Source organism: Paramisgurnus dabryanus, chromosome 13, assembly GCF_030506205.2.
Source record: "Paramisgurnus dabryanus chromosome 13, PD_genome_1.1, whole genome shotgun sequence".
NCBI lineage: Eukaryota > Metazoa > Chordata > Actinopteri > Cypriniformes > Cobitidae > Paramisgurnus > Paramisgurnus dabryanus.
This window is the reverse complement of record NC_133349.1, coordinates 13,480,668-13,611,606: the sequence shown is the minus strand read 5'-3', so window position 1 is coordinate 13,611,606 and position 130,939 is coordinate 13,480,668. Positions and strand designations below refer to the sequence as shown.

Sequence of the window (130,939 nt, the reverse complement as noted above, 5' to 3'; positions counted from 1 at the left end):
TGTGATTGTATATTATATTGTTTACATATTTAATTCAAAATTTTGATAGTTTCTGTAATAATTGTACTTGACATATGCTAATGTTTTTAAATATGTAAAGGGAATGAGTGCACTTGTAAACAGTTTATGATAAAAAGGTTTTGACTTTGATTGTTTAAAATTATCTTTTTGAACCCAAAAAATACACTGTAAAACATATCTGTAGAAATTACAGTATTACTGCGTATTACTGGCAGCTAGCTGTAACTTACTATAGATTACTTACTGGCAACAGTTTGTTAATGAACATGAAACATTTTCAGTCTTTATCTTCTACAGTAAGTTACTGGCAACCAGCTGCATAACAACAGCAAATTTTTTACGATTCGTTTAAAGAAGACAGGGCCAAAGGCTCTTGCTGATATTGTGATATAAGGTTGAATATGTGAAATAATTGCGCCAAGAGCGCCCTCTGGTGGTAAACTAACTGCCTGGCAGATCAAAACCACACCGTTGCACTTATAGTAGCTTTGGCTAGAAAAATACAAATATTTGCACTGCTTATTTCAAAAACATATTTAAAATGTATTACAGGCTGCTGAATGGATTGCTTACATTGCTTACATTGCAAACAGTAAAATAATTAAAATGTACACTATTTATAATACAAAACTTAAACTAATAACTCCTCTTGACCTGAACAAAATGCCTGAGGATACATATAACATAAAAGTTATTCCTTGTATGACAACTGGCATCAGTGGCCCTGCTGTACCCCTTCATTGAAGATTTCACAGCATGAGCAGTTAATCTTAGAGCAAATGTTAAATTGAACATCAATGATTCAGAGAGGTCATTTCACATTTTGTTGAATATTTATAACAGTATGAATAAGTAGTATACATTCATAATCCATATTAGAATAAAAATGAGTAACAATCATTTTTCATCACACGAGGGTGCACAACGCCTGCTTGACTCTCGGCTCCATGCACCTCATTAGAATTTTATTAGGAAAAATCAATTTTGATCAAACCCTCTCTTTCCCTCTCACACACACACAATTTTGGGGTTTTGTAATCATTTACTTCCCCACATGGCCAAAACAGAATGACTTTCTTTGTTCTATGGTGCACAATTCCAAAACTGTAAAGTATGCTTTTCTTTTGATTATACAAGAGTTAATGTGGAATGAGGCGATTCTGCCAAATATGTTTTTGTTATACCATGTAAAATACTACATTGTAGGTCAAGACATTTGTGTCTCTTAAAACTTTTTTAACTCACTGGGTTTTTTTGCGCACTTTATATAGTTTAAAGAAAAAAATATTTTATACTCGTTCTGGATGATTCAACCATAAATGTGTCATGATTTAAGGTAGATCAGTGGTTCTCATCTCCAGTCCTTGGCCCCCCTCCCAGAGTGTTTTAGATGTCTCCTTATATGAATCACCTGATTCCACTCATCAGGCTCCTTCCAGAATGTTTGAAATGTTTCCTTAATTAACACACTAACAAGCTGATGAACTGAATCAGATATTTTACATATGGAAACATCTTAAATGTTCTGGGAGGGTGGCCCGAGGAATGAATTTAAGAACCACTGACGTAGATAATGTGAAGAAAATGCCTGTGAAATGGAAAGAATTGCATGAAGGATGTTTTGCGGAAAAATCCCGGCACTGGATAATTATGTATTTGATTTCAAACCTGTCCAGACTCATAGCAGTCATGACTGCAGCACATGCCACCTGGTTGCAGTTATCCAGAGAGGTGATGATTTTGCAGAGGGTGCTGCCAAAGACCCAGTGTCCTCCACGTGCCCACTGGTGAATCAGAAAGGGCATGACGGTCACGTGAACCAGGTCGGCTACAGCCAAGTTACCCACATACACATCTGGTACTGTCTTTTTGGCTGACCTGCATTAAAGACAAAAAAGAGCTTTCTGTGGGAATGCGGAGAAGTGTTGTTAAAAATGTCAGGAGAGGTGTAAGAAATAAAACTGTTGCAAGCAGCAGTACACATGCGCCTGCATAACATCCAAGAACCCATGAGAACTGAAAAAATTATTTTTATGAGTTTTGAGGATGATAGATAGATAGATAGATAGATAGATAGATAGATAGATAGATAGATAGATAGATAGATAGATAGATAGATAGATCCCAAGGAACACACAAAGCACTATAGTGTTGGTTAAGTGTCTACCAAATGCATAAATAGCTTGTCTTATTATCTATAAGTAAATGGGTAAAGCCAAACCAAATACTAGACAGTTTATATTTCACCAGCCTGCAAACCTACCTTAAAATAGTGACCAGGACGAGAACATTTCCAACAAGTCCAGTGGAGCACAGAAATCCAACAAACGCGGGAAGGATTTTGGTTTCCGTTAGGTGAACAATATTATAATAATCATCACCTGAATATCCAGATACATTCTCATTAGTGTTTGATCCATTGTCCAATTTGAGCGTAAAGTTCCAAACAACAGGATCCAACTCCACCATGGCGAAAACGCAGAGCTGGAGGCTGCTGATAAGTTTAAACAATCATTTCCTTTTCATTCTGTACGAAAATAAATCTGTGAAATCCTACGGTATCCCTGGCACTTAGGTCGATTTCAGCATCCTCCTCACAGGCATTGCGCACTGATGTCTCCACTTATGCCCGTGCGCGCATCCTCTCGCGCGCTGCTCATGACGCACTCCATCTGGATATGTGGACAGGTTGCCTACTAAATACATTTAAAGGTCTCTTCTGGCTTTCTTAAAGCGTTGAAACAGTACTGAATGAGATTCGGCACTCAACATTTCCACAGAAGGGAACACGGAATAGACGCGTACTTTTATACTATCATTCACAAAATATAAACATCTCTATACGCATAGTGCCCTTTCTGCCATCATAATATTAAAAATTCTAGTTTTCATTCATTATTAGCAAACCATAGGAGGAGTTCAGTTAGATTGGGATACTTACATTGAGATGACGGCCAAAAACAATCCCAATCTACCTGAATTCACCCTAATACAACAGACTGACGCATTGTCATTATGTAAATCAAAGAACGCTCTTGTGAAGGAAAAACGTTTATTACCATCATAGGACTGCATTGAACCAATCTTCTTTTGTTTTTCAATAAGCAAAGGACTGCAACGTTTACTGAACACAAAAACTCCCTAGTTACTAATTTAATGGAGATGTCCTAATGAAAGGTAAACTCTTGCAGTGTTACCTTGGTTACACCTGCATAAGGTGATTCACAGTGAACCATAAAGAATACAACTTTTGCCTTGTTATCGGCATAAAAAGATAAAAACAGATAACTTTTTTCTGTTCCCACACAGAAATCTTATGTATTTGAATATATCTGAAACACACACAAGAAGATCCTTTGGCATGTTATCAAAGACTCCTTAAAGATCTATAGACTGCGTATTATATGTTTTCACCCACACTGAGAATTACTTTTACCTTTCCTTAAATCTGTAATTCAGCACCTTGTTGATGCATCAGCAATTAATGTGGTACAATATACTCATACATACTTTATTTATGTTCAAACCCTGTCATTTCTCACTGTAGGCATATATGTGCAGAGGAAACAATAATGGACCAAATGAAGATCGTGGCATTGGATCTGTCTATGTGAACTCCACATACAGTACATGGTAAGTTTTCTAATGAATCATACACCAGCACTATAGATCTAACTGTAGGTGTTCAGTTGAGTGCTACAGATAAATGTAATTGAGGTAAAGGAAGAAACTGAGCATGTGTGGGCAAAATGCTGTACATCTGAATCTGTCCTCTTAATGAACATTTCATATCAGTGCACTGCACAGCCTTTATCTAACACACCAGCGGGAATACACTTCCTAAACAAAAATTTTGCATGCACTGTGGGGCTTTATATTAAACTGCCGTAATATTAAGCTGACCTATACCACCACAATGTTGTAAATTCTTGTTTGCACTGTTGACAGGATATTTGCATTAAGCAATGTACTGCTTTGATAATGATGTATGGTTGTAAGTAAATAGACTGCCTATAGATATAGGTGAAAGACCATTAGAGAGAGACAGTGTTTTATAGCTCAACTTTGCATTTTAGTCAGCTTCGTTCATTTTAACTAATACTGAACACTGTAATAAATTTTAAGTTTAATAAATTTGAAATGACAATTAATTAAACTTCTTGACTAGTGATGTGAGGAGTTGCTATAAATTATAAAAATAAAGTTAAAATAAGCTGATTCAACTTTATTTTTATAACTCATCAGTAGTCAGGAAAGTTGAAATTAAATAATAAAAATGCAACAATAATTTTTTTTTACAGTGATAGTTGTTAGTAAAACTGCACTGGATATTTAGATGTAATGTAGATGTTAGAAAGGATATGCACAAACACACATCAACATATTTGTTTAATAGACATACACCAGCCATTGGTGTAAACCCAGCCATTGGGTTAAATTAACCCAGAAAATGTTCATATTTGACACAACAAGTTAACACAATCCAGCATTTTGGGTTGAATTACAAACCAACAGACTGGGTTCATCCCTTTTTGAGCCAACACAGTATTTTTTTAGTGTATCCTAGTGTTCCTATTTCACTAACTCAAGTGTAGAGCATTGTATTAGAAATGCAAAGCTCACGGGTTCAATCCCAGGCCACCCACATAAATCAACAGTAATGTATACACTCTAAAAAAAATGGTGCTATATAGCACCAAAAGTGGTTCTTTGCTCGTAATCATAGAAGAACCATTTTTAGTGCCATATAGCACCGGTAAAGCACCAGTGAAGAACCATATGGGGGCCATATAGCACCACTATAGCACCACATATGGTTCTACATAGAACCATGTGATTCTACACAGGTGCTTCACCGGTGCTATATGGGACTAAAAACGGTTCTTCTATGATTACGAGCAAAGAACCACTTTTGGTGCTATATAGCACCGTTTGTTTTTAGAGTGTACTGCTCTACAAAGGCTAAATGCAGTAACTACGCAAACACTGAAACCAAGAAAAATGCCCTTAAAGTTTTTTACACCAGCCAGTCAAACATGTTACTGAAATTTTGGCACACACGTTTCTCTGAAATGGGACAAAATTGAACCAGGAGACTTTATAACAAGACACAACAGATCTCAAAAAGCCTATTTCAACCCTTTTTCAACTTAATTTTGACCAAATGCGTAGTTACTGTGCGTTGGCTTTGTAGGGCAGTATAGCTTAACCACTATACACTCTAAAAATGCTGGGTTATTTTTAACCTAGCATTAGATCAAAAAGAAACAAAACTTCCATTAGGTTAACTGAATTTTTTTATATTTGACCCAACAATGGGTTAAAACAACCCAGCAGGGGTTAAATTACAACCCTACGGGATGGGATCACCCGTATTTGTCCCAACCCTGGCTTAAACATAAGGCTATAAACATATTCCAAATGCATTAATGTAATGCATTTAGCCTAACATTCACACAAACGTGTTTGCATTAGACTTCATTTGACCCTATACACTTCACTTACACTCAACAGGGGTTTCACTGTGAAAGGAAGGTCGCGTAATTAAAAAAAATCCTTGCTGAGTAACACAAAGCAGCACATTGTCGAGTCTTGCAACAAAGATATTACAGACACATCTATTCTTCTCTTCTTCTAAATATAGGACCTATTAAATACCATTTACTTGTAGCAAATGAAGGCACCACACAAAGGCATTTTTGCTTACAAGGCAAGTGACTTACAAAAGTGTACAGGGCATAATCCAAAGTCTACAGTGCATTCAATCTATACATTTATTTATCAGTATGTGTGTTCCTTGAGAATCAAACCCATGAAATGCATTGTTTATGCAAAGCTTTACCAATTGCACTACAGAAGCACATACCTGTACTGATATGAAGCACTATTTTGTTAACAACAGATCCCAACGGCTAATTGATCCCAGCAACTATGTCTGTCAATAACAGAGCTTCAGTGAAAATTGTGAAATATTGTAGCTTGTAGCTCTGAGGGATCTCAATTTAAATGTAAAATTCAAATGTAAAAATAACCCTGCAATTAAATTCAAAGGGTGAATTGCTACAAGATAGCAAAACACCACAGTCGTCATTGACTTGCTCCCTGGGGTACCAAACACAAAGCATAACATCTTTCAAAAAAGCTTTTCTATTTAAAACAGGGACTCTGAGGGTTAGCTCAGAGGCTTATTCCCCATTGTGAGAAATGGTCCCGTCACTCTGTACCCTTTCACATAAAAAGTTTATATTAGTAGCCTACCTCAATGGTGCATACCAAATGTTTGCATATCTGTACCTAATGTAAATGTAAAACAGATTGGGGCCACTGTTTGACCACTTGAAAGTACAAGAGAACAACCCCCCTTCACATCATATACTGTGGTAAAACATTTAAAGGTGCCAAAGAATAAATTGAAATTAAGTGCAGAAATTATCCAGAAACGTTTTACATGTCCATTTACAACCCTAGGATTTGTCATTTGAATGAAATGGTCTATTTTTGCCCTATTTGGAAGGGTCATGAATAATAATATTGAGCTCTGCTCTGATTGCTCTGCGGCTCATGTCAGTAGCTCATATAAGTAAATAGACCGTTTGAGCCTGTATCAGGAAAAAATACAGATTTTGATGAACAACTAATTGTTTTGAGATTGTTAATGGACATTTCTGAGTAGTAAGATTGTGTTTTTTCAGTATGGACCTACAGTACAAAACGTAACTGTAAAGTCAATAGTAGAACTTTAGCCTTAATTGCTAACATATAGCACTAATTAGTATGTAGTGCTAACTCAGCCGTCACAACTTTGGCTGTTTCTTAATTCCAAGAACGCACAGACTTGCGTTCTCGTGGAGATTGGGCTTCCCAGGCGACCTTGGAAGAAGGAACTCAGAAGGTCGTGAGAACACAGAACGCACTTGTGAGAATTGAGATGTGTGCGATCTTCCTGTTGGTCACCTGACCTCCCCACATTTCAGCGCGCAAGTCTGCACTCGATGCATCCTCGATATCAAGGACACATCCCGGTATTTTCATTAGTCCTCTGTACTTGTGTTCTTGTGAATTGGAATTGAACTTTGACGGTTAATGATGAATGTAGAGCGAGAACACAAGGACACAAGATCGCTGAAGAACGCATTTTGAGAAACAGACTTTGTTTTTAGCATTTAAACAACTTTGAGGCTCACGATATGTCATTACCCTGTACAGAACTCTTATTATTCATCTGTGCCTAGGTAAATACAGTTTTTTTATTCTATGTCACCTTTAAAAAGAACTTAAATAAAATTCATAAAGTTACTGGCAGGTATGGTTCATAATGTATTGCTGTTTGTTAATATAGCATCACTCTAAATATTGCAGGAAGGCAATTTCAAATGCAATTATCTAATGAACTTTTAGCTTCATGCTAATCATGCTTACATCATGCTAATCATGCTAACATCATGTTAACTTCATGCTAAATCTTACTAGCTTCATGTTACTCATGCTAGCATCATGCTAATAATGCTAGCATCATGCTAATAATGCTAGCATCATGCTAATAATGCTAGCATCATGCTAATTTCATGCTAAATTCATGCTAACTTCATGCTAATCATGCTAGCATCATGCTAGCTTCATGCTAATCATGCTAGTTTCATGCTAATCATACTAGCATCATGTTAGCTTCATGCTAATCATGCTAAAATCATGCTAACTTCATGCTAAATCTTACTAGCTTCATGCTAAATCATGCTAGCTTCATGCTAAACCATGCTAGCATCATGCTAACTTCATGCTAAATCTTACTAGATTCATGCTAAATCATGCTAGCTTCACGCTAAATCATGCTAGCTTCATGCTAAATCATGCTAAATCATGTTAACTTCATGTTAAATCTTACTAGCTTCATGTTAGCTTCATGTTAAATCATGCTAGCTTCATGTTAAATCATGCTAGTGTCATGCTAGCTTCATGTTAAATCATGCTAACTTCATGTTAAATCTTACTAGCTTCATGTTAGCTTCATGCTAAATCATGCTAGCTTCATACTAAATCATGCTAGCTTCATGCTAAATCATGTTAGCGTCATGTTAGCTTCATGCTAAATCATGCTAGCTTCATGTTAAATCATGCTAGCTTCATGCTAAATCATGATAATGTCATGATAAATCATGCTAGCTTCATGATAAATCATGTTTGCTTCATGCTAAATCATGTTTTCTTCATGCTAAATCATGTTAGCTTCAAGCTAAATCATGATAATGTCATGCTAAATCATGTTAGCTTCATGCTAAAGCATGCTAACGTCATGTTAAATCATGCTAGCTTCATGCTAAATCATGCTAGCTTCATGTTAAATCATGCTAGCTTCATGCTAAATCATGTTAACTCATGCTAGCTTCATATTTCATCATGATAACTTTTTTAAATCATGCTAGCTTCACACTAAAACATGTCAACAGCCAGGTAAACTACTAGACTAAATTTCTTTTACATTTCTGTCAATCAACTTTTTAACATTTGCATGCACTGGTAATTCCTTGGGAATTGCATTTCTAGTTTTTATTTAATTATGTTCCCTGAGGTCTATACTTATACAATCTGGAGTAATAAAACATACACATTTGAGTAATTTATGACTATTTTCCACCCTGTTTTCATCCTCTGACTAAAACCGGCCTGACTTGGTGCCCCACCCACTTCTATGATTGACATCCTGCTGCTCCTACTGCAGTTTCACTGATACACCTTTTCAAATGCATTGTGTGTTTATTCATGTTGACAGCTTGAGCGGAAAACAATTTTAGATTCTGGTACCACACAATCGGTTTAATTGAATGAATTATGATACTGTAATCAGATATGACATATATTTCAGTATTTTTAAATGAAAGGTTAAATTGGCATACACTGTAAAAAGTTGGTTCAACTGCAAAAATTACTTGAATTACTTTCCAACTGACATTCATAATATGAGCATGTTCCCATAACTATATTCCTACATTCATACTTAATAATGAAAAATGTGCAGTGAAGCATATTAAATATCACTGACGACATAGCAAAAGTTATTAAAATAAAATACAATTTAACAAACAATATAACGATGCTCAAATCCAGCCTGCATAAGAGTATATCCCAATCCAATTCTTACTCCTTGATCTCTCTATAATTAAAGTCTAAAACAAGACTATACGCTGGGACAGATGAGTCATATTAGAAGCTTACAGTAGTTCAAAAACTCTATGTACTACACTTTTCTACTTATTAAACATTATATTATTCTGTTAGACAATTTATCCAGTGAGTTTCTTTCAAATGTTTTAATGAGAGACACAACCTCGAATTTATGATAAAAGATTTAAAACATTTTATTTAAAATATTTTTGTTTTGCAGATAGGTTAATAAACACTCACATTTGCACATTTCAAATGAAAACATTGTGAATAAATCTGATTGTGGTTTGTGAAGGTGCTGTAGGGTCAAAGTTTGCAGGTCTGAACAGTCATGGCGTTCTCAGGCCAGCTGTATGAGTTGACTGCAAATTCTTCATAGTCTGTGCTGTAGACGAGCGAAAGAACGAAAGCCTCTTTATCCTGCGGCTCTGGGTAGACCGTTGCCAATTTGTGTTTATAGGCATATTCCACAATCTGTCAAGCAAGGTGCATGTAAAACAATCATGGTGAAGCTGACACAGAATCTGTATTTTGTAGCTTCATGAATGAATTAAAGATGGCAAATGATAAAAGCTTAAATGTCATTGAGAAAATTCTGAAATTGAGACATTTCACAAACCTTCACAGTCAACCTGAAAGAAACATCCCGAATGTTACTGAGAGGAGGATACAGGCGTCCCTCTTTGAGATGCTCCTCGGTCACCAGCTCAGCAATAGTCTGTGGAAAAACATGCAAAACTGATGATTATCATTAACCAGAACTAAAAACACTCAATTATACTGAACCCACACATTTAAAGTTTAAAAAGTTTAAAGCTAATTAGTTTCTTGTTTCTTTGACAGCCTTGCATTTAGTATTCTGCTGTTGTTTACAGGCGTGGGTTGTTTAGATTAATAAGCGGGTTTGTTTTGTCTGTGATTACATCAAGAATTGACATGAGACAATTACAATTACCAAAAGCTTTATTTAGCTCTAACAGAGGTTTTGACTCTGAGGTACAGAATACTGCATGGTCTCTATCTGTAGTCTGTCTGTCTGTCTGCCTATCTTATCTACCTATATGTCTGTCTGCTTAATCTGTCTATCTATAGTCATCTATCCATCCATGGATCTATCCATCCATCCAGCTATATATCTATATCTATATCTATATCTATATCTATATCTATATCTATCTATCTATCTATATATATATATATATATATATATATATATATATATATATATATATATATATATATATATATTTATATCCATCCATCCATCCATCCATCCATCCATCTATTCATCTATCCATCTATCCATCTAATGATCCATCCATCCCTCAATCCATCATCCATCCATATATCAAATTGATCCATCCATCATCTATTGATTTATTGATCAATCCTTCCATCCATCCATCTATCCATCCATCGAACGATCCATCCATCCCTCAATCCATCTATTGATTTATTGATCCATCCTTCCATCCATCCATATATCAAATTGATCCATCCATCCATCCATCTATTGATTCATTGATCCATCCATCCATCCCTCGATCCATCTATTGATTCATTGATCAATCCATCCATCCTTCCATCCATATATCAAATTAATCCATCCATCTATCCATCCATACATCGATCCATATATCAAACTGATCCATCCATCCATCCATCCATCCATCTATTGATTCATTGATCATCCATCCATCCCTCAATCCATCTATTGATTCATTGATCAATCCATCCATCCATCCATCCATTTATCAAATTCATCCATCTATCTATCCATCCATCCATCCATATATCAAATTCATCCATCCATCTATTGATTCATTGATCAATCCATCCATCCATCATCCATCCATCCATCATTCACCCATCCATCTATCCATCGAACGATCCCTCGATCCATCTATTGATTCATTTATCAATCCATCTATCCATCATCCATCCATATATCAAATTGATCCATCCATCCATCTATTGATTCATTGATCAATCCATCCATCCATCCATCCATCCATCGATTCATTGATAAATCCATCCATCTATCCATCCATCCATCCATTCATATATCAAATTGATCCATCATCCATCTATCTATCCATACATCAATCCATATATCAAATTGATCCATCCATCTATCTATCCATCTATCCATCAAACAATAATTCGATCCATCTATTGATTCATTGATCAATCCATTGACCCAGCCATCCATCCATCCATATATCGATCCATCCATCAATATATCGATTGATCGATCAATCCATCCATCCATCCATTGAACGATCCTCCGATCCATCTATTGATTCATTGATCTATCGATCCATTCATCCATCCATTCATACATTCATCTATCCATCCATTCATATATCAAATTGATACATTCATCCATCTATCCATCCATGCATCAATTCATATATCAAATTGATCCATCCATCCATCTATCAATCGAACGATCCATCCATCCCTCGATCCATCTATTAATTCATTGATCAATCCATTCATCTATCCATCCCTTCATCCATATATCGATTGATCGATCCATCCATATATCGATTGATCGATCCATCCATATATCGATTGATCGATCGATCAATCCATCCATATATCCATCCATCCATTACATAATTTTCCTGTTTTCCATGCTCTTTTTCATGTACATTGATTGAGACAATGCAACATTTTAAAAAGCGCTATATACTGTAAATAAACTTCAACTGAATATATATGTCTTCCATCTGTCTGTTTCTTTGTCTGTCAGTCTGTGTGCCTATCTATCTATCTATCTATCTATCTATCTATCTATCTATCTATCTATCTATCTATCTATCTATCTATCTATCTATCTATCTATCTATCTATCTATCTATCTATCTATCTATCTATCTATCTATCTATACAGTATGTACAGTACATTTAAATGTAAACATTTATTTGCATTAAATAAACCTCAGGAAACTGACTAAAGACATTGTAATTTTATATAGTAAAGCCTCACTCCTATAAGATCCACAATAGACATTCTCGGGTCCCAAACAGCATAAAAATTGGAGACCAATTACTCCAGCCCTACAACTGAGGGTTCAGTTCGAACACTGACCAACTGCACAGCATCGTCTATCACCAGAAGTGAAGGAGAAAAAAACTATCTTGCCCCTGCCCTTTGAAGTTCTCTCTTCCATGAGTCATCTACAGACCACAGTAAACATGATCCAACCCATTCTGAGAAAAAATCAGTCTCTGCGTAAGAGCTGCTCTCTGGGAGCATAAAGGCACTCAACATTTTTCTTAACATTTATCAGCAAGTGGTCCTGTTTCCTCTGCTTTCAATGCTGAAATGGAAAGTTTCGGTCACAACAGGACAGCGGCTGATCAGGATTCAAATCGTTTCTCTTGTTTAGACCGTCTAATGCAAACGACTAATGCACCGTCTGACTGATCTTAGGTGAAGCGTGGCACAGCTTGCCAGATAAGTTTAACAGACTATGACATGACAATGAAACTGTCACAGCACATAAGATTAATGCAGGAAAGAGGTGGGAAAAGCTGAGTGTAAAAAATGAGAAAAATAGGAAAAAACACAAAACCAGTCATATTTGTACGGGGATATTTGTAGCCAATAGCAAAAAATACAGTGGTTAGGTCAAAATATTTGAAAAATCATTCGAATATTAACCCGCACCGGCCCGTGGGCGGGTCCTAGGTGTGTATTTATGGGTTTCTGTAGTTTGTTTTACATTAAATATTCAATCAACAATCATGAACTTTGCATTATTTGAAAGCTTTAAGAGCTTGTTTTTGCGGGCCTCATATTATTATGAATCTCGGTACTTATCTTGTCATATGGTTCTGATCATTTCAGACAAATCCAAGAAATTTCAGCGTACATTGCAACGCAAAGGTCCACTCTTCAAAATGCATCCCACATTTTAATCCCAAACAATAAAAAATAGGGAAAAATCCCGCAAGATACTCCTTTGTTTACATGTCCGCTTCCGGTTAGTATGATTGATCATGTTTATTTTCTATCAAATATCGATTCTGTTCTGTTAGGTTCTTACAGAGAAAATAACACCACCCTTTTCTGTTTTGTCCAATTAGATAAGGTTTGAGAACTTAAAATGTCCTGGAAGCACACATTGGGTAAGCGAGGTGTCAATTAGCGCACATTAGCTTTGGACTCGATCACGCCAAAACAAAGCCAGCCAATGCATAGCCAGCAAAGTTTGGATGGACAGGGGTAGTAATCATGAAACGATTACAAGGATTCACATTAAATCGCAACATGGTCAGACATTCAGTTGACCTATTCTTCAATATCAGTCATCAGACCTTTTACATCATTCCAGTTGCCTGCCGCCATCTTGAGTACCTACCGAGTACCAGTAGGCTACGGACAAGCATTGGCTAGCTTGCTATGATTTATGGATTTCTTATCTTTAACTGTCTATGATTCTTACGGATACGGGAAATGGCTATGAAAGACAACATTTCCCACCTTGACTGTCATGAAAAGAAACGCTACTTTAAAAAAATATATCTTGGTTAGGGTGTGATGCCTACTCGATCTCTGATGCATTCTTCCAGCCGCTGTCCACTGCTACCGAATTACCACTATTTTTACAACACTAAGAAGACACAACAAAATATGAAACTTTGCTCGGAGTATCACCTGGATCTCTACACATGAACGCAAGCATTGAGAACATTGTGAGGTTACTAAAAAGAAGGTTTTGATCAATTGACTTTGGCTATTATGATGTCCGCTCGCCATCTTTGCCAGACATAAATAATCGATTACCGAATGCGAATGAATAAATCTCATATGAGGCTCATATTTCAACTAGAAGGTCAATATTGTTTTTCACTTGTGACAAAACAACGAATTATCCTGGCATTTTTATGGAACTATGCTTTAGGAGCTATCCATCTTTACTCTTCTCCCTCCTTACGTCGCATTCGGAGATCGATACATCTTGACTGGGAAGTTGGCGGCGAGCAGACACCAAAACGACCATAGCCAGTTGTTTAAAACCTTATTTTTAGTAAACTCTGTGTACACAAACAATGTTCTCAATGCTTGAGTTCACGTGTAGAGACACAGGTGATCCTTCGAGCAAAGTATCATGTTGTGTCGAGCCTTCTTAGTGTTGTAAAAATAGCGTTTTTGATGCTCACAACATACTGAAGGCATAGCTTTTAGTTCTTTTGCGACCACTTCAGGTACTCAAAATGGCGGAAGACAAGTTTGAGATGTGAGTAATGTCAGCTGACATTCATGAATATTGTGTCCCCAGGTGTTTGACATGACAATTTCATAAATTTTTGTACATTTTATGAGTCAAAACAGGAGATATTTCATGTATATTTTACCTAGTTTCCTCTGTTCCTATACTAGTTTGAATTTGTTTTGGGCAACAATATGTCAAGTGTCTAGTTTTAAACAAAACCAGAATTATGAATATAGAGCTGCAGACGATTTAGAAAATGCTCAAAAATAGGGATGCCAGTATAACAGGTTAAGTAAAGATAATGTTTCATAAAGATATTTTGTGCATTTCCTACTGTAAATATATAAAATGTATCATTTAATTTTAATATGTGTTGCTAAGGACTTTATTTGGGCAACTTTAAAGCCGATTCTCTCTCTCCTTTTTGCACCCTCAGATTTCAGATTTTCATTTAATATTGTCCTACCCTAAAAAAAATCAATAAAAAGCCCATTTATTCAGCTTTCAGATGATGTAATCAATAAAAAAAAAATTTTTTGTTTGGTGGTCAAGGATCACAAATAAAAAAAATAATGGAATGACCTATACAGATGAGTCAGGTATGAGATATCTGTAAGCGATCATACTTTTCTTTTAGCTGTTTCTGCTTAACAAAAATCTATAATAGTGAGCAAAACATGTCTCTTGAGTAACAGAGCCTACTAATCTTCTTTTTCTTTAATGTTGAAAAAAGACGTCACAAACCATTCACATCTGACAAAATCTCAAAGTCTGTAATCGTGTTTTTAACAGATTTCTCATCAAATTCATATTAGAACTAAGTATCTGAGCTTTGCTATCCACATCAACTTTACAGCTTTATACTTTCACGATGTATCAAGAATGCATCATTTACTCGATATGTCAAAAAAATTTTTTAACTCCATTAAATCTGATTTATGAAGGAGAAAACGCTGAGCTATACAATTCCCCATATGAAGCAGGTGGCTATAAAGACTTATAGAGAGATTAGAAGAAATATACTGTAGAAGGATTTTACTGTATCACCTCAGCCGTAACAAGGAAAATATCCTCAGGAATATGTCTCATTGCACAAGCGGTGACCCCCAACCCCACTCCAGGAAACACATAGGCATTGTTGCCCTGACCAGGGTAGAACTTTCGGCCATCTGGAAGGGTAACCGGATCAAAGGGACTCCCGCTAGCAAATATACCCCTGCCCTGAAATGTAAAATACAAACTTTACATTAAAACAACCTTTATACTTTCTCACACAAATAAACAACTCCAAAAATACCTCTGTAAGTGTGTAACACTGCTCAGCAGTACATTCGGCTTTGCTGGTGGGGTTGCTCAGAGCGAAGATAATTGGTCTCTTGTTAATGTTTGCCATAGTTTTAATGATCTCCTCCGTAAAAGCCCCTGTGATGGCCGCCACCCCTGAGGAGATAAATGGAGAGATATGGTACTTGTAGATTTTAGCACTGTTATCAAACCCGAGTTCGATTTCAACCTCCTCTCTTTAACACAGTGGGACATTTCTTTTGTTTGCCACATATTTCGCTATTTATGTTCATTGTAAGTATCAGCATAATGCAGCTGTTTACCACTTTAAGTGTGGACTTCACACAGTACAGACCCAGAAGTACTACGCAATATGCACTATATACAGTACAGTATATTTTTATATACCAATTATAGCAGTAGGCTTCAGTTCCTTCACAACGTCCTCAAGCTTTCTCATTTGTGCGTGTTCATGTGCAAACCTCTCTTTCTCATGGGTGAGGTTATCACGACCCTGTAGGAGATAAAGATGGAAATAGAGATGATTAAAGCATTAAAGTATGCAACTCATACTGCACATCTCAGACAGAGAACTGATTGTTTAATACTTCAGAAAGCTGTAAGCAAGAAAAAGCATCATACAAGTGCTTTAAATATACAGTGATTGCATTACACAACAACAAATGAAACTAAAAGCCATTATTTTTGCAGAGACACAGTTACAGATACACATTTAAACTATCTGGTTCAAATTACCTTGGAAACAGAAGTCTTAATAATTGGAAAGAAAAATTAAGTTATTTCAAGAAAAGTTTTGCATCCTGCACTTGTTTTTTGCTCTTTATATTACTTATACTATTTTGCTTTTAAAGCAACACTATGTAGTTTCCATGTAAAAATGACATACAGCTCCCCCATGTGGTTGAAAAGCGCAACAGTGCCGTGTATCAGACACTCTTCTGAGGCAGGGGGAGGGGCGGGGCGGGGCTGTGTTTCCTACCCTCCACCACCACTTTCAGAGTGTGCTTGTAGCAGCTAGGAGGCTGCTCAGGTTGCAGCAACAGTACAATTTGTCCAGTTAAAAGTTGTTCTATCACTGAAATAATTTTAGAGACATTATTTAAAGGTAAAAAAACTACATAGTGTTGCTTTAAGTAATTAAATCCATTACCTAGAGTAGGGGTCTCCAACCTTTTTGTGAGGAAGAACTAACACAATGGGTAAAACAATCTACTGTACAGCGCTACTTTTTCATATAGCCTATCTACTTATTTTGTTTTACTTGTTGATATGTTTTAGTATTGTTTAAAATGGTAACACACATAAAATAAACCAAGCTAATATAAAATTTTTAATAAATATTACAATTGAGGCTATTAATAGAATGTGCTTTGGCGGGCACCTCACTGACTCTGTGCGGGCACCATGTTGGAGACCACTGACCTAGAGTATATGTTAATAGTACTTAATAAAAAATAAAGATAGAAAAAATACAAAATGTTAGAAAATAAATAAATAAATAACAGACTGCATGCAATATTTCGTCTGTTTTCATGAGATGAAGAAACAACACATTATGCAACTCAATCACGTCCTTTCACGGATGCTTTCAAGTTTGATTCATATATTTTCCTGCTTAGAGCAGCTATTCCAGATGGTGACTGTTATAGCAGTTTCTCATGCAAGATGCTTGCAGAGATGTTGAGGATTTAGCTCCAGGTTGCAGGGGAATGAAGATGAGCATGGTAAATGACAGAGATCACAGACCTTCTCCATCACCATTTTACCTTTGAGCAAAATTCTTAGTTTGCGGGAGGAAGGTGTGTACACTGATAGGTCTTTGAAAGTGACATGTTTGTCAAGTATGGAACGCATACTCGAAATGTGATCTCTGCATTTAACCCATCCCAGTAAGTAATGAACACACGGCTGACCTTACAGCACCTGGAGAGCAATTGGGGTAAAGTGCCAGTCGTAACCACTAGGCTATGACTTGCATTTAGACTCATGTTGACAGACAATAGTCTTCTGCTTATACAGTTGAAAATTGTATTATTAAATGGGCAGTTCTGGTCCTTCATTCTGATTGGTTGAAACACCTTCTAAGCTATGATAAAATACCCCGATAACCCCACGGTTCAGACCGCATTACATAGCTTAAGTATCACTGTGCCACTGTTGCTACATACTGATTTATGAAAATAAACACCACAGTCTTTAATCATATTCATCATGGCGATATCCAGATAAATGTCTATAAATATTGTTGAGTTATCTCGTCAATTAAGAGAAAACGCTTCCCTGAAAAGTTTACATCAAATCCATATTTCCGCTATTATCCAAAAGTCCTTCACAAAAATTGAATTATCTCAGCTTTTAGCAGAAAATTTGAGAGGTGATAAGAGAACAAATTAAAGTAGGTTGTTTTTTTGTTGTTGTTGTTGTTGAAGTGTAGGGTCTGTTCTTTCATTTGATATATTTTATGTTTATTTAAAGAAGAACATTTTTCATTTTTTAAACTAAAGCTGGGTGACAACTTTTTTTTACAAAAATGCTGACAGGGAAATTTAAGCATGCTTCCAAACATATTTTATCCACACTTGAACAGTTGCACGATATAAATGTTAATGTATTAATTCAATTAATGTTGATTTATGAAAATTAACACCACAGTTTTTAATCATATTTTCATCGTGTCTTTGCTGCATCTGCGTTGCTTGGGAACTGCGCTCTGTTGCAGACATACTTGATTCTGAGGAACTACTTTGGCGGAAAAGTAATATTTTAACTAATATAATTACAACTTAATTGCTGTGTTTTATTTTATGAAATCCTGCTAAGCATATGAAGTAACTGTTTTATAAAAGCAATAAGCCCCGCGAAGCAGTGGTGTCACAGTGTATTTTATAACAGCTAAGGGGGTGCCTAACAACGCCCCTTAACTGTTAAAAAATGCACTGGTAACCCACTGCTTCTTGGGGCTTATTGCTTTAATACAAAATGGGTGAATGTCAACATGATCTGTAATACTCTGATATAATCAAACCTTCACGATGAGTCCTTTAGAGTCCACCATCCAGATCTTTTTCAAACACTGCTCTTGAGGAAGCCCCTCCTTCTCCATCGCCATGACGATGAGGTTAGCTATGCCCATTGCAGCCTGATAACATGAAAAATCCAATATGTTATTTGAAAATCCAGCTGTGTGAAATACTGTTTATCTAAAACCGCCCTACATAATGTAAAGAACACAGTGTGAAAAATAACCTTGATATCTTTAATATTGACTAAGTAAGGTCAATCCAAAGTATGTGAAATTATTGATTGAAATCAAACTTTAATGCTCCTAATCTCATATCAGGATTATGAGACTTTTTCTTGGATTTCACAAACAAGGTCACAAATATATAGACAGTTTCAGCAGTAACAAGCGTCTTTCATGACCCACGTGTAACTTCTGGTAAACTCCGTTAAGATTAAATAACAACTTTAGTACTTTAAGTACTTTAAACATAGTTTATTTATATAACAAGCAAAATAAACAACATGTAGATCACCTAAAACCAAAACATTTGTTATTTTCAACGAAGTGTTTGTTCAAGAGTTCAGTTTAGCAACTAGTCAGACCATTAAAAACTGAAACCGGAAGTAAAGTTCGGACCAGTTGCGTATCGCGTCACCGCATGTGCGTCCGATGAAACGGTCTATGCATTCAGTCATCTTAACAGGCCAAACTTTTGTGAACTTCACTACGTTTCCATAAAAACTTCTGTTTGAAGAACATAAAAAATAGAGAATTCAACCAGTGTTAAATTAGTAAATACTTATTGTTTTATTCACAATTGAAAACACATCATATTTGTGCTCTTTTGCTGGGTGTCTATATAAATATTTATGAACCTTTCAAGTATTACTGTTTATTTTTACAGTATGGTCCAGCTCTACAAAGTTTAGTTATATCTCAAACAACTGCTCTGTAGAGATCAATAAAACTCCCTTATTCTGAATGGAAAACTGATGTCCTGGTCTGTTGTTAGCAGCGTTGTTAGTATTCATTATGGGATTTTCAAACACTGTAATGCGGATACACAACTTGCACATGTGTAACAAGCACACACACCTCCCCAGCACCTTGAAACACAATCGTATGGTCTGACATTTTGCTCTTAGTAATGCGAAGGGCAGCAAGCAGTCCAGCCACGGCCACTGCAGCAGTACCTGTAAGAGGCAAACACAAATACATTTCTGTCATGTTCTGATCTAACCTTTTAGGTAAAGTGGTAGTTGTTTTGGTTTGCAATTTGCAAAATAAGTAGAGACTTCAGCTGCATGTCTCTTTTAAAACAAGCATCAAATTTCCAAAGTTTGGTTTATTAGACTGAAATATATTTAGCTATTTGTAAGCAATAAAGGTGTAAAATCCCATGCATATGATCACAGCAAAACACATGAAATCCATGCAAATGATCCAAAACACTTGACAACACATTATCCCATCCACATGAAATACCTGTTTCAATAGGAAGCACATCAATATATGATCTACTACAGTATGTTGTGAAAGCATTTTTGGGCACAGTGTTGTTTATTGCCAACAGCTGCTTTCATTTGTATGAGTGTATTGTCAATGCTCAACTCATTACTATAGCAACCGCTGAAGATTTACCGGATATTGACAACACTGTTGATTAGACAGGTCTGATTTGATCACTTACAGTACAAAATAACAAAATTATCTCAACATGACAATCTAAGCACCCAGCGTGGAGCCATAATACCATCCGGAATCGAGTCGGAAAGTAGTTTGATTGATGTTTGGTTACTTAAAATGTTTAAAAATCGTGTATAATAAGACTAGTTTAGCAATGTTATTTCACATAAATCACCTACATCCAGAGCTTCATTCATAGTGACTGATGATGTGGTAATGGGATCTCCATTAGCACAACACTGTGTTTCATTTATACTGAATTTCCTGGGGGTGTTGTGTAATTTGTAAAATGAAGAAGATTGAAGTGTATATGTGTCCGTCATGTTCGCACCTTGAATGTCATCATTGAACGTGAGGTACTTGTTTCTGTATTTGTTCAGAAGACGGAAGGCGTTGACGTTGGCAAAGTCCTCAAACTGAATAAGGCAGTTCATCCCATACCTGTGTATAACAAACACATCCACATATTTATTATATTCATAAATCAAATACACACACTAAAAATAGCTGGGTTATTTTTAACCCATAATGACCCAAAAAAAATTATAAAAATGACCCAATGTCGAGTTGTTGTTATGCAACTATGGGTTATAATAACCCAGCAGTTGGGTTAAAACAACCAAGCATTGGGTACATAACCCAGCTGTTTGTTCTGTCCAATTTTTATCCATTATGTGTTTTTTAGAGTTCAGCAACCTTTATATGGCTTTGGTATACAGTGAAAGAAAAGCCTAAAGTTGTTTATGCATTTTAAACGATAAACTGTAAATCCGCTAATAGTATTGGTGCTAAAAACACCTGGTAAATGTTGAATGCACTGTAATTCACTTTAGTTTGAAGTGTGTGCTGAATTGATAAATGTAAATGTTAACTGCACTTCACTTCAGCCTGCAGAGGGGGCCATTTAACTGCTCCTCAGTTCATTACATGCGGGGTGGTACTGGGTATTCAAAGGGTTTTCATCACCTTCTCAAAGACATTTTTTATTTTCCTAGTGATTTTTCCAGCCAAGCTAAATAGTCAATGGTCAGAAAGAAAGCTAATCTGTTACGTGTTCAATTAGCTGTAGATAATGAGAAGTAACTGTGGCCGATATTTGCCCCAGTGAACTAAAAAAGTGCTTGGGGGCACCTGCCAGCAAACAAGGGTACTGCAATGCTTTGAGATTAGCGAGAGAGTTGTTCATTGTTTTTAAATATGGTTTAAATGAATTCAAATTATATTAGCCTTAAGTTATTGTCTACCTCTTAAAATATTAGGATGAGACAAATAAAATATTAATTCTTTTATTTCTTTAACATTAATAGCTCAGACAAAATCATAATTGGCTCTGGTCTGGGGGCAGTGCCCCCCATGCCCCCAACAAACTCTGTCTATGCTCTTTGGGCAACAATGCAGTTACAATACTGTGATGAAGATGAACTACACCTGTGGTCATTCTTCATGCACATTCTCTCAAACAGCCCTATATAGTTCAAGAAAAAGTGTTCATCTCATGCAAGTTAAATATTATTTATTTCTTTCATGTACAGAAACCTTACTGACGGCACTTTAAATGTTGAATAACTTGGGGGGCCACTGGAAATGAAAAAGACAGAACGGCACCTCTAGAGATCTTTGAAATGGCCACAGTGGTAGTACAATGATACAAACCCTCAGCAATATTTTCAGTCAGCAGAACAGAGATAGATAGATTCACAATTGATTTCCCTATGGAGAGGAAAAGCCAGAGATTGCCATCAGCTATTGATACAATATCAGAAGTAAAAGACACCCAAAAATAGGAAACAGGATATGTTGACACTGCAATATGCTTCTGCAAAGGCATGTCATTAAACTCAATATGGAAGAGTCATCAGCAGTTTCACCCATCACACAAACACAATGCATCAAACTTGACAGTCGTTTCTTGATGCATTTCTCTCTCTGTCTTTCTTTCAGTGTCCTTCATCTTATGCATCCAGTTTATGCAATTTTACAAGATCTTTAGAATATTGAACATGATCTCTTTTGGGAAATATGGGTCAAGTCCATATGAAGAGTTTGGTTCCAAACCGCGATAAACACCTTTTTTAATTAGTTACCACCAAAATCAGTATTGTATCTGGTCAGTATTAAAAAGTAAATTCTTAATTTTATTTACACACAGAGTCCTAGTTTTCCTCATCTACTTTGTACTTCGTGATCAACAAACAAACAAAAACGAAATAATACTTTTGATGGCATTGATAAACCTGTGGTGGTTTTCTGTGGCGGGAAAGAAACGTAAGCCATCAAAATCTAATAATTTACGTGAGAGACACTTCGGTGAAGAAAAAATGCCGACTGTTGCTTGTTCTCCCGACAGCATCAAGCTTCTGTCATGCTAACACCTTAACCCCAGGGGATCTTATGAAAAACGTTCCATTATTTACTTAAAGTCAATGAAAATCGAGCAGGACCAAAACATTTTACAGCTGATTGCTGTCAAAAAAGTTCGGCGACGATGTCCCGAAGGATGACAGCAGCAATTACAGTGATCTTAATATGACAAAGTAGGTGTTTTGATAAATTCCATTAATGTTTTTTTTTTTAAATCAGTGTATACCACTAGTCAACTTAATGAATATAACATTGCAAAGATGAATGCACATTTATATATTGATTCAATAGATTTATAGCATTTTGAAAAAAAAACTTGTCATGGATTTATTGAATTTTGCAGAAAAAATAATCCGTTTTTATAATAAATCGTTGAAAATCAAATTATGGATTAGATTTTTTTAATGTTATTCTAACCTAAAGATGCTATGTGAAAGTTTGTAATAGAAGTATAGTGGTTTTCATCTTGTCACTTTGTTGGTATAGAAAACATGTTTTAACTGAAATTAGTCAAAATTGATTTATTGCGTTTTGGAACCAAACTCTTCATATACTTCATATACAATTTCTGCAATCCAGTGTAACATTTGATAAACACAAAACGGTTTGTAACTTTCACATTTAAAGGTCCACTGTGTAGATTTTTTGCGGCATCTACTGGTGAGATTGTGAATTGCAACCAACGGTTTAGTCCACAGCTCACCCTTCCCTTTTGAAACGCAAAGTGAAGCTATGGTAGCCGCCACAGGACAAACATGTCATTACATAACATAGTGAAAAAATGCGCTCTAACAGTTTGTCCATTTAGGACTGTGTAGAAACCTGGGCGTTGTGAAATGGCGACTTCCATGTGAGGGGAGCCACGGTGTATGTAGATAAAACATCTCATTTAAAGGTAATTAAACAATACAGTTAATTTTGTCAGGTCTTTATACACCACTGATAATATTGTTATGTATATTACATTGCACTGCTGTCAAAAGATGTACCTTTAATTTGTCCTAAAAAGCATTTTTTGCAAGAAATTAGCAAATTAAAACATGACTACTTTTTATTCAGTGAATGATGTGGTGAGGCTGTAAGGAAAGAAATAGGCAATATACATGTGATCCATAATTTCCTCGTATGACTGCCTAGTATCTACATATTTCTTAATAGTTTTCTGCCAACCTCAGACAGCCCATCAAACATTCAAAATAGGCCACAGGTTCCCAGTGAAACAGGCCTGTAATACATTGATAACAGACTGCTCTACTTTCTGAACAAACCACTTAAACTATTTAATTCTTCTGCAATTTCCAACCCAGTCTCACAGAGTTGCGTATAAAAAGCACGAAGTGTGAAAATCGTGCAATACATATGCCAAATTCCACTTTGGCGTGCATATGATACGCCAGTCCTTCACTGAAAAAAATTATTCATTGAATTTAATACATTTTTTTAAGGTAAGTGGTTGCAATCAATTTATTTAAGCTACATTTAAACAAAAAAAGATTAGTAAAGTAAAATAAAATATAAAACTTGTTTAAAAGTAGCTTAAATAAATTGATTGCAACCACTTACCCTAAAAAATTTGATTAAATTCAACGAATCATTTTTTTCAGTGTTCCCATTCACTTAAATGGCGCATCTTTTTTCTTGTTTTATTTATTGGTTTCTCAATTTTTTGCTTTTTTACCATTTTCGCTTGGGTTTAGGGTTAGAACAACTTTTTGTTATATAAAAATGACATCCTAACCCAAACCCCAATTCTAACCTCAACTCCAAGTGACCATGGCTTAAATATAGACAAAAACATGGAACCTGTATATTAAATAACCTCCTTAAGCAAATTTCAAATCTAGCCCTAAACCCATGCGAAAATGGTTTAAAAAACAGAAAAAACGAAGAAACCAATAAATAAAGCAACAAAAAAAGATGCACCGTTTAAGTGAATGGGAAGGACTGGCGTATCATATGCACGCCAAAGTGGGATTTGGCGTATGTATTGCAAGATTTTCACACTTTGTGCTATTTATACGCATCCAGGGCCTGAAGTTAACTTTTTTGACCACCAGCCACTGTGGCAGGTGGATTTAGAAATCCACCTGCCACAGAGACTTTTTACCAGCCAGTTTTTTTTTTGCCCGAATAGTGAATTATAACACTGTCTTTATTGTATGAATTAAATATAATTTTTTTTCAGAGCTACAAATGTGAATTTCTCTTTGTCTTAGGTTGTTTGATTAACATTAATGACACAGACTTAAGTAGGTTAGTTGAGGTTACTGTCTCTTTAAGACCAGCACAGATTGGTTTTTGACACTCTATACATACACTTAAGACATAAAGAAATGTTTTATTAGAAAATGAATACTGTTGAGATCATTTTGTTTATATGTGCCCTGTCAAGAGCAGAAAAATTTTATGTACGCATGCTTTTAGGAACGCGTCTCTCCGATGTGCCCTTTTGAGTTCCCTTATACCCGCGCACGCACACAGAGACAGCGGGGGCGCAAACTGCGCACATAAACGCCGCACATACGTTGTTTTTCATTACTATATTCGCAAAATGTATGTTAATGTACTACAGTATAAGGCATAGTAGCGCAACTCTCTCTAAAGTTTACACATCAAGAGTTCTGATCCGTCACAGCAGCACTACACATCTGTGCAACTGTGATTGTACAGTAGCATACGTCAGCATTGCATTCTCATCCCATCTCACCAACAATTTAATACTTACTCGCACATCCAAACGTAGTCAGGAAAGTGCCTCATCTTCTTTCCAATCGCATGAACGTTGCGAAACAGCAGTCGCATCCTCTCAATGAATCACTCAATTTGCATCGGTAAAATGCGCAGGTTGATAAGAAATGAGCGGGTGCCGGTTACGAGTCATCCAAAAATATTTTATTGATATTCAGGCCGCGGTCAGTCGGTCGAGTTTAAAAACTATTTTGAACAATTGCGGGCGGGGCGGGTTAGTTGAAAATGTCGGTCGGGAGTGGGTTGTTTATACAATGACCCGCACATCACTGATTCGCATTGGCTACCCGCCAATGTGGCTGGTAGATTGACAGTGTTACCCGCCAATTGCAAAATCCACCCGCATTTGGCGCGTGGTCGGGTGTTAATTTCATGCCCTGTACGCATCTACATGAGACTACGTAGCAGCTTCTTATCTAAGACCAAAAATCTTTTTCCCATACAGCACCCATTATACTTTAAATTAAATCAGTAAAACACTAAAAAAGCAAAGCCCAGCACTCCTTAACCCTAGGATCTAAATATAAGTGGTAGCCAGAAAAAAAACACCATAAACTGTTCAGTGTGTTCAGAGACTTGCTGCACCCCTTCATGATCAAGGCAACAAGGTTAACCGAGTTAACCGAGTCACGGCATAAGGTTTTCTACAGGTTTTCAAAAGCCTCCACCCCGAGACCGCTCTCAGATCTGTCTTCCTAATCAAACTGTAGTCTAAACTCTGACATCTCTGCTGGGAGAGGTGAGGTGGGAATCCAGCAAGACTGACAGAGTAATTACCCATGGATTTGGATGAGAACTTGATGGATATAAATAAGGGGTAGAGAAAGTGAGTCATAAACACAGCATACTCTTAAAAAGATGAATGAGATCATAACCTCACGGCCTGGGATAGGAGCAACATCAAAGTATAATAACAAGAAAAATCTCCATTTGTTTACTCTTTAATAGAGTTATTCTCTGAATAGTATATTAGCCAGCAATACATAGCTCACATTGTTCTTAATTCCCATTTTCACCAAAGCCTGTTGACTTTCTCTGGTGCCTGGCCCAATGATCTTTAACACACCTCTGCCTCTGCTGTACAGCTCAACCAAAGAGCTGGCCGGAGATCAGCTCCACTGGTTCTCCCCATGCAGCAAGAACCGAACCAGACAATGCCAGACACGCCCAAGGTCAGAAAGACCAGCAGGCACCAAACAGACTCTCATTCTCTCTCTTCATCTGCCCTTACCTCCAGACAGAAGTGGTTTGGGGTGTAGAGAAAAGCTCTTCAAGGCAATGTTAAATCAACTCGGTGCTCAGGGGCAGCTGTGCTATTGGAAAGAGGCTTTTATAAACAAAAGTGTGAAAAAAACTCATACTGTGTTAAAAAAAAGGCAGTTCATCAGTGGACAGTTTATTGCCTTAGTGAGAATAGGGACGCTTTTTGAATAAGCTTTCTGAACAAACCTGCACATTTTTTATAATTTTAACATTTCAGCACTTGTGGTTAAGATACACCTGTTATGCTGTGTTCCATACAACTCAGATTTAGGATATTTCCCACCTCAACCTGAAAATAATGTCTGAAATGGCACTCTTTTAAGGTTACTACACTGTAAAAAGTGAAAGTTGGATTAACTTAATAATATAGTACTTTAATTGGTAAAAAATTTAAAATACCTAAAAACACCTCAAAAATGTCAACTTACATTTTCTTACTTTAAAGGATAATTCCAGTATTTAACACTTTGAGTCTTATTTCTGGTTTGTTTTGGATGAACTACAGTGATGGACACAGAAATTTTGACAATGGGTCGTGTCTTGACTTTTGGACTCGTTTAGAAGCGTCTCTTGACTGCTTCAGAATGGAAGTCAATGACCATGCACAAACATGTCATTAAAACAACACTTAACATTCATTTTCAAAACTGTACTACTCACCGAGTTGTTCGTGGTGTTCGTTGATGACTAAAAACAAATATATCGGCGCAATGTATGATTTCAATCCGTGTTATTTGCTATAGTGGAACTATTTTTTCAGATACCTCACAACCGCGTATATACTTCCGCTCTATATTTGAGTCTGAAGCGTTAGCACACTCCCGACCACCTGATGGCGACAACCACTTTGCCATACAAGTACGCTCGGTGTCTAGCGTATAGACAGTCACAATCGAGCTCAACTTCAAACCTAAAGCTGGTCACTGAGCCATCAAATATGGGAAAAATTTCTTCTGAGAGAAACCGAGCGAAAAAACTACAACCACATGTAAACAGACCCTTTTCTGTTTCCCGGCGGCGGAGTGATATATCAGCGAGCAATGAGTCTTCCAAGAGAAGTCAAGGGAATTTTACAAAATGCCAAATAAAACACGACAGAAACTGTAGCACAGTTTTAAAAATGAATGTTAAGTGTTGTTTTAATGACATGTTTGTGCATGGTCATTGACTTCCATTCTGAAGCAGTCAAGAGAACTGCAAGAGACGCCTCTAAACGAGTCAAAACGTCAAGACACGACCCATTGTCAAAATTTCAGTGTCCATCACTGTAGTTCATCCAAAACAAACCAGAAATGAGACTCAAAGTGTTAAATACCGGAATTATCCTTTAAGTAAAAAAATGTAATGTTCAGATTTGGCTCCCCTTGTGATGTCAGAAGGGGAAAATATCTAGGGAAAAATCTAACCACCGGCACTGCCATTTAGTGCAGAGATTAGCTCATCTGCATTTTAAAGGACACGCCCAAAAACAGCACATTTTGCTCACACTTCCAAAGTGGCAATTTTAACATGCTATAATAAATTATCTTGGGGTATTTTGAGCTAGAACTTCACATGCGTACTCTGGGGACACCAAAGATTTATTTGACATCTTAAAAAAATCTTGTGAAACAACTTAATATTTTAAGGTGTTACCATTTAAGTATTTTTTAAGTTAAACTTTTCACTTTTTAAAGTGTTGCAGCAGTCACATCGTAAAAGTCGCTAAAATCTTACGGTAATTACAGTAATATGGCATGAATGCCCCTTACTTTTAACTTAATTATTTTATTTTATTTTAATTATTAATTCAGACGTTATTTCCAGTTTTGAGGTGGGAAATATCCTAAATCCGAGTTGTCTGGAACACAGCATGTATGTGTTGGTCAGCAGAGGTGACCTAATAATGCGTCTTTTAATTTACAGTAAAGAGGTCCTATTACACTCTTTCACAAAATCTTTGTTTTTTGAGGTCTGCTAGATCAAGTCTTCATGCTTGATATTCATACACACGCACAGCATCTGTAAACAATACATCTGATATACATTGCACAGGCATACATATTGCTCTGAACACCCATTCATACCTTTAAGAGTTTTTAATCAATATGCTATTGTGTTGAAAAATACCAGAGTGCTTCTGAGAAAGAACTAGCGTGCTGAAAAGATCAGCTTGTGGACCAGACGTTATGCTGCAAGTCAAAAATCTAATGCAAAGCCAACTCCTTATAGGCATATCATTTCATAGAGACACATTAAAACTAAGTCTACCATGATATTAGAGGATGAATGCTGAAATATCCCACAAATTCTAAATCTATTCAGACACGGAGATGATGAGGATTCTAGCCAGCGAATTATATGGAAGCCAGAACCGATTTTCATCTGTCTAAATGATCTTCGGACATAAGCCCAACTCCATCACTCCTAAGAGAATGTGGCGAATGCAGACTGCTAAAGTAATCTCAACGCCATCACAACACAATACAACAATCCCTTTGTGCCCCTCGTTCATTCAGGAATGATTTATTACTTGAGGGTTGGTTCCTCCGGAGGTAAACTGTTTGCTCAAACAATAGAGCAGGCAAAGTCTCTTTTGATAAAGCGCATACATTTCACACTAGTGCAGTACAGGAAGTAATTCTGAAAGTAATTCTTTGCATTTTGTTGTCCCACTAAAGCATTAAAATAGTTAACTCAAACATGCCAGTAGGGGATATGATAGGGAAAAACGAAGAACGCCTTGATATGGGTTTAGAGATGATGCAGCATGCAACCCACAGGCACCTATCTAAAGGTCAAGGACGGCAAGACCAAACATGACTGTTCAACCTAAGGCTTAAATACATGCACCAAATACAATATATCATAGGTCTGTACACATATACCAATATAACAGTTAACTGATATATCCACATTTAAAGGGACACTTCACTTTTTTTGAAAATATGCTAATTTTCCAGCTCCCCTAGAGTTAAACATTTAATTCTTACGGTCTTGGAATCCATTCAGCTGATCTCCGGGTCTGGCGGTATCCTTTTTAGCATAGCTTAGCATAATCCATTGAATCTTATTAGACCATTAGCATCGCGCTCAAAAATGAGTTTCGATTTTTTCCTATTTAAAACTTGACTCTTCTGTAGTTACATCGTGTACTAAGACCAACGGAAAATTAAAAGTTGTGATTTTCTAGGCAGATATGGTTAGGAACTACTCTCATTCTGGCGTAATAATCAATTACTTTGCTGATGTAACATGGCTGCAGCAGGCGTAGTTATATTACGCACTGCCCAAAAATAATCACCTGCTATTGGAAATAACAATTGAAAATGTTCTGTCGGTCTTAGTACACGAACTACAGAAGAGTCAAGTTGTAAACAGGAAAAATATTAAAACTCTTTGGTTATTTTTTAGCGCGATGCTAATGGTCTAATCAGTTTAATGCATTGTGCTAAGCTATGCTAAAAGTGCTAGCGCCAGACCCGGAGATCAGCTGAATGGATTCCAAAACGGTAAGAATCAAATGTTTAACTCTAGGGGAGCCGGAAATTACCATATTTTCAAAAAAAGTGGAATGTCCCTTTAACGGTATTTCATAGGACTATTTCAGTTTTCACAGACTGGTTCACACATGATCTGATCTCTCTTTTGAAATCACATCAAACGAGTAACCCACTTTTATGATATGCATTCTCCACCAAAAAATTTTGTGATAGGCCTCCACGACAACCAACAGTTTTGCACAAAGTGTTTTCACAAAATTGTTTCAGTTTGGCAATATTACAGCTCAAGATCTCTGGTGGAGAACCCTGAGGTCAAAAATCTCAATCAGTTTAAGGACAGAAAACTATGGGCCACTTCAGAAACGGTATGTTCTGCTAAAGCAATTAAAGGTCCATTAACTCCTGTGCTTTGAGCTGTTGTCCTGTTGCAGCACAACTTGTGATTAGCGAACAGATGGCCTTACCAAAGTCCTGATAAAGTCGGGAATGAGTTTTTCTGTAAAGAACAACACACACAGAACTGTACCTCTGCCCTCACTGTTACTCTTCAGCTCAAGCAGGCTCCCAAGGGGCCCATGGGGCCCAAGAGGCTACTCTTTCTATTAAAATCCCCAGCTGAAGACGTTCCCTAAGGAACCCAAGCCTTTCAGCAAACGTCATTCCCCTCAGAAGCGAGAAAGGCCAATGACGGTCCCCTCCGTCTCTGTTCCTTTACACGGTTTAGGAACGTTGCCCTGAGATGGCCCATGTTACCATAGCGATAGCTGGAAAACCGTCACCGCTACAGCTCAATGAAAAGCAATGAGCTCTAATGAAATAATTTGACATGGGAATTGTGCCTCTGCACACAGAGGGCTACAGAAGAGAGATACTGTTCAGCCCGTTCTCAGAAAGCTCAGTCAACCCCCCGCAAACTATTTCAACACCACAAAGCCTGAGAAAAATGTATTATTGAATTAAACAGTTCATAAAAGAGGTTAACGTATTTTCCTTAAAGTATTTAGCTGAAAATTACCAACTGTGAATTTTTTTAAAATCACTGTAGGAAAGAAAGTTGGCTGATGGGAATGGGTGTCATTAATTTTCATTATTTGTGTCTAGTCTCACACATACAGTGAAATCACATTAACTGTGTACAACTCCATGAAAGCTTGTTCTGATGGCCAAACACCAACAAAAAGAAATATGCTGTAAAATGTAATGATTTACTTTATTCCCTTAGTCTTTTTATATGTTATTTCAGATCCTAATTACCATAGATACACCGCAAAGACTCCATTCATCTCCGTTATTAATCTGTATTTAAACACAGCCAGACGTTTCCCATTTACTGCTCCCCACAGTTCAGTGATGGATTGCGAATCAAGGTGTATTTTTCATAGCTTCTTCAAACACTTCGTTGGATATGCTAAACTACTCGACCACTCTCTTTCACAAATCTGACTGATGAGGTTCTGCAATTTATAATAAGGAGTTTTATTAAAAGTACAAGAACTGTAATCATTTCTTCAGTCAGCAACCCACAATCTTTCATTTTCCACCAACACTGCAGTTTTAGGGAAAAGTGATGCTGTTCCCTGAAGTTTGCATGTCCACCCCGTTATTATGGAATCATGGAGATATTCTAGCCAACTGGAGGGAAAACAGATACTGGGGTTTTGAGTTCTGCTTTAAATAGAGCCATGTGTGGTACTGGGACCATACGACAGCCGCCATCAAAGCCAGTCACACCAAAGCTTCTGAAATAGACTGTAATTTGCTATATAGCATCTGTTATTTAAAACAGGTAAAGTTTTTTTTAACTGCACTAAAATACGACATCCAATCTGTGTGTTGTGTATATCCACTGACTGACATTCCTTAGTTAGGAGATGAATATTACTTGACATGTTAGGAAGTCTATCACGGCAGCCTTAAATTAAAATGAATAGCGGTAGTGCAAGGATCTTTCAACTGTACAACAATGCAAACTCCAATATACATTAATACTGGAATATTCCTCAAACATCCTTTTCGCATTTTTATACAACGTCCAAGACATAAAATTGTTTTGATGCAAGAACTCCAAAACATTCTGGAAATTCCAAGCTGATTATCCAGGGTCTTTAAAACATTCCTTCATTCTTTTCCTTATTAGCCAAAAAAAGTAACCAGATAAAGTCAGTAACCCTAATTAGCCCAAACTGCTTTCCCCAAAGATAAATGCTCTCGAAAAAGCACAACCCCATAAACTACTCTAAATATCGGACCGCGGAGCAATTAGACTGTGGAGGACAGTTTGAGGCCGGATTACATCACTTCATGGCTCGGTGCAATGTGGATATGTGGGGAAGAACTTATGAGGCATGCAGTCTGTGATACGGTTCGAGTTCCTGCCACAGGAGTCAAGGGTAAGAGATGTCCGCGAGCCCGCAAACCTATAGGCACGCGCTTGCCACCACATTCCTGCAACGCAACGGCTCAGTTATGCACTCCAGGCATTTCCATCAGTGGTCTGTTGGAGGAAGAGTTTGCTGTGTGAGGTAAAAGGGCTTGGTAGATATTCTTTACCTGTCTGTCACAGCCTTCATAAATTCCTCCAGCAGTTCATCGTAAGCCTCTCCACGTATTCTTTTATGTCTCAGACCAATGTACAGAGGGTCTTTAAGAAGCTCCTGCAGAAAGTAAGTGAGAAAGAGGAAATTAATTTATACCAAATATAGCCTAATACTTTCATCAAGTGGACGCCATTTCATGACATGATGATTTATTATCACCACTATGACATGTTTACAGTAATGGTACATTCACACGGGGCGTAAGCGGTAACGCTTGGAGTGTGGGTTTGAAGCCTGGCCACCAGTCAATCACAGTGGCCGCAGCACATGCTCCTCTGTTCTCCGGTCTTGCAAAAACGTTATTGTCTGGCTCTGCAAAGGTTATCTGCATAAGGCAATCTGATTGGCTGACGCACACGTTGGCGTTTGAAAAATTTAAAAATGTTTAGCTTCTGCCACGAGTAACGGCAAGACGCGACGTTAACAGATTCACAATTCAGTTCGGCAATGCATATGACATCACCCATTAAAAGTAAATGAGAAGTGTTAAAGCTTACGCCTCGTGTGAATGTACTGTAAGTGCTTACAGTGTAAGCTTTCACACCCCGCTGCACAAAAATAATAATAATAATAATAATATTTTGTATAATAAAAACAATATTTACTTAAAATAAAATAATTTAGTGCTGGGCAAAGATTAATCGCATACAAAATAAAAGTGATTTTTGCATAATATATGAGTGTGTGCTGTGTGTAATTATGTATAAATACACACACATTTATGTATGTATTTAAGAACATTTACATGCGTATATATATTTATTTATATTTTTATATATTCTATATGATATAAAAAATTACATATAAAAAATTTCGGAAATGAATATATGTATGTGTGTGTGGTTACTGTATATATGCCTAATAATTACACACAGTACGCAGAAAAAAATCACTTTTATTTTGTATGCAATTAATCGCAATTCATCTTTGCTCAGTACTATAAAATATATACTATCTTTAAAAAGTATACAAATCTGTATACTTTAATGTTATTTATCAAAACAGCATTTGTATTATTATTATACATACAGTAGAAGCATTGTATCTTAACAGTGACACTTTTGGGGGTAACTCATTACAAGTAACGCGCATTACGTAATAATATTACTTTTCTGAAGTAACGAGTAAAGTAACGCATTACTTTATAAATGTACATGTTAATATTTGAGTTACGTAAAAAAAAGTAATGCGAGTTACTTTTGAGTTTAATTAATTCAATTTCAAAATAAAATAATGTACTGAATTAAACTGAACATTTTAACGTATAATTACGCAGTCTGTGCGCCTAAGCGGGAACAGTTTGAGTCAGAAACGGAGATGGCAGCCCAGAGCTTGACATTTCTGCGATCATAAAAACACCTGCAAGGCCTGAACGAGATCAAGCCTCAGCCAAGTAAGAAAAAGTAACGCAAAAGTAACTTAAAAGTAACGTAAGCATTACTTTCTATGAAAAGTAACTAAGTAATGCAATTAGTTACTTTTTTGGGGAGTAACTTAATATTGTAATGCATTACTTTTAAAAGTTACTTTCCCCAACACTGGTCCTTAAATGTAAATTCATAATGTCCTTGTTATATCAAACATTATCTCTACCCAACACTGTAACCTTTAATTATAAATATAGACTCTAAAAACTGCAATGCATGTGAAAATAAGAAGCTAATATACAATACACCCACGTCAAAACGTGTATGATGTGCACAGCGCCGCTTTAATTACATTACACATTGTAATCGGGTTCCCCGCTTCTTAAACCTCCCACAGTCCTTTGTGCGTTTTGCCTTTCAGCATGCATTAGGAAGAAACGCAAAAACCAAGGGAAAGAAAAATGCATAAATGCATAAAGCAAGACAGAAAGAGGCCAACACGTGAGAAAAAACAACCGAACAGCATTCAGAAGCAAAGCAGCTGTCGCTCTCGTACGAATCTGCGGACATCGTCGAGTACTGGAAGGCTATGGGAAAAACAGGGGAAGATGACGGGGAAGAAAGAGAGAGCTGTTTTGGGCACTTCATCGCCGTTGTGTGCCAGTAATCCATAAAAAAATACATGACACCTTCATCAGTCTCAGTTGCATTTAGACTTCACATTGTGCGCCTCACATTATATGAGCTTGAACCGCTTTGGTGATGTGAAATGGAACAAAGAGGAAAGAGTTGTGCGGCACTAAATCAAAGAGAAAGAGGTTGCAGGTACATTACTGATTTACTATTCAAAAACTGAAAACAAAGAAGACTCTGCATAGATGATAATAATCCATAAGAACTATTTACCTGCTTAATTTCAATGAACATTTTTTTTTTGTAGTCACATTATGCAGTAGCGTGACATTTTGTATGTTGGACATATATTTATGGACTATTCATATACAGTATCAACATTTACAAAATCCATACATACACAGCTTCTCTTTTCATTTATTTTCAATGGCCTGTGTCATTACTGTAACTGAAGAACCGAGTCTGTATTGAGTTCTTTCACACTGGCCTGTAAAACTACGCAAGATCACGCTACAAGAGAAACACTGTGTAAGTGTAATGGCATGCAGGCTGAAAAAAACATGAAAGCTGAATGAATTTTATTAAAGGGGATATTTCACCTTCAGCACGTCTTTGGATCATTCTCCTTAGTACTTTTACGTGACTATTGTGCTTTTTAAATGGAGCACTGTCTGGTTTGAAGAGGATAGACAAAATCATCAGTCTGTAAAGAGAAATGGAGAGCTCAGATATAAGAGTATGCATGTCTGGAGGCTGATTTATTGTGCGTTCACTTTAAAGTGCATACTTAGAGACTGGCTTCTTTAAAGAGTCCTATAAAAGAACCTCTTTCAGGACCATGTATTATACAGGGCGAGAACGGCTTTGATTTAAGGAGAAACGTCAAACTGTCACTGCTCCTCAGTGTACAATGCTATCATGACATGAGGGTCAGTTATTGTACTTAAGGGGTGAAGCCAAGACAAACCCCTCATATACTGAATTTATGGGATAATTGTAGCCCATATAGAGACTAAAACTTTCTAAATCATTTGACTGTGACCGTAAATGACCTGGATCAAAATGTCTAACCAAAATTATGAAAAATAGCCCTAAATCTATTGAAACACAAACCAATAATTACTAAAAGTAGTTATTATTAAAGCAGAAATTTCTTTATTAAAGAGAAATAAAGCAACAACCTATCCTTAAGTTTTTTAATCCAATGGTTGCCAAAATGTTGAAATAAATAATTTCTGATCAGCACCTTTTGGTCAGATCTTGCCCTCACACCACCATAATACTGATTTAATAAGCACCTGTAATGTCAGAAAAAAATTCAAAAAATGGCCTCTAGAACCTCATTCACACAGCACTTTGGTCCCAGAAAATACCCGTAAAATTGGCCGACACACTCTAAACATGGTTGGGTTATTTTTGACCCATAATGGGTTAATAGTGGACAGAACACGTGCTAGGTTAAAAATTTACCCAATGTTGGGTTTTTAACCCAATTGCTGGGTTATTATACCCCATGGTTACATAACAACAACCCAACATTGGGTAATTTTTAACCCAGCACGTGTTCTGTCCAATATTTATGGGTCAAAAATAAGAGTACAAGCTTCTGTGTGAACGCAAACACGTCCCGGACAGAAGATCTAGTAACATTGCCGTAAGATACCAGGAAAGCCCTCAGTGTGAAGAAGACGCAGAAACAATGTCGTAAGGGGGTGTCGTAGTGAGGACGTGCATGTCATGGCAACAAGAAGTTATGGTTCAGCTCTTTAAAGTGAGGGGTTTACATGCAGATTAACATTCACGACAAGAAATGTCTGCAAACTGGACTGAAGCAGATATCAGCTCATCACTCTCCGCGCTGAAGCGCAGATCATTTACCAGCATATAAGAATAGTGCATCACACACTCATATGAGTTTATAATAAACAAAAATGCCTGCGCATCATCGCAACAAGATATATCGTTTAGCTCTTCAAAATGGTTTTAAATGCATGAAGAAGACGCAGAAACAATGCCGTAAGGGGGTGCCGTAGTGAGGACGTGCGTGTCATGGCAACAAGAAGTTATGGTTCAGCTCTTTAAAATGAGGGGTTTACATGCAGATTAACATTCACGATAAGAAATGTCTGCAAACTGGACTCAAGGGAGCTCGTCAAATATCCACTGAAGCTGAAATCATTCACCAGCATACTGCACCCGTCACACGCTCCTTGACAGTCATATCATAAACAAAAATGCACTTAAGTGGTTTCTGGAGAGAGAAAAAAGACGCTGCAGAGAAAAAACTACCAAAGGCAGGACTTCAAATACGTCATGTGTCTCTCCGGGATATGTACAGTATCTGTGTGAATGCACACACGCATGCCGGCAAATCATTGGCAGTGTGAATGAACCAAAAAGTTAAAATCAGTCAAATTAGTGCCTCACTGGCACAGGTACATACTGGTACCAAACGAGTGCATATAACTGCCTCAAAGGTACTGTACATACTGGTATCAAATGTATATATAGGCCTATCTGTATTTAAATTGTACATATTAGGACCTTTTAAAAGGTGACATGCTTTGTACCATTTTATGTAGGCATGCATCGATAAATACCGATATACACTAATAATATGTGGCCGATAACAATTCTGAATCGCACCGCCGATATTATTCACAGCTATTTTATGTACGACGGCTTTTGGTCAGAATGGTCAGAAAGTCCGTATCGATCTGAAATCACTGTTAGTTTGAGTCGTTTATAACATGCATTTGAAAAAGCAATACTCGTCAAACAAAATCATTTATACATTTTCTTTATTATCATGAAAATACCTAAAAAGGTTTGAAGAACAGCCATATAGATATAAGCTGTGTCCCAATTCAAGGGCTGCAACCTTATAAGCATGAGACCTTTAAAGGTGAGCACTCGGTCTTTCAAGGTGGAAGCCTCAGAAGTTCGCGAAGAAAACTGAAATGAGGCGGTCTAACCTTCGGTGGACCCATAATTGGCGTCACCTGCTGCATGCGCCCACCGCGCCTGTCAGTAGGACACAGTGGACGTTTCTGACTTATTAAAATAAATATGAAATCAGAAAAATATTAATTTATTTTAGAAAATATGACACGTTGATGTAGATTAAACTATTCAACTGTATATCAAATTAATCAACCTTAGAAATAAACGCAACCTAAAAATAATAATATTAACACAAAACATAACTTATAATACAGTGACAAGAATTTTTTTTTCTGATAAATACACTTTTATTTAAAAAAGGTTTTAATTGCTTATTTTAGAATATCCAGCCATTATATTCAGCCATTGCAGACGCGCAATGACTCTTGGGATATCCTCGGCTGTTAAGGATCCATTCGTTCTATCCTTAAAAGCGCGGGGAAATGAGGACGCATTTTGAGGCTTCATTCTAAGCATCCTTTGAATTGGGACGGCCTTCCCAGCCTCAAGTCGCGCTGCTGTGACACAGTCGGTCTTAAAATACGTCCTTAGAAGGTCGCAGCCTTTGAATTGGGACACAACCATATACTTAAGCCATTTCCTGGAGCTGCGTGTGTATGGTTCTTCATCTGCAGCGCATATTGAGTTTCTGCACAAGAGCGCCCTCTGGCTTTTGGATGTACAGTAGCAGCATTTCACCGTAATTCATTGAGAAGCATAGCAAGCATCAATCGGCCGATATATCGGTACACTCAGGAGATTCTCAAAATGTCAAAAATAAATTTTTTAACAAATTGTGTGTCATTTTTACATTACTGTATGCATTGCTCTCTGTAATACATTTTTGATGTAAAAATCAATACGAAATATAACAAGCTCTGAAATATATCACCAATATTATGTACCTACCAGTATGTTTCCCTAAGGTACAATTGTGTACCTTTGAGGTACAGTACCAACATGCACCTTTTAGTTTACCTTTATTTGTGACAGTGTACAATGCTTAACAAATTTATAAGACACCTGTCCATTTGTCTCAAAGATCAACCAGCTCAACCAACTCTTTTCTTTTCAAAGAGTTATCGATATTTGGCTATGTTGAACAGTAGTTAGAATGTCATATTGAATTTGTGTTTATATTCCAAAATTTGAGCCGGCACATTAAATTCTCTCTGAAGTAAGAAATGAATCAAGATTCAAGCATTAAAACTTTTTTTCTATTAAGGACTGCAAGTAAATATCTGTAATTGGGCATCTGAATAAAAAGGTAATAAATTGCTTCATTATTTGTTCTGCCTTTCTTGTAAAACATTAAATTGAAAATACATGGATAACAATAATTATATTTTAGCTTTAGAAATACTACTGTGACTAAAGTGCTTAAAAGTGAGTTTGGTTATCATCAATACTGTTAAATACATTTGTTAAGCACTGTATATCGTAACAGATACACTCACAAAGTTCTACAGTAAATCTTTTGAAGTCTTGATTTTTCTGTGGGTGATGAGAGAGATACGTTTTCCTTTCTTGAATTGGTTTTGATGAACCATGCTTTGTGTGTATGAACAGTACAGTATATAGTCTTTCAGGTGAGATTAACGGAGAGGAACAGAACACAGTCAGGGTCTGTTAGTCACAGTCAGAGAAGAATAAGAGAACGAGAGGAGAGAGAGAGGTGGGACTTAGACCTGTTTCATAGTTTTCTTTGCCTAGGCCACCCACAACAAACAGCATATTGTTTGCAATGACATCATTTAGATTTCCTTTCAGCGTATGTGAATGTACTGTATGTGTGTTTTTGTGGTCACAAGAGGCGTTTTTTTTTTGCATGTCAATATATGCAGAAGACGGTAATGGGATTATGAATTTGCATACTGAGAACAAACATCTAACCTCATTTTTTACTAGATACACAAAAGCTAATGCGGTATCAGCCGCTGTATGGTGCATTGTGTTTGGGAGCCTGAAATTCTCCTTATGAAAGCCAGGCCTGTTTATATTGGGCACAACACTAACAGGAGTTGTTTACAAAGAGACAAAACAAAAAAGGAAGCTAACAGATAGTGTTTATGTGACTTCAGTTCGGATTCATGAGCGACTTTTTGTGCATGAGCAACCTGGAATGACACTGCAACTACAAATTACCAGACTTGTGTTCAGATGGATTTACACAAACAGGGTGAATAGTAAGGGTAAATGTACACTGGCCACACAGTCCCATGTTTGGAGCAGTCAAGCTGAAAAGGCTATGATAAAATACATATGCCAGGAGGATTGTGTATATAAATTGTAAATAAACCAGATTTAAACTCACATACAGTAGTAGCAGTAGTGCATGTTCTTATTTTATCTTATCTATACAAAAAATATTTTCAGTGCCATTAAACTCTTATAATAAAAAGTCTGAACAGCTCAACATTCTCTTCAGAAAAACCACATGCATTTTTCTTTATGCGGATTAGAGTTCAACTGAAGCGTGCAGAACCTGGATCAAGCGTTTATAAATGATGCATACAGATTGTGAATCAGATTTCTCTCAGTCTCTACTAACGTTACTGAGTGTGTTTAAAGAGACAAAACTGATCCAGAAGCAATTGTCCTACTCCCTCTGACGGGTCGAACTACGGTAGACAGTCTGACCTCAGTCAGTAGGCGTCTTGCTCCCTTAGAAATAACAGCAGGCATAATCCTTTAATAACACCCATTTTATCATCTGACTGCACAGTCTTATAAAACACACACGCAGCTGTGGGGACGTACAGTAAGTCTTGAATGAATCTATCATTAGATCTGTCATCTCTTTAGAATATGAGGTCTTAATAACCTCAGGCTTCATACCGAGTCAGCCAACAGTGCAGCATAAAAAGATCTTTAGTTTTAAACTTGTATAGAGAGGGAAGAATAAACCGGACACCAAACACTGAGCCACGTGTGCGGGTCGAAACAGTGCTCTGTGAGAATGCATGTGTGTGTATACAGAGATCATTTAAAAAGCTAAAACAAACTTGCCCCAAATATCAAACGTCATTCAAACCTTCATTCTCTTTATCACACACACAATATTAACCCCGTAAGCGCAAAACGTCAGCACATACAAAAAGTGTAATGAAAACAAATTAAATGAAAAAGTAAATTAACCCCATTTATCGGAATACACTTGCAAACACAAACGCAAGGCAGCAATTGAGTCTAATTGTGTATTTTGATCACAAATTAAGCATCACAGCAAAAAGCACATGTGGATCAGGCCTGCAGGATACTGAATCGGGACTGAATGGGAAAACTGAGTCAGAGCAGTTACTCAACAGTGTCAATGCACTTTTACGCCCTTACTTCTTATAAGCTTTTCTACAGACCTACAAACGTACCAAGTGGTTTGATGAGTTGAGCAACGGATGCAAAAGCAAGAAATGTATTTGGGCAGTTGACTTGACAGACCAGTATTGAGGGAGCAATGCAATACTCCATCTGCAGCTATTTTTATTTATAACTTTTTATGACGTCTCATTAATTTCGAGAGTACATGGAATATTTGTACTTTTGAAAAATTTATGGTCACACTGGAGGAGTTCTGCAAAGTTAAACCTGTGAAAAATTTGAATAGTGACTAATTATAGCATCTAAAAATATACACTTTCCATTATACACTTATACAATAAAACAATTACAGCTTATTTAATACCAGTTTTGAGATCTACAGCTTCTGCACTGTACTCTACCAGTTAAAAGTTATTTATATATTTTTTCCACATTACAAAATAATAATAAACTTGACAAAAATGTAATATGGGAATTATGTTGGTGACTAAAATCATACAAAATAAATCAAAACTGTCATATTTTATTATCTGTTCACATATTCTGGGATCTTTTTGGCTGCTTTTCCTTCAGTGCAAGTCATCTATTTTAAAAAAAATGTAAAATAAAATTTTTGTTTTCTAAATAACATAAATTAATCTCTTTGGCACAGCTATATTTTTATCTTTTAATATTTTTGTCTTTATTTGTTCAGTCGAGAAGAAATTATGTTTTTTGAGGAAATCATTCCAGGACTTTTCTTATTTTAATAGACTTTAATGGACCCCAACACTTATCAATTTTAATGCAGTTTAAAATTGCAGTTTCAAAGGACTCTAAATGATCCCAAACGAGGCATAAGGGTCTTATCAAGCGAAATGATTGTCTTTTTTTACAAGAAAAATAAAATGTGCACTTTTAAACCACAACTTCTCGTCTTCATCCGGTCCTATGACACGCCAGCGCGACCTCACATAATTGCGTAATGCAGTGGAAAGGTCACGTGTTACATATATGAAACTCACATTTGCGGACACAAAGACATTAATAAGTATCATTCGACATACAACAACGTCGGAACGGTCCTCTTTCTCCACACTTGTTAACACTGGGGCGTAGTATCGATATGTCATCTGTGACTTCTTGACGTGATGATGTATTACGTGAGGTCGTGCTGGCGCGTCACAGGACCAGAGGAAGACGAGAAGTTGTGGTTTAAAAGTACATATTTTTTATTTTTCTTGCCAAAAATGACAATCGTTTTCCTAGATAAGACCCTTATGTCTCGTTTAAGATCGTTAAGAGTCCTTTAAAACTGAAATTTTAAACTACATTAAAACTGTTAAGTGTTGGGGTCCATTAAAGTCCATTAAAATGAGAAAAATCCTGAAATGTTTTCCTCAAAAAACATAATTTCTTCTCGATTAAACAAAGAAAGACATCAACATTTTGGATGACATGGTGGTGAGCAGTGTTAGGAACGTGACTTTAAAAAATTCATTACTTATAGTTACTAATTACTTCTCACAAATAGTAACTGAGTTAGTAACTGCGTTACATTATTATAAAAGTAATTAATTACCAGAAAAAGTAATTACTGCGTTACTTAAAAAAAATTTAATATTTCAAATAACTTGAATGCCCCTTACAAAATTAAATATGTTAAATGACTAAAATTTATACTAAAGAGAAATCACTAATTTTGTGGCAGCATGTGACGATGTGAGGTGCTTTATTAGATCAGAATTACTTGCCACAGACGTGTAGAGACTTTTTCTTCATGGGCATAAGTTGCACATTACACAAACATTCTTGCCTTTCACCTCAACAATGGCAAAGTAGTGCTTTATACTTCGTGTTTGCGACCGCTACCTTTGAGCTTGTTGTACTTGCCATCGCCCTGTCGCCGGTGTTTTCGGAGTGATTGATGCGCGATGACCGGGCTGCATGTCGGTGCTTTGAGATGGGGCACAGTCAGCAGCAGCACCGCTGCTCGTTGAGAAGAGAAAACGACGCGTATTTTCATGTCAGTCTACAAAAGTCTCCAACCACGCCAGAAAAGATAGCTAGATTTGTCCTATAAAGTCGCTAAAGTGATAGAAAGTTGCTAAATCTAGCGACAAAGTGACCAAGTTGCTCAGACTTTTTACCACTGCTGCTCGCTCCTCGGACTTGCGCGTGTGGGCGGGGCTTTTTGTGAACTCTGCCTCTGGTTGGCTACCGATGGAAATTAAGCCAATCATCATCCGTTATGTTTCTCACAACACACACAAGAGAAAAACAGTGTTTGGCTGAGAGAGTGAGCATACGCGGCTGAAAATCACTACAGTAAGATCAATTTTAGTAATGCGCAGCATTTTAATGTCAGTAACGATAACGGCGTTATAACGGGGGAAACAGTAATTTATTTGATTACTCGTTACTGAAAAAAATAACGCAGTTACTAACGCCAATTACTTATAACGCTGTTATTCCCATCACTGGTGGTGAGTAAATTATCTGGATTTTTTTAAAAAAAATTGACTAATCCTTTTTAACCAAACACCTTCAGATGAAAAGATTTTTTAAGATCATATAGATAACATTTCATTTCAGTCAAGTGTTTCAAATGTATGTGTATATATTTACTTTCCAACCCTTTTGCCCTTTTAAAAGAACAAATTTTACTACAGTTAATCTAGAGACCTTTATGGTTTAAACAAGTAAAGTAAGACTTACTATCCCATACTATTTTATTAATGAAAACCTTCATGTTGTGCAGATTATTCAGTCAATTTTTTTTTTTAAGTCTCTCTTTCCTACCTCCCTTTCTTAATTTGAACTTTCCTTCTCCCTTTACAGATTTGGCATCTATTACGGCAGGCATAAGTCGCAGCCTTTGGCAGCAGAAGAGGAAGCACCAGGTGTACCCTGGCACAAACCCTTGGCAGATGAGCCAGTGGTTTATTATTCCTGTAATGCCACACCCTTGGACCCGCCGAGGGTGACACAGACTAAATTTACCTCTGCGCTCACAGGGCTATTCTTAGCCTACAGCTATTGCCATAACGTCAGCCTTTCTGCTACGACACTGCAGTGCTGCGACCGGTAAAAACAAACACGGTAGGAAATTGTCTTTGTAGAGAGGATGTGGCCGTTAAAAATAGTGACGTCGTTAGGTCTCCCTTTGATTATATCCGAAATGGAAGCAGGAGTCAGCTGTCACGGTCTGGTGGGCCGTGGTGCCACAGGTCTGCTCACCTCATTGTCTGTTCCCACGTCTAACATGACAGGCAGGCACTGCTGAGGCGGCATTCCCCCACAGGCGGTGTACAAGGCCAGTTTACCCACAGGGATGCCCATTCCGTAACAGCCCAGATCCCCTAGGCCCAGAATCCTCTCGCCATCGGTGACAACTATAGCCTGCCAAAAAACAACAAATAGTCAATGACAAATTCTATGCAATCTCTTTTTGAAACAGATTGTACTGACAGACAGCGTGTCTGAAAAACTTTGTGTGAATAAAGCTGATTTCAAACAGATATTAAATGTGTTTCCCAAAGGGTGAGCTGTATTGCAGGGTGTCCTTTTTCCATGGAAAAAATCAAAGTTATTATTGAAATGTCAAAGCCACTGAAATATCATTACGGAGAATACATCAGGCATCTTTTAAGATGAGTTGCCTGGAAACTATTATTTGTGGACTCTTATGTTTGTTTGAACTCAGCTTGTTTTGTTTGTTTGTACACAAATGAATGTCAGCCTTTCACTTGAATGTTTAAACATTGAGGCAGACGTTTGGTGTACCTTAAAGTACCTACAATTGGTACTTTTCATTGGTAGCCTACTGAATGGAATAACATGCTGTGTAGTTATTATACAAAAGCTGCTTCTTCATTTATACAATTTTATTTTGTTATAAAACCTCCTGACTGGTCCTATGTTATTTGTGAGCCTGTCTGTGAAATTCAGGCTCAAGTCTCATCATCGAATTGTGAGATTTGGAGCATCCAGTGTTTATTTCACTCATCGATTTTAATCTTTAACTCAGTCAATATTAAAGATATTAAGGTTATATTTTCACCTAATTTTATTTACATGATATAGAATGTTAGGCTTTTATGTAGAAAAGAGTAAATCACAAATTTAGCTGGGTTAAATATGTGATGGATTTAAAATAGATTTTTCAGCTTTTACAACTCCATTTTCACATATTCCTTATAACCCAACAAATTCAACACGACAGCGAAAGCTGTTCAACTACATTGCCGGACACTATTAATTCCAAACATGTTTTCCATCAACTGTGTGATGCAGTTTAATTATTTTTACTGGTTCATATCATGCCACCCTACATTTTTTCCCAACATGCCCGAAGCCCTACTGGTGTGACATCATTACCTTAATAACTTTTAAAAGCTTAACAGGCAAGGTACTATAACATCATGACACTGTTTTAAGCAAGTCATTTACATTTGGATTCAATGCCTTTGGAATTGACAAACCCCAGGAGTCTTAAATCTAAGTCAGTTCTGGTACATTCTGTAATAGCACAAGCTGGTGTAGATGTGAGTGGGCAGTACTTACACGAACATTTTCCTCTGGCCAGCTCTGCAGCATTGTGGCGATGTGCGAACGATCATGAATGGTAATGAATAGACCTCTATAGAAGAAAGACAAAAATTTGTTAATTTAATTCTTTACATACATTCAAAATGTCCAAAATCAAAACATTTAGTATTTTAAAATCAGGAGGCACAGTCTCATTATTGTATTACCATTTGGGGTCTTTGCAGTTTTATTGCTTAAAGTCAGTTGGAACAGAATTCACACACACACTTGGGACTATCAACAAGAAAGCAAAGCTATAAAACATTTGTATGTTTATATAACCATAAAACTGAACAAATCAAAGTTAGTTTAAACACTGAAAAAACAAATCATTGTTGATAAAACCGAACTGAGTCATATTAAAAACAAAAATTACTTGGAAAAGCATTTTACATAACAAAACATGATCTTCAGTTTATTATCTATTATTTATTTTAGCCTTGCTTGCTTCTTGAAATGCTTATGAATTGAAACAAAATAAACAAAAAAGTAAAAAAGACTGTTGCTAAATAAGCAATACAAGAAAGAGTAGTTTGGTGAAAATACAGTACTCCAGTATCTACAGCCCTACAATACAAGATTTAAATATTAAAGCCAATGATTATATAATTTCCACATGTGTAAATAATGAAGAATCTTTTTTTTGCACAAGGCCCATTCCCCTTTTAAACAACTCAATGACCCCTGAAATAACCTGAAATGTTTCAAATCATTTATCTTCATGACTTGTGCAACATTAAATAAACTGATCATCACTTATAACATTCAGAACACCTGACAGTCCAAACTCAAACCTGTTGCACTTAAGCACTTTGTCATGCCTCTGCCGTGTGAGCTACAATACCACTACCCCATGGCTCCAAGACAACTGTTTTTAGCCATTTAACAGCTGTTCGAGCAAAAAAGATAAACATCATATACAATCTCAATCTAATTTAAGACAGACATCAGTTATTGCAATGTGGGAAAGGAGCACAGCTCAGTAATGCTTATGGGACACCCTAAAGCCTTTAAGTAGGCTAGTTTAAATAATATGGGGGCAAATATGACATTTTGGGTTATATTTTGGGTTTCAAAAAAGGCTGGAGAGGATGATGGAAAAATTTTCAAAACAGCCTTGAGCATGTTAAAGTAGAGCTCATCCTTTTTAAGTTTGCTTGATCTTAGCTGTAAATCACTGTGAATTGGGATTGTGATGAACATTGACATGGTTTGGCCCTGGCCAGTTCCACTTCCATACAGCAGACCTGAAGTTGCAGCAGACGCTTTAACCTTGTGGTTCCATTTTTTGATCTTTTAAAGTTCTTGCACAAACTGTCTTTCCCTCTCTGCCCCTCAACTGATCTTCTCTATCTCTTGACCCTGATTTTTATTGGTCTACTTTCCCTTCTAATAAGACCCCCTGACTATAGCTGAATGAGTAGTACCCGCGAGGCATTGTCTGTCCTGACAATGAAAAGGTTCCTTCAGGACAAAGACTTAGATGCTTCTGCACTCCACCCACACCCTTATGGAAATGTTCAAAACTCGCAGTCAGCTTGAATTTGCAGATTCCATAAAAACAAATTTGTAGTACATCTGGTAATCTTGTACATCTTGTACTAAGAGTCCAGCTTAAAGAAGATCTATTAAAGGATTAGTCAATTTTCTTTAAAAAAATCCAGATAATTTACTCAGCACCATGTCTTCCAAAATGTTGATGTCTTTCTTTGTTCGGTCGAGAAGAAAATATGTTAAGGAAAACATTCCAGGATTTTTCTCATTTTAATGGACTTTAATGGACCCCAACACATAACAGTTTTAATGCAGTTTAAAATTGCAGTTTCAAAGGACTCTAAACGATCCCAAACGAGGCATAAGGGTCTTATTTAGCGAATCGATTGTCATTTTTGACCAGAAAAATTATGTGAGGTCACGCTGGCACGTCACGGGACCGGAGATAGGCGAGAAGTTGTTGTTTAAAAGTGCTGCTTTTTCTTCTCAAAAATGTCAATCGTTTCGCTAGATAAGACCCTTATGCCTCGTTTGGGATCGTTGAGAGTCCTTTGAAACTGCAATTTTAAACTGCATTAAAACTGTTACGTGTTGGGGTCCATTAAAGTCCATTAAAATCAGAAAATTCCTGGAATGTTTTCCTCAAAAAACATTTCTTCTCGACTGAACAAAGAAAGACATCAATATTTTGGATGACATGGTGGTGAGTAAATTATCTAGCCTAGAAATCTAGACGCACCCTAGCGGCCGCAAAATATATTTGCTGCCAGGGTTTAGTCTAGGCACTCACAATACACTTAACCGGTCCAAAAACCAAAATTTGGTCAGGCCAATCACATCGTGTGTAGCGTCTGTGGGGCGGGCTTAACATGATGACGACAGAGCTGCAACGGTTCCTACTTGAAAACAGAGAATGGCTGCTGCTGCTGGCGAACAGCTATCTTTTGAAGCGGCTTTGGCCGCGACTCTGGAGGACTTAGACTTATGTTTTTCTTTGAGAGAAGCGCAAATAAACCCTACTGAAGTCCTTTTTAAGCAAGAAAGATGTGTTTGGAGTTTTGCCGACTGGTTACGGTAACCACGTCACCTTCTTCGTTGCTCTGATCCGTCATAGCACTATCCTATTGCGTGCAGAGGCATTTTGAGGGACAACCTTATATCCCGCCCCTTGCATTGAGCCGTTTGTGTGAAGAGTTGCCAGACCTTACATCTTGATGTAGGTCTGGCTAACCAGGCTATAAATTATCTTGATTTTTTTAAGAAAATGGACTAATCCTTTAATTTTAATAGCATGCAACACATTTATCATAAAACAAAACTAAACGTCCTATCAGTATGTCAAACTGGTTATTTCACAAAATTATAGAATTCTGAATAACAAACTTCATAAGGGTGTGTGTGAAGTCAAGTGACTCGAGTCTCTCTTAAAACATTTTTTTTTACACAAAGTCTACACCAGCATTTTTTTAATAGTTACTTTAAATTAATTTTTTATAATATGTATCAAGAATCCACCCATGTTAATAGGTCCTATATGTAGGTATTTGGTTGCAAGAGGCAATGATGTATGTATAAACCGGCAATGTCGTCTGCTGCTGTTTCAACTTCCGTAGAAACTACAAAGTAATTGCAAAGGCACGCTCTCAATGTGGATGTGGGATTGACAGTTGCGCAAAGGAAGCATATTCAGCCCCCAAAGCTATTGTACAGCCCTCTGGCATTGTGAGCAACAGTGGACAGATCTCTTTTACAGCAGTGCAATTCTAAAATGTCAGGGAAAAAATGGTCCCAAGCAGTCACTGTAGGTACAGATTTGAATCCATTACCAATATGTACCCTCTGAGGTACTATAAAAACTCTAGGTACAAAGATATTATACAGTATAATAAGGGTCTGTCGATCCAAAAATCGCGTGTGTATAGCAAATCCAGTTATTTAAGAACACTCAAGTTATCTGAGAACACTCAAGATACATTTTTGCACCTGTGTTTATGTGGACACTCCCTATTTTTGGCTGCACTCACGAGTTGCAGTGATGGTCTGCTTTATGGAACTATCCTAATAAATGACTCTTACACAAAAACATCCTAGCACTTTCAAACAACTTTGAACCATACCCAGACATCCAACGTCCTCTATGGCTTGATAAGAAAAAACAAACAAAGAATTTTTTTTCTAATTAGCTTTACAATTAAAGAGCTCAAGCACCATGAATTTTCTGTATGTACAAATCAGAAAGGTTATTACCCAAGTACCAGCTGTATTCTGCAATTATCTTGTTCCTCTATAATGTATTTATGCATCAGGAATACAAATAAGGTTGAACAATTCAAGCTCATTATTTAGTGTGGGAGGACAAAGGATTGTAAGATACTGAAGCACAGTGACCTTTAAAATAATTTTTTTGTCAATTTACTGTCAATTTATAGAAATAATTGTATGATTTATGTGACTCTGACGCAATATGCTTGATATTACCAGGCAAACTGGTTTGCCATTTTGATGCTGCATGCCCTGACGGAATCCATCACTGAACAATGTGATTTGTGAATAGTTGACCGGTCAAGAGTGATCGTGAAAATCATTTTCTTTAACTATGTCTCTGAGGAGAAATCACAGTGATGGAGAATTTAGTATAGTGGATTTGACATCAATTTTAGAAAACCCTAAATCAACTTCAACAACATAAAGGCCCAAAATTAAGTGGGTCACAGAAATCTACTGCTTCAAGTGCCTAACCCGATTTATTTGTATCTATTTAATGCTTTTACAGAGCCATGCGCGGGAAAGCTGCCATCTTTAACAACTTTCAAAAACCGCTACAACCTGAATGGATGCTCGCAATTGTGTAAGGGGCGGGGACAAGCGCTGTGGCTCAGGTGCATCATTGAACAACCATTTTAACCCTTGTACTACATTAGTCTTTTTGGCATGTTTCAGTCACCTTTGGCCGAATGATTTTTTGAGGAATCAAAAAAGTTTTTTCTATGGCATCACTGCCAAGAACCTTATAAACACCGAAGCTTTTACGTCCACGGCCGGCGCATGTTTTACATTTTTCAGATGCAGAGCGATCCTTAAAGCATTCTTTCTCTTTCACGCGAGGCGTTACTTCCAGGTTGTATAAGTTGTGAATGTGGATAATAGCGGTATTGCGGAGAGCCGGAAATTCTCGTCATTCACCGCGTTTACATGCACCCTAATAATGCGATTATAATGGGATTTTGTCAATACTGCGATTATACTTTACCTCATGTAAACGCAATAATTCGATAAAAATAATGCGATTAAGCTCATAATCGCAATAAGTAAAGTCGCATTAAAAGAGGTGGCGTACGCCGTTTATAATCGCAGTATGCGTCCATGTAAACGCTTTAATCGCATTTATACCGCAGTAATTAAGTGCACGTGTGTTTTAGTCACGCACCTTAAGCACAAATTCGTTTTAATCTTGACATTAGGAAGTTTTACATGAACTCTGCCAACACGACTCGCTGTCAGCAGTCTGCCTTCATTCAGAAACAGCTCAAATAACACGACAGCAGTGTATAAAACCTTTAAATGACATTATAACGATAATTATAACGATAAATATATTAGTGACCACATCATAATGATAACTTCATGCTAATTCGATAAAACGAGCGCGGCATTACCTAATATTGGATATTTCTTGTAATAAAAACTTTTTTTGCAATTGTTTACATGTCACTGAATATGTACATATGCTGTTCTTGTTGCATTTACACAGCGGGAAACCAGCAGATGTCCTCAACTGAATGAATGTAGTAGTTTGTGTAATAATATCATACCTTTTGGCGTAGTCAGTGTGGTAGAAAAATTTCACAGCATCAGCGCTGGATACCTGAGGTAATTTTATGTTATAAACCTCAGCAATGAATGAGCTTTCTGCTGCATTTTAAGTGCGCGTGCACTTCAAGTTCAAATAGATTTGATTGGCTGTCAATGGTTTATCGTTCATCATGTGCCAAAATCGCTATCGTTATAGTTGTTGTGTGAGCTCTGCTATTATCTTTAATATAAAACGATTTTTAAAACTATATTTTTATATCATGTGAACGCCCTTTACAGGCACTGTCATATTTATATCTTCATCACGGCACCGGATAATGAAATACATCTATAACAACGTGTTTGTCATTTAACGTAAGTAAATTAAAACAGTGGACCATATATGTGAGTTCATCATTTGTGCTCTGCATTGAACTTTGTGTGAATAATCCGAAAATAAAAACTGCATGTAAACCGGAGTGAAGAGGTTAGCTCCAGTCATGTAAACATCTTACTGCAATTAAAACCTTACTCGCATTATTGGAAATAATCGCATTTTTGGTGTGCATGTAAACGTGGTCATTGACAGTGAAGCATTTTCTCTTAATTGACGAGACCATATATGGTTAACTCGTCAATGGCGGGGAAAGAGTTAACATGTATTTAAAACGATTTCATCGGGCTCCGGAAACATTTTAAAAGAACACAAAGAACCTTCTAAGGTATACCATGGTTGCAACTCTTGCATCATTACAACAAGATGTTCGACACATCACCGTTCCTGTTAAAAAACGTTGTGCAACGTTTTGTCGGGGCTGAATGCAGCCCTGGCTACGCCATCCTTCAGGCGTTTTCAGCCGCGTTTAAAAGCTTTGCTGCGTCCCCGCCCCTTAGGGGGTGTGCACACCAAAGCTTTTATGCCCGCGGTCGTCGCATGTTTTCAATTGTTTCCAATGGAAGTGCGGCTTTTTTCAAAACATTCAGCAGCTGGTGGTCTTTCTGCGCTCAGCGCTGAGAGCAGATAGTTGAAACAGATTCAACTTTGGGTGAAAAGCTCCGCTCGTCAATGTCAGTTCTCACACGGCCGTCCAATCACAGTGGAGGAAGGGCGGGACAAATATCACAACAACCAACTGGCTCACAGCTCAAGTATCACAGTTATCAAAGTGCTCATCTGAAGAAAGCTGGCATTTGGCGTCCTCCACGCGTTTAAAAGTTTTGGTGTCACTCCCCCTTCAAACTCATACTAGATAACATATTATTGTTTACCTTTTTGCCTGCACAAAAGTTTGGGGCATACTAAGCCAAAGCAAACCTTTGAGGATAGGAAATGCATGGCATGTGCATACTCTACGATCATAGTATATCTGTATTAGGATACGAAGTGGCACAGTGGCTCAGTGGGTAGCACTGTTGCCTCACAGCAAGAAGGTCCCTGGCTAGAGTAGGTGGCTTTTCTTTGTGGAGTTTGCATGTTCTCCCTGTGTCAGCGTGGGTTTACTCCGAGTACTTCAGTTTCCACCCACAGGCCAAAAACATGCAAGTTAGGCAAATTGGAGATGCCAAATTTTCCCTCCCCCAACCTGTGTATGGATCAACTATGGTCTGAATAAAACCTGTGTATGGATTAACCGGTCCTCGCCTTGAATATAGCCGTAGATGCTGGAAAGCATAAATAAATAAAGGAAGAAGAAGAAGACGTATTAGGATACGTGATGATGTTTGTAATGAATTTGTATTTGTGCTAGATTGATTTTGTTAAACTAATCCCAGCGCTGTAAAAATCCTTTGAAGACTTTTGTACACAAACCACTGCACTCCGCTATTACAATTATTATTTTTGCTTTGAAAGAGAGCAAATAAAAGTACTTCACCAGTTCACCAGGTTGCTTAAAAACTACTTTAAAATACGTCCAAACCATAAAATACACATTTGCTGAAAATATTAAGTCAACTATCTGAAAAAGAGATTGATCCGTAACCACAGAATGAACCCATCTATTCCGTGAAGACCATATATGGTTTCAAACAAAACAAACCTATCTGATTAAACAGGACGTGATAGGAATGTTACAGGAGATTATTAAATTATGTGGCTAGATCTGACCAAATTCTGGACCAAAAATCTGACGACACAATATTTTCAGCATGTGGTTTGTGGTTTATTTAAAGAGCCTCCTCTTTAATCCTGATCTGTGAGATAATAACAGGATATAAAGTCCATCGGAGTGGAAAGTAACATAAAAAGAAGAGGGAAACACGCAGGTATGAAGAATAGAAATGTGACTTTAATAACTGTGTGCAGCGGTAGCTGATCATAGATTTAGTATTAGGAAGGAGGCGAAAGGCAGATTAGTTTCTACCTTTATAAACTGGCAGTGATCTTTACAGAGTTTAGTAAGTGGAAATGTGCCCAGAGCAATCACAGACTGAGACTGAAATGCAGTAAACAGCGCCTGAATTGTCATTGTGAGGCCGATATTCACTAACAATAAAATGTCGAGTTTAAATGTGTGTGGGAGTGTTTAAGGACTCGCGTGTGCTCGGAGGGATGGAAAAGTGCTTGGCTGGAATAAGATGGAGGGATGCAGGGAATCAGCTGGACAAACAGACTGTTCGTTCTTTCCAATTCCTTCTCTATGCGGGCCACAAGAAGCAACAATAGACTTCTCTCCACCCAGCTGCCAATAGCTGCCAAACGTTCCTTTTTTTCCAGTAAGAGGAACACATTGCATGAGACTTTCATCTTTCTGCACCCCACCACCCCTTTTCATATAGCCTAAAGAGAAAAGCCATTTCTTGGCTGACCTCAGACAATGATAATACCAGATCCTCATCTCCAGAGCCCAAATACAAAGGTTGGGTATTCCAGTAGTTTACATCAATCTCATTATGAGCAGTCCAGACATGGTTGAGGTCTTCTAACTGAAACATGACAACCAGCAGGGAATAAATAATGGGTAGGGTAGATGGTACTGGTTACCACGTCCCCCGCAAGAGATTTGTCCCTCCTCTTCAATAAGATGTGGTTGAGATGTTATGTACAAGTGGGTCAGTAAATATGTCTGTCTGTAAATATGACACACAGACAGTTTCTCAACCCACCGTTCAGACTGCCTCAAATTACCCAAAATTACGTAACAGTGGACAGAATCAAAAGTTCCTCACTGAATACACACACATGAAATAAACCTCTATCAGCATATACAAATATATTACAGCAATGCAACATTTTTCCATTCAGTTCATTTGCGGGAATCGTAACTTATTGGCAAGATGTTGGCTATCAACCTGCCAATGTTTAAAAGGCTGCATCTCATTTTGGGACGCCTATTAAAACAAGTCTGACTGATGGTTTACAACAGAGGCCAGAACTGTACCAACATCCCATATGAAAATAGTATTAGTTTTGTCTGGCCACACAGACTGGGTTTCTTTCAAGGAAAATTAACTCAAAGAAATTTGGAAGTGAAATAAAAGATACAGTTACTGCATTATAAAATATTGCTTTGACTCTAATATATGAATGTTGCAGATATTGTATATTTTATAGATGGATGTGAATGACATTTTATGCCTAATAAATAAAAGTGTCACGTGGGACAATCAAACACAAAATCACTGCTAATGCAATCCACATGTCTCACTGGATCCATCTGACAGAGGATTAATGTGAAGCAGTAAAATAAGTATGATTTTATGATTAGGCTACATGAAAAATCACGATGGTTTTATAATAGCATATAAACATATGGGGTATAATTATTAACAGGAAAGCATAATACAGAAGGATGCTATTAGGAGGGGTTATCAGGCCACCATATAATGGTTTGTCAAAATGTCAAGATGCCGGACGTGGCAACTAGTAATAAACTCCTGTGAAACTTGCAAATGTGAGTTGAAAGCATAATATTTAAACATTTCTGTCACTTGTATTCAGTTTAGTTTCACTTCTTATAAGTATAGTCTGGGTTAGAGGTCAACCGATAGTGGATTTTTCTGATACTGATAACGAAGTTGGTCCCTACTTGCTGATAACCAATTAATTGACCGATAGTTTTTAAAATGGATACTGGATAAAAAACAAACATAACACTCAAAGTGAAACAGTGCTGAAATGTATTACAAAAGTAATAAAACAACAGTACTAAACCATGAAAATATGCTAAATGAAATAAATGTATAAATAAAAATATCTGAATTATATTAATAAGTATTGAAGTAAGCAAATGAGTTATAAATGACATCTGATCTTCTGGTGATTTTTCTTTTTGTTATTTATCTCACAGTATCACAGTGATAGTTAACTCTCAAACGTTCGCATCAGGCCCGGCGTCAAGGGGGAGGGGCATTCGCGGGCAGTGCCCCCCCCGAACAGGTTGTTGTGCCCCCCCTACATAATTTTTTTTATTATAATATATATCAAGAATAATTAAAATAAATTAAACATTGAATGTTTCATGACTTGTAATGTAATCAAATGAGGAAAATATGGTTGATATAGGTTTTCTTTAATTAAAATAGACCATGTTCTCTGATTGGATGTATTGCCGCGTCTCACCCGTCTTTCGTCTTTAGCATATTTGTGACTTGATACTAGCAACGTGTTTTTTCGCGGCATTTTATGGATCGTGTAAAATATGGATATTAGAACATTTAGAACGAACCAGCACCGCCTGCTTCATCTTCATGCAAACACAGACTGGCTCAAACTCAGAGATTAGAGGTTGAGGTGGAATTTACAAATCTACAGGACACTGATTTAAGGAAGTTTAATGTTCTTACACGCCGTCTTCAGCTATTTCAAAGGTAAGTTAGCGTTGTTTTAAATTACGTAAGCTTAAATGTGAAGTGTTACTATAGACCGTACAGCATTACGATGTGATTATGGTAAAGCGGCTTTTTTAAAGCTAGGACGCTGTGTGCGCTGCGCTATGAAACCCATTCATTTTAATGGCTTGCGTGGCGCGAGGGCGGTTTGTTGTTGCATCGAGTAAAGCGCGAGCGCAGCGGAGCTCAGCTTGCGCTCACGCCGCGGTCGAAGTTCAATAGTTTTGCGCATAGTTTGTGGTCTTTTGCACTTTATACGGGAAATGAGCTGACAGTCTGTACCAGTTGTATGAGTGTGTGCTTGCTGTATTTGTTGTTTTAATGTCTTGTTTTTGCAAGTAATTGTTGCTATTGCGTCCCCCCGTTGGAAGCCGAGTGCCCCCCTGTTAGTTATGGTCTGGCGCCGGCTCTGGTTCGCATGGACATTTTTGTCCTTTTCCAATTTTCTTTTTTGTTTGTCATTTTGGCTGTGTTAATGCATGCAAACAGCATGAAATTTGGTTAGGTTTGTGTTTTTATTTGAATTTTATTGATTTGCTTTCATAAATGTTTTTAAAACCCCCATGAAATTAAAATTAAACTTTTTTCCTTTTAGTATAAATACGTAGGCCTACAGTAAGAATAAATATAAACTTGTGTGGTCCAAAACACTGACAAAATTCTCATACAGAAGATATATGCATTCAAAACCTACAGTTTGGCACATGCGCTAAAAAAAGGCTAGTTTTTGTGACTTCAACCTACAGTTCACTTCAGCTTCTCATCAAATTTCCTGTCCAATCAAATGCTTTTAATATGCGATAGTGTCCTGTCCTTTATGTTTTGTTACAGTACGTCTTTGCTAAACTGTGCCACAAATAGGCATGGGCCGGTATAAGATTCTGGCGGTATGATAACCTTTAGCAAAAATACCACGGTTTTGCGGTATTGCCATTGCAACACTAAAATGTGTTATTTTCAAATGCCAGGTACAATAAAGCCTTTAAATTATAATATGCTTTCAAAACATATATAATATTTTCGTAATATATATTAAATGTAAACATCAAATCAATCACATGACTTCATGATTTAATGAATTTTGTTTAAGCACAGCTCATACCTTGGAGACGGTGTCACCGAACATTTTAGTGGTTTTGAAACCTTGACTGTTTTAAACCTCACTATACCTTGAAACCGGTAACCGGCCCATGCCTAGCCACAAATGAAACACTTTTGGTTATTTAAAAAAAGGGAAGAGTCTTCTCAATAGTTCTGACTTCATGTTTCAGTTAAACTGACATCACCCCATCAAATAATGCTGCAAATTCCAGGGTACTTCAGTGGGCCTTTAAAAACATTTTTTTTTAACAAAATTGTTACATTTAGGCACGGCAATCAAAAATGTTTGAATCTTTGTAACATTAAAACATAAATAATGCATTCTGTATAAATATTTGTTGCCAATTATTCAAAATATAAAACATTATATATTTCATGAAATTTAAAAGTTTTGGAATGTGTAGGCTGCTGTCTTATGCAGCGTTCAGACCAGCCACGGTATAGCCGATTTCAAGGTCTCGCAGCGCGAATGAGGCATTTAGCGCGGAATCCGCATTTCCGCCTCATTCCCGCGTCTAGTCCGCGCGAATGGCGCGAATTGAGCATCGCTGCAGGAAACACATGAGTTGAAAATTTTGAACTTTGGCGGAAAAGCGCGCTACTAATCAGGAGCTTGCTCTAGTACTGACGTGATTACAGGAAGCGAGCAGAGTCGCAGAAGCCCCTCCCATGACGCAAATTTGTATGTTTGTGAAAAATTTATGTTTGTGAGTGTGTGCACAGTTTGAAAGAAAGACTTTATACAGTACTGCAAATTACAAATCCCACTCTGTATACAAATCATATTTTTTCGGCATCATGTACCAAATTGGCAGTTAAAATTCTGAATAGGTACAAATGTTTGGTATTTATGATAGGAACTATTGATAAAAAAATATCAATAAAGTCAATGGAAATAGGAAAATTGGAAATCACATTTTTATGAGTTTTATAAATTGATGCACGAGGATTAATGGACTGCCCATTATCAGGATAGATTTGACCACTAGCCTACTGTACACTATCAGAAATGGTCCCTAGCTGTCAATGGGGCAGTACCCTTTAAAAAAAAAACTTTTGCACCTAAACAGTTCATATTAGTACCTCAGATTATTAGTATCAAAGAGTGCATATCAATACCAGTCAAAGGTATATATTGGTACCAAATGCATACATATCTATACCTAAATGGTACATATTAGGACATTTTTAAATGATTCTGCCCCAGTGACAGCTTGGGACCGTATTTCTGGTCATTTTGTCTGACAGTATACATCAGGTCTTTTCCCTCTGCTTTCCCAATGCTCCCGTTAGGAAAACATTCAAATCATCTTAAACATCTGCACCTGTGTCTGTCTATCTGTCTAATGAGAATAAATACTCAAAAGCCATCTATGTAAACAAAATACCACTGGCAAGGTGCACGGCATATAAAGCATGTTTTTATAATCAAGCACAAACATCTAGTAATTTGCGTAATTTGTGATGACTGAACACCATTGTAAACTGCCAAAGTGGTTGCCATATGCAGAGTGTGCCATGTGCACTCAAGTCGAATGGTGAGACTGGATGATGCTTGCATGGCATGCTGTAAAAGAGCTGTGCATGACATGTTTGTTAACCTATCAAACTCTCTTCAAAATCTTCAGCACCACAAAGAAGCACGCAAAGAAGTCTGTTACTGTAGGTTTGACAAATAGCACCAAGATTTCGAAACAATAAACTCGCACAACAGAATAACACTCACGTCTGGATTGTGGTATTTTTGCCTGGGGAGAGATTACTTCTCGTCATGCAATTGTATTTCCTTATTTTATTTTTTCAGGCTTTTTCATTTAATTTCATAGTCCTCATTAAATATGTCTTACGTGCATAGAGTATATACACAACACGTTACTAAAGTTACGAAATAAGGAAAAGTCTAAGAAATGGAACAGTTAAGGGCTGTGTAGTGTTTAATAAATAAATACTGAATTCTTAAACGCCCCCCTAACACATAATCACTTAAGGGCTTTGGTTCTGGAACCAAACCATCAACACTTCGGCTAAATAGAAAATGAGCGAAATGACAAGTGAACATAAATTTAAAATCAAATGGAGCAATTCTGAGTTTTATCCCTGAAGGTTACTTTCCCACAGTTCTGAGTACGATTAAATTGCCCATAAGCTTATTTATTTAACTAAAGTGCATTTTTAAGGCTCCCCACAAGAGTTGTTGGACTGATAAAATAATAAGTCGCTAAAATCAAATGTATAAGCATCAACTCAGTGCCCTCTTTAAAGGGCCTTTTTAAATATGACACCATACAGGGTTACAAAAATCTGCAATAGTGTTCTGCACAGTCTACAAAAGTCATTTTCCCCTTGAGAAAATAAGTGCATAGTGTTTCACAAGCTCTTATTAAACAGACTCTGGCATCTTCAATTTATTTCCAAGCTATTAAAAGCTCTCTTTATGGTCGGTTCGAAGACTCGATTATGCTGCGAGTCCCCTTTTTCACTTACTTTCAGAGAAACAGTGCCGGCAGAATGACGTTTAGTCATTTAGCAGACGCTTTTGTTCAAAGAATGAATGTTTGTTAAGACACATAAGTGGCACTGGAAGAATCTACACTGAATACGTACACTACCATTATAGCACTATAATACTGTCAATATGTGACACAATACCACTATATTACCACTAGCTTTAGCACATTAGCTAACCAAAGTCTAAGTTTGACATCCAAAAAGTGACTACATTTACAGTAACATCACATTTGTAAGATGCCATCTTTACAGACTTTGAGGTTTTTGCCATGACAATTTGTCATGCAAGTATTACTGCCTGACAGCACCACCCCTACTGCTACGGCAAGTAGGAAACCAGCACACTTTTTGGATACATAATTTTGGCACCAATACACAACTTTTTTTCTTTTATTAGGGCCCGAGCACACCGGGGTGTGAGGACCCTATTGTTCTTCAAGGAGTTATTATTATTATTATTTTTCTCCGACTTCAGCGGGACTTTAGAGGGCCTAAACATACTCAAAAACTCATGAAATTTTGCACGGATGTCAAAAGTGATGAAAATTTACATGTGGTGTAGGCTTTGGAATTAGGCGTGGGAAAACGGCTCTATAGCGCCACCTACAAATTTTCAACGAAGCAGCCCTCGGACTGTGTTTAACGTACAATTACGAAATTCGGTACGCTTCTGTAGCATGACAAGACCTACAAAAAAGTCTCTTGGGGCGAAGCCATAAACCAAACAGGAAGTCAGCTATTCTGAGTTATTTTTGTGATTTGGGCGCAGTTTTTGTCATTTCCAGGCGTCATACTTTAACTAACTCCTCCTACAGTTTTCGTCGGATCATCTTCATATTTGGCGAGTGTCATCTTAAGGCCTTTGTTATGCTAAATTGCGAAGGATTTGACTCGACGTAAAAATTTGTGTCGGTTCTGGCCCGACAAATTTTGATGTTTTCCGATGAAACAGGAAGTTGCTGGAACTCATGCTTACAATGTCTGATCAGTCCCAAATTTCACATGATTGCTAAGAGTCCTGACCTGAACACATCTACATAACAATTTTCATTTATAGCCATAGCGCCACCAGCTGGCAACCTGAAGGAACATGTTTTAGCGCCACTTTCAAATATTCAATGCAGCAGCCCTTGGACTGTGTTTAACTTACATGTACGAATTTCGGTATGCTCATGTATTATTACAAGCCCTACAAAAAAGTCTCTTGGAGCAACGCCCTACACCAAACAGGAAGTCAGCTATTTTGAATTATTTCTCAGATTTTGGCTCAGTTTTTCTCATTTTCAGCAGTCATACTTTAACTAACTCCACCTACAGTTTTCGTCGGATCATCATCATATTTGGCGAGTCTCATCTTAAGGCCTTTGTGATGCTATATTGCGAAGGATTTGATTCTATATTAAAATTTGTGTCGGTTCTGGCCCGACAAATTGGATGTTTCGCTATGAAACAGGTTGCTGGAACTCAGGCATACAGTGTCCGATCTGTCCCAAACTTCACATGATTGCTAAGAGTCCTGACCTGAACACATCTACATGTCAATAGTCACTTATGGTTATAGCGCCACCAGCTGGCAACAGGAAGTGACATGTTTACACTGATTATGCAATGTCCGATCTGTCCCAAACTTCACATGATTAATAAGAGTCCTGGACTTGAACACATCTAGATGTCAATAGTCACTTATGGTTATAGCGCCACCAGCTGGCAACAGGAAGTGACATGTTTACACTGATTATGCAATGTCCGATCTTTCCCTAACTTCACATGATTAATAAGAGTCCTGGACTGAACACATCTACATGTCAATAGTCACTTATGGTTATAGCGCCACCAGCTGGCAACAGGAAGTGACATGTTTACACTGATTATGCAATGTCCGATCTTTCCCTAACTTCATATGATTAATAAGAGTCCTGGACTTAACACATCTACATGTCAATAGTCACTTATGGTCATAGCGCCACCAGCTGGCAACAGGAAGTGACATGTTTACACTGATTATGCAATGTCCGATCTTTCCCTAACTTCATATGATTAATAAGAGTCCTGAACTGAACACATCTTCATGTCAATAGTCACTTATAGTTATAGCGCCACCAGCTGGCAACAGGAAGTGACATGTTTACAATGATTATGCAATGTCTGATCTGTCCCAAACTTTACATAATTGACAAGAGTCCTGGACTGAACACATCTACATGCCAAAAGTCACTTATGGCCATAGCGCCACCTGCTGGCAACAAGAAGTAACATGTTTTACACTGATTATTCAAAGTCAGATCTGCCCTACATTTTACATGATCAATAAGAGTCCTGGACTGAACACATCTACGTGCCAATATTTACATGTAGTCACTCATACTCTCATACACTTTTAAATGGTTCACCTATGTTTACATGCTTAAATGCCTATTTACTACTGTTCCCTTTAATTCTTATGCCACGGCGTGGCGGTGTCATGTGTGCGAGGGCCCTTCCATCACTGCTTGCAGTTTTAATTTTCATTGTGCTTATATTATCCACTAAGAATATGATAAAATATTGTAGATTAACTAGTGCTTAACCTCATAAGGTCTAACATCTGAGGTCTTACGAGGTAAATATTCTAGTCATGAACTCTTAAGGTCACTTTGAAAACCGATGAATTTTTTATGCAGCTTAACTGTGCTTGTGTCCTAAAAAATGCTTTCAAATCCGACCATTACACTATTAAAAAAAACAATTGCACACTGTATCTGATCCCTGTGCACTCATGTGTAATCTTAGAGCGACAGACTACTATGTGCTTCTGGCATGGATAATGCTATAATAGTCTTATCTGAGGTAAAAATGCTTTCACAACATTCAAAATATGATTTATTGCTGACAAATAATTGTGCGCACTGCTCAAAACACCTCACATTCGTTCACAAAGTGAGCATGTTGATTTTACTGGCTTTGTGTGATTTTTAATTTGATGTTATTCCATGCAGACTTCTCTACGGTTCTCCAATACCTGACATTCACATAACACTGCTGTATAAAAACAGGATCAATAAAGAGGCTAGATTATATATATATATTTTAATGCTTTAAAATCAACCAAACTAATAGGCACAGGTTTCTTGCCAAGGTGACTGGAAACTTCAAGAACCTCTAAAAGCAAATCAGTGGCGTGGACCCAAACTAACACATCTGGATCAACAACTAACCTAAAATAAAACATCTGGGCTGTGCAGTTGTTGGCCTCCGAGCACCACCAAGTCGTCGTCAGTTTGGCATATTCGCACAAGAACCACAAGGTTTTAGTAGTACTGTAGATTCTTATTAGAAGATTTTTGTGTATATAACATCTGGTTTTCTTGATTTCTCTCTGTCTGATTATAGTTTATGGCTCCCAATACATAAGTTGACACTTAAAGCTACGTTGTTAACCTTGAGGTCAAGACTCAGTGGGTTTCTACAGTATGTGGAACTAGAAAAATCAAAAGACAATGTGTCAAGTGCATTGACGCTCCCTTGAGTGGGAGATTCCAGAAATCCTTTCAGGATCGTAAAATGACTCGTAGCTTAAATGCATCTTTAGCAGGTCTGGTGTCACATGGAGAGCTACATTCTGATAATAAATAATAAAAACTACGCTAAATGACTTATGCTGCGTTCAGACCAGCTGCGGTGGAGGCGTCAACCACGCATGATTTCAATGTTAAGCCAATGTGAGGACGCGTTGGCGCGCATCTGGAGGTCTCGCGGCATGAATGAGGCGTTTAGCACGGTGCGGTAGACGGGATTCCACCTTATTCGCAAGTCTAGTTCGCGCGAATGCCACGAAGTTGAAAAATTTGAACTTTGGCAGAAAAACGCGCCGCGTTAACCAATCAGGAGCTTGCTCTAGTAGTGACGTGATTACAGAAGCCGAACGGAGTTGCAGAAGCCCCTCTCGATGACTGGAATTTCACACACAACTTTCACGCGTGAATGAGCCTGAACTCAAAATTTTAAATTTGAACTTAAGGCAGAAAAACGTGCCGGGTTAACTGGCATTTGCTCTAGTGGTGACGTAATTATAGGAAGCGAGCGGAGTGGCAGAGGCCCCTCCCATGACGCGAATTTCCACATGAATGTTACGATGGCTAGAATTTCATGCGTGAATGAAGCAAGTAAACTCAAAATGTTAAAGCGGCAAACTAGACGGGGTAGACGCGAATTTGACGCCTCAAACGCGGTTGGTGTGAACCCATGGTTATGTTTCTCAGTTTCTTGACTGTAAACAATGCGAACCAGTGATAACTAAAATAATAATTTGGAAAAAATCTCTATGTCCGGTTCAAAAGTTGACAAATTTAGCTTAAACTGATGACAAAGCAAAATCTCACCATTTCAGTTGGTCCAAATGCTTTAAGCTCTTGAAGAAAATATTTTAAAACAATGTCGTCATTACCAAAGTCCCAAAAACCGCCTCATATAAACATTTCTTTTGGTCTGATCAATAACTCATTACAAAAAGAAAATGCACAAAAGGGCCGAATCCGAGTTTTACTTGGGGATAAAGTAAAAAAGCAGAACATGTCAGCATGTCGCTGTGGTTGGAAAGTGAGGTTTCTGGGTAGCTGGAGGACATTCACATCCCTCACATGCTGGTAAACCATTCAACCCCTTACCACCAGAATCATGAAACGCTGAGGAAATGATTCTTCCCAACATACATATGACTGTGCTCCAGCCCTTCAAATAGTGTTAGTTAACAGCATACAAATGCACATACTATCTCATGTGAAGTAAATTCACATTTTCTCATGCTAAGTGTTAAAGTTTGTTGCCTGCACTTTAAATTAATCACTTAATAAAAAGCTCATTTCCTTCTAATCCTCAGTATTATTTAATATTCTGCATCACGTCGTTCCACTGGAAGATCCTTCCATGTGAAAATAAAAAGCACATTAGGAACCAAAAGATGTTAAACAAAACTGCCAACACCTTATTTCTCTCAGCAGGCTCTCTCTACATTTTTACTAGAAGGAAAGGAATTTCATCAGCTCGGCCAATTTCAATGATCTGTTACAGGGAAACATTGACCTTGAATAGAGAGGTGGGTAACATTGAATTTTACTGAATAAAACTATTATAGTACAATATGGCTTTAAGATACCATAGCAGGGGTGGCACAGTGGCTCAGTGGGTCGCACAATTGCCTAACAGCAAGAAGGTCCCCGGTTTATACCCCAGGAGGCATTTCTTGTTGGGCTTGCATGTTCTCCCTGTGTCATAGTGAGTTTACTCAGAGTACTCCGGTTTCCTCCCACATGCCAAAAACATGCAGGAAAGGTGAATTGGACACGTCTAATTCCCCCTTCCCAACATGTGTATTGGTCAATTTGTGTATAGATTAACCGGTTTTAGTCATAAATATAGCCATAGATGCTGGAATGGCGTTAAGAATGCATTAATAAATAAATAAAATCATATTGACCCCCAAAAGTCACAGCACATTTATATACAGTACTAGGTGGTACTTTCTCCACAATGACTCGGTGAGCAAATACAGAGTCAAAAGTATAGTACTATATTTACTTGGGAAACAAGAGATCCATCTCATCCCAAGGTGAGCATACAGTAATTTGGTATCGTGAATGTCCACAGGCAAAGGATTGCAGTGCAAACACATTGTAATTGAATCCAGAAGGCCCAATAGTCCTTTATTTGAAATATCTCTCTGTGTTGTGATTACAACAAGACGCCAAATCATCACTGCTGTCTGTAACTATTATTTTATTTTATTTTATATTTTATTTTATTATTTTATTTTATTATTTTATTATTTCATTTTATTATTTCATTTTATTATTTCATTTTATTATTTTATTATTTTATTTTATTTTATTTTATTTTATTTTATTTACTTTTACGCTGCTAATGCAATGCTCTAGCACCGAGCTACACAGGAACAAGTTTTAAAGTTTAGATCCCATCTGGACAGCTAATCTTATAAAATTGGGTCTGGCCAGGATAAACCAGACGGTTTTGTTAAGCTCTAGAAACTCATCAATTATAAGTACACTTTACATGCTTACTACACGCAGTGCGTGTGTGGCCCAATGAATGAGTGCAGCAGATTACAGGTCTTAAATCTCTTCATAGAGGCCACAAACAGTGTCAGTGTCACAAGTGCTCTACATTCAGCACCTACAGTATAAGCAATCTCCCTGTCATTAGCTCAGGAAGGAAGCAAACATCCACAACCCCCCATCCAATCAAAATTAGCCTTCAAAATTGGTCTCAAGTACTTTATTTAGACTCTGTTTTGATTCATCTATTAGAGATTTGTGGTTTAGATTTTTGGAGTTGCAACCACAAATCCTTCTTACTGAAAATACACCAAAAACATTCCAGCTGATGATGTAAGTTTCACATATGTCATGAATCTCAAGTGCTCTTCCACTCAAATTAAATGTGAAAACAACCCAGCAGTTGGGTTAAAACAACCCATTATTTGGGTCATTTAACCCAGAAATGTGTTCTGTCCAATAGTTACTCAGCCCTAGGTTAAAAACAACCCAACATTTTTTAGAGCGTAGGATGGTTTTATGTAGAAAAATAGTGAATCACAAAAAATGACTTAAAGGAATATTCAATTTTCTTAAAAGAAAAATCCAGATAATTTACTCACCACCATGTCATCCAAAATGTTGATGTCTTTCTTTGATCAGTCGAGAAGAAATTATGTTTTTTGAGGAAAACATTGCAGGATTTTTCTCATTTTAAATGGACTTGAATGGACACCACCACTTAACACTTAACTCAACACTTAACAGTTTTTTCAACGGAGTTTCAAAGGACTATAAACGATCCCAAACGAGGCTTAAGGGTCTTATCTAGCAAAACGATTGTCATTTTTGACAAGAAAAATAACAAATATACACTTTTAAAGCACAACTTCTCGTTTAGATCCGGTCGTCATGCGCTAGCGTGACCTGACGCAATACGTCATCAAACCAAGAGGTCACAGAGGACGAACGCGAAACTCCGCCCCAGTGTTTACAAATGTGTTGAAAGAGGACCGTTCCTACGTTGTTGTATGTCAACTGACACTAATTAATGTCTTTGTGTCAGTTTATTGTTTAAAATGGTCCGCAAATGTGCGTTTTATATATGTAACACGTGACCTCCCTACGTCACTACGCATTTACGTTAGGTCGCGCTAGACCGGACCTAAACGAAAAGTTGTGCTTTAAAAGTGTATATTTGTTATTTTTCTTGTCAAAAATGACAATCGTTTTGCTAGATAAGACCCTTATGCCTCGTTTGGGATCGTTTAGAGTCCTTTGAAACTCCGTTGAAAAAAACTGTTAAGTGTTGAATTAAGTGTTAATTGTTGGTGTCTATTAAAGTCCATTAAAATGAGAAAAATCCTGCAATGTTTTCCTCAAAAAACATAATTTCATCTCGACTGAACAAAGAAAGACATCAACATTTTGGATGACATGGTGGTGAGTAAATTATCTGGATTTTTCTTTTAAGAAAATGGAATATTCCTTTAAGCACACCATAAATGATACAGTATTTATCTAATTATATAGTCATTGCATATTAAAGGTGACATAGAATGATAGAACGGGGTATTTATCCTTGTTCTGTGATGTGACATGTAGACAAAAAATTTTTTGTTTGGGTCTGTAATGCCTTAGAAGCTTCCTAAAATCCTCTCTCAGAAAGCTCTATTAGGGTGGGGGATTTTAAACAAGTGGTTTTGTACCTATTTGGCTCCCCCTACTGGCTTAACTTGCAATCTCATTACTGATTGGCTGACTTTGCTGCCACTCACAAAATGTAGCCAATTATTTTAAAGTGGAGGGGCAGTGAGATGCCTGTGATGTCATAAGCATAAGTTTTTCAGATTGGGCCGTTTTCTGGCTGACATTTCTAAAAGAGGAATTTCTATGAGACTGAGATGTTTAGCATGTTTAGCACTTTTTGAATGTTCGTGAATGCGGGTAGACTACCATTATTCAACAAAGACAAGGTAGAAATGGTTTTTCATTCTCTGTCCCCTTTAAGTAATTTTACACTGGATCTGCAATAGTTAAAACTTTTTAGCACACTCATACATTTTTAAGACACCCTTGACATTAAACATAAAAGTGTTTTCTGATTTAGGACTGTTCAAAACTCTCCAGTCAGTTCTTTGGCACCTATAGGTTAGTGATGAAACAAAAAGGGTCAACTTAAGGCCTCTCTCTTAACCCGACTTCAAACGGTTATCTCACACTGTGTCTTTATATTAGGCTCAAAAGACCTGACTTGAACCCTGCTGAATGTTCATATATATGAGGACAAACTTCAATTCCAGGCAAGTAATAGTCCTAGTAATATGCTTGTTAACCAACATGTTGCCTTTTTAAAATATTGGCTATAAATACATTTATAAAGCAATGTACTGTAATGTAACTTTCCACAAACCTTCATAAAAGTATTGTATAGTATTGATTAATTATAAATGTTATCAAAAGTATATGTGAAGTTATGAACTATGTAAGTACCAATTCAGTAGCAGCAATTTTCTGACCTCAGACAGCCCATTTATTTTCTAAAGGACTTTTCCTTCCAATCTTCGCTTTCTATTATTGTGCACTTTTTAAGATTTGTACCTTTTCCTGCTTTAGCACCTAATGAAACTTGACCCCTGACCACAAACTCGGTAGCACGCTGCTGCAGTGTTTAGTCTGAAGGATGCAAGATTACAGGCAGTTGAGCCCAGCATGATGAAGCCAGCTGTCTTACTGACACTATTTCACACTGTGCAGTTCATGCTGCTGTAATTAGGGCTCTCATCTAAATCGCTGCTTCACCTTGGTGGTCCCTTTGACACACACAAACACCCAGTAGGGAGTCTCTGCTGATGACCGATCTTTGCTAAAAAGCTGTGTGTGCGCATGTAGAGGTCCTTTCTATATGACGGGCTCATAAATCAGACGTGTTTCACTTTACATTTACTCTAAATGACAATTATGTTCTGTGAAGGTTAGCTTTAGGTCAGGGGTAGGCAAAGTCGGTCCTAGAGTGCCGACGTGCTGCAGATTTTAGTTCCAACCCTGAAAAAACTTGCAGTTTCCAGGTGACTCTTTAGACCTTGTTTTGTTTTTAGGTGTTTAATTAAACTCTGCAGGACATCAGGACCGACATTGCCTACCCCTGCTTTAGGGGGTCATTAATCTATGAATTTTTTTATCTTGAAGATGAAAACCATTGCATCTACTGTATGAGTTTTTACTCACTTTACTCACACCCAGTCTATACAATGTGTGACATTGTTTTTCCAGTAGAACATTAAAGAAAATTGGTAACACTTTACTTGAAGGGGTGTTCATAAGACTGACATGACACCTCATAATCATGACACGTGTTATTTGAAATACCTTAACAAAATGCAACAGACATGTCAAAAGATTATACTTAACTTTGTGTATGTGCACAATACATAAAAACTGACAACTAACAGAACTTGTTCTTCCCCACACAGAGGGTTCTAAAATTTTCTGACATATAAGAAAAAACAAACAAAACATTTAATTAATTTAATTAATTCATTTAATGTAATTAACTATAGTGATATGAACCCAACACTGCATGGCTCAGCCCATTATTGTACTGTTTGTATTTAATTTTAGGTGAATTGGTCTCCAAATGCAATAAAATATAATTGTATCAATTTTAATTATTATTATTGGATGATTGCTTTTTATTTCATAAACACATGGAAGAAACTTAATTATGAACTGAATATTCATGCCACCGGTTTAAAACTATTTGACAGAGTATTAAAATGTAATGACTTTTAAAGGACAAGTTCGGTATTTTAGACTTAAAGCCCTATTTTCGCGTGATTGTGTTTCACCTCACACCTCTATAATGGTTGTATAGGTGCACATGAACAATCCTTCCTAAAATGCATTAAACTTTAGTTTACAAAGACATGAAACTCACCGAGTGGTCGGGGTGTTCACTGGTATGCTCACACAAAAATCGCTGCAAAATACGCATTCCAACAGGTTTTATCGTAGTTTTTACCAACTCCATTGACTTGTATTAGATGTCCTGTGAGGTACGGTATTACTCCGCGCCGGGAACTTTGTTTCTATTCTTGCAATTGGCAATGGCGGATTAGCGCCACCACCTGGGCTGGAGTGTTTATTATTCAAGCTCTAAGCGGAAGAATGTACGGGTGTGAGGCGTTTGGAAAAATAGGTCCACAAGTTAACAACGAATGCTAAAACAGCTGTTGGAAAGCATCTTTTGCAGCGATTTTTGTGGTAGCATATCAGTGAACACCCCTGACACTCGGTGAGTTTCACGTCTTTGTAAACGAAAGTTTAATGCATTTTAGGAAGGATAGTTCCAGTGCACCATTAAACCCATTGTAGAGGTGTGAGATGAAACACAAACACGCGAAAATTCTCAGGGCAGCCGCAAATGTCGAAATTTCAGTCAAAACCATTCTATTTCACCATAAACAATCTGAAAACAGGGCTTTAAGTCTAAAATACCGAACTTGTCCTTTAAATGAAAGATTATATTTTTACCACTGTAGTTGAGGTCAAGAAAAATATTTATGACGCCGTTATAAAACTATATGACAGAGTATTAACACTTAATTACATTTTAATGATAAAGTCCATTTGTATCACTGGTAAAAAGTGGTCAGTTATGTTGTCTTGGTAATGTCAAGTTGTCATGACAAGTTATTATGTATTGGTTAATGTCAAGTTGTCATAAAGATATCACAAACAATTTCATCTTTGCATTAAAAATGACATAATTGAACAAATGACACTTAATGACAGTTAAGTGCATAAAATCGTGTCATGTCATGATTATGAAGGTGTCATGTCAGTCTTATGAACACCTGTTCAAGTAAAGTGTTACCAGATAAATTTTTGATGGAATTTTGGTCCTTGGTGATTTATAAAATGCAAGTCCACAGGTTCCACATCTTTGAAAGTTCAATAACCATTCACAGTCAACACAAAAGTAATCCCTGCGGCTCCTTACGATATATTGATGTTATATAAAGCAAATCAATTAGTCTGTGCAAGACACAATGTTATTTACAACATTATAAGTATAACAGATATCCCATAGCATCAGGTAAATCGATCTGTGCATGCATCAGTAACTCAGCAGGAAGGGCGCGTTTCCAACTAATTTTTTCCACCCCCAAAAACACTGGGGTACAAGTTCACAGAGGGTCATAATTTTAAATAATTTTGCAAGTAATTTTCAGTGTCTTATACACACTGATTGTGCTTAATAAGACCTCAATTAATCATAGGAGCAGCAAGGATTATTTTTGTGTTGTCTGTAACTGTAGAGCTTAGATGCAAAAACCGTTTGACGTGTTTTATTGTAAATGAGAAATTTTAATGCTCTTAAGAAAGAAAAACTATTACTGGATTCTTCCAACAAAGCTGTTTCTAAATGCCCTGAAGACGGGATTAGAGGAGATTTGAAGCTAAAGTTTCATAAACGCATCATACGCCTCTAGAGTATTATTGGTTATAAGGTTATAATAATAATCTCATTTTTTGATGGAGGCATAATTTAGTGGCTTTTTCATTCGAGCTCCTCAAATGCTTTTTGAACTTTCAAAGATATGGAACCTGAGGATTTGCATCTAATAAAATCCATGTTTTAGCCAAAATTAAGCCTGAGGGTGAGTAAATGATCAGCAAATTATCATATAAAAGTTAAAGTAAACTTTAAGTGGGATTATGAGAAAGATCTGTGTAACATGGAAATTGAATGACAAATTTGCAGATCCCAAGAAATTCCCTAAAAATAAAACTGGTAACAACAATGACAAGACTTGAAGTATTCTGATATCTTATCATATTCAGAGACCTATAGCTCACTTTACAAAATACACTAAGAATTGCTTATGTTAAACCATCAGAGGAAAAAGAAATGGATAACAATCCTGCAACATATGCCAGACTCGTAATAGGGCTATAGGTTATGCTTTCATATTTATATTATGCTGTATGATTTTTGGCCTTTACTCCAAAGAGTCATAAAATCTGGCAACAGTCTTCAAATTTACAACAGTCTTCAATTTACACAACAGATTTCTGTTATGACAGAATATATTCAATTCGTGTGACAGATGTTTTAACATTCCAGATTCAATTTCCTTCACCTGGAGGTAAAAAATTTAACAAACATACAGAAACAATTGCAAGGCCCAAACTAAAGCCTGACGGTTCAATGGATATGTCTGCGTAAAGTGCTAAAGGAGAAAGAATTTGGCTGTGGAAACAAATTAAAACAGAAGAAAGGAACATTCTCTTACCGGGGTCTCCTGAATGTAAGGCCATATTGCTGGCATGCAAGGCCAACGGTAGGTGTGTACACAATGGGCATGAATCGCTCTACATCTGAGGTCAAGACCCGATAGAAGAGCTTCTCATTACGGTCCTGGAGGCCCATCAAAAAGACGTATCTGTGAGGGGATAAAATCATAAAAAGAATAGTGTGTTAAAGATGTGGGACGTTTAGAAGGATCTCTTGACAGAAATGCAATATAATTTACATAACCATATTATCAGTGGTGCATAGACCCCTTAATGGTCTACATCACTGTGATGTCACCGCTCTAGCTGGAGGCAAAAAATAAACAGGAACTCATAGCAGGTGCGCTAAAAGTTTGATGTTTTGACTTTAAAATGTCATCTTGTTGTGTTTTTGGCTGCCAGAATAGAAGGAACTACACTTTTGGTTCAAAACTAAAGTTTTGCAGACATTCCTTCACAGATATCAAGAAGACGGCCGAATGCAATACGGCGTACAGACTGGACGGAGACGGTCATAAATAATGCTTGTGTTTGCAGTGCACACTTCATATCAGGGCAAATAATCTATGCATATGTACTGGTGTGTTGGTTTTATCTAGTACAAATCAGAAAGTTTCTGTTTTATAGGTAAAAGTCACCAACCTTCAGCGCTATTGTTTAGCTTAAATGTTAAACAAACATACAGCGATAGATGTGTGTGCCATCATTTAATTGCTAATTATAGATAGCCCAGCGACAGGTTACATTAGACACTAAGCCTTGACAAAATTCCCCAAACCAGAAAGTAATTCATATGTGGTCTAGGAAATATCCAAAACCTGGTTAAAATCTCGAGATTTAATACAAAAAATAGCTGTCACGGTCCCACAGAATCAGTGACTGAACATATTCAGACAGTTCCAAAACTTCTTCTGTACCCATGTTTATTAAATCCCTCCTAAAACGTGTTAGCTTACGATTGTCAACATTGCCTACACAGCTCTTTTTGCCTCCAGCTAAGCCACGCCCACCCGGAGATGTTGCAATGTCTTCTTTTACTTTTAAGGGGTCTATAAAAAGCCTACAAAATGAACTGTATTGTTTTTATTACCTAAAAATGAGCCATTTTATCTACATACAACGCGGGTCCTCTTACATGAGAGTCGCCATGTTGGGCCGTTATGTTTCTACAGTATCCCTTAACGGGCAAACTGCGTGTTTTGTAGGGATGCACCGATACCGATACTGGTATCGGGTATCGGCCTCGATACCACATTTTCTAAAGTACTCGTACTCGTTAAAAGTCCCCTGATACCAGGGATCGATACCACGGTCTGAGAAATGTCTATGTTTGATCGGCGTGTAAGGGGTTAATGCCTCGTGTTGTCCAAAGAGGCAGAGTTTACAACAAACTGGAAAACTAGTCCCTTGTTTTTTGTTAAATTATATGACTAAAGCTGTTACCTGTACATTTAAATCATGTTTTTTACTAAGTACTCGGTATCGGTATCGGCAAGTACTGAAATGCAAGTACTCGTACTCGTACTCGTATTCCAAAAAAGTGATATCGGTGCATCCCCAGTGTTTTGCGTCACTATGAGTTTCGAAAAAGTGGGATGAGCAGAGCGGTTGCAATTCAAAGTCTCACACTGCACCTTTAATGTACAGTTTACAATAATGGTCAACAATTAAATCAAACTGTTGCCTTCTCAGGATCATCCGGGCTAATTATTGGGAATGCACTACAAATATGTATAACAGACTTCCTTTTAGTCACATATGTAAACCTGCCTGTGAAAACCCAGCTAAAGGAACTTTTTAAATAAATTTTCTACACAAATTCATCTTACATAATGTAAAGAAGATTCTGTGAAAATATAATTGTTATATCGTTAATACTGACTGAGTAAGATCATTTCAAAGATTGAAATCATAGTGAGATTTATGATTGAATAAAAAAGACAGACTTAGTCACATATTGCAAAGCAAACACAGCCCAATAATGGGTTGTAAGTCTGCTCTGATCATGAACAGCAGGAAAATGCAATGCTTAATTTGACCTATAACTAGGATAATGTAAAACCAATAAAACATTTTGAATTGTGCATCGTAAGAATAGCAAAATAAACAGCTTAGATTTACTGTATATAAAAAGCAGAGGGTGCAATAAATATCATTATTTTTCAAGTGAAGTTGACAATGGGCACGAACATATGAGGAGCACAGATTAAGTGTAGGCCTACTTCAATTTTTCTTTTTTTTTCTTTAATATTGGTCAGCTGCCAAAATGATGTATTGCAAAGGGTGACAGGCAATCAGAAGGATTCTGAGGCAGCCATTTCATTTATCACCCCTTTTCCATTCTTATTCTGTTAATGTGCAACATTTTTCAGAGACAACAGTCAGCAACTGTGACATCCTGACCAGTTTAAGCCGTTTGTATTCTGCCATGTAACACCAGCTTAAAGCAGGAACAGACACAATCAGATCCAGAGAGAGAGAGAGAGAAGATGGGTGAAGTGAGACTAAATACTGAAATGATTTTTCATGCTCCGCTGATACAGCATAGTTTGTGCTGTTCATGTGGTTTAAGTGATCAGATTAAAACTGTTCAACATTCTTTTAGAAATTCTGATCTACTTTATGTTTCCAGGACAAGACTTAAAGGAACAGTATGTAAGAAATTTATATCAATTAATCATAAAATGGCTCTGATATGTCACTAGACACTAAGAAATCATTTTCATTTCAAATACTTATATCACTGACAACAGTGGTCTGGCCAGGATATTATCATTTAAAAAGTGGAGTTGCAGCCCTCAACTGATGTTTATGTTGTCATTTTGTGTATTGGCCATCAGTTGTGTGATTGCAGTACCAGTTTTAGCCACAAGTTTTGTGATTGCAATACCAGTTTTGGCCACAATCCTACATACTGTTCCTTTAAAATAGATTTGGAAAAACAGAGGTGAAAAAATGTTAAAAATATGTACCCTTTAAAAAGTTGTCCTAACATGCCATTTAGTTAGCAATATAGCTTTAAGGTTCAAATATGAACTCTTTAGGTACAAAGCTGTACTTTTTGAAAAATGAGTTCCAATTTTGACCAGTTATTATACATTTATTATTTAATTGTATATATTTAAATATCTATTTCATTGGCATGTAATATTCTTGAACTGATTTTTTATATTCTTGAACGTGACTTTTGTCTTTTGTTTTATGTGTTTCTAATGTTGTGTTTCTTTTATTTTTATTTACATTGTGCAGCAATTTGGTCAACTTCAGTTTTAAATGGTCTATATATAAATAAACATCGTAATATATTGTATTGTATTGCATTTACACGAAAACCCTTAAACATATGTGGAGGACATCAACCTGTTATAATTACAAAGCGTCTCATTGTGCCGAATATTTTGCAAGGGTTTTCTGCATCTATCAAAAAATCCAGGAAAAAATATGCATGGTGCCCTGAGAGATTTTAAACACAAGTTCCTTGTTATAGAAATACATTCAAAAGAAATACATTCAGGTTTAACATCTGACCCAAATTAACAAGACCACGTCACATTCCCCATCAGTGCGACCGTGCGAGCAAGCTTTCCTTCAAATCATGAGGCATAATGTCTTACTTGTTTGGCTCCGGAATAGCATGTCCAGCTTCCTCACGCAGAGGAAGATGTTAACACGGGCCATAAGGTGTACAAGGTGGATATTAAAGGATAACAGTCACGATACTGTGGAATGCTTTGACAGTTTTGTGAGGGTGACATGTGTAAATGACAATTTGGCACCTCATTATTTAATTGCATCTCAGGAGGATCTAGCAGATGTCATTCTGGATGGTGGTATATCGGCTATTGTTAAGTAAGGGATAATGTAGAGGCAGCCGGTAGTTATCGGGAAATAAGCCCCGACAGTGTGATCAGGACCCGACGCGAAGCAAGCTCTCTGTGTCTTGTCGTTGTTCGTTCTTCTATCCACTGTTTAAATGTTTTGTTATTTCCGTACATGTTAAAATTATGGTTGTCGAGTGTTTGTCACAAGATGGCGCCAAACAGCTAGTAATCTTTATTGGCGCGGAGCGATTTAAATCGTACAAGTAGTACCGGCTATGCGTTATTACTTTGGAGCGGTTATTATTTGAAAATAACGAACCTGCAAATGTCTCAACTGACCAAACAGAATCAAGCATTCCAGAGAGCCGTGTAATAACGCTTAGGTTACTCACGTAACCCCGGTTCCCTGAAATAACGGGAACGAAGCATTGCGTCAGTTTACTGACGCTATGGGGGGAAACTCCTGTTTACTCCGTGATTGAAGCCTATTGGTTAACGTCTGTAGAAAATACAGACCAATGACGTTTGAGCCCGCGCGGGGGCGTGGCACACGTCCCTATATAAGCCGGTGAAATACGTCAAGAGCTCATTATTATTCGACTGAAGCGCGCAGCCGAATAACACTCGCTGCGTAGACGTTTGTAGCACGGCCAGCGACGCAATGCTTCGTTCCCGTTATTTCAGGGAACCGGGGTTACGTGAGTAACCTAAGCGTTCCCTTTCAATACAGTTCACTTCGCATTGCGTCAGTTTGCTGACGCTATGGGGGAACGTAATCCCATCCCGCCGTGCATACACAACGGACTGAGGTGCCCTTACCGGAGAGACACTGCATGTGGCCCTAACCCAGCATATACATAGCTCTAGCGAGCGCAAGTGTAAGCACCATATATGAGACAGTAATACGCATACAGTGAAGTTTCTAAACGCACCATGATGCATATACAATAGAGCACGAGACGGCGGGTTTCCTGAGCGCGCCGCGAGCTTGTGCATGAATTATTAATAGGTAGCCATGACGGTGAGCCAGCAACACACCGTGAAGGCATACAGAAACGCAGTCGCGTGAATCATTAAGCCGATAAGACCTGTGCTTGTAAGGCAGGTACATCCAGGCTATAAAATCTGACAAACGTAGACGGCGAGGACCAGCCGGCCGCGTTACAAATGTCAACGATAGAAATCCCCGTAGACCAAGCCCAAGATGAAGCCATACCCCTCGTGGAGTGAGCTTTTAAACCAACTGGACAATGTTCGTTCAGGGAGGCGTAAGCCAAAGCAATGGCTTCGACGATCCATTTAGATAGCCTCTGTTTAGTGAGCGGCATACCTAAGGAATGTTGTGCGAAGCTTACGAACAGCTGATCTGACTTGCGATATGAGGCAGAACGGTCCGTGTATATTCTTAACGCTCTGACGGGGCAGAGCGTGTTCGGGGTTTGTTCGCCGTCCGCCGTCGGAAGGGCGAGAAGTGAAACCACCTGAACTCTAAATGGCGTGGTCAAAACTTTAGGAATGTATCCCGCTCTCGGTCTAAGGATCACTTTGCTATCGTTAGGACCGAATTCCAGACACGACGGGTCAATTGAAAACGCGTGTAAATCGCCCACTCGTTTAACCGATGCCAACGCCAGGAGGAGAGCGGTTTTAAACGAGAGAGCGCGCAGGTCAGCCTGTTCGAGGGGCTCGAAAGGGGGACCGCGCAGCGCTTTCAGGACCGTGGACAGATCCCAAGACGGGACCGTGTTAGGTCGCGGTGGGTTTAGTCTGCGAGCGCCTCTGAGGAATTTAATGATGAGATCATGTTTTCCCACGGTGCGACCGGCGATAAGGGCGTGATTCGCCGTTATCGCCGCCACATACACTTTAAGCGTCGAGGGCGCGCGACCGCTGTCCAGCATTTCCTGCAGAAAGGAGAGAATATGCTCCACTTCACAGGTGTTTGGGTTTAAGTCTTTCGTCGTGCACCAGTCAGAAAAAATAGACCACTTTTGAGCGTAAAGGCGCCTGGTAGATGGGGCCCTAGCTTCAGTTAGAGTATTTAACACCCGTCCTGAAAGGCGCGATGGTTGCCGTTCAGAGACCAAACGTGTAGATTCCATAGCTCCGGCTGTGGATGCCATATCGTCCCTCTCGCCTGAGATAGGAGGTCTTTCCTCAGCGGTACTGGCCATGGTGCTGATGTTTTCAGCTGCCATAGGTCGGGGAGCCATGGTTGATTGTGCCAAAACGGGGCGACCAGAATTATCGCGCATTTCGTCTCTCTTATCCTCTGAAGGACCTGTGGTAACAGAGCCACCGGAGGAAAAGCATACAGAAGACACGCCGGCCATGCTTGCGACAGGGCATCGTGGTGTCTCGAGAAGAAGATCGGGCAATGCGCGTTCTCGTCTGACGCAAACAGATCGATCTCCGCCCGGCCGAAGACGGTCCATATTCTCTCGACCGTCTGAGGATGCAGTCTCCATTCTCCCGGCGGCGGACCGTTGCGCGAGAGAATGTCTGCACCCGTATTGGCTACACCCGGTACGTGAGTCGCTTTTAACGAACGTACGTTCGCGTGAGCCCATAATAAAAGCCGTCTCGCCAGCCTGGATAGGGAGCGAGATCTCAGCCCTCCTTGGTGGTTTATGAACGAAACCACCGTCATACTGTCCGACCGCACTAGAACGTGTTGATGTTGGAGTTTCGGTCGAAAGTGTCGTAGTGCCAAGATAACCGCCCACATCTCGAGGTGGTTGATATGTAGCTGAGACAACTGGTTGTTCCACGCACCGAAGGCGAGCTCGCCGTCGCAGTGAGCGCCCCAACCCGTCGCAGACGCATCCGTAGTCACCACTTTCCTCCTGCTCACGGAGCCGAGCTCCGTGCCCGAGAGGAAAAGGTGAGGGGATGTCCATATCGAAAGCGCTTTCACGCAGCTGTACGTGATTTTGATTAATAAGCGGCCCGACAACCAAGCACGGGGCGGAACTTTCGCTTTCAACCAAAACTGAAGCGGCCTCATGAACAGCATTCCCAACGGTATTAGTGGGGATGCTGCTGCCATCAGACCCAGCATTTTTTGGAATCGTTTGAGAGGGAGATGTGAACCCGCTTTGAACGATGCCGCCTCGCGTCTGACCGTGAGCGCGCGTTCCTGTGTAAACCATGCCCGCATCTTTAATGAGTCGAGCGTCGTGCCTAAGAACGCGATTCGCTGCGTGGGGGTGAGCAAACTCTTCTGGAGGTTGATTTTGAACCCCAAATTCTCCAAATGCTGGAGTACAACGGTCTTGTGCGCAGTAATTTCCCTCTCTGACTGTGCTAGAATAAGCCAATCGTCGAGGTAATTCAATATGCGGATGCCGCTCTGTCTGAGAGGGGCGAGAGCCGCATCCGCACATTTGGTAAATGTGCGTGGTGCCAGAGATAATCCGAAGGGCAGAACTTTGTACTGGTATGCTGTCCCGTCGAGCGCGAATCTTAGGAACGGCCTGTGACGTGGCGCTATCGGAATGTGAAAGTAAGCGTCTTTCAGATCCACTGATATGAACCAATCGCCCGGTCGAAGTAACGCCATGATTCGTCTGGCTGTAAGCATTTTGAACGGCCGTTTGGCAAGAGCGCGATTCAAAACGCGTAGATCCAATATCGGTCTGAGGCCGCCGTCTTTCTTTGGAACGAGAAAATAACGACTGTAAAAGCCTGATTCGCTTTGATCCGCCGGGACCGTCTCTATCGCGTCTTTTAGTAATAAAGAACGCACCTCTTCCCTGAGGATCTGCATACGATCGTCTGGGACAGTGGTGTAGAGAACGCCGCGAAACCGGGGTGGTCTCCGGGCGAATTGAAGTGAATAACCGTGTTGGATTACGTTTAGAATCCAGCCCGGCATACCGGGGGTGGATTGCCAAACGTGAAATTTGACGGCGAGCGTCGATATGCTTATGGACGTTAAGCCGTGTGTGTGTGTTTGTGTGTACAGAGGAGGAAATTTGCTCTTTTTGTGAAAAGGTAAAAATTTGTGTTTCGCTGTTACAGCGAGGGTGTGTCCAGCGCCCGAGGGGACTGAAACACGCAGAACTTTCGAGGGCGGGCCGGCCGAAGCGGGACCAGAGCCTCTTTTCCTCCTCAGACTCTCTTCAGGGAGGCGGCGCCGGCGTCGGGTCCAGCGTAATCCGAGGACGGGGACCGCGGCGTCGAGGCGGGCCAGCCGGTCGTGCAGGACGCTGGCGCTTGACCTCCGGTTCAGCTCTCTGCTGGGGCTGAGCTGGTGCTGGCTTAGGGCGTTGAGCTGGCGGCGGTTTTGGGCGGCCGGTCTCAGACGCTGAGGCAGATCGTTTTGGTAGAAAATGCCGCATAGCCTGCGATGATTTCTGTGCCTCAGTGAAGCGCTGGGTGAACCCCTCCACAGCGGAGCCGAAGAGCCCCGACGGTGACACGGGCGAGTCAAGAAGGGCAACCCGATCCGTGTCCTTTATCTCCGTCAAGTTCAGCCACAGATGTCTCTCCAGAACAACCAGGCTGGCCATGGCTCTTCCTACAGCCTGAGTGGCGACTTTAGTGGCGCGAAGGGCCAGATCAGTCGCGCTGCGCAGGTTCTGAAAGGTCGACGGGTCCGGACCTGTCTCGTCCATGTCACGGAGGAGTTTTGCCTGGTATACCTGCAGCACCGCCATCGTATGGAGAGCGGATGCAGCGTGGCCGTCGGCGGCGTAAGATTTCGACGCCAGGGTCGATGTCAGGCGACAGGGCTTTGACGGATGGTTCAATTTAGCCCTCCATCCGCCGGCTGAAGACGGGCAGAGATGGGCGGCGACAGTTTCCTCGAGCGGCGGCATCTTAGAGTAGCCGTGTTCATCAGCGCCGTCCACTACGGAGAGGACGTGGGAGACGGCGCTCTGAGCTCGGGTGGAGTGGGGAGCACGCCAAGATTTGGTGAGCTCCTGGTGAACCTCAGGGAAAAACGGCGCCTGCCGTTGGCGGGACGATTGACGGCGCCCGGGCTGCAGAAACCACTCGTCCAACCGGCTGAGTTGAGGCTCTGACGGCGGCGACCACTTGATGTTGAGCTCCGTCGTAGCTTGTGTCAAGATGCGGATGAGCTCAGAGTCGTGAGGACGCGACTCGGTAGGTTCATCAGCGGCGGCTGCGTGGGCGTCGTCATCCGAAGCCGCCCAATCCTCTAACTCCTCAGAGGATGACATCACTTCCAAGTTGTCACCGGACCCAAAGGAAACCATGCCGCTAGCACTCGGCAGGGGGCGTAGGTCTTCATGGGCGAAGGTGACAGGGTGACGGCGGGGAGACAGAGCACGCGGGGGATGAGCCGGCGTGGACTCGGTCTCAGGGTGTCTTCCAGCTTCACGGCTCCGCTGCTGTTTAGGCGGGAGAGCACGGGAAGCCTTCCGTTTAAAGATCTCGAGGCGGGAGCGCAGCACCGCGATAGGAAGGAGCTCGCAGTGGGCGCAGCCCGCCTCGGCGAGTACGGCCTCGGCGTGGGCAGGACCCAGACAGATGACGCACTCCTTGTGGAAATCCTCCACAGGCAAAGGGGCTCGGCAGGAGCCGCAATGCCGAAGCGACATTATCTCAACGCGCTTCTGCTCTTTTAGATACTCTCTTTTAGGCTCACCGGAAAGCGGCAGGGGAACACGCTGGTGTGTTGTAGTCCGCTGCAGTGCTTGGATCGACGGCGAGTAAGGGCTTCTTCTTCGGAGCAGCGAGAAGGTTCGCGCTAAAGGAGAAAAGTAATGAGCTCTTGACGTATTTCACCGGCTTATATAGGGACGTGTGCCACGCCCCCGCGCGGGCTCAAACGTCATTGGTCTGTATTTTCTACAGACGTTAACCAATAGGCTTCAATCACGGAGTAAACAGGAGTTTCCCCCCATAGCGTCAGCAAACTGACGCAATGCGAAGTGAACCGTATTGAAAGGGAACAAAATCTAATTGTGTGGCCTTGATATAAAGCTGCACTGAATGCATTCCCAGTACGCCGTTGTAATACACTAGTCAACATTTCCTTCCTCTCTGTCTCTCACTCCCTCTCTTTTCTCTTTCCTTCCTTTTTTCCTTTTCTCCTTCAGTCTTTTTTATTTTTTCTTCTTCTGTATTTCTTTCCTTCTTCAGTCTTTATTTTTTCTATTCTCCTTTTAGTATTTTTTGTATTCTTCTATGTTTCTTTTTTCTTTCTTTCCTTCTTCCGTGTTTCTTTCTTTCCGTATTCCGTCTTTCTTGCCTTCTTGCCTTCTTTCCTCCTTTTATATTTCTCTTCTGTGATTCTTTATTTCTTTCCTCTTTATGTAATTCTTAACTTCTTCCATCCTTCTTTTTCTTTCTTTTCTTCTCTTTCCTGCTTCCAGCATTCGTTTTTCATTCTGTCCTCTCTCTGTCATCATTCGGTCCTCCTTCCGTCATCGTTCTTTCCTCCTACCAACATTCATTTATTTTTTCTTCCTTCCATTGTTCGCTTGTTCTATCCTTCTTCCGCTGTTCGTTCGTTTATTCTTTTCTCCTTTTTTTCTTTTTTTCTTCTTCCGTATTTCTGTCTTTCCATCTTCTGTCTTTCTTTCCTTCTTCCATATTTCTCTTTTGTGCTTCAATATTTCTTTCCTTCTTCTGTCTTTCTTTCATCTTTCTTTTCTTCTGTCTTTCTGTCTTTCTTTCTTTCCTGCTTCCATCATTCGTTTGTTCATTCTGTCCTCCTTCCGTCATCGTTCTTTGCTTCTTCCATTGTTCGTTTGTTCTTTTCTCTTTCCAACGTTTATTTATTCTTTCTTCCTTCCATTGTTCGCTTGTTCTATCCTCCTTCCGCTGTTTGTTTGTTCGTTCATTCTTTCCTCCTTTCTTTCTTTTTTCCTTCTTCCGTATTTCTTTCTTTCTGTCTTCTGTCTTTCTTTCCTTCTTTCCTCCTTCCATATTTCTCTTCTGTGTTTCTTTATTTCTTTGCTTCTTTTGTATTTCTTTCATCTTTTCTTCTGTCTGTCTTTCTTTCCTGCTTCCATCATTCGTTTGTTCATTCTGTCCTCCTTCCGTCATCGTTCTTTCCTCCTTTCTTTATTTGTTTGTTCTTTTTTTCTTTCCAACGTTCATTTATTCTTTCTTCCTTCCATTGTTCGCTTGTTATATCTTCCTTCTGCTGTTCGTTCGTTCATTCTTTCCTCCTTTCTTTCTTTTTTCCTTCTTCCGTATTTCTTTATTTACGTCTTCTGTCTTTCTTTCCTTCTTTACTGCTTCCATATTTCTCTTCTGTGCTTCTATCTTTCTTTCCTTCTTCTGTCTTTCTTTTCTTTCTTTTATTCTGTCTTTCTTTCTTCCCTGCTTCCATCATTTGTTTGTTCATTCTGTCCTCCTTCGGTCATTCGTTCTTTCCTACTTCCATCGTTCATTTGTTCTTTTCTCCTCCTGTCGTTCATTTATTCTTTCTTCCTTCTATCATCCGCTTGTTCTATCCTCCTTCCGCTGTTTGTTCATTCATTCTTTGCTCCTTTCTTTTTTTCCTTCTTCCGTATTTCTTTCTTTCTGTCTAATGTCTTTCTTTCCTCCTTCCGCCTTCTATATTTCTCTTCTGTGATTATTTCTTTCCTCCTTCTGTATTTCATTCTTTCTTCTGTCCTTGTTTTTCTTTCTTTTCTTCTGTCTTTCCTGCTTCCAGCATTCGTTTTTCACTCTATCCTCCCTCTGTCGTTGTTCTTTCCTCATTCCTTAATTTGTTTGTTCTTTTCTCCTTCCGACATTCATTTATTCTTTCTTCCTTCCATTATTCGCTTGTTCTATCTGCCTTCCGCTGTTCGTTCATTTATTCTTTTCTCCTTTCTTTATTTTGTCCTTCTACCGTATTTCTTCCTTTCCGTCTTTCCGTCTTCCATCTCTCTTCTTCCATATTTCTCTTCTGTGCTTCTTTATTTCTTTCCTTCTTCCGTCTTTCTGATTCTTTTTTTATTCTGTCTTTATATCTTTCCTGCTTTCATCATTCGTTTGTTCATTCTGTCCTCCTTTCGTCATCGTTCTTTCCTCCTTCCAACTTTCATTTATTCTTTCTTCCTTCCATTGTTCGCTTGTTTTATCCTCCTTCCGCTGTTCATACATTCATTCTTTCCTCCTTTCTTTCTTTTTTCCTTATTCCGTGTTTCTTTCTTTCCATCTTCCGTCTTTCTTGCCTTCTTTCCTCCTTTCATATGTCTCTTCTGTAATTCTTTATTTCTTTCCTTCTTCCATCTTTCTTTTTCTTTCTTCTGTCTCTGTTTCCTTCTTTCCTGCTTCCATCATTCATTTGTTCATTCTGTCCTCCTTCCGTCATCATTCTTTCCTCCTTCCATCCTTTGTTTGTTCTTTTCTCCTTCCAACGTTCATTTATTCTTTCTTCCTTCCATCATTTGCTTGGTCTATCTTCCTTCTGCTGTTCTTTCGTTCATTCTTTCCTCCTTTCTTTTTCTTTCTTTCTTTCATATTTCTTTCTTTCCGTCTTCCGTCTTTCTTTCCTTCTTTCCTCCTTTCATATTTCTCTTCTGTGCTTCTTTATTTCTTTCCTTCTTTTGTATTTCTTTCCTTCTTCCATTTTTCTTTCTTTTCTTCTGCCTTTCTTTCTTTCCTGCTTCCATCATTCATTTGTTCATTCTGTCCTCCTTCAGTCATTTGTTCTTTCCTCCTTCCATCGTTCGTATGTTCTTTTCCCCTTACGTCGTTCATTTATTCTTTCTTCCTTCCATCATTTGCTTGTTCTATCCTCCTTTTGCTGTTTGTTTGTTTGTCCATTCCTCCTTCAGTCATTTGTTTGTTTTTCTACCTTCTGTTGTTCATTCATTTCTTCCTCCTTCAGTCGTTTGTTCGTGTGTCGTCACCATCCGTCCATCCATTGTCATCGTCCTTCCTTTCTTGACATGTCAGCATATTAAAAGTCAAAGCCTGCCAATTCGCCTACTATGTCATATGACCTAAGCATATGGACTGTTTTGTTATGAGAAAGTATGGACATTTGAGTACTTTGATAGAGATGGGACATACTAAATCTAATTTTAACTACTATTTAGTACTGATAGTATTCAAATTGGGATGCACACTAAGACTCAACATTCACCAAACAAATGACCACAATGACTAAGTATACGGTACGTATTATTTAATGCAATTACAAAATGCTGTATGTTCTGGATTGTTATTCACCGCTCATTCATTCATGCTGACAGTCAAAACTGAATAGCAGAAAGGGTTTCAGAGACCTGTGCTTTCCCTATTCAAACACACATTGTTTTTTGACCAACTTTGCCTTTTGTTTCTTACAAAAGCAAACGTTCAAATATTTTTGCTAAAAATGTTGGCATGTTGCCCAGTCCTTTAAAGCATTCTGGCAACAGAACGTCCAAACAGCACTGGAAGTCTGGGAAAGAATCGCTCATTACAGTAACCAGTCAGTAAATTGTTTGCTGAGGTCAGGGCTTTTCATCTGAATGTGACCCTCCCAAAAATATTTCAAGTTCCCTGCCTGGGAGGACATACCAAAGTCTGTTATGTAGAGATATGACAAGAACATCAGTTCCAGAAATGCAAGGCACATACAGACAGGCAAACATGGGAATAAAACCGCTACCATTTTGGGAGTGGCATAAAAGCCTCAGCTTACGAAATATGAAAAATGTTAATTTAAAAAACCTACTGATATGCCTTTGATGAGCTTTTTATGTCCTGTCGACCAGCAGGGAATTTTAATATGTCTCTTTGCTTTGAAAAAGGATAGCACTGAAATTGAAAACTTTTGAAATGGGAATACGGTTTATCTTCAATTTATAAAGATGATGTTAAATTTATAATTTTAGGTTGAAACTACATGAATGATTCTGGGAGACATACTTAATAGGCAGTGGATTTGTAGTATTCAGCATGCTTTGCATGAAACTGAATTCTAGAGTTTCTTTTTAAATTAAACTTTTTATTAGTGTTTAATGTTCTTTATCTTTGAAATTTAGAAGAGTTTCTGTTTCTTCTTTGTGGTTACCATTGGATCAGGATCAGTGCTTCCCAAACCTGGTTCTCGAGCACCCCCTCCCAAAAAGTTTTAAGATGTCTCCTAATTTAACACACCTGATTTAACTCATCAGCTTGTTAGGAGGACATGTTTACCATTTTTGAAGGAGGCTGATAAGTTGAATCAGGTGTTTTAAATAAGGAGACATCTAAAACTTTTTGAGAGGGGGTGCTCGAGGACCAGGATTGGGAAGCACTGGTTTAGATGAGTGGTGTTGTGTTTGGACTGTAGGAGACATAATGATAATCAAACTGTTTGTTAATTGACTTAATGAGCAATACTGTAGCTGTGCTAATGCCAATACCGAAACATATACCTCATCATGTTGTGGTATAATAATAAGCATGTGATAAAAGTCTTTCCTCACCTGTCCAGATCATCCTTTTTCAGCTCGTAGTTCCTGAGCACCCGTAACAATTGTACATCCTGGCTGAGGAAACAGGGAGGCAGCAGGCCATGGATGCCCAGCTGCAGGCGCTCCTCTAGGGAGAAGGCCATGCCCTGTTGAAAACCAAAAAAGGTCATTTAAAGTGAAAAAAGGTTCTTCAGATTATAAAAATGTATGATAGAAATGGTTCTTTAAAGAATCTTTGACTAAATTGTTCTTTGATGAACCTAAAAAGGTTCTTCTACTGCATCACTGTGAGGAACCTTTTAAGCACCTTTATTTTTAAGAGTGTCCCACTTTAAGCAGTGACTAGATCCACAATATAAGCTTAGCACCCTGCCATAGCTCATTCTTTAAATAACGGACAGCAACGTGCACTGCTAAGTTTAAGCAAATTTTAATTAAACCAATTTTATGCATTCCATGGAAGTATATTTAACAACAAAGTCTTTCCAATGGCTACAACTATAATAAGAAACATGAATACCCTTTGACTTCACTTCAATAATAGTCTTTACTCAACTAAGCCTCTGCAGCTGTATTATTAAAAGTTTGTTTTGACAAGTAACAAAATAGATTTCCTCATATTTCCCCTCCATATTCTTTCAGATGGCCGGAATTAGAGACTTCTCCAAGTTTTGCCATAGACTGACTAACCATTCCTTTTGTGGGTCTTTAATGCAACCAAAACCACTTAAAGGTCACAGAGGTCACGGTTCACTGTGTAGCACACTTACATTTGGCTTTTATTCGAAGCAACTTCCAGAGCATAACAAGCAATACATGACCTTTGCACCTTCTGCAATGCTCTCCACCAGCTAAGCTACAGGAACATACTGAATCAGCACATACTGAATCAAAGGGCAAGACATCTACTCTGACCCTGACCTTCAAAACACAAAGTTTATAGCCAGGGGGCTCTGGCATCATATTTCACATGAACACATTGAAGCAAGCTCATATTCAAAAGGGATGAAAGCCCATGTTGGAATCCATGGATATCTGTCAGGACTACAGCTGTGGATGGCACAGTGTGGGATTTAAAGTCAGCCTGCCATTTCCATAATAACAGACTTACTTCACCATTGCTACGCCTCTGGCTACTCCTTCAGAAGAACCACTTAAAGCGGCCAAAAACCCTAAAAGCCAGTGCTAGTCTTGCATTTTCGAACATGACTATATGTTTGCTTGTAAAATTATTTTCTTGCAAACCTACAACAAACTTAGTCTGCACACATGCAAAAAATTGTGGTGTTATACATGTAGTATACATTCAACCAACATACCCACATACAAAAATCTACATACAGTGGTCGCAAATACACTTAAAAATATAAAAATGTTTCAGCTGTCAAAATCTCAAATGAGAACTGTACCTTCATACATTTTCTCATAATAAACATTTCTGAGCCTTTTTATGAAATTTCTTTTAACCAGTTGGTGTCAAGGACATTTTTTAAGTGGATGTGACTTTAATTTTCCTCACGGCTGTCTCACCACACTGACATGTTTTATTAATGCTTGACAACCAGTAAGTGTTCAATACCATTTGCCTTAATTTTAAACAGTTAATTTATTGTTTTATAATTAATAACTGAATAAACAGTTTTTTATTCATGCTTGAAATGTGCAAACCTTTAAAATAACTTTTGTTTTTAATCTTCATACTCTTAAGTGTGGCCTACATTTCTAAATACAGTACATTTAAGTAGCCTACGCACTATACACACACACACACACACACACACACACACACACACACACACACACACACACACACACACACACACACACACACACACACACACACACACACACACACACACACACACACACACACACACACACACACACACACACACACACACACACACATATGCACACAAATATAATTTAAAATGAATGTCTGCATTTTTTTTGTCCACTAAACTTTACCCAAGTAATACTTCACTGGATTATGCTTGTTGCCTGTTATACATCATTTATTGGGCCCTATGAAGGTTTCAGATGCAAAAGCCCCTAAACACCTCCATCTAAAATTTTATATTTTTGTGCTTTCGGCACATGGCATACTCTCAAATACTTTCACTTTAAATTGCTTAATCCCAGCCATTCAGAAATATGGGTTTGTTGGTGGAAACAGTTAAACGCCACATCCCTTTTTCAGCAAAGTCCTCTAAATGCACGAAAGAAGAATTGAATGAACAGTTGTCAAGCTGCAAACGTTTTTCATCCAGTTAAATGAGGTTTACAGAATATATTACAACACTGACCAAATATTTGAACTTTTTACATTAATTCAGAAGGGACAGTGAAGAGTCACTGGAGAAAGACAGGGTGGGATGGTTAACAATCATAGATTAGAGGTTTATGACAAAAAAGCAGCATGCACTTAGAGGGTTTTGCATCAAAAGACAGTCAAATTTGTTAAATATGAAAAATAAAACATTATAATTACTGACGTATAACCTTTCCAATACCATTAAAGTGAAATCACTGAACCTAAACATAAGAGCCTGATCAAATAAAAATATGCTTATTTACAAGAAGACATCTCAGACGCAGTTAAAGTATTTTGTATGTGACCTCTAAAAAATACATATACATATATATATACACAAAATACATATATTGCATGGCAAAAACAGCATGTAACAACACTATTTGGCTTCTAGAAAGATCCTGTGGCACAACTACAGACTCAATGCTTTGGATTCATTGGATGTGGCTTGTAATGTAAATTCGCTGGAGCCTCCTAAAGTCAAAAAAGGTCCTGCCAGGTCTGAATTGCAACCTTTTTACAATTAAAAATAACCATTTTATTTTTCTCCAAATGTTAGTGGTTTGAGCATGTCGAGCTTTTAAATGCCAACTACACTGTTTATTAGAGACTGCCGGCCGGTTAAAAATATATATATCCAGGACAACTGCGACATAAATAAGCACTAACCTCTGAGGAAATACACACTTGTTGCACACTCAGCAATAAGTGCATGGCACAGTGTCCTCAGAACAACAAGAACATGCAAACATATTTTACTAATTAAAAAGATGATTTGAGAAGGTTTAAAAGCTACAGCAAAAAGCAGACTGATTGTGAACAGCTCAATCTATTAAATATAATTACTCCAAACACTAAATGCTTCCTTGTTTCATATGTGTAATAGAGACATTAATGTGATTATTAATTATCTGCGCCCAAACAGCAAATTATCAACCCTGAAAATAGAACTGCGTGCAGAGTTCCGGAAGGCACGTCCACAGGACTGGTGTACTGATCACAGCCATGGATGGCTGGACTGGGAAAAGTGGTCTATTTAATGGCACGCATGAATGGTGAGATTAGAGCAACATGCCCCAGAGATGCCGGCGGGGCTGGCGTGGGAAGCGGTTAGCAACTTGCCGCTGATGCAAGAAATGACATCTTGCCAAAAGGGACAAAAGCAAGACTCGATATATATATATTATTTTTATATAAATAAATTACACTGTATTGTAGAAATGTATTGCATACTATAGTAGCAGGCTTGTTGTCATCGGAAGAAGAGAGAACATGAAAATGTTAATGACAGTAAAAATAGTACAGTGGGGGAAGGTTGTTAAGACAGGTGCATTTAAAAAACCACTTACAGTCGAAATGCAATCGAATGCTTTTATCAGCAATGCCGAGGATGTTGTGTTTACATAAGTTGCTACATTCAAAAGGTTTTTTGTAGGGAAAAAAGGGCAGGCACAGCAGGTACGTGAATGTTTCCAAATGTGCAACAGAACACAGGCTGTGTGCCAATGTGTGCTATGCCCATGCAATCTAATGCAAGCAGAGCTGATAAGCATATCAACCGTTAATCTCACGATCAATGCCAAAAGCCTGTTTCTATCAGTATGACCCGCAATACACTGCAGATCACGGTGGCAAAGCATGAAAGCCTAGATGCTCTAACCTGATGGAAGCCAGTTCACAGCCTCCAATAGCTGACAAGCCCTTCAAGATTCCAGGAGAAAGGTCTTGTTAAGGATTCCAATTCAAACAACCTGATTTCAATCCTGGAAATCCCAGTTCTTGTATGCGGAAAATGTTGCAGCTGCTCCAAAGAGATGCCAAAAAAGCACCAAGGTTGAAGAAAAGCAAAGCAAATGAACTTTACAGATATTTCTTGATCCTGTAAAAAAGAGTTTGTGAAACACATCAACGTCGGTGACTCAGTTTTGGAGCCATTTCGGCAGAGCTATTACATTTGGTGCTTTTACAGCTGAGAAGAACTTGGGCTGGATCTTTTGCACGATGACCTCGATGTGATTTTTCTTATCAAAATGATTGAATGTGTTTGGAGTGAGGCCACAGCACTGCTTTAACCACATCTCACACCAACCATAATTCCCATAATGTTCGAATTCAACAATGGTGTGAAATTAATAAGGGTCACTGTTTGGCCTATTAAAGATTCTGGGAAAGGACGTGAGAAAGGAAATCTTTCATGGCGGTCTTATAAACACACTAGCTCTCTTTCTCAGAGAAAGACAGAGATCAGAGGAACAGTTTTTGCTCAGTTTGTGCTGTTTCGCTGGTGTGTTCTCCAAAATACAGTGATGATCTCTACAAAAAACACTGGAAATGCTTTCATTCTTCTTGTTAGGAGGATCTTCCTTTTAACTTAGACTTGATGCAACAAGAAGGCAACAGAGGGATCAGAAAGATGGTGCTTTATATATCTGAAAATGTGTACCTGTAGACTGGACAAAAATGTGTTGGGAATGCAAAAAATGCAATGCTTAAAAGATACCCTCTATAATTACATCAGATGTACTTACAATATATATGCAAGCAAGCATATACAAGTGTTTATAGACCGTTTCATCGGGCGCACGTGCGGTGGCGATCCAAGAGTCTGGTCCGAACTTTACTTCCGGTTTCTGTTTGTTTAATGGTCTGACTAGTTGCTGAAACTAAACTCTTAAACAAATACCTCGTTGAAAATAACAAATGTCTTGGGTTCCTATGTAATCTACGTGTTGTTTATTTTGCTTTTTATATTAATAAACTACTTTAAAATGACTTTGTTGTTATTTATTCTTCACGGAGTTTACCGGAAGTTACGTGATGACCACGAAAGCCACTTGTTTATGTTGTTACTGCTGAAACCGTCTATATACATAAATGATACCTGCAAAATGTTCATTTGTCAGGGCTGGTTCAAGTGGATTATGGATCAGGTTAAAAGGGCAATTCTAAAGGTTAAATTATTTCAGTTTATATAAACAGACAAACAGTCAGAAAAGCTGATCTCAGACCGGTGATTAAAAAAAAAAAAATAGCTGCTTAGTCTTGTTATGGTGCCTGATGAATTTTGGTAAAACCACAAAAAGGTGTAGCTGTTTACTTGGCTCAGACTGTTGTAGTTACATGGTACAATGTAGACTAGACCTTTCCAGATGACCAAAGAGGGAATGAATGTACATGTGTTATTCTCATAAACACCCCCACCTCATAAATGCCGCCATCAATGCCCTAAGCATCTTCCCACGCTCTTAAAGGGACATCTAATCCAAAAATTACAATTCTGTCATCATTTAGTCAACCTCATGTTGTTCAAAACCTGTAAATGACTTTCTGGTGAAACACCAAACCAGCAATTTTAAGAAATTACTCTGTGGTTTTGTGTCCATACAGTGAAAATCAATGGACATCAGTGTTGTTCAGTTTGCAACATTCTTCAAAGTATCTTCGTGTTCTGCAAAGCCATACAAGTTTGGAATGACATGAGGGTGTGTAATTATCCTTTTTGGATGAACTATCCTTTTAATTCAGTCTACAAACTACATCATACTGTACATCACCTACTGTATGCCAGAGATGAGTAAATATCCAAAACAGAAAATAGAGCTCACCAGGAAAAATAAGACATGGGCGGACATCCAGGGATGGTGGTAAAGTGGTGTTGAAGTATGTTGACCAATGTTAAATTGAACAAAACCCTAACGCCATGGAAGGACTTATCATATCATACTCCTATTAACCATAAGCATACAGTAGATTAAGTGGTGTGTTGTAGGTTTAAGGCTGTATTGGACTCTGAAAGGTTGTGCAGAAGCTGAATACCCCTCATTTAACATGTTAAAAAAGTAAACAAAATATTAAAGCTGTATACAGCACTGATCCAGGCCTTCGGCCCCTGGTGCCTATTGGGTTCTGCTTCTGTAGTACAGTCCCTACACTCTAAAAAACAAACGGTGCTATATAGCACCAAAACAGTTGCTTTGGATCGTAACGATAGAAGAACCATTTTTAGTGCCATATAGCACCGGTGAAGAACCAGTGAAGCACCAGTGAAGCACCTGTGTAGAACCATATAGTGCTATGTAGAACCATATGTGGTGCTATATGGCCCCTATATGGTTCTACACTGGTGCTTCACTGGTGCTTCACTGGTGCTTCACTGGTTCTTCACCGGTGCTATATGGCACTAAAATGGTTCTTCTATCGTTACGATCCAAAGCAATTGTTTTGGTGCTATATAGCACCGTTTGTTTTTTTAGAGTGTACAGAAACATTATGATGCAATGCATAATCAGCCAAAGTCCAAAAAGTCACATATATCTTAGCAGAAAGCTAAAAAATGTTGCATTTACTTCACACAAGCGCAGGGTCCCCTGTTGTCATGCGAACGTCATGAAGTTATTTAATAACTCGACATGAACATCAATGAAAAGCTGCAAACAGTTTTTGGAAGTTTTCGCAGTTTTTGCAAGTTCCCACAATTTTTCCAAGTTCTCGCAATTTCATCGCATAAAATTGCATAACTATCCCGCATATTCCATCACATTTTTTAAGACAACGTGCCGCAAGATCAAGGATTTTTGCTTGCAACAATCACAAAAAAAACGCTTAGGTTACTCACGTAACCCCGGTTCCCTGAAATAACGGGAACGAAGCATTGCGTCAGTTAGCTGACGCTATGGGGGAAACTCCTGTTTACTCCGTGACTGAAGCCTATTGGTTAACGTCTGTACAAAGTACAGACCAATGACGTTTGAACCCGCGCGCGGGAGGAACGCGTCCCTATATAAGCGCGGTTCAATCGTCAGGAGCTCATTATATTCGACTGAAGCGCGCAGCCGAATAACACTCGCTGCGTAGACGTTTGTAGCACGGCAAGAGACGCAATGCTTCGTTCCCGTTATTTCAGGGAACCGGGGTTACGTGAGTAACCTAAGCGTTCCCTTTCAATACGGTTCACTTCGCATTGCGTCAGTTAGCTGACGCTATGGGGGAACGTAATCCCATCACGCCGTGCATACACAACGTACTGAAGTGCCTTACCGGAGAGACACTGCGTGTGGCCCTATACCCGGCATATTCACAGCTTTAAAAGCAAATGTGTAAGCACCATATAAATTGTTGACGCGCACACGGTGGGGTTTTAAACGCACCGGGGGCACATAACATAGCACAAGACGGCGAGGTACCGAGCGCGCCGCGGCTGTGCGAGATAAGTAAATTCAGAGTCACGTTGGTGAGCTCGCTGAGCGCACCGTGGTGTACACATAAAACGCATGAGCGTGCATGATTGAGCCGAGAGAACCTGCGCTCGTAGGGCAGGGACGTCTAAGCTGTACAATCTGACAACGTAGACGGCGAAGACCAGCCGGCCGCGTAGCAGATATCAAATATAGGTATAGATACCCCTGTAGACCAAGTTCATGAAGAAGCCAAACTCGAACAGAGTGGGCTCTATATAGGACATAGCTCATAGAGGGGCGTGAGCCAGTGCGATGGTTTCAACGATCCATCTAAATAACCACTGTTAGCAACAGACATACGTAGTGAGTGATCTGCGCAGCTCACGAACGGCCGATCTGACTATAATATGCGGCAGAACGGTTCGTAGCGTGGGATTATACAGATACCACAATAGTGTGAACCCAGGTGCACCCTCGAGCGCATCGGGATGCATATAGGTAGTATTATAGTGCACAGATCGGTGAGCTTTCCAAGCGCGCCGTAAATGTGTATTGACTATAAATTGCACGGGCACAGGTGAACACTTGAATACATCGTGAATGCATATAGATGAATCAGAGTGTTATAATGCACAGGCCGGCAAGATTCTCGAGCGCGCCGTCATGTGTTCTGATAATAAATTGTAGGGATGCACCGAATCCAGGATTCGGATTCGGCCGAATACTGGGCTTTTTGACGGGGTTCGGGTTCGGCCGAATCCTAGATTTTTTTTCCACCGAACCGAATCTTAGGCTTGCCCTACGATGGTCGACGTCACGCGGCCGTTGATTACACACATCGGGTGCTGACGTGGAGATGAGCTTTTTCTTTCGGTGAGCTTTAGGGGCTGGACACACCAAAACTTTTAAACACGGCTGAAAATGCCTTGAGGACACCAAATGCCAGCTGTTTTTCAGCCGAGCGCTTGGTAGCTGTGATGCTTCAGCTGTGAGCCGGTTGGTTGCTGTGGTAATGTCCCGCCCCTCCTCCATTGTAATTGGACGGTCGTGTGAAAACTGACATTGACGAGCGGAGCTTCTCACTCAAAGTTAAATATAGTTTTCAGCGCGGAGCTGCTTGCTTATTGGAAAAACGAGCGTGTCGCAACGCATCGCTTTCATTATGCATAGGCTTATGGTAATTGTCAAAATAGTTTTCCAACTTGTCATCCTGGCATAATGTACAGTTAAAATTAAATAAAATAAAAAAAATACATGCTGTGGACGTTGTATAATTCATTAATGTGTTTTACTGTGTTAATGGAATAAGGATGCGAGTAGGATTCGGTATTCGGTTTCGGATTCGGCCGAATCTTAAACGGTGGATTCGGGATTCGGCCGAACCTAAAAAATCTGGATTCGGTGCATCCCTAATAAATTGTGCGCACACGGGTGAACTCTTCAGTGCACCGTGAATGCGTATAGATAAATCAGTGCACAGAACGCGCCGTGAATGTGTACAGATATGATTGATGAACGTAACGGTGGGCACCCAACGCACCGTGAACGTACACAGATGAACAACAATGTATGTGTCACAAAGCATAACACAGCTGTGTATACAGGTGAGCTTTCCCAAGCGCATCTTATTGTATACCAAATGTTATAGCGTGTACATGTGAGCTTCTCTAAGCGCACGGTGGACGCATATAATTAAAAACCATATCGTGCATACAGGTGAGCTAATGGGCGCACCTTTAATGCAACAAACCTCAGTAGTGCGCGAAGCAGGGATGTCGAAGCTGTAAACTGACAACGTGGACGGCGGGGACCAGCCGGCCGTGTCACAATTGTCAATGAGAAACCTCTAAGACCATGCCCATGCTCTAAGACAAGTGAGCATAATTGTCACGGGAGGTGATAACGTCAACGATCCATAAATAGCCTGTATTGACAGGTGCTCTAGTGACTGATCTGTGACGCAGATGAACAGCTGATCGTCTGATGTACGTCAGACGTATGTGTCATACAGGACCTTGGACAGTTCCAGAGCGCTGTGCCTCGGGCACCGTCCGCATCTGAGAAATGACAGGCTTATGAATAAAGTGAATGGCCAGCCGTAAAAGCATGGTTCGCTGTTACCGCCGCCGTCCGCATCTGAGAGATGACAGGCTTGTGAATTAAATGAATGGTCGGTCGTAAAAGCGTGGTTCGCTGTTATCACGGCCACATAGATATAGGTAGGGGAGAGAGCCGCCGTGCCTCTGTAGTGAGGAGAAAAGTGTTCCACCGGCGATTCGCGGGGGGTTTTGACTTTCAAATGTCACTAGACAGAATGGATCAGACTTTGCATAAGGACGCCTCGTGAAAGGGGTCCTAGCAGCTTGTGTCAATGTGTCATAAGGCACGTAATGTAGGTCGTGTCCCACGGATGCCATCTCCGCACGCCCATCGTAATGGGTTAATATTGGTAGTTAAGCATGAGATGCGTATCACTCTGATTGAACATAGCTTATAAAGCGATGCAATGAGTTTATAAAGGAGATGACTCGTCAGCTTGTTCAGGGGGCGAGATCTCAGTCTGGTTCGGTAAATAATGAAACCACCGTAGATTGCCCGACCGCATTATCACAATAACACGGTCGAGAGTGCTGCAGTGCTAAATCATCCTCTTAATGTACCGTATTCACTGTACAAGGTGATTCATATGAGACAAACGGCGTTCCACGCGCCGAAGGCTGATTGCCGTCGTAAAGCGTGTTCAACCCACAGCAAATGCTGGGCTAGCTCGTAATGACAGCACTTCATGCAGCCGTGTGTAACTTAAGCAAGCTTCCCGGCCGTCAGCTCGGGGCGGGACCTTTGCTTAGTCAAACTGAAGTGGACTTATGAACAGAATGCCACGATATTCAGCTTTCTGAGGCTCGTTAGAGGGGTACGTGTGCCCGTCTTAAACGAGATGCCGCGCGCGTCTGACTGTGCGCGCGCTTTAAGCTTTGAAACTTATTGTGGCGGGTAGCAAGCTCACTTGAGGTTGATATTACCCTTAATATCTCCGAGTATTGGAGCGGAGGTGTGAGCGTCTTCGGATCCGCTAATATAAATCAGCTATATGGCCGAAAAACGTCATAAACCGCTTGGCTGTAAGCCTTTGAGTGGCCGTCCGGAGAGGGCGCGATTCAAACGCTTGGAGCCATGCAAAAGTCTGAGGCTGTCCTTCCTCTAGGAAGAGAAAATAACAGCCGTAAGACCGTGCTCGTTTGCGCCATCAGCATCGTAGCGGAGAAACTGAGGTGGGCTGCGAGCGAATTTGGCAGAAAGGTGTTAGAGACACCGTACAGTCGTGGGGTGTCAATACACAGTATATGGCCAAACCGGGGTTTTTTTCGGCTAGCGTCGATAGAATTATGGACAGCGGGCCGTGTGTGCGTATTACTGATTGCTTGTCAGTAAGGCGATAAAGTGTTTAGAGACACCGTACAACCGTGGGTGTCAAAACACAGTATAGTAAGCACGGAAATTACTCTTTTTAGAGGAATTAAATACCGTTCGCCACTATAGTGAGGTCGCATAGCCGACAGTATTACACAGTATGTTTGGATAAACAGCACACAGAAAACATTTCAGGGCAGTCCAGCCGAGGCGCGACATAACCCCTTTTCTCCCAGACAGTTTCGTTCTCTGTTGATGCAGCTGTGCTGCGGAGACCAGAGCTCAGCCGTTCAGGTGCACAAGCCTCAGTAGTGACGGTGACCGAACGGCTCACGGAGCAGGGTAGTATGTCTAGGTGGTTTAATGTCAGACTGAACCCATCGCAGAGAGGAAGTCTGCCGTGAGGCCCGCGGTTTTGCCGTTTATTAAAAGGGCAGAAAAACCGGGTATATATATAAGAATGTACCAATATTCAGCGCACTGATATAGGACGGGACTGAATAAAGGGAGGTATTCGGGCCTCAGTATATTATAAACAAATTCGTTCTGCCTCTGATTCCGTCTAAACCAGAGAGAAATTACCAGGCAGACAAAGAATGAGCTATCTGAAGTGAGATCGGCTCAGGCCAGTAAAGCTCTATAATAAGTGTTTTAGCGCTCCAATAGAGGCGTGTCCGCCTTATCGAGCAGACGAATGAGATCGTGCCGCTCCAGGAGGGGAGGGGCATGAAGCTCTCTTATAATGAGTGTTCTTGGTGCTCCAATAGCGGCGAATCGGCCCTATCGAGCAGACGAATGAGATCGCGCCGCTCCAGGAGGGGAGGGGCATGAAGCTCTGTAATCGTTGAACACTGGACAGCTGCATTTAGAGGCAGCGAGCCGTAATACCGCGTGCTAGCTAAGCCGTTAAGAGACCTCACCACTGTGGGGAAAGGAGCGAGGGACTCCGCGAGCGTGGAGCACGAGTGGCTGTGCTATGACAGAGACAGGGGCAGACCGCCCGTGTTTGCTTGTCGTATGCATCTATCCAGGTCTACGGTTCCCCGCTTGTTCATCTCAACAAGAGAGGAACGGCAGAGGGGAGCAGCAACACAGACAGAACAGCCATGCGTCGTGACGGTATCACCCGATGCACTCGGGGGATTAATATATGTGCCAGAGATCTCGCCACTGAATGTAAGAGGAGCGAAGGGACTCTGTAAGCATGAACGGTTGCGTGTGACAGAACACAGGGGGGGTTAGTCCGTGTGTGCTTGTCTATGCATCCATCTAGTCTCATGGCTCGCCGTGTGTTCATCCCGGCGAGAGAGGAACAGCAGGGGGAGCACGAAACATGGATAAGACAACCAAAGCATAAGCGCGGTCCCGGCGTGGGAGGTGCCAGACCGGTAACGCGCTCGGAGGAAATTCATAGCAGAGAGGCTCACCGAGCCGCTGTGCTGGACGCTATTACAACAGCGCCTGCTCTTTTAGCTTATAGCTTTATATTAAAAATATTGATCTTACCGGGCGGCCGCAGGGGAGACCTCGTCAGGCGTGTGTCCGCTGCACAGGGCTCGTACCACGGCAAGCGAAGGCTATCTTCGGTTCTCGGCCGGAAAGCGGCAGGGGAAGACGCTAGACCTGGACTCTGCTATCTTCGGTTCTCAGCCGGAAAACGGCAGGGGAAGACGCTAGGCCTGGACTCCGCTGCAGGGCTTTTGTCAACGGCGAGGTAAGGCTTCTTCTTTTACTTCGGAGCAGCGAGAGGTTCGCGCTGAAGGAGAAAATAATGAGCTCCTGACGATTGAACCACGCTTATATAGGGACGCGTTCCTCCCGCGCGCGGGTTCAAACGTCATTGGTCTGTACTTTGTACAGACGTTAACCAATAGGCTTCAGTCACGGAGTAAACAGGAGTTTCCCCCATAGCGTCAGCTAACTGACGCAATGCGAAGTGAACCGTATTGAAAGGGAACTGTGTTTTTCTGGAAGGAATGATATTCTGTGCTTTCTGAGTTGACACGTGCTTCACGTTTCGTATCAAAATTTACCACATAATATAAAACATGTCAGTTCAGAGAATCACTGTATTTATTAGAAATAAACCAGAAGGACATCGGGGAAGGTGGCCAACAGTAACGGCCTACAGTATGTGTTTTTCTAGACTTGTCTACTACAGATGACCTGGTTGTACCAATCAATACTGGAATTAACAGAATTAATCGCATCAACAGCTGGAGATCACCGTGACTCTCATACACAAACAAATGTGCAAACTACATCCACAAGCATGATTTATTACCTCAAATCCATCTCTCAACTAAATCTTAATCCATTTTCAAAACATTACACCACAATGTACTGGGAAACCCCTTCATCAATAATACACTGTCTGGTTGCAAGCCAGTCATGAGTTGTTGTATTTTCTTTATGATATCTTTATCTGGTTGGTAAGCAGAGTGTGATGCCAGGGGCATGACTCGGATTCTGTATTTCTAGCTTATTTCCACAGAGATTAGTCTAATACTGAATAACATTTCAACAACAAAACCAGATACACACAACAGAAACACCAACTCACTTGTCTCTCAACACTAGAAAAGTGTAAGGTAATTACAGATATGAGAATGAGTCAGTGAAAGGGGCCAAAAAATTGGCCAAAGCCAAAGCAAACATGGCAGATTTCCTAAAAACTAGAAGAGCTAGTGTAGCCACTTACACAATACACAAGAAAATATTTCAAATACAATGCTTCTGCTTCCCATTTTGTTCTTATGACAAATTGTATCTAATTAAGTAAAGGGGGTCGCACACCGGACACGCAGCTCAGTTCACTGTAAAAAAAAAAAAATGCACACCTGCGCCGACAGCTACGACTCAGGAAGTTGCTCAAATCCCTGTTGCGCCACAGAGCGTAATTGTATTTTGAAGTAGACGCTATCTGAGGGCCTTTTTACATCTGGTCACTTCATGTGTTTTCTCTGATCTGATTTGTTAAAACTGTTCCATTTACATTTGTCCACATAAATGCGTCTTGGCAAATGGATATGAATCCGATCTTCAACTCCCACGCCAAAATGCAAATACACTATTGATTACTCTGCTTTAAAAAACCTAAGATGACGTTTATGCAACAAAAAGCAGCACTTACTGTATGTTATACTTTATGTTGGGCAGGGGACGCGTGTCTCCTTGCTCGGCATGAGCTGGAGCGAGCAGTTCAGAGCAGCAAGAGAGTGACGCCGCTGTGATTTAACGTACAGGTTCATGATGGGGAAAAGCGTTCACAAAACTCTCTCTCTCAAAGTTTTATTTCTTTGTTTAATATTATTCGAGTTTGTCATTGGACTCTTTTATTTGTTATAGGGAGGTTTTTACCCGCTGTCGTCGCTCCATAAAGCAACGAGAGTGTCGTCTTTGTTTGCCTATTTGCCGGCTAACTTTCGGGTGACATGTTTTCATTTGGGAGGAGTTATGCGCTGACATATGTGGTTTAATCAACCAGATGGATTTACACTTGTCCAGTTTCGTCTGAAATGCGTCCCAGACCACCTGGTTTGAGCGATCGGATTTAAATCCATCTCGAAAACGTTTTGGAGGGCATTTACAAGCCCCTGACTTAGCTATCGCTATTTAATGTGCACTTCCAGTGTATGATACCACCAAGTTGCCCTAGACGCGACGTGACGCTTCTCGTCCGGTGTGCGACCCCTTTTAACATCACCAAGACATTAAACAGATCCTGATAATATTTAAGATTTGTAAGAACTTTTTCTTTTCGATTGCTTTCTATGAAGTTCTACTTCTGATTTCTTATATAGCATCTGTCAGCTCAGATTACGTCCTATATCACAAATATTTAAATGAACATATAAATATGTATATTATTTTTCTTACAGTTGAAGCAGAGGCATAAAGCTAACATTACAGTAAGCATATCAGGCCTGCTGACGGCTATTCTAACCCGATGAGACAATTCTTGAAAAATTCTTCAATATTTGAATAAATAGTCTGAGACGCATTTTTTCTGACAGCATTTTCCTCCAACTACCGTATATCAAATCAGACAGTCAAATGCTGAAAGCTAACATTATGCATACAAAAAATGCTGAAGGAATCCAGTGATAAGGTTATTATTTTTTATTACAGAGACATCGCTATCAGACACTCAAGTTTGTGCACATGTGCATGAAGGGGAAAACAAGTACAAGGGAAAGATCAAATGAGGAAAGAGTTCTGTTTCAACTTCTCTGATGTTGTCTAAATCAAAAGTGGCCTATGATTTGTTTTTCTCCAAAACAAATAATGAAATAAACCACCAGAAGATAGATTTCGAGAGAAGACAAACTGAGCACCAGAAATCAAACGTACTGTTTCTTTCTCGTGTCATATTTCTTATGACTGCTGCAGGCACTTCATGGGATGCAATTTATATTTTCTCAAGCAGAGAAGAAGAAATTAGAATAGCAATCGCTTTGCATTCAGATGAATCAAAGGTGATTCAAAAGACCTGGAAAAACATGTTTGCATCTTTCAGCTATGGCTCCAAGTGAGTGGTTTTTGCAATTTTTCAGTCAGTATTTTTCTGGTACACAAGCAAGTCAAGGCACTGACTCATTGGCATTTTTGCTGTAACTTACCCACAGTACAGTACATAAACTCTCACTGATTTTTTAAAAGCCCTTGATAAAAAAAACTTGATTTCTTTTCTGTAAAAACCTATTAGGTAAGATCAAATCCCATGTTTTCTTTTATCAAACTTCAACCCATATTTGTTTTTAACTGAAGTGTCATAAAAAACAAACTCTCTTGAGAATGAACTTTTCCAACATTTCAAAAATTAAATCACGTCTACGAATCGACTTTGTTTCTGACTTTGGTTGTACTAATCATAACATACACATCTGAACAATGCAGCTTTGTATGCAGGTTTATCGGTCTGCTCCTGATCTAAACTCATTATCTATATCTGGGAATCCACAATAAAATCAGACAAGCACATTTTTGTAAGACAACAATAAAAATCTGTTTTCACTGAGACTAGTGATTTTACTAAAGACAAAGTTTACAAGACAATTTCCTATGAAGATGCTCTTTAATTGCTAAAAGTTATACTCTGACCTTTAACCCTGACATGTTGGCTAAGAGGATTATTAGGGAGGAGTTGCCGTTGCTCTGGGACACAAACGGGTCATGAACCAGTGAAATTCCCCTTCTCTACATCCAGTTCTCTTTTGGAAACTGTCACTATGTTTTCCACAAAGACAACAAGGTCTTAAATTGTATGAAAGGAGGTAGATTTGGGTATTTCTGGTGAGGTCATAAATGCTCTTTCAGTCAGGCAGGGTCTAAGGCTATGTTTACATTAATGCGTTTATGCTTTAAAACGCGTTACTTTTGCTACGTTTACGCCTTTCATCTACACTACATCACCGTTTTCGACCCTCATAAACGGATTCGTTCGCAAACGCTGAAGACCCTGTTTTAGTTTGAGAACTCAGACGTTGCTCTGAGTGTAAATGAACGTAGACGGAGTCTTATGTAAACGAACAGCTGATGTTAACGTGACAGCGCATCATTTTCAAAGTAAAAATTATTTTATTCATGTAAATGTTGTTTTGCAACGGAGGTTTTGCCAAAAATATTAAACATCTACCAACCAGCTATTATAAACGCTATATCGGATTGTTTTAACATGTATCCTTATATATAATGTCTGTTTTATATGAATGTTTGAGTGTTGTTGGGTTTAATGTGTTTATGTTTTGTTTAAATTTAGTTAGCTTACGAAAGATAGACTGTAATTTTAAACGCCATGTAGGCGTTGCAAAGGCCAATATGAAGGGAGAATTGTAATGGGTCAGACATTATTTTCCAGTTTAATGTAAGTTTTGTTTGCTACTTTAAAATGAATTTCGTTTCAGATAATTTGTCTCTTAATTTTAATCGATGTTTTGTTGATAAGTTTTGTGAATATAAATTAATAAAAACAATAAACTTAACGTCATTAATATTAATGCTCGTTTAGGCGCTTGGCTTTTAGCTATTTGTGTGTTGCTAGCGGAGGACGTGCACGGACCTCGCACACTTTTAAAAATTAATGCAATAAGCATTGCTGGTATAGGCTAAAGCAATACTTCACCTCTTACTATGTTTGATTGAAGTTTGAATTTGCTGAAATTTATTTTTGCTTCAAGTTCGCTACTGTTTAGTACTGTTCACTTGAATGCTTTCTTTTTAAATCATAAAGACCTTTCTGTTTAGTTATAAAATCAAAATTAACCTATTAATCATATTAATATGTTGTAGGGGGGAGCTAGAACAGTATAAGTGTTTATGTTTTGTTTAAATTTAGTTAGCTTACGAAAGATAGACTGTAATTTTAAACTCCATATAGGCGTTGTAAAGGCCAATATGAAGGGAGAATTGTAATGGGTCAGACATTATTTTCCAGTTTAATGTAAGTTTTGTTTGCTACTTTAAAATGAGTTTCGTTTCAGATAATTTGTCTCTTAATTTTAATCGATGTTTTGTTGATACGTTTTGTGAATATAAATTAATAAAAACAATAAACTCAACGTCATTAATATAATGCTTGTTAAGGCGCTTGCGCTTTTAGCTATTTGTGTGTTGCTAACGGAGGAAGTGCACGGACCTCGCACACTTTTAAAAATTAATTTCTGGTAGGCTAAAGCAATACTTCACCTCTTACTATGCTTGATTGAAGTTTGCATTTGCTGAAATTTATTTTTGCTTCAAGTTTGCTACTGTTTAGTACTGTTTACTTTTTAAATCATAAAGACCTTTCTGTTTAGTTATAAAATCAAAATTAACCTATTATTCATATTAATATGTTGTAGGGGGGAAATAGAACAGTATAAGACTTTCCCAAACACATTTTTATAGGTTCAAAAATAGTGTCTGTTATAGTTGCCAGCAAAGGACCCATGTATGACTTTTTGTCAATATCGCACACCCCTAGGCTGCATAAACGTGCAAAGGTAAGCTATTATTAGAGTAATAAGTTATTTTACACTTTTATGCGCATGCCCAGTTACGTGATTGGTCATGTTTCATGCGTTTATGGTGGTGTATAGTGTGGATGAAGATTCTTTTTAAAATGCCAGTATAAACGAGGATCGTTTTCATTTTAAAATGCCGTTTTAAAACGCAAATGCTCTAATGTAAACATGGCCTAAGAAGAGTTACATTCTTAACAGCGTGTGAGAGCTTTACAGGCCTGGACCCAGGTGTAGGATTTTAGAAGTGAAAAAGCTGCACAGAATGTATTCGCTCATACTGTGTGTGCTACAATGTTTCCCTATCATTTGCTTCAGAAGTAGTCCTGATCTAACCTCAAAAGGGAAAATTCCTTTAACCCTCATAAGCAAATTGCAAGCAAATTGAAAAGAGAGATTAAAAATATATACATTTTTAATTATACAAATAATATATTATTTTTTGTTAATTCCCGTCTATACATTAATGCTGTGTTTTTGGAGATATGAAGTACTTTTGTACCTGTTTACCACTAAATTCCTCAACTACACCATTAGCTTGCATGTAAAATATAATTTTTTATGAAACATTTACATAAATTATGATCTAAATTTGATTTAAATTGTTTAAGATATTGATATAATGTTTTGATATCGGTCATCTGCTGGTTAGAAAAACATAAAAGAATTAGGAAATAAAGTTTAGGAAATAAATAATTTTACCAGCAGAGGGACATAAAGACCCATTCATTTCACTGGATGTGGCCAACTGCTCACATCACAACTTTAGTGATACATTTTGTGAATTTATGTATATATAGACATTAGAAAGGACATTAAAAATAAATAATATTTCAAAAAGTAGTATTTTTTGTACTTTTTGATGCATTTTGAAATGACTGTTTTTGCAAAATGCCATAGAAATTCGACTGAATGTGTGTGTTTGTGTGTGTGTGTGTGTGTGTGTGTGTGTGTGTGTGTGTGTGTGTGTGTGTGTGTGTGTGTGTGTGTGTGCGGCCGGGTAATTATCACGTTGGGGGGACCAATTGTCCCCACAAAGATAGGAATACCAGTATTTTTGTGACCTTGTGGGGACATTTTGATGTCCCCATGAGGAAACAAGCTAATAAATCAAACAGAATGATGTTTCTTGAAAATCTAAGGTATCAGACAGTTTCCTGTGATGGTTGGGGTTAGGGAATGGGGCAGGTAAGGGGAATAGAATATACAGTTTGTACAGAATAAAATGCATTACGTCTATGGAATGTCCCCAAAAAACATGGAAACCAGAACGTGCGCGCGTGTGTGTGTGTGCTCTCATGTGTGTGTGTGCTCGCTCGCGTGTGTGTGTGATTGAGCATGTCTTTTCTATATTGCATTTGTTCTCTACTGTAGTACCAGGCCTTCTTTTCTGTGTTGTAATTTTCAGATTTAGTCTGGATGCATTGATTTTTTTCTGACAAATAAAAAATATTTTTTGGTATTTTCCATCCATTTTCAATTAAGGACCCCCAAGGGCATCTTTTGTAAAAAAAATCTTCAGAACGACCGAATCAATCCCAGTTTTTTTATATGAATATTGACAGATAATCTAGAAAAGTCACAAAGTCTTATTCCACTGAGATGAAGGGAAGGCTTGGGGGTCAAAATGACCCTGAGGGACTTATAGGGTTAAGTAAAGATAATGTCTCTGGTTTATTGATGTTAAGGTCTCAGTGATATCTCCAAGTCGGCAAATTTATGGTATTTTTCTTTCTACCCCTCCTATCCATCCTCCTCTGTCAGAGACAAATTGCAGACTAGTGAAAGTCTGAGTTGAAGCAAGACTTTAGCTTTATTTATAAACTTCAATGAACACACAGCATAAGTATTTATTCATGCAAAGCATTTTTTGCCCGTCTTCAGGGGCGAACAAGCGACCTGGAGGCTTTTCTAGGTTTTTCTGAATTATAACATACTTGTTGAGTCAAGGAGAAGGGGGCGTACTAAAAAAAACACATCTGAAACATAAGTGTCGCCCCTAATTTTGTGGATAAAACCAAAAACAGAATAGACAAATGACACAGACCAGACTCAAAACTTGGTGCTTATGAAACAACAGCTCTCTATATAGCATCAGCATGCACACTATCCATTGCACCGCAGTACTGACTGTGCTTTAAATCAAAGCACTTTCTTTTCTTAATCAATTCAAATGATACCCAACTACAGATGATTATATTTTATAATGAAAAAAATACATTTCAGAACCCTCAAAACTGAGTACAAAAACAAGGATGCTCAAACTGACGCACAACTGTTCTCAAATACAATGATCCTTATTATGCAGTCTTGGGTTTTTTCTTTTTTATTCTCATGCTCTCAATAATGAGCGTTCATTTTTCTGGTATTATATTAAAGTGGTCTGTCATCATCTGTGTATGAAAAACAGGCTTTATGCGAGGCCCTCAATGACATTCTCCAGCTATCTCTTTTGATCCCAGAACAGTAAAACAACAGACAAAAGACTAAAAGGGAACATAAACCACAATTAAATGATTTAAAGTACCAGAGAGAATGATCTTATAAACAAGGCAAGCAAAAGCAAAGAACGCTCCAGGTACAAAAGCTGTCACTTGCTGTCACTAAAAATAGACATTATAAAATAACATCAATTCCTTGTTCCAAAAATTTATTCATCAGCCATGCTGAAAAATGTGCTTTTCAGTTAATCATGAAATTTACACTGTTACATAATGATTATTTTTGGCAGAGGTCATCGTCTTCTCTAGGTCCAGCTCACCTATTACTGTCTAGGGAAAAAACACCCCAAACACACAATGTCTTTAGCTGCTGCTCTGTGCCCCCGCCCTCCGAATTTGTCATATTTCACTAAGAAAAGTGCATACACTACGCTAACACTCTATCCTGAATACATAGGAGTCTAAGATGGCAGCGTTGACGGAAGCTAGTTATTTTCGTTTATAAAGTTTTAAATTTGGATATTTTTACATCAAAATGGCACAGATTACCCTCAGAAAGCCTTTGTTTATCATCGTGGAGCCGTTTGGATTTCTTTTGTGAAGGATGGATGCATATTTTTTGGACTTAAAAGACGTGGACCCTGTAACTTTACATTTGATTAACTGAAAGATCTAAAACATTTTCTAAAATAACTGAAAATGTGTTCGTCTGAAAAATGACACATTTAGTGTGTTGTCCCAGAATCAACACAAATGTGTTGTTTTAACACATTCGTTCTAAGAGTGTTGCCACTTTTATAATCTAAATAAATAAAATAAAAACAAGACACAGTGAAAAAATTAACTAATTAACCGGGCTGACTGAAGCACTTGAAAGAAACTCAACTAATTTCAGAAATTCAAAATACAATGTCATATATTACGTGAAGTTTTTTCGTCACTTTATAGTACTGTGCAAAAGTCTTTTTTTTGTGAAACATTTTATAAAGAACTTAGCAGACAGAACAATGAGTCCTGCAGCAGACAGTTTGAACCCTATAGAGCCCACCAGTATAATCCCTAAAGACCCCTTATCTCAACATGAGCAAGTCATTCTGGGATTACACCAGAGATACAGTCGAAATCCACAAAAGAAAGAACTGTGCTAGATGCTCAGAACATCCTACAGCCAACCACCGTAAAAACTAAACTGGGATCAGTTCTCTTAGGTGTTTTATAAAGGCAAAGGGAGGTCACCAAAAGCAGTTTTATTTTTATGTTTACTGCACTTTCTATAAAGTTAATTGATAAATAAAAACTATTTGTGGCATTATTTTTGAAAACATACCCACTTTACAACATTTTTTACAAGTTCCTAAAATGTTTACAAAGTATATGGAGTACTAAAGTTCACAACACAAGGATATAAACTGTACCCTATCCTTAAGACATCCCTTTACCACCACAACCCCATGTCTATGATACAATAATGCTTCCACAAGTTAATTTAAATGTGAAATGTGAAATTGATATAGTTTAATATAATGTACTATTAGTATTATTAATATGCTAGCATTAATAGTTTAGTAAGTTTTTTAGATTTTAATAGCGTTCTATCTGCAAATTATTGATTTAATCAGAATAATATCTTTGGAATTCGGCCTAGAGAATGCAAAATATGTCTGTCAGATATATTTCCTCACATACACTGCCCACACAAACGGGTCTGACAAGACTCCATTAATCTAAATCTTGGCTGCCTGATGTATTTACCACTTGACTTTGTTTAGACAGCAGATGACAGTTTATCGGGACTGATCTTACATCTTTTGGCAACTTGACCAATGTTTGCGTGTAGCTGTGCAATAAAATGTAAAATTAGGAGCTAAAAGACAAGTTTGAAACACCCCATGTTGGTAGAGAGAAAATTTTTCACTTGCTTCATGCTGTGCTTAGAGGACACCTAACCAATTACACCTAATCAATGACATAGACCATCAAAACTCAAACTGACATAAGGCAACACTCTTCAAAGCCTCACTGAAAATGTAAACAAGCATGATGCCTCATTAAACTGTCTGCCATATGCCTCGCCACGACGTGATGATGCCCAGCAAATCATGTTTCAAATCTAGACCTAAAGGGATTTATTCCTCAAAGTAGAAAATATAAAGTTCACTGCATCTTATTTCATTCTTTTTAAAGATCAATCCCATAAATCAGGTGTGGCATTTTCTGAATGCGTAATTGGGCTTGTTGGTTAAATTGCCCTGAAAATGGCTAAGTGCTGACTCAAATGCTGACAGGCTCTTTAGTTCTATTTATGTGTTAAAATGTTACCTTTCTAAATGGTTCTGAGAGCTTTAATCACGTTTATGCTTTTATTTAAATTTGCAGTGTTACGTGTTTTGACGTTTTCATACTTTTAAGTTTGCAACTGTCTAACAGCCTCCACTCTTAAATATAAAAGTGCATAAAAGCAATGCCATAAAATAATTGTATAGGTACCAGTCAAAGGTTCTTCAAAGGATCATTTCTTTATTACCTTTTTATAATCTGAAAAACCTTTTGTACCACAAAGAACCTTTTGTGAAACCGAAAGAAAGGTTCTTCAGATGTTATACGTTCTTTGTGGAAAAATGTACCCAAAAATGGTTCTTCTATGGAAACGTAAAGCACCAGAGTGCATTTTGTTCTAGGGCTGCATGATTAATCGTATGAAATTGTCATGCACATCTTATCAAGCTAGGACATATCGCATTTATAATATAATGCGATAATGATCAAGATACTGTATGGCCTAGATTTTCGTGGAACTATGGCTTTGTGTAGTAAATGCCGCTCCTTCTGAAAGCAGGTGATGGCAATTTACTACTAATCAGGAAACTGGATTTACTGACAAGATGCGCATAGCAATTCCATACGATTAATCATGCAGCCCTATTTTGTTCGATTCATGTCTTGTTGACTAAGTATTATAACCAAAGCATGTTTGTTGGCAGCTTTTAGGGTTGGGACAATAAATGCAGATACACACTAATAATACCTGTCTGATATTGATGTTGAATTACACACACACAATATTATTATATATTAATATATTTTATATATATATACACTATTAGCTTTTTCATGTAGGCCTACTATGGCTTTTTATTAAGTAGAAAGTTCTTATCAATCTTAAATCTTAAATGAGTTTGAGTCGTTTATAACATGCATTGAAAAAAGGAACACTTGTCATCCTTATAAACATTCTTTATTATCATTAACACCTGAAAAGGTTTTAAGAACAGCGATATTTAATAATTTAATAATGTTTATAGTAGTGTTGTCAAAATTATCGATATTTCGATACATATCGATACTGAAATTTTAAAACGATTCCAATACTCGTGTCCCGCGGAATTAAGTTCACAAAAACACGTCATTTATTAACCCTCATGTCGTTCAGTAAGGGATATTTTCACATTTACACTATAATCTGTTTATCATATAAATGTTAATGTATTAACATTAATAAACAAAAAGCAATGCATTTGTTTAAGTACTTTTTTTTTACTATGCTAATGCTCACTAGAGAAAAACTAAAATAATGCTGCTAAAATTATTCTTTTTTTACCTTGAATGCCATTGCTCTAATTTATTTTTTAAATTTTGATATATTTTATATTTTGCTTAAATGTTTAATATATCTGCTGTGTGTTATATGATTAGAATGTTGTCCCGTTTTTAATATAAAGCACAGCAATGAGATTTGAGAGTGTTTCTCCCTTTTCAGAAAAAGTATCGGAATCGAAACCATTGAAATAGTATCGGTATCGAACCAATAATTTTTGGTATCGTGACAACACTAGTTTATAGGCATTTCCTGAAGTTGCGTGTGTAAATGGTACTCCTACTGCGGTGGATATTGAGTTTATGCACGAGAGTGCCCTCTGGCTTTTGGATGTAGCGTATTCACCATAATTCATGCATAATCGGCTGATTTATAGTTGCAACCCTTTTGGTTTGCTGGTTATTTTTGTTACTTTTTCAAATAAAGTACTTGAATATCAATACAAAAACAACATTGATTTACATACTGTATTACAGGTTTTGAAATTTAAAATGAGACATACACAGACATACTTGTTGGATAAATATGATGAGACAAAGTGCATTCAAGCGATATAAATTTTTATTGGTATTTGTTCGCTGGAAATTGGACCCAAACCTTTGCCCTTTTAACACCTTGTTTAACCAATTAAACATAATCATACTGAACTACAGGAATATAAGAGGCACATCTTAAAACAGGGGTGCTTTTCAGTTGATGCATATTGCACTCAAATCAGATTTAGTTCTTTTAGATTTGCAAGTTTTAACCTTAAAGTCACAAAAATACTAAATTTCCATATGACAAATATGAATATCGATTTCATTTTCTGAAAAACTTACAAATATACTTTGCCTTTTCTAACTTTGCAGATGGGAAAAATAGAAATGTCAAGCAACCCCGGCTAGCAAATGCTTTCAATATATCCCTGATCTCAAAGTTGATTACCTAATAAGGTGGGTTATTTTATTTAGGAAACTTTAATGAATGAAGAGAATGAAAAAACAGGAGTAATTACTGCATAAGGATTCAGGGTATGTCTTTTAAAGCTCTTGCTTTTTGACACAGTGACTGTTGAACCCTCCTAACAACCTACACAGTATTATCGCCCCCTTTGGGGTTATTTTGTCCCAGGAGCCTAATTTGACACCATTCACATCCTCCTTATGTCTAGTAAAGCCATTCATTCGCCCACCCACAGAGTGGGCAGCCATGTGAAAAAGCTGCACATCTTTAAGACAACAAAAGCCAAAAAGAAAGTAGCCTCGCTCCCTCGCCTTAAAGATACGTCTCTTCTCTGTGAGCAAAGACTGTGACTGCTTTCACACTGATCCCCATGGGTAGCTTGTGAGCAAAAAGCTTAGGCTCTAAAGGTGAGAAAGCACGAATTCGAGCATCTCCTAAATCTTACAAAATGAGATCAACAGTCACAAACCATCAACCTCTCACCGGAGGCCCTCCATGGTGCCCACCTCAGTTAGGGATTCGACATGTTATAGATGTGAAGTTTGTGACATCGATAGGAACTGGATTAATTTAAGAAGCTGGTAATGTTGGTGTTTTGCAGCCTGGATCATGGCCATCATATTCTTGATAGAATACTGTTACTTTACCATTATTTATTATTATTACGCACACACACACACTTTATAAAATAATTGTCAATGCTTGTTAATAAACATGATAACTGTGTAGTTCATATGACCGCACTGTTGAAAGTAATGCTCTGTGGTAGAAAAATATGTTGGTTGACCTCCAATCATAGTGACTGAGCATATGCATCATATTAAAGCCATCCATCATCATATAGCTTTAGGTTTGGCATACTTCATTAAGGAAATAATACAGGAGACAGCAGCAACACAAAAACAAAGGCTAAGTAATAATTTAGATTTCAGATTGAATTTGACAACTGGAGCAAAACTTGGTAACACCAGAACTTATGAGGTAATTACTCTGCACTAGATTAATGACATGTTTGAAAGCAATGAATGAGATTTTACTCCTCAAGTAAAATTTCTGGTTAAAATGTCATTGATTTTTATGGAATTGTTCTTTAGCAGGCGGCGATATCATTACCATTTTGTTTTAATCATTTAATAGGCTTTATGCCCAGCTGCACTACTTCCTGAACTTCAGCCAGCTCCTTGTTTCCTGTCTGCCATTATTGGACAAATTGATTAATCCAGGTGTGTCTGATTATTGTTGTTGTGACTACTGAGGTCAGGCACACCTGGATTAATCAGTTTGTCCAATAATGGTAGACAGGAAACAAGGAGCTGGCTGAAGTTCAGGAAGTAGTGCAGCTGGGCATGAAGCCCATTTAGTTTAAAATGGTCAATCATAATACTGATTTATATGAACCGTAAAGTAAAGAAATCTTTAAGTCTTGTTGATTGATTGATATATTTATTGTTATAACTACCTCATAGTGTTTATGTACTGTAGCTCAACTGGTCACTCTAAAAAATGTTAGGTTGTTTTAACTCATAGTTGCATCAAATATAGACAAACCGAAATGCAAGGTTGTTTCAGCCCATAGTTGGGTAACAACAACCCAGCATAAGGCTATTTCTAACGCAACAGTTGGGTTTGTCCCTATTTGAACCAACTATGGGTACACAGATTTTGATGAAAATGTATACCTTGAATGCACTGTACAATTGGATAAAACTGTTTGCCAAACAAGTAAATAGACACGGAAATTAGACCAAATGAGTCAGCCTATATGTTTGGTTTTGAGTGCAGACAGCAATAAAAATAGAAATTCAATAGAAAGATCATCACAGTGTCGCATTATTTAACAATACACAATCAGTCTTTATTATCTCATAACATTACAGGTTTGTTTAATCATATTATAGTTTAACTTAATGAACACAATGAATTATTACTAAAGAGTATATATTAACTAAGCTGTAATTTTGTTCCTCATTGGACCATCACATTGTGGAAGGATCAAACTGTAACAATGGTATGATTACTGTGCTTATGAGATTATAAATTATAGCACTGGTTTATAACTCGGCCTCATGTGCCCTTTATAAAGTTTTCTCGGAACTGTTTTAAATAGATAAGACCAAATCAATTCTGTTTGATCAGGTCTCTTCCTTATGATAAGTTTATCTTTATAGCTCAGCATTTCCAAATAAACAGACCCAAACAAATCACTATTAATTTCATTCAAACAGAAAAAGTTTTTTATTGCTGACAAATACTTTTTTTTTTTCAAAATTACTCAAATGTTTAGCATGTATCGCAACGCAGTGCATAGAAGATTGAATAGTTTTGCCTCCTGTAAAGAAACTTTCCATAGTAAGTGTCTGCCCTGAATATACTGTTTAAATTCTAGTGGTATGTCAAATGGAAAAATGCAAAAGCTAAATAAGAGATTCAGGTATGCTGTCCATGTGTGCATGTATGTGAGTTGGATATGGATGACTGGCAATTTCTCCATGAACAGTATAGAGCACATCTGACCACCTCAGTCAAAGCTATAGGGCTGGAACGTTTTACTACTAATCTGTGGGTGGTCAATCTCCTCTCCCATATACCTGGACACACCTGGGCTGTCATACACATACACACTCATGAAGCCCACCTAGATAGAGGTGACCGACAACAGCACCTGACCTGCTTTGGGAGATTGCATGATCTCAAATCCAAAACAAAGCTAGGTTTGTTCCACCATACACAGATATACAGTACATCTCTGTTGCATGTATAAGCATTGTCCCTATCTTCTGTAGTCTCCACACAAACAGTACAATGTGATTTTACTTTTTCTCTGCCAGCGTTTAAAGAAAAAAAAGTCGCCAGCCAGCTCCAGCATTTTTAATGATTTTCACTTCCAGAAAATGTTCTTCTTTAAATATATAAATATACGATATATATAAAATGAAAGAACTGACCCTCTGCTCTCAAACTAAAAATCCTACCTTTATTTGTTCTCTTTTTATCACCTCTCAAATATTAGAAGTTTTTTTTTAAATACCACATTTTAAGAAAAAAACAGAGATAATTGCATTTTTGTAAAGGTCTTTTGATAGAGATAGAGACTTTTGATAGAGATCAAATTTAGAGTGATGATCAAAACATACAGAGCTTGAACTGTTTGCCCTAAGGGGATACTTCCGTGTTTTTTAAGTTGGGAGATAGCGGAAATACGGATTGCCGGAAAAACTCAACATTGGCAGAAGAGCATTTTTTCTTATTTAACAAGTTAAAGGAGCATTTCACCAGTAGAAACATTAATCTTTATTGAAAGTGTGTCATATTTGTAGTCGAAATGTAACATGCATTTAGAATTTGGTGCCTATTTGACCGAGAAAATGGGTGTTTGTAGTCTCACCCCCTCAACAAAGATATTGCAGTTCCTTCTTTCAATGATGAAAAATGATGATTTTTACATCATTGAAAGAAGGAAGTGCAACACTGAAATCAGTATTTCTCCTGTCTCAGCGGCAACTGAGGAAATGATGCATGACCAATAAAAAACATGACTGGGGTTCTAACTATACAAAGCTTTATGCAAATGGGTGAAGTGTCCCTTTAACTCATCAATGGCAGGGAAAGGGTTAAGCAAAATCTTTTGATATAATACACACGAGGCTCACATTATTGTACATCACAAACATGCCTGAGAGGAGATCTCTCAGAGACATGTAAGATGCAAAACAAATATCTGCTAATTTTAAGCAAACATATTCATGACTGGCTGGGGAAATGTATATAATAAATAAGGTCGTTCGGTGGCTCAGAATGAAATTGTGCTGTTTCATTAAGATTTACTACATGCACCCTCCACCGTCTGAAGTTAAAACACATTAGCATTCAAATGAAAACTTCAGAGTTACACTACTACACAATTTTCTCAGCATGTCAAGTAATTTTTTGAAGAAAACATCTGTCAAGGGTATACATGTAAATGTAATATTTTTCATCAATCAACATTCATAATCAGACCAACTGATTTCAAGAAAAAAGGTATTTGATAGGAGCATTCAATCTGAATAAGGATACTGCACTACCAAAATACAATTTTCTTAAATGTATACATTTTTGTGTGTATATACACATGCCCACGTGAAAAGTAGTACAGTCATTTATCCGATTCACTATTTTACATTTCCTTTGGTGTGGGTGTGTATTAGTACATGTTAACGATATGCAAAAGGTACATAACCAAAGTAAACGATGACACGAGTTATCGTCTCCAACGTAAATCTCTTTTATTGAACTACAACAAACACACAGATTGTAGGCAACATTTTACTTCCTGGGATTTGTGATGTAGTAAAGACCGACATAATTCCTCCCGCTTTGGATTCAGCCGGTAAGTTAACTCCTGTTAGCCTTACATTGTAACCGAGTCCTTCAAACATGGTAAGGAGCGTCACATTTACAGTAAGGCTGACATCAGAGGTATTCAGGCCAATCACAATGTACAGATAAGCTGGCCAATCAGGGACACAGAGCTTTTTAAATCAATGAGTTTTGTACATGAATCTGTGTTTTTCAGGAAGAGACAGAAATCTGGAGCTACAAAAATAATGAGTTTTTAATCAAAAACCACGCAAACACATTGTATTATACCAAATACACAAAATAACATTGTTTTTAGCAATGAAATAGGTGCCCTTAAAAGATCTTCTTGACTGTACAGTGGAGAAGGAAACATGCCTAGGGCTTGGTTACACTTGACAGCTTTTGACAGATTGTTTATTTTATTTTCCTCTCTCTTATTTACTTTAATTTGAATGCAAAATTGCATGTCATAAGGAAAAACTCAACCCCCTTTGAGATCAAACACACCACATTTGTTCCAGACACGTGTAAAGTGCCAGGTTTGTTGGACTAGTGGATATAAAGCTGCAGTTAATCAACTCTGTTACCAGTAGGAAGAGATGGGCTGGACCTAAACAGCATGGGATCCTTTAGGAGTACAGTAATATGATCAAAGAGACCTAGGTTCAAATTCTGCATACTTATATTTTTAATAAACAGGGTATTTGATTGCATTTAACCTGATCTGTACTCCACAAAATGAACTTTAAAAAGATGCAATTTGGTAAACAACCATTACAATAAAGCAGTACTTTTCTTATTATTTACACCAGGATCAGCCGCTGTTGTTCGAATGGGCCAGCCTTTTAAAATATTTGTATTTTTACTGTGCACTCTAAAAATGGCTGGATTAATTTTAACCCAGCTGTGTGTTCTGTCCAATATTTACCTATTATGGGTCAAAAATAACCCAGCCATTTTAGAGTGTGTTTGTTTTTGACAGCCATCTTTTAAATTAGAAAATTGGACAGTTTGCCAAAAGTCTGAATCTACAGTAGATTCAATGAACCTCACAAGATCCCTCCAACAATGAATCAGTCCAAATTGTGACAAAAGGCTCACATACCCACCACAAGGGGGCCACCTAATCAACGACTCTAAGCCTAGAAAGTGCCACATTTGCAATTGGGCTCTTGTTTTTCACAGCAACTTGAATGGGCATCTGTTAGTCACCTGTGCTCTTAAAGGCACACTACCCATGTGAAACAGGATCTGCGCTCGGATGCTAGGAGACTTTTGTGCTCTGCTGTTTACGTATTCTGGCTCTGGCATGGCATGGAGCCAGCGTCCAGCGCTGTTGGCCTCGATTCACACAGGCGGTCATTAATGAGAGATAAAACAGAGACACAGAGGAGGTCTGTGAAATGCGGGGCTGCTCCCTCTTTCTCTCCTCTGCTCCACAGAGACCTCTTTCTCCTCACCCTCCTTGAAAAGCTTCCTGCAAACATAAGGATAATATCCTGCCAGGTCCTCAGGCTGACACAGGGGAGGGCTGTTGAGGAGAGAGAAGGTCAGAGGGGAGGTGCGAGTAAACCCCAACATGCGGACGTGAGGCCTCTACTTTTTAAATGCTCTCAGTGCAACTGCATCAATTAGCGTGTTGTCTCTCTAGCTGAGAGCGAAGAGAGGCGAGAACAGTCGACCCCTGTGATTGCTCGTCAACAATGCGCCACTGGAGAACCACAGGGTAATGAGTGCAAAACCTTGCTCTCAGGGGTCATTTCCTACCTTCTCTCCTTATTTCCTCGTTTAGGTTCACGTAGAGTTCTGACAGTAGATTTCTCAGAAAAGTGCATGAAAGAGTAAATGTTTTTATTCACTGTGGAACCGTCTGTGTAACTAGCAATCACTATCTAACCATGAACCTAAACAGAATCACAGGCATGCTCTGTTCTGTAGACATATGATCTTTAGAGGGATTTATTACGGTGATGCTGCCCTGAGTACAACCATAAAGCAGATACAGTATTTCAGAGTAAACCCACGCTGACACAGGGAGAACCTCCTGACCCTGCCAAGGCCCAAACCTTAGACCTTCTTGCTGTGATCCGGCGACAGTCCAATGCACTGTGCCACTTCGAAAATAATGGTGTTAACCCTCTGGGGTCTAAGGGGTTTTTAGGGCCCTTGGGAAGTTTTGACATGCACTGACATTTGTGCTTTTTTCAGTTGCTTAAAAACATATTAATGGCAAAAGTCTCATAACACTGTGTTCATCACAAACTGGGCTACAATATTATATAATCAACATGTATGTACGTGTTTGTATTTTTGAGAGAAAAATGTTTATGCGTGGTTTTTGAAAAAGCAAAATTTTTAAGTCACTGATATAGCTCTACAAAACTCATTCTAAACATGTTTTCCCAAGACTTTCCAAACTGGATCTAGTAGTCTAGAGTTTTTTCTTCAAAATGATGTGAAAATCATATGGCCTACTCAATCACATAAAGCAAGATATTGATTTACAATTTCTAAGACACTTTTGCTTGGGAAAGGCTGTATGCATGGAGGCGGGAAAGCTCCTGAATAATCAGTGATTGACAGCTGAGAGACAAAAGAGTTGAATAATGAGCCACTAATGAGCCTTGTGTGGATGTTCAACAGGAATAACTTTCTCTGTAGTAAAACCATGATAAGGTTTACTTTTCAATACAGGGCTCTCAAGTTTTGAAGACAGGCAAGAGTGACACCCCTCCAAATACCCCAACCCCCACCACCCCAAATATTATTTAACTATTAGGTTGTATACTACTAACCTTATTGCAATCCACTATTCCATTGTATTCCCTGTGTGTCATATATGGGACTAGAAAATGTTCATTTGGGAATGGAGATTTTTTTACAATGAAGACTTCCTGATTCATTATTCACTGTGTAAATACACGTACACATTTCCAGTACAAACACATCATTTTACTGTTTGCATTTCTATGCTCACATAGAAACCTTAGCCAAGGATTTTTTTTGACAAAATAAACTTTTAACCAGAAAATAAGATAAATGTGTGTGTTCACATAAATGTAAACATAAACCGGATTTGCTAATCTTATAGGTTAATATTATTAGTTGATAGCCACTGTGTTAATCTGGAAATTATACAGATCTAAAATTTAGAAAAGGGGAATGACCAACAAGTGATCTACCTTAATACTGAGTTGTCAAGATGCATTATGATGTGGTTTTCAGGACAGGGTTTAGATTAAGCCAGGACAAGGCCTTAGTTATATTAGGATGTTTATGTAGTTTTTACAAGCACAAAAATATTACAGGTGTGCATCTTGAGACAAAACAACGTGACTGATGTATTTTAAGATATGTTAGTGCAAGCTACTTTTAGTTAAGAACTAAAACTCAAACAGGCATTTTAGTCTTGAACAAGACTTAAGCCCTGTTTGGGAAACAGCCCCTATGTCTATACTGTAGGTCAGGGGTCTCCAACCTTTTTATAAGCAAGGGCTACCACAATGGATAAAACAATCTGGATGGGTACTTACTACTTTCTGATATAGTTTAATCAAAACGTTTTTCTTTTACTTGTTGTTTTATTTTACTTTACTTGTTGATACGTTTTAGTATTGTTTAAAATGTTAAGATAGGTAAACCAAGCCAAGCTAATATTAAAAATACCATGTTGAACCCTCAAAAACTTACTAGGAATACACATTATACTACCATACCAAAGACAAATACACAGGTGCCTTACACTTTTTAAAAGGAAGGAGTTCAAATGTTAAAATATTAATATTTTAAATGAAATGAAACAAACATATTTAATAAGCTATAATTTAATTATATTATTAGATTTTAAAAAAGCTATTTTACTGCAAATATAAGGTGAAATGCCCATTAAAAGCTCAATTTGCACGTTTGATCCAGTTTTTCCACAAAAAAAAAACTAGTTTTATAAAAGGATACACTTCACAATCACCTGGTGTTTCGCTGCATGAAATGATCTGCCTGATGCGTTCAGTACAACAACTGTACATAATGCAATGCATCGCGCCAGCACATGACTTTAAAACCTGTTACGTTAATAAGCAATATATAGACGCGTGCTTTTACTGGTGACTGACCTGCTCCCTTCCTGGAGAATATTTCTGTGATTGATTTTGCAGCATCTCGCTGCGTCTGTCTCTCTCTCTCTCTTTCACATGTCAACCTGAGACGACTGCACGGCGGGTCAGAACAGCCGCCAGGTCAACATGGCCAGTCCGCCCTGCACACACCTTGTACTACTGATGTTCGCTCTGCTCGGCCCCCTGCGGATTGATAAACGCGCTAAATCCATGCTGCTGACTCAGATCAGGGGAGGAGACGAAACTTGACGGAGCATGACGCCTTTCATTGGTTGTTGCGTTAAATCTTACCCAGATACAATAGTGCTATTTTCTGATTGGCTATTGTGTAGCCTATTTCTTTTTTTTTGATTGGCTGATAAGTGGCAGGCTCTAGGGGATACGCGCTTGATTCCTGCCGGTTTCCATAGTGAGAGCGGCGCGACCAGATAACTTTTGTGCGCTGCGGGACTGCGGCATATATTAAATATATTATAAATAGTTTTCTGCGTGAGAAATACAATGTGTGGCGGGAGTGCGTGACAAAAGACCGAAATGAGTGACTGTCACGCTCAATGCGTGACACTTGAGAGCCCTGTCAATATAATGTAAATACACACACACACACATTATATATATTTATATATATTTCTATTGAAATATTTTCTATTAATTTCACAAGTATAAGTTACCTTTTAAAAACCATAGTAGCTTAATCATGGTAAAGATACTGTTTGGCCATCTTAACATGAACACACTTAAACCCAGGGTTAGTGTTTGGTTGGCCAGCGAGAGGTTTACTTTTGTGCAGTAAAAAGCTCAAAAGAACAACTGCCTATCGTTGTCTGGACTCTTATTTGTGTATTTGTAATCATTATAGTAGAAACACAACAAGGGACACGCGTGGTAAACGTATCAATGTTTGTTTACAACCGCCGCCATTACCTCACGTGTTGATCATGAAAGCAGTGAATGTGTGCACACGCGAGTGATCCTGTGTTTAATAAACTTGCTGTGCGGAGATATGCGCTTAGACGCAACTAAATAAGGATTGTACTGTTTGGAATCGCGCATTATATAAGAATACCAAAAAGCGCGTCGAGTTTCCTGACTCGCTTGTTTGTGTATGTGTGTTCCAATCGCGTGAACTGTTTGACGGAAGAACAAAGAAAACACTCGCGTCTGGAGATACTGACACACATACGCAAGGAAATAAGGATTTATGTCATGTTTGGTGCAATCGGAGGGAACAACAAGGAATGGAGAGACTGGATTGTGGATTTCATATCCATTGACTGCAGGAGGCACGAGTCATGCATATGGATGTTTCTGCTCATTCACTTCAATGGCGCGGGGGTGTGGCGATCCGATCTCATTACAGATAATGAGGTAACTGGCGAAATACGGTACTTCTCCTCCTTCTCATACAGTTTACACCGAATGACAATATCTGTTTTCAATTTCACTTATATCATTTAAAAGGAGACATTCCAAGCATTATGTAGACATTTATCTTTTGTTTCTACACCAAGTATTCGTTAAGTTACAGTTTATTTTTCTGACGCGTTTCTGAAAGGACTTCACTGAGGGAGAGAGAACAGAACGTGCATCATGTTTATTTTCTTAATTTTGCGAAAAGCACAACATTCTGTTTTTATTGGGAGTGGACAGAAAAAAACTAGACACTTTAACGTTTGAAATGATGTATAAATCATATCTGTATGTCAAAAATCAGCAGAGTAATTTAAGTCTCTTTGCGGAGTGATTGAAAAATAAAGAGTTTGCGGCGCCCGCGCCACCGTCGACCCCAGAGTGTTAATTACATCTCACACAGTCTTTTTTATGCTGGTTAATTCCGAACAAATCTTTCCACATACTTTAAAATGACTCTAGACATTTCTCATTTAATGCAATGTTTCTTTAGCAAAAGCTTGAGCACAAACAGCGCGAAACCCAGGCCTCCAATTTAATAATCCCATTAAATGTTGTGCCTGTCTATAAAACAAGACAACAACACTGGATTTGGCTTATTAGAAGCAGGGACATGGGTGGAACTAGAAAGCCACGTTATAAAAACATAAAACAACATGGAATCGTTCTCACACCCCAACACACCACATGGACTTTAGGTTGTGGCACCAGTCTGGCAATTTCCATTGCCACAAGCACAGGAGCTGCATTAATGAGAACCATTAAGCTAAGATTTTGCTTGAGAACAGGAGGGGCACCACGGAGCGTAACTGAAGTACACATCAAAACAAAAACAACTTGAAATCTGTAATTTTTAAATCATATGCTACAGTAATTCTTTCTAAAGCATGCATGCAGATGGAATAAAATTGCACATTGTGTTAATAAATCTGAAACCACGTACTTGATTAAGGCCGTCCATACAACATGCCCCTGAGCTTAGGTCAACACTAGAACTTGTAAACATCTAAACCCAGATCCCAGTAGCTGAACATAAATATTTAACACACACATATTCACTTTAAGTATCACCTAACCTAAATTAGATACAAAAAGGCTTATTCATATTAAGTCAACGCTTGCTACAACATCAAAAACAGCATCATGACCTCTATAATGAGAGGGTCACTGCAGAGAACCAGCTTCAATGGCTAGTTTGGATTAAAGAGTGCCTATGCATGATTTTCTAGGCCTATGAAAATGTTTTCATAGCAGGGGTCAACATAGCTCAAATTACTGAAGTATGCACTAGAAAAAAAGGACAACATACAGGATAGCGATCTTCATACCTTAGCCTACTCAACATACATAAAGACACCTTTCAGAACTCTCTGCTAGTGCACACCTGGTTCGAAAAGATGACCTCATTCTGATCTGTCTTTCACACACATATATTTTTAGATTAGGAGTCATTAACCTTAACGACAGGCAGAGCGCTATGTTGTCATCGGTTCCTGACCTATGGCCGAGTGCCAAAAGACTTGACGTTTGATCAGCCCAGACTATAGCCCCTCATTATAACAAGAGAAGGGTTAGTAAGGATATGAACATCCTGGGTGCACACAGACACAATTAGTTTCAGAAAATGCAGTAGGTTACAAGGTAGAAAATCAAAGGTCAGGGACAATAAATTACAAACGGGGGTCAAATAGAGACAGATGAACTCTAATAACCATACAGTAACTGCCAACAAGATAAAGAAAGACAGTAATAGCATTTTAAAAGGCAAAGTATCCCTGCTACTATTCAAATGGGAAAACAGGTTCTGTACTAAGGAAAAACTGGTTTGACCACATCATTTACACAAACATAACTACGGGAAAACTGGATAAGAACAAGCTTTAATATTGAATAGGTAAAGACTTGAATTAGTACAGATTGAACAGATAGAAAGAAAGACATGCAAGCATATATCGTAGACATACAAAATGGGATACACATATAGCATGTATATAAAATGAATAACAAATCTCATGTGAATACCAAATCAAACCAGGAATCTCATCTCTATATCACATCAAGTGTAACTGTTTTAGGTCATGCTATAGCAACAGCCAGTCAGGACCTTGGACAGAGGCTCCTGTTGATCTTATTTAAAGAAAATATGGGTCTTTTATTACTTTTCATTGCAAATAACAACAGAACTTGTGACGTAACAGTTTGTGTGGGTTCATAGTGGTAAATATGCAGTATATGGAGCTGATACATCTCAAACCTGTGTGCTAAGCAGACAGATGTTAGGGTTACAGTATTGCGTTTGCTTATTAAACTACGCAAGTACCTATAAACTACAAAGGGATTTGCTTTAGCCATAGCAGCAACAAGTGTGCTACGCCTTTAAATCTAAATATAGTTCCGAACTAATAGCCTCTAACCTTGCTGTCGTATTCGCGAGACAAACTGTCATTTATGTTTTCAAAAAGGTAAAAGTTATCGAAACATCTCTCTTTTTACCTTATTGAGGTGAGGGTTTCGTGTAACATCATACCCCCGCTTCGTGGTGTAAACAAACTTGCTTTGCTCTGCTGACTTCTTCATCTCCCAGTCCACAGATTCCTGTTTGACTATAGCGCGTGCCATGTTGCTTCCCTTTAAATAGCGCACCGGTCACTGAACGGCACGAGGCGATGCTGAATCAGACGTTACGCAGACACAACGTGAACAGCGGTTGCGTGTTTGTCGTTATCGCAGTGAAATGATAAGCTATAAAAGTGACGAAGACAATAAACTTGGTGATTTTTATCTGAGTCACGAGTTGCGTAATCTCATGGCATGTGGTTTCTCAACTTTCCCAGGGTTGAAACAGGAAAAAGAAATGCACTGTGTGCAATTTTATTTTTAAGGAAACGAGCGCAGTGCATGTTCAGTACATTTTAGCATTTATTACTTCTAAATATATTTGTATATTTTTACTTTATTAAATACTATTTAATTTATGTGTTTTATAAATATTGATATTATATCAAAATCTATTCTAAATTAGAAATTACATTTTTCTTGCTATTCACTATTAGGATACTAAATATCTGTTTAATCTTGTATTGATTTACACACAATTCACCTTAAAAAATATGTTACAGACACATGGTGGTGTGATGTCAGGTGATAACTATAAATCAAGGTCATAAAACAGAGTTCATTGGATAAATTACGCAGGGTGAGGCAATATTAATGTGAAATTGATAAGGCAATGGGAGGATTAGGTAAAAAGTACACTAAAAGATCCCAGAAACATGCTATAAATAGGATACTAGGGTTGCAAAGTTTTCAAAGATTTAATAATCAATTTGGACCCGATTGGGCTGGAGTTTCATACTGGGCTGATCATTGAATAATCATTACATTAATACATTTTGCAGACGCTTTTATCTAAAGCGACATGCATTTAAAAAAAATCTTCTTTATAATCAATATGTGTGTTCTCTGGGAATCAAACCCATAACCTTTTGCATTGCTAATGCACTGCTTTACCATTTGAGCATCAAGAACATCTTGTGCCAACATCCCCATAATGCACTTTCTATGCCCTCTATAGATGTGAGTATATATACAATAAATCTATTAAAAATGATGTTCAGTCAAAGACAGACTCAAAAGGATATTTTAGCATGTTTTACTTTAAATCTGCTTATGCCAACAGGTTTGTGTGGCCTAGCAGGATTCCAATGGATGTCATCACTAAAATAGTGAAATAAATTTGTATGTGTTTGTCACTCAAGAATTACCTCAGTCCCCAAGGCCACTAAATTAGCTTGACTGCCTTGTAATGATAAGAGGGATCATGTTTCACAAATGGGCATGTCTGAGAGGAGTGCTTGGTCTAAACCCTGGCCTGTGTGTGTGCGCCCACAAGTACGCAAGATATCAAGTACGTACAGTATGCTGGTATGTACATTCACAGAGACTCAGACAAAGGTGCTTAGTCACTGTGACTGCTTAAAAGCCCAGTGCATGTGGGCCCTGATCCAAATGCTTTGCCCATACCAATGACTTTTTTAATATTAAGAAGCATGCAGATAGGTTCCTATCTAGAAAGTTAATTTACAATGGAATTTAAGTTATTTTCTTAGGGTTAATTAAGTTTTGTAAGCATATAGGTAAAGCAAAAAGAAAGAAAGCATTTATTCCTCGTAGATGAAGCTAATATTATATTCAGAGACCATAACACTCCCCATATTAACTGCTTTGTTTTCCAGAAGTGCATTCTTGTTTAGCCCCAGGCCTCTTGAATCTTATCTTGGTCTAGCACAGGCTTAAAATGAAAGATAGCGAGTTAACACTTTCAAAATAAACCTCAAACTAACTACACAGATAATGTTACGATACTGTTCATTTTAACAGACCTTCAATATTTTGTCCTGTTGTGTTGCTGAAAAGCAGTTTTATTTAACTTTATCTTCTTTCTTACACTCTGGCAGAAAAAGCTTACTGCGCTTATAATTGACAGTACTCTGCTTAAATGAGAAGGATATTGTATTAATAGACTCAAATTAATAGGATTCAAGAATATGGTATCAAAAGGGCTTTCCATCATGTGTATTAGCTACTGGTAAGAGGTAACTAACCATGTCAGAAAAAGACAGAATATAATAAAAAAGCAGATACCGGCTCTGACAGTGCCAGGTTCCTGAAGATGTATGTTGTTAAATATAATCCCTGTTGGAGGGATTTTTCAGAGCATGTTAAGCTTCATAAAGTATATGACAAATACACTAACTGTCTAAACACTGGTAGCTGTGTTGTACAGAGTTAAGATAAATTGGGCAGAGCCATGTGATATAGAGGCTCAGACAAAAGCAAGATGAGGCACACACAATAGCAAACCAATTTATCATTGTACACATTTACAAACAGTGCAGGGCAAGAAAATACATCAGTTTAAACCAGCGAATATACACTATGCCTTAAAACAGGTCTAGACACGGCAGCTCTATATGGAACAACCCTTTAATTCAGTTAGAAATTAATAAAGTTGAAAAAATCTTAACTGATATTAAAGGATTAGTCAATTTTCTTTAAAAAAAATCCAGATAATTTACTCACCACCATGTCATCCAAAATATTGATGTCTTTTTTTGTTCAGTCGAGAAGAAATTATGTTTTTTGAGGAAAACATTCCAGGATTTTTCTCATTTTAATGGACTTTAATGGACCCCAACACGTAACAGTTTTAATGCAGTTTAAAATTACAATTACAACGGAGTTTTAAGGACTCTAAACGATTAATGTCTTTGTGTCAGTTTATTGTTTAAAATGGTCCGCAAATGTGCGTTTCATATATGTAACGCATGAAATTTCCACGGCATTATGCAATTACGTGAGGTCGCGCTGGCGCGTCACAGGACCGGAGATAGATAAGAAGTTGTGGTTTAAAAATGCATATTTTTTATTTTTCTAGATAAGACCCGCCTCGTCTGGGATCGTTTAGAGTCCTTTGAAACTCCGTTGAAACTGCATTTTTAAACTGCATTAAAACTGTTACGTGTTGGGGTCCATTAAAGTCCATTAAAATGAGAAAAATCCTGGAGTGTCTTCTTCAAAAAACATAATTTCTTTTCGATTGAACAAAGAAAGACAACATTTTGGATGACATGGTGGTGAGTAAATTATCTGGATTTTTTTTTAAGAAAATGGACTAACCCTTTACTACAAGGGAAGTGATACTGTATAAAAAGTAAAGATTTGAAACCATATATTTATATCTATAAAACAGTATGTGCAAATCCTATAGTTTAACTCTAATACTGGCCATGCTTGTATATCTTGTGAAGATCTACAGTCACATGGCAAACAATTAAGCTGCCCTACTTATTATGCTATTGAATTTTATGAGTGATTGCTGGGAATAAAATTATCAGCTTTATTCTTTCCATAATATATAGGGTATAACATAAAAGGGTATGCAGTCTTCTGTGAACACTCTGTGTTATCTGGTTAAAAATAACAGCACCTAGTGATTTACAGTAATTATCACATATGGAAGCGGCCTCCTAGGTGGCACATTTATGTATGGGATCTACACACACACACACACACGCACGCACGCACGCACGCACGCACGCACGCACACACACACACACACAATCATTGCTTACCACAACACTTAGACTTCCAGGAATGAGGAAATTGTACTTCTTGTTTCATGATATTCTGTATACCTGCTAATACAAAGTAGTAACAATGACGAAAGCCACAGTGGGTGTAAGTGGATTTCTCTGCATTGATAATCAATAATATTATTGTAGTCTATTCCTGTGATTCATAGTTGGTTTCTAGCAGTTTATATTGTAGCAAAGCCCATAAGTATATTTTTTTCTTCCTGGTCACTTACGGAATATTAAATAGGTTTATGCATTTCCTACTGCAAAAAAAATGGGTTGTTTCAACCAGACTGTAAAAAAGATGGACATAGTGTCCGTGACGTCATCCATAGGTTTCCGAAGAACGTTTTTGAAGCCTAAATTAGACAGTGCCTGCCATCGCCATCTTGGCCGCGCATCACTGCACATCACTCGCGGATATCCGAAAATGGTAAAGTGGAGGGACATGGCTGAAGCTGAGGTGGACCCCCTAAGCTCGACTCTAGTGACAGCAGTGGCTGTTCAACTGTCACTCAAGTGGCCACGGCCTTAATTATGCAGAACTTTAAGGCTTAATATCATTTAAACTGATGAGTTACAAAAAAATGCACCCCCTCACAGTTGTCATGAAGGACAAAATTAGCTATACAGACAAAAAAATTGTACCAGGCTGTAAACACATTTTTTAAAGATGGGCTTTTTAACATTGGGGTCTATGGGAATTGACTCCCTTTTGGAGCCAGCCTCTAGCGGCCAGTCGATGAATTGCAGTTTAAATCATTTCCGTATTGGCTTCATTAGAGAGAGGGATGGTTGCCCCATGGTTTGGTAAAATATGGACAAACCCTACAATGGTTTAAAGAGCCCATATTATGCAAAACCCACTTTTAAAAGGTGTTAACACATAAATGTGTTTTGGCAATGTGTGAACTGAACACATGCACTCTACAATGAAAAATATCCACCATTCCTCCTTTTTAAATCCCCAGTCTCATTAGACATGCTGTTCTGATTCTCTTGGTAATGTGGTGTTATACTGACAAAGCCCTTTCCACAGCCAGTGACTGTGGGCAATTTTAGATTAAACTTCCCAGACACATTCTAAGCACACCTGAGACTTATATTACATCTTGTAAAAATGGGCATAATACTTTAAATTTAACTGTCCACATTTGACCCAACCATGGGTTGAAACAACCCAGCATTTGTACAAGCATAGACACTGCGATGTAAAAAACACATAAACCTTTTCACTGAAAGACATGGTTGGAATCTTAATATGCGTTTTATTTAAGGTTCCTGCCCTTTTACAGAAGGTCATGCTGAGCTGTATCACCATGAGTCAATATTCAAACGCATTAGTTCCCTGTCAGGTATTTTTATGCAGCTTTTAGGCAAGCACGGTCATTATATCACATTAGAGCCTCAGCAGGGGTGAACAGAAGGTAACGCACACCTCAGATCCTGGTGAGTTTCCAAAAAACAGAGAACACACATAGATCATAACACAATGCCTGTGACAAAGAGAAAAAAAGAAAGCCAGAGAAAGTGAAAGAGCATTTAAGGTACTATAACCCATCCACTGTATAGTTTCTTCTAACCTGCCACACTTCTTTTCTTTCTACATCCCCTCTTTTCACTGATAGCAGGGCGCAGGGCACCACAGGTGTACCTTCAAAGAAAGCGCATTTCCACTTAGAGCCATCTTCAAACTGAAAGTTACTTTTAAAGATATACTGACAGTGATCCAAGCTACTATATAGCCCATATATTGAAATTTCTCTGTACCATGCATACCGCCTGCAACTCCTTTATAATGCAGCTCCAAAACTCTGTCAGACACTAAAAAAGAGAAAAAGTCACACCGGTCTTGGCGAATCTCTATTCCAGCACAGTTTATAGTGCTATTGTTTGTTTTTTCAGCTCCACAAAACACGGCTCATCATTTATCTCCCAATTTGTTCTCCTCTGAGACCTTCCAAATAGTACATAAATCTGGTCTACACCAGTACCTCTAAATAGGGGTATTGCAACTTTCTGGGAAATAGTCTCATTTTTGGTAATTACACAAAGAATGCGTAAAATGACTATGAAAAAGCCAACAAACCAGCCACTTTGTCAGTGCAGTAATGTGTTATTTTTAGCCTTTATTTTTATCATCCACTGCTTTCAGCAACAACTATAGGATGAACTTTACATCACCTATTAATTTTTATAAGGCCAAGTTAATAAAGTTTATGACATACCCCCTTCACTTTTCAGATTGTTCCTGTGATTCATCTATACTAAGTCTTTCAATCAGCTCTTCTCTGTCCTAATGGGACTTTTTTCATCTCTTTGTAACAAAATCTTCAAAAAGAAACGTCATAACGGCCTTGTTAAATTTTACAACAGTTATGATGACGCTGAAAGGGTAACATTCTCACGTGTAAACAGTTTTTTTGCACGTGTTTGGCTGGGACTGGGTAATCAAGCATGTCAGGTCATGAATAAAAGATGCATAACAGAGAATGAGATGAATGGAAAGATAAGAAAGAGAGCGATAAAGTCACAATCAGTCATGCAGTGGTCTCATGTAAAAAAGTGGCTTGGAAAATGTGAGGTTGGGTCAAAGTCACAAGTGGAGGAAAAAGTGCTGCTTTTGAACTTGTGTGGTTCTTTGATCTAGCACAAAGAGGAAGGTCGAAATGATTGAGGAGCTTACTGTAATATGTCTTGACTTTCTGCCAAACAAGAAGCACATTAGCCAGACATATGGAGGTCAGAAATGTAATCAAAGCACAAAAAAAATCGATTCTTTTTTCTGTATTAGCAAAGTTTGGGGAAATGAATTGTTTTTTGACCTTGAGGAAAAATCTAAATGTGTGTTAGGGTGCTTATGGTGCTTCTGACCTATACGTTTCCTGAAGACACCTAAAGTCACATTTCCAGAGCCGGACTATATATGAAGAGTTCAGATGCAAAACCCTCTAAGTGTGCCTGAAATATTTTCTTATCAATGAGGATTTATTCTCAGGCTCTTATATTTAGGTTCAGTAATTTCACTTTAATGGCAATGAAAAGGTTATTGTTCAATAATCGAAATGTCTTATTTTCACAAATGCCACTTTAGTCATTTCATTGGTATTAACATCCTAAGACCCGGGTTTTTGGTTTGTCAATAAATATAATAACCAAATAGTTTTCTAAGAACATGAAGCAGTGTATTTGTCCATGTTTGTGTTCAACAGGTTCCAGTTACACAGAATTAAGTATTATGGTGCAAACATCAACAAACTTTCGTGTACACATATGTGGACATCCAGGTCTTAGGAGGTTAAACCAATTAGGCTGTCTTTCGATGAGCTCTTCTGTATACACTTAAAGAGCACCAATGGTCCGATTCATTGTTTTACATTTCCTTTGTGTGTATTATTAGTACATGTTAACGATATGCAAAAGGTACAAACCCCAAAGTAAACGATGACAAGTTATCGTCTTCAACGTAAATTTCTTTTCTTGGACTACAACAAACACACAGATTTTAGGCAACAGTTTACTTCCTGGGATTGGTGATGTAGACAAGAGAGATATTATCATAATTCCTCCCGCTTCGGACTCACAGCCTCCAAGGTAACTCCTGTTAGCATTGCATTGTGCACAAATCTTTCAAACACGGTAAGGAGCGTCACATTTCCTGCTGACCTCAGAGGTATTCAGGCCAATCACAATGTACAGCTTTTTAAATCCGTGCGTTTCAGAAAGAGAGTGAAATCTGGAGCTACAAAAATGTGTGATATGTGGAATATAATGTGTTTTTAACCATAAACCATGCATGCAAACACATTGTATTACACCAAATACACAAAATAACGTTGTTTTTAGCAATGAAATATGTGCTCTTTAAAATTTTGCATAGCACCTAAAAACCTATTTGTTCTTAAGGGAATTACTGGTTGAGAAACTTTAGCTTACAAACTCCTGACACTGAAACATTAAAAGCAGCAGCCTATGACTTTGACGTTTAGCAGATGAAAGATCAAACTCGCAACCAGAAAGGGAAGCAAACTTGTTTTCTATCAAGCCACTGATATACACAACAGGCGACTTGTAGGCCAAGTCTGGGCGAATGTTGAACTAGAATGCCTCCCTGTGCCAAATCAGCGTGTTTGCT

General features: G+C 38.4%; 2 protein-coding genes across 2 annotated transcripts in view; both read right to left on the bottom strand.

The window, feature by feature from the left end:
* Positions 1-2,793, bottom strand: part of mchr2a (melanin concentrating hormone receptor 2a) — a 6,531-nt gene extending 3,738 nt beyond the window's left edge. The window contains exons 1-2 of the mRNA XM_065239862.2: positions 2,285-2,793; positions 1,690-1,899 (exon numbers count right to left, since the gene is read on the bottom strand). Of these exons, the coding sequence (XP_065095934.1) occupies positions 1,690-1,899; positions 2,285-2,490 (416 nt within the window). The 5' untranslated portion in view covers positions 2,491-2,793. The remainder of the gene's footprint in view (positions 1-1,689; positions 1,900-2,284) is intronic.
* A 6,556-nt stretch (positions 2,794-9,349) lies between these two features.
* On the bottom strand, positions 9,350-123,484 carry me1 (malic enzyme 1, NADP(+)-dependent, cytosolic). The gene is made up of 14 exons (XM_065298368.2): positions 123,161-123,484; positions 85,930-86,063; positions 71,735-71,884; positions 45,661-45,736; positions 44,335-44,496; positions 32,808-32,911; positions 20,735-20,844; positions 19,813-19,910; positions 18,739-18,852; positions 16,101-16,206; positions 15,706-15,848; positions 15,456-15,629; positions 9,800-9,898; positions 9,350-9,654 (listed from the first exon to the last, which is right to left on the bottom strand). The coding sequence occupies exons 1-14, from the start codon at positions 123,284-123,286 to the stop codon at positions 9,487-9,489; spliced, it is 1,764 nt and encodes a 587-aa protein (XP_065154440.1). The 5' UTR covers positions 123,287-123,484; the 3' UTR covers positions 9,350-9,486.
* Positions 123,485-130,939: the final 7,455 nt, after the last annotated feature.

Excerpts from the sequence above, each read along its gene's own strand:
- me1 (XM_065298368.2), bottom strand. The coding sequence starts at position 123,286 with ATGGCACGCGCTATAGTCAAACAGGAATCTGTGGACTGGGAGATGAAG. Across the intron at positions 71,885-85,929 it reads AAAAAGGATGATCTGGACAG|ATACGTCTTTTTGATGGGCC; the intron begins GTGAGGAAAGAC and ends ATCCCCTCACAG. Across the intron at positions 15,630-15,705 it reads AGTGTTACACACTTACAGAG|GGCAGGGGTATATTTGCTAG; the intron begins GTATTTTTGGAG and ends TTTACATTTCAG.